Here is a 144,179-nt window from a genome sequence, read left to right on the forward strand (position 1 = left end):
ATTATTGATGATGGTGAGGAAAATTTGCATTTTTATACACTTTTATAAAAGTGATTTTAGGTAAAAATAACTATTGCAGGATTTATATTTTGGGCTTCATTTGCATATCCGTTTCCAGTTTGTGAAATTTGCATAATTAACATTGACATTTTCTGATGAGATTGTTCATTATGTATTCTTTTAAAAATATTTTTTATTTATTTTGACAAATATGAAAGATCTCTAGAACTTAGTCATCTTACATAACTGAAATTTTATATCTGTTGAATAGCAACTCCCCATTTCCCCTCCACTCAGCCATTTTTATCCACTATTCTACTTTCTGCTTCTATGCATTTGAGTATTTTGTGTATCTCATATATGTGGAATCATGCAGTATTTGTCCTGTGACTGACTAATTTCATTTAGTATGATGTCCTCAAGGTTTATCCACGTTGTTGCATATGGCAATATTTCTTTCCTTTTTACAGCTAAATAATGCTTCATTATATATTTATACCACATTTTCTTTATTCATTCATCTGTTTATGGACATTAAATTGTTTCCACATCTTGGCTATTGTAAATAATGCTACAATAAATATGAGAGTGAAAGTATCTTTTCAAGATTCTGATTTCAATTCTTTTGGATAAATACCCAGAAATGGGATTACTGGAAACTATACTGTACAGGCTGCACCATTTTCCATTTCCAACTACAGCATACAAGAGTTCCAATTTCTTCACATCCTCACCAACAATTATCTTTTGCTTTTTTGATAATAACCATCCTAAAAAATGTGAGATGATATCTCATTGTGGATTTGATTTGTATTTCCCTGCTAATTAGTGATGTTGAGTATCTTTTCATAACCTGCTGGCCATTTATATGTTTTCTTTAAAGAAATGTCTGTTCAGGTCCTATGCCCATTTAATAACTTTTTTTTTTTTTTTTTTTTTTTACCTTCTATTGAGTTGAAGGTCTTATTTATATTTTTTGGATCTTAACCCCTTATACGATTAATATACAAGATAATATACCAGTCATATTGCTTGCAAATATTTTCTCCTGTTTTGTAGGTTTTTATCACTCTTGTTTTCTTTGCCATGTAAAGCTTTTGAGTTTGATGTAGTCCCACTTGTCTATTTTGCTTTTGTTTCCTGTGATTTTTGTGTTATAGCCAAAAATCATTGCCAAGACCAAAGTCATCAAGCTTTTTCCATACGATTTCTTCCAGGAGTTTTACTGTGTCAGATGTTATAAGTCTTTAATCCATTTTGAGTTGCCTTTTGTGTATAAGAGTCTAATTTAATTCTTTTTCATGTGGCTATTCAGTTTTCCCAGCACCATTTTTTGAAAAGGCTATCCTTTCTCCATTGTGTATTCTTGTAACCTTTGTCAAAGATTGGTAGACTGTACATGCATAGTTATATTTGTGAACTCTCTACTCTTTTGGTTTACATATCTGTCTTTATATCAATCCAATGCTCTTTTAATTACTGTAGTTTTGTAATATATTTTGAAATGAAGATGTGTGAGACCTCCAAGTTTGTTCTTCTTTCACAATATTGTTTTGGCTCTTTGAGGGTAATTCTGGTTTCATACATATTTTAGAATTGTTTTTTTCTATTTCTGTCAAAAATGCAGCTGGATTTGGATAGGAATTGCACTGAACCTGTAAATTGTTTTTGGTAGTATGGACACTTTAATAATATCACTTCTAATTCATGAACACAGCTTTTCTTTCCATTTTTTTTTTTATATTTCCTTTCATTCATTCATCGTGTTGTATAGTTTTAAGTGTACAAGTCTTTTGACTCCTTGGCAAGAATATTCTTCAGTCTTTTGATGCTATTGTAGATGAGATTTTTTTTTTTAATTTCCTTTTCAGATAATTCAGTTAGTATATAGAAACTATCTGACAATTATCTTACAACTTTACTGAATTCTCTATCTTACAACTGAATTCATTTATTAGTTCTAATTTTTTTGGGGGTGTCTATGGGATTTTCAATATGTAAGATTATGTCATCTGAAAACAGAGATAATTTCACTTCTTCCTTTCTGATTTGGATGCCTTGTATATTTTGCCTTGCCTAATTGTTCCAGTAAACTGAATTCAACAGCACATTAAAAGGTATCATACATCATGATCAAATGGTATTTATCTCCAATATGCAAGGACAGTTCAACCTATGAAAATCAATGTCACACAGCACATTAACAGAATGATGGATAAAAACCAGATTATCAACTCAATAGATGCACAAAAAAAATTTGACAAAGTTCAATACCCTTCCATAATAAAAAACTTTTAACAAACTACAAATAGAAGGCAATCACCTTACCATAATAAAGGCCACATAAGCAAAGCCCACAGGTAATATCATGCTAAATGGTGGAAAAATTGAAAGCTTTTTCTTTAAAATCAGGAAGAATGCAAGGATACTCACTTTCACCATTCCTATTCAACATAGTACTAGAAGTCCTAGCCAGAATAATTAGACAAGAAAAATAAATAAAAATGATACGACTTTTGTATCTTGAGCATGATATGGTAGAGGAAATAACACCTACTACACTAAAAATATAGCCATATCAAAAATAATTCAAAATATATATTTTAATTATTTTGCCCAATGATGAGTGGGTTAAACTTTTATTTTAAAGCTTGGGTCCTAGTGAATTTGATGTATATGCAAAATATCAATACAGGTAACAATTATAATATGGAAATTTTGGCTATTCAGTTTGGCAATGAATTTATACCTGCTGCTTTTATGAAATTGATTGGAATAGGGTCCCAGAGATTTTTTATATATATGTTAGAAATATGTTGTTTAAGGTCAGATTGCATCAAGACTATTCTTATGACAATGCAGTAACCCATAATTCCCTTATATGAAAACATTTGGAGTGATTGGCAACACAATGGATAGGTAGAATGTATATGTGCCTCACTGAATAAATGTTTTAACTATTTATTTGCCAACTTTTATTAGTCTGGAAAATTGTGTTATATTCTTCCACTTATTAGTCCTAATGTTGTAATATAGTTATAGTTCTCCCTTTACTCCATCAAAAATACTGCAAAAGATTCTCCTCATTAAAAAAAATATATTTATATATATATGTATTTGTATATATGATCACACACATATATATATGTACGAGTATATGTATATACCTATATGTGTGTGTGTCTGTATATATATATATATATATGTGTGTGTGTGTGTGTGTGTGTGTATATATATGTGTGTATATATATATATATATATATATATATATATATATACATATTTGCATCACATGTCTATGAAATTAGACATCACTGGCTTCATTGGAAATTTTGCCCAGGAGCAGCTTTTATGCAGTAGCCAAAATCTCTTAAATTAATTACCAGAGTATTTAGAAGGAGTTTCAATTGCTGTAAATAATCCATGCATTGTCTACTCTGACAGTTCTCCACAATTTTACCAAAACTAATGTGACTAATGACACAATTATTAAAAGCTCCTTTCTCTTTATGATATGCTTAGGTCTGAGATCAATAATCCTAGAAACGTTACACAGATAAGTAAGCCTTTCCACATCAGGTAAAACACAGGCGCGGCTCTCTTGAACATTTTTTATGTTTTAAGGTTTGTGATATTATTGATTATATTGATAAAGCCTAGTGATATAAAATAGACATTAAAATTCTGATAAGCAGATAGAGGACAGCAAACATAGCTCTGATAGTCTGCTGCCACTAGTGTAACATGGCTTTTTCAAAATGAGTTCATCCTCTCTGCCTTTTTCTCCTTGTAAAATTGAGATAATAATACTAATGTTTATAGACTGTGCTTTGTGAACGCCAATGAAAGACATTATTAGATGTACAGCATAAAGATATAATCTAATTAATCATCACTTCAACTTCTTGACTTAAGTGTCTCAATTTCTTTGTGAGTGTGGAATCTAAGAAATTTTGAGGTTAAGTGATGTGCTGAGAGTAATATTGTAAATCTGGGACAGTGAAAGATATAGCCTAATGATTATAAAACTTACTGGTGTAAATCTGCATAGAGTCAAAGGAATCCCCTGGCTATTTGTTTTACATAGAGTTTTATGATTGGCTTACTAAGTTTTAAAAGGAATAGCACTCTAAGGTGATAAGCAAGAGTATTATAAAACAATTTCTTCTAAAATTCTTATATTTGATATTCACTATTATTATGTTTGTGCCCAAATCTGTGAAAATTCTAGAGATAGAGACAGTGATCTGAGAATATAATTAAAATGAAAATGTTATAGCTACTAAATTGAGCAGTGATTATAACATTTAACTTTAATTCTTTTGGTAAAAAATATTATAAATTCTTAATTAAAACATTTGTTTTCCATCCTTTTCATTTTCTGAACTCCCTGAGAGTCCAAAACTCCTTTTCAAACTTTATTCTGTACATGTTTTGAAATATCTCTTTTAGGTGTTATATTAGTTTTCTATTGCTGCTGTAACAAATTACTATGAACTTAGTGGTTTAAAAGAACACAGATTTATTGTCTTATGGTACCAGAGCTCAGGAGTTCAAGATGGGTCTCAATGGCCTAAAATCAAGATGTTAACAAGTCTGTGTTCCCTCCAAAGGCTCTAGGGGACAGTCTATTTTTCTTGGCTTTTCCAGGTTCTAGAAGCCACCCATTTTCCTTGGTTCATGGTCTACTTCCATCTTCAAGGCCAGCAATGTCTAGTTTAGTCTTTCTAACATTGCCTTCTATTTGTGTTTCCCTCTTTTGACTCCTTAAACCTATAATAACCCATGTGATTACATTCCCACTGCCACAATAATCTAGGATAATTTCTCTATCTCCAGGTCAGATGACTAGTGCCCTTAAGTCCTTCTTCTACTTTAATATTCCTTTACCATGTAAGGTAACACATTCCCAGGTTCTGGGAATTAAGATGCAGGTAACTTTGGAGAGCAATTATTCTGCCTAGGACAGAGGATAAGGAATAAAGGCTCTCCAATGAATAGTAGATATAGGAAAATGTTGCCATAAATTAACCTTGTTAATCTCAAAAATTTTAATTTCTTTTAGTATGTCTAAATATCATCTTAATTACTGACAATTTTATTTTCAAAAAAATCAGAGCTTTTTTATTTAATTTTTTTTCTTATCATTAATGAAGATGAAGATATTTTGGGCTGATAATTATTTGAAAACATACGAAAATTAAATCATGTAATTATATGGCACCAGTACCAATATCAGCCAGTCAGGACAATACATTTAATTTGTAAGTCTGCACGGTAATAAGAATAAAAGTTCAATTCCAGAGAAATGCTCTTGGGTATTTTGAAACAGAAAACACAGCCTTAAAATAATAGTGAGTAGTTCCTTTCTTATAAACTTTTATTTGAAAGTAATCACACACAGTTTATGCTCCTCCAGTAATTTGTTCTTCTAGTTTTCTAATTAATAAATCTCTGTATTCAAGTTAGAGGGAAACTTTATTACAGGCAATTATGGTATCCTTTTAATTTTAAATATAATTCATATTATATGGTTATCCAAAAATATTGATTGAAATAAATATATTTCCAAAGGAATTTGCCCTCCTCCCTTTTAAAAATAAGGGTTCTTTCCAAATTTCCTCATTGCTGAGAACACCACTATTCTCCTAGTTACTCAGGGTTATCATTTATGCTTTTTTTTTTTTAATCCAGATATCAAATTTTATTACTCTTCTTTTGAAATGGTAATCTCACAGTTGCCTACTATAAACCCCAGTCAATCCATACCAGGATTGCTATAAGAACATATTTTAAGGATTATTCTACATTGATTTTTTTTTTAATTTGAAAACTAAGGGGAAAAAGTCAGTTCACACTTAGTGAACAGTTTACTGTATCCTAATTAGCTTTATAAATTCTTTAAATTGTAAAACTCAGTTATTTCTCATCTTAACGCTATTCGTTAAGTACTATTTTAAACTTGTTTCCCAGATGAAAAAAACTGAGACATAGGAAGTTAAATAATTGGTCCAGGGCTGGGTAGATAGAAGTAGTAATGTCAAGATTCAAAATCAAATAGTCTGGGCTGAGAATTGCCACTAACCTGCTCACTGTGCTGCCTGGAAATTATTATGTGAGGCAGAGGAACTCCATTTGTGCCTTGGGGGGTTTGTATGACCCACCATACTATTTCTAATATGTTCTCACTCTGACAGATTCCAGAGGGAATTGGAGGGCATATGTGATAGAGACCAGGAACCACTGGGTGTGAGGGCCTCCGTTGCCAGAGGAAAGAGGACGAACAAGTTTTACACATCCTCAGACAGAAACAAGCAGAGTCCTGTTTTTTTAGTTCTGCCTTGTCATTCTTCTTTCAGCCTAACCAGACAATGCAGCCAGGTGCTCCGATAGCACCTCTTGCATCATGATGTTCTCCTACCCAAAACCTACAGTGGCTTACAGGAGCAAGTCCAAACTGCTCCATCTGGCACTGAAGGTTCTTTTCATTCAGCTCCGTTGTTACCGATCTAATCTTCCACTTCCAAGCACTAGTTTCCTAATTCCCAAACCTGAGTCATCCTTGAATCCTCTCTTTCTTTAACATCTTATAGCCTATCTATCAGCAAATCCCACTGACCCTAACTTCAAAATATATCCCAAATCTAATCATGTCTCAATACTGTCGCTACCACCACCCTATACCACGTACCTATTGTAGCTTGTTTGGACCATTGACATAGCTGCCCAACTGCTCCAGCTTCTTCTGCCCTTACCTTTCTACAGAATCTTCCAAACACAGATATCAAAACATTGCTTTAATATAAATTACTCCTCTGCTATAATCCCTCTAGTATCCCTCTGTATCACACTGGATAGAAATCCAAAGGCCTTACCAGAGTGTGCAACGCCTTATGTAATCTAGTGCCAACAATCTCTCTGACTTTATCTCTTTCCACTCTCACTCTTGATCACTTTGTACTAGACACATTGATACATAGTATTGTTAGTAGAAATATATTTAGGGGTAATTTATGAAAATACAGGATCGCTACTTGGGGTGTTAAGATAAAATAAGATAGAAACCTTTGGTTTTATATAAAAATATTTGTTGAAAACAATTATGAGCATTGAAGATGTAGTTTTTGAAGAAATACAGTTTTTTTAATACACTTCTGTATTTGAAAACAAAACAACAACAACAAAAACAAGGATTAAAGGTCACCCTTAAATTATTTTACAGGTTTTGAAAAATTTCATTTTAGCTATGTATATAATGCACCACTAATAAAGAACCTAATACCAGAGATGTTAACAAATTTACATTTTTTAAAGGAAAAAATCTCATTAAAACCAAAAATCTGACCCTGACTTATTTTTTAGTATGATTATTCAATTTGAATTTTGGTGATACCTAGTAAAAAGTGAGCCTGCGGCATAGCTTCTCCTATCCCCTTCTTGAAGTAAAATCACTGTTAAAATTAAGAAAAGCACATTTTACTTTATCTTCTATTTAAATACATAATTCAAAAAAGTATCCATAATGATGTATTTTTGAGCATTTAAAAATAAATTCCATTTTAATGCTGAACAAGTTAGTATAAAATTTAATAAATGTCTTCCTGTAAACTTTTCTTATTAATTGGCCTGGTTCTTGCAACTGATCAATGGATCTAATTGGAAATCTACAAACTGAAACTACAAAGCATTATATGGTATAATGGGATAATAATTTTTTTAAATTGTGATAAAATATACATAATGTGATTTTTGTCACTTAAGTGTATTAATTCAGTGGAATTAAGTGCATTTGCATTGAAACCTATACCACTATCCATTTCCAAAAAATTTTAATCATCCTAAACCAAAACTTGTCCCCTAAACAAGAGCTCCCCATTCCCCTCTTTCCACAGCCACTGACAAACCACTATGCTACTTTTTGTCTCTATGAATTTGTCTGTTCTAGGTATTGCATGGAAGCAGAATCATACAAATTTGTTCTTTGGTGGTGGTGTATTTCACTTAGCACAATGTTTTTAAGGTTCATCCATGTTGTATCATGTATCAGAATTTCATTCATTTTTAATGATGAATAATATTCCATATATTCCATATATGTGTGTGTATATATATATATATATATATATATATATATATATGTTAGTTTCAGTTGTACAAAACAACATAATGATTAAGCATTTAAACAAAGTAATAACTCCAACAAGTCAGCTACCCATCTGACACTGTACGTAGCTATTGTAATACTGTTGACTATATTCTTTATGCTGTACTTTACATTCCATGGCCATATGTATATATATATATATACATACATATATGTTAAAGTTTACATTAAATACTATTTTATATTAGTTTCAGGTGTACAGCCCAGTAATTAGGCATTTATATAATCTATGAAATGATCCCCCCGATAAGTCCAGTACACATCTGACTCCCTACATAGTCCTTACAACATAAGAGTGGTTACCAGAGGCAAGCTGGAGGCTAAGATTGTTAGAGAGGAGATATTAAAAACCTAGTGACCAGAGTACATTGAAAATATAATTTATGTAGATACTGCACTCACCAAGAATTAGAGAGCTCTCCAGGTGCTGGAATCTTCAAGGAATTAGAGAGAGTGATTAAGAAATCGTAGATGATCTCAACAAGAGATAATAGGTGGCCAAGGTACTCACGCACTCCTTGAATTGAAGTATCTTAGCTTTGGGAATGCACTGGAACCTTGAGATAATCCTATGTTTGATATCATATTTTACCCATTTTTTTCAAGTGCTCACATTGTAAACATCAGTCTAATGGGGGGTGCACATAGAAATAAATGATAATACAGAGAAAACACATTCCAGCAATCTATGGAACATTAGCAACAAGAAGTTATGATAGTGGTGAATTGCTGAAATGAAAGTCTTCTGGATCATATACAAATCATCCTGGATTCAGTTCAAAACTGGATCCACCTTTCACTGATTTTCTGAAAAAAAATCTAGTAAGTCTTACATAAAAGTATACAAAGTGCTGTGGAAGATACAATGATATATCAGCTTCAAACCCCATCTTTATTGAATTAATTATATTATGGTACGTCATGTCATAGGCGAGATTTCCCATGGCTAATTTTTTCCTGACATTTTATTTCGACAGCCACATGAGTTCTGTTCAGCTAGGGGTAAAGTTGTTCTTTCATGTTATATCAAATTGTCTGAGTCTATAAGTATTTGTTTAAAATTCAAAGCCAGAGCTTCAGCTCAGAAAACTATCAGGGGGAAACAAAATTGGATACTGAAGACAGAGTGCACTGTGTCATCTCTCTGAACATGTTCACAGGATTTTCTATGAGGACTTATCGTAGGCTCAGTATCAGTGGGATATCGTTTTTTGTGTGTGTGTTTTTGTTTTTTAGGAACAAATATTAATATATGTCAAAATGACTCATAATGCCACCTGATGGTTGGTATTTACCTCTTAATAACTATCATACCATGCTGGCGAATAACCAACACCAAAAAGGAATTTTCCTTCTTCCTGGGATTATTACTAGCCTTTCTGTTGAAAGTTTAATATAATGTCTAATAGTTTATTTAAAGAAATTCAATATTTATTAATTTTTAATTTATAATAATAACTTGAATGATTTTTCAACTGAACATGTAACAATATATGTTAACATTCATTCATCATATTTAAATTGAGGATAACAATAGCAGATATCTCATGAGGTTATAGTGAAGATTAAACGATATATGTAAAGCCACAAAAATGCTCAATAAATGGTAACAAACATTATTATTACCATTGCCATACAGATTATTACAACTACACAGCTATTTTATTTTGAAACATATAATTGCAAGTAAACAGAACCCAACTAGCAGTAGGGCAGAGACACAATGAAGCTTAATTGAATTTGCAGAGAAAGAGGAGTGACATAAGGGCTGGAATGGCATTGAGCTTCAGAAAACAATGAGATTAGGCCCAGGAGAACCATCAAAGTTCTCTTTCCATCTCTCTTGTTTACCTCTGCACATTTGCATCAGTTTTTTTCATTCTGGCATAATGGCGTTCTCTGCTTTTCATCTTTAGGGTAGAATCACATTGCCACAATCCCCAAGTTTACATGTTGTAGTTCCAGCCATATGCCATGCCTAACTAGCTGACTTGCAAAACCATTTCTAAATAGGACAGAAAATGTGAGCAGTCCAACTTGGTTCAGCAATCTCCTCCTGAGCTTGTTGGCAGCAAAGAGTTGATACAATTTAAAAATGGCTGCCATCTCACTCTTCTATGCTTGGGACAGTGTCCAGAGGAAGGAGGATTAGTGTTAGCATTGCACAGAAGACATACTATGTCCTACTCTTGTTTCTCAACACATATTTGTCTTTCTACATATCCAAAGATAGCATATCCATGATTCAACTCACTGATGCATAACAACAAACATACTCAACTATTCCATAGATGGAAGAAACCTAACATGAAATTCATTACTTCACCTGGAGGTATGCCGTAGAGTGTATTTCAGGACTTGTTAAGGAGAGAAACAATTCAAAATAACTTAAAACTAAAAGGAAAATTTGCTAAATCATGAATTGGAAAGTCCAAATGTATTTCTAGATTCAGGCTCAACTGCATTCCAGAGTTCAATTTTCTAATATGTGTATCTCTACTTCCACTGCTTTCCTCTGTATGTGACCCTAATATTCTTTGTTTCAGAGGGACTTTCTTCATGTGTCTGGGGGAGATGCATCACTATTAGGTTCATGGTATACTGTCCCAGTTTTCTGTGCACTGTCCAAATATACAATCCAGAGGGGGACTCTTGTGATGGATCTTGTTTTGGTCATGGGATCATTTATTCTATTTCAGAAAAATGGAGTTCTATCTATGTCCAGGCCTTTGTAATGTGATTATTCCTGAGACTGGGCATATAGATGGAAGACAGGGATGTGCCCTGTGATTGACAGCCCCTGTAAAAACTCATGAGTGGGGAAAGAATGGTTCCACAAAGGTAGAGATGCTGATAAAATACTGCCCAAGCAATTCCTGTGTTATAACCATGGCTGCCTACCATCCATGTTGTGACCAATTATTAAATGTCTTCACCTAACATGCTATGATAGTTGCAAATGTCACCAAATATATACTCAGTCCCTCTTCACAGGGCAACAAATCAATATCATCTGCAGATGACACTGCTACTGATGCGTACTCTCCATTGATCAACTCTAGATATGTGTGTCTCTGCGATGCACTTAACCACCCTAACACTTATGATCTACAGTGGGGATGGGCAGTGGAAAAAAAGATAACGATAATAAACCTACTGTTTTTGCAAAGGGAGAGAAGAAGAAATAACAGCTATCATTAGCTTTAGCATAAATCATATTCATAGGAAGGGATAGTAAGGAAGCCCTCCTTGACCATGTTTGGGTAAATTCAAGGTCACAGATCTGCCTCCCTTTGCTCTGACTGCTAGGAGGATTGCCAGGGTACATTCTTCTCATTGGCTATGTCTGAAAGGAGTATATGGAAGGATTCCCTCTGCAGGACTGTAATTTCTTAACCCACCCACTTTCTGTGGATATGTTTATAATGACCGGAGTATTGAATTAATGGTTCAGCAATAATAGATCCCTGTTTTCCAGGCTTGAGGATTCTCTGGCAATTAAATTTCCTAAAATCCCCACGCTTCAATTTGGTAATTTACTTCTGAAATCTCCACAGAATAATAAGCATCAGTAGAAATCTTGGATTAAGAGCACTGAACTTTAAACCCACTGGTGTTTCTCCCAATAATTTTCCTTAGTGCTCTGCAGATCTCCCAAAGCCTCTGCTAAATGGCTGCACTGAGCCTCAGCTGGTAGTGATAAAGATACGCCCACTCTGCCTTATCTTGCTGCATTCCAGTAGATTCTGCTTTCCACTACCTACTACACAGAGTGTTTTCTCTGTCAGTCTGGGAACAAACATTAGGAGCTGCTCTGAAGATGAGTCTATGACTTAAACCACTCCTCGCTACCAATCTTATTGTTTCACCTCCCTGCTTTTGCTTGTTCTAACTTTTTATTTTGGTGGACAACTAATTTGTTTTATAATTAACAAAGCACTGACTTGAGGGCTGTCAGCCATCTCAGATTCCTGTGTTGGGCATTATTAACAAATCTAAATGTTGTTCCCTTTTTGCTCACAGATAACTGGCTTAAGAATCTAAGCTTATGCCATTCTTGCAGAATCTTACTGGAGGCTGCTAAAAGTGACCAATATTTTCTAACATTCTCATCTCTTTACTAGGTCCCCAAAAGTTCCACCTGAGGAAGGCAGGGGTTGTGAGTTCTAGGATACATCAGAGACAACATTTCCAACTTCCTACACAGAGCGAGAGATCATTGCTGCTCGCAGTGACATCTGGGCTCAGACAATTTCCCATGTCAGGGCTTTGTTACCTATAGTATTACTTTTCACGATACTAGTTGATATATGAGGACTCTCTGGAGTGCAAGGGACAAAACCCAACTTAAATCAGATTAAGTTTAAAATGGGAACTGGGTTGATGGTTTTATAGTTGGCCGTATCCACCCTAGTAAATCATCTTAATAAAATTTCTTCCCTACCCCCACCGACTGTTTATGGCTTATTTTCCTTCATAAATTGGCTTAATTTCCTTCTCCTTCAGCATTCTTCTATGCAGTTAGGAAAGAAGGAGGCCAATGCTCCAAGCTCCATCACCTAAGATTAGTAATCGCAGCAGAAAGATGGCTTTTAAATTCTCTAATTACATTTTGATACAGGATGAAATTTTTAACTTTACAGGATAATCCTTTATGTCATTTAGGGATGCATACGCATATAAAGAAAAAAGTACCAGGCCAACATGAGAATGATAAACACTAAATTGGGAGAGTAATGACCTCTGTGAGGTCACAGGGGAATGAGCTGGGATGGGGTACATAGGAACTCCAGCTACGCTAGTGATATTATTTCTTGTTACATATTTTTGTACATGTTAGTATGGCCATGATGTTTTATAACTTTAAAAAAGAAAAATAATTTTATTTACATTGGGATTTTGATTCCAGAGGCCATACCTGATAGGCCTTATTTGAATAACTTAAGTAGCCCATTCCCTCACTTTTTTTTTCTTTTTTCAGTAAAACGTAGAAGATTAGGTTAAGTGCTGACCACTGTGGCTGTGGGTAAAAACAGGAGATACTGTGGTTCTCAGTACCATTAGATCCAAAAGGAACAGAGGAAATATAGTTTTATTTTATTTTATTTTTATTTTATTTTATTTTTTTAAGAGGTGCTAGTTGGACAACAACTGAGGGACATTCTAATGGGTTAATTTTCCTTAACTTAACTGAAACTCATTCCTTCTCTAGTTCATTTTCAATTTGTCTGGCTATAGATTCTCACCATCTTGTGTACTATCATCTGAAATTATACACACCTAGTAGACAATGGTGGGGGGGAAAAAACCAAGAGGAATCTTTAATAAAAGAAGTCTTAATCTTTTCCTTGTGCAATGTCATTCAAGGCCAACCCTTAGAGGAGGATTGAGGAAGGCTCCTTTCTGTGTGGGTGTGTGCATGCACACACACATAGGTATGCAAACACCACTTATTTCATATTGGTGCTTGAATTTGGACCTGAGGGTGACCTGAGTGGATTACACTCCCCACACTATTTGTTACCATGGGTGACTGTTTCTCAGAGTTTCACACTGCCCTGAAATGTCCTGGATTGTCTTTTGATTTTATTGTGGAGGGACTCAATTTGTTAAAACAACAACAACAACAACAACAAAAACCACTTCCACAAGACACTGCCAACCCTATTTTACCAGGAAAGCTCCCTGCCGGTGGTTATCAGCTGTCCCCAGTGCTCAACCATCCACATTTTTCTCTGCTGATTGATCCCAGCCACAGACCATGATGGGTAACAATGAGATAAGGAAGGAGCCTTTCTTCCCATGACCACATGCTGCTCCTTCCTCCTGACAATGCAGTGAGGAAGTGAAATGTGGAGATTATCACAGTTGGGAACAAATATTTGAAGACTGCTTTAAAGACATAGGAGGGGATTGGTGGGGTTTGATATATAGAGAACCAATATTTGAATTCTGCAGTTTTTTTTGTGTGTTTTTTTTTTAAGTCTGTGCGTCAATCTTATCCATAGTACCTGGGAAATCTACCCACTGCAGTTCATGTAACGTATGATTAGTTTCTTTTTTGTCTAGACCTTAAATATTTTAAATCAGTGACCTAGTTTTTCTTTATATGCTTGAAACTCAATGCAGGACTGAAGAATATCCTGGGCTAAAACTGAAAATTTCAAAGTAGTCGTACAAACAACATACTCCTAGGTATGCTGTTATTTGCCTCTATTTACACTAATGTTTCATCATTACCACATAATTCATCGTTAGGTAAGCACTCAGCCTAAGTCTCAAGAGCCAACAGATAATAGCTTAATCAAGTACTTCATGGTATAGACTACCAGTTTCTTCCTGTGGAGTGGGAAAACCCTCCCTGGACATGACCGTTTCCGGACTTGGGCCATTCCATATCCTCTTGGGAGCTGTTATTTTCAGCCTTTCACCTGATTCTAAAAAAGTTCATTTGTTACAATTCTTTAGATCGCAAGAAACAGGAACTAGCTTGTATTTACAAATGTAAGAATGGGAAATATGTTATGACGATGGATGCTTATTTCCAGAACCCCAGGACAGGATTGCACGTAAATCCACAGCAGAATCCAGATTTAGGAAATAAAAAGCTATTAGGATTTAGATTCATCTTTTTGTGTCTACTTCGCACTGTGCCTTTGTGTCCTTGTCCTTTTTGCAGACCAGTTTTCTTTGCTTTTCTGTCTACATGATTGAATATGGCTACTTCCCAGGTTCTAGACACATGCGGACATTGTCTTTAAATTCCAAGAGAAAATCTAATTGGCTTAATTTAAGACAGATGCCTTCCCCTGGTCCATAGGTTGTGCTATGTTAAACACTAATTTTGGGGGTTATTTTGAAACATCAGATGATCTCTTTAGAACATAGTTACCCAAGGTGAACCATCAGCATGGAATTCCGAGACGTAGAGAATAAGACTGTGTTTCTGTCTTAATTCATTTTAGAGGTTGTCTTGGCTTTGATGTTTGAAATAGGTGTGGAATGTTTGCAGTAATGATAAGCATAGTAATATTGGACTTTTGTATACAATAATTGTAGGTTTTCTAAGCTAGCCAACATCTCTTTGAGGTTGGTCAGTATTACTATAATTACGCCAGATTTAGGGATATGGATATGGAGACACAGGACTTTAAGATGCCATGCTAAGGGGTAATGACAAATGCAGGATTTGAATGCAAATCAACTGGCTCAACAACCTGAGCTCAGTAAATTTAGGTCATGGTATTGGATTTCAATCTCTGTTCCATATGGATTTCTATTTTCGTCTCATCACTTCTCGTTCCAGATGCTCTAATGTCCCAACTGCTTTTCATAGTAGAATTTTTATAGTTAAAACAAACAAAAAACAAACTGTGAATGGGATCAAACTAACTAACTCTCGGTGGTGAAAACACAATGCAATATATAGATGATGTATTATAGAATTGTACACTTGGTACCTGTACAATTTTACTAACCAATGTCACCCCAATAGATTTAATATATTTTTTTAAAACTGTTTTCTTTGTATACTAACAAATAGCAATGAAATCTGACGTCTGCAGCAATGGTATCCTATACGTTTTGAATATTTTTTCTTTGTTACATTTTCCCTTAATTCCCTTTTTCCAACTAATAATCATAGTGATGGTGGATTTCATTTTGCCTATAAGAAGTGTTAGAGCCTTAGGGAACATCTGCTTAAATAAAATTAAGTGTATTTAAATTGAATTCCTGTTTAATTCCCACTGGAAAAATACAGTTTGAGTTGGAATATTGAGGGTGGCAAAGGCAGAAAAGGGCACTTAAAAAGTGTGCCTGTTTGTGTTTAACTATGAATAATTTTACTCTAATGATTGAAGCAGTGGTTAAGAGATAAATTTTAATATTGGAAGTTTGTTATTTAGGAATGTAGAAGTAAGATTTTTGAAGCTCATAGTCTCTTCTATTTATCCTTTTCAACACTATATAAATTCAATTCTCAGAAGAAAAAAAGGATGTGTCAGCTGCAGGAATTGTTAAGAGACAAAAGGGAGAGTATGCAAGCATTATTTGGAAGAGTTAAAGAGAGGGTGCTCTCTTTATTAATTCACTCACATCATTCATTCCCTCCTTCATTCTTAATATCTTTACTGAGCCCCTACTGTATTGGTGTAAAATTAACCCCTGGTCATTCGCAGAATGTAAAACGAATTTATGAGACTCTACAAGAGTATCCAAAGAAAAGATTTATTGAAAGTTAAAAAGGGAGAAAGAGAGTGATGTTTAGAACTGGCAGAAATTTTGCCAGGGCAGTTTGAGAGGGAATGCTGCGGAGACAGAGGGGTAAGAGAGAGATACTAGCAAAAGTTTGCCAGAGCAGTCTGATGGAGACAGCTGCAGAGAGAGGGGTAAGAGAGGTACTGGCAAATGGAGTTGTGCCAGGATAGAGTCCAATGGGGGACAGCTGCCCCGATGAGAAGGAGTGCTGGGGTTTTATATTTTTTTCCATGTAGGGTGCTTGTCAGCTTACAGGGGGGCTGCCGTTTCAATTGTCTTCTCCTGGGAACTGTCCTGTTCCCATCTATGAGATGGATGTCAGCTTGCAGGGGGTTGCTGTTGTGATTGGGAACTGTTCTGTTCTCACCTACCATCGCTGTAAGGTGCCGTGCTAGCCAGGGGAGTTAGAGCCAAATGGTTAATGTTTAAGCTCATTCCTGTTAGCCCACAAGCTCGCTCTTATTAACTGTTTACTTGTCTCATCACCTACTATGTAGTAGGAATACAGTTGTGGACAGAAAGAGACGGGTGCTTATTCTCTGGGACCTAGAGGAGTTGGGTTTTTGCATAAATAAACCTAAAATTATAATTATGAGCATTTTTAGGAAGCAAAAGCATATGCAAGTTTATAAACTTTGAACACATCTGGTCTGAGAAGCCAGGAAGGCTTTCCTATGGAAGGAAGGGATGCATTTAACTCTGAAGGAGTCCATAGATTTTTTTCTTAAATACATAAGGATAGTTATCGCAACATTGTGAAGAGTAGAGCAATATCATCTGGATATGAAATTCTAATCAATAAGGAATTGCCACATATGTAGATCCTCACAAAGGGATATTATGCACCCATTAAAAGGATCAGAGTTTTGCCTTTTCACGCAAAGGAATTTCCATTAAGTAATATTGAGTGAGGAAAGAAATGTGCATCAAAAAAAATAATAATAAATAAATAAATTTCAAAAGCATGGAAATAATTCTAGAGAGTGGTTTCCTCAAGGGAAAAAGAGGGGACACAGAGTGAAGATGAGCTTTCTAGGTAGAAGGACTACTAGCATTTGCAAATGCCCTGAGTGAGAGAAGACAGCCTGGTGAAACAGATAAACTGAAAGGAAGTTGATGGAGCCAAAGCTCAGGAAATGGGGTAGAGAGTGCAGAACAAGGGGAGGAAGGAAGGCCAAGTGAAGTAGAGAAGTAGACAGGCCAGACCATAAAGAATAAGCCCTGTTAAGGATTTTGTTGTTATCATTCAGTAAATGATTTATACCTTTGAACTATTTGTTCTTTCATCACTTAGAGATTGCATGCTATCACTGGGCTGGTCTTACAGAGTAATAAGTATACATTAGAATCTAAGACACTGCTCGTATGCATGGTACAAGGGAATACTCAATACATCGCAGCTCTCTACTTCACCTACTCCTCCCTTGCATCCTGTTTCTCCCATGAAAGGGTATAATCTAGTTGTGTAGTTCTCAACTGTCAGACTCAATGTCCCTCTGTTTTTGAACAAATAAGGTGAAGAAGACGACTAATGTCCCCTTACTATAGCAAAAATAAAATTTATTGGTAAAATAATTTAACCCATACACATATTTTTAAAAAGTAGTATCATGTCTAATTGTAATATAAATTTATAAAAATACTATTTGTTTTAGTATGTAAATATTCACAGACAACTATACCAGAAAACATGAAGTTACCAGATGTTTGATTTACAGATGTCAAGGGAGACTGATGAGTTTTATTTGTAAGTGATGCAGTTCTGTTAGTGCTGTGAGTTATAAAATGAAGAATAATTCTTAACAGGTCTCTAAATTAAGCAAAACATTTTATAATTGGACTCCTAGAATTTGGTGTATATTAAAACTGAGCAAAAAAATTCTTGTATTTTTATATAAAACAAGAAGAATTTCTAGGCTTAGGCAATTATTAATGGATTTTTTTCATCCTCGTTATACCTGACAGGAACTGATGTTATTTACACAAGACATGGGGTAATTTTCCATCGTGCAGGACACATTACAAGATATATACCATTCCAGATCCTTGCCTACCAAATTCCAGTACAGACTGGATGTCTCAATCATTATAGCATTTTCCAAATGTCTCCTATGGGCTGGTATCACTTCTATTGAGAACCATTAATCTGATTGGAAGACAAGGCACTGGGAAGGTTAAATTATACCAGCTAACTTCAATAACTGCCCAGAGTAATATAAAAAGGGATGTTATAAGGTCACATATTTTTGGCAGAGGAGTAGTAAAGGGATTAAGGATTATGCATTTTAAGGAACCCACACTAATCAAAACTAGAATTAGACCATGTAGGAAGAGAGATGGGTCTTGAGCAATGGCTGTCCTTCAAAGAAACAGAAAAGAGCAAGGAAGCACCACAGGCTGGCGATCCACTGAACAGAGGTGAGCAAAAGCATGAAATGCAAATAGACATGATATGTCTGAAAGACAGTGATACAGAAGTGCAGATATCTGCAAATTAGACCTTCCAGAAAAAGGAGTTGAAGTTGGAAATGTACTACCGTCTCTCTCTCTGTCTCTCTGTCTCTCTCTGTCTCTCTCTGTCTCTCTCTGTTCTCTGTCTCTCTCTGTCTCTCTGTCTCTCTGTCTCTCTGTCTGTCTCTCTGTCTCTCTCTCTCTGTCTCTGTCTCTGTTTCTCTCTCTCTCTCTCTCTCTCTCTCTCTCTCTCTCTCTCATTTCATTGTCTCTTTTTCCATTAATTACAAAAGTACAAGTTATATCTGAGACCTCAGCTGAACTCTGTGGAATCCAGTCCAGGTAATGACTGAGTTTGAGGATACCTAGAATGATCACTATTAATGTACTTCTACCTAATTCATACAACATAGAAAAACAATGGCTGTCTATAATTGTGTTAACAGTGTTAGTGATAATGACTATCCCATACTGCCATGATAAAAACACCTCTAAAGATGGGTACTCATATTTATCCACAAAAATGATACATAGATCATAACTTTTCAGAAGTTAGGTAAAGTATTTAAAAAGATGTTTAAACTGGATGATTTTCATATGTCTTGGCAAATACTGGTAACAAAAGACTAATGGATATATTTTAAATGGAATAATGACATTAATCAGTACTTTAATTCAAATCTTTTATTAGCCTCACTTCACATTCTGTCCCCCACCTAACTGCATGATTATGCATTTTACCAATTAATACTGGCAAGATTTTTATATATATGTGTGTTATAAAAAAATGTAAGCAACATAATATTTTCATGTATTTGATCTGCAGAGGAGAAAGAGAAGAGGAAACGCATTCACGAGAGAGTAAAATCTAAGGAGGATAGCTACTTAAAAATAAAGGACCATGGTTTTTCTGTGGTTTTCATCATTTTATTTCTTTACCTTATTCCCTAAAATAATTTGTTACAATTATCTAATCTTTTACAGATACTTACAGATTAAAAAGATGTATTACATCTTATTACAGTATTCCACCATAATTTTGAAAGCATGGAGGAAGCACAAAGTATAGTTTCTCATTCTTCTAAAGGAGTTTAGTGATGTAAAAGGAAACCCAGGAAAACAATAAATCTACATATCTATCTAATTTGATTTAATTTACATTTGTTTCCACACCTCTTTTCATAAATACTTGTAATATCTTTTCAGACTTTAAACTGAATTTAAAATTTTCCATCTTTACACACAGACAAGGATTTAGATAAGTGATTCCTAGTTATCTACTATAATTTATTAATCTTTTCATCCTTTGCCCCAATCAATGCTTGACACAATGCCTTTCCTATACAAAACTCTCAATAAATATGTGTTGAGTTAATGACACTTACGTAATACTTTATGTAACAATTTAAATGTGGCAGATATATGAAATGATTATGAAGTTCATTTCAATAATTTTCACAATAATCTTACATGAAATGTCATAAGACTATTAAACTGATGATTCATCCACCAGTAGATTTTGCCAACACAAACAGGAATTTTCCTTCTTAACTTCCCTCAAAGTACTTGGGAAAAATGATTTTGTTAAGCACATCTAGTGTTGTTTTATTTTATTTTGTTTTTTTTTTTTTGTGTGTGTGTGTGCGTGTTTTTTTGTTGTTGTTAGATATGACATTCTTTCTGTATCAAGGGCTTTGTCTGCCTGGAAGCTATTGCTTTGAAGTGCATTAAAATATGACTATTTCAAAGCTCTTGAAAGGACTAGGAGTTTAGTCTACAAATAATGACTTTTATCTACAAATAATGACTGTGATATGAAAACTCAATGAAATAGCTCATCATATTTTTAAAGAATTTTTGAAGGAATACATATTTGTTAAAAGCAATATACACAAGTAGAAAAAAAAAAAGTCACCAAGACTATGTCCTTCTTTCCCAATAAGCTGCAGTTGCTTCCTGTCTTCTATGATTTATGTACCTTTTATTTTTGTCTGTATTTTCATGCATATGTATATTACTCTCTGTATTATTCTATTTCATATGTATTTTATCTTCTCAATTAAATTATAAGTACTTTTAGGGCAGGAAAAAAAATACCTGATACTGCTTTTGAATCCCCTTGGGTACTTGCATTCAGTATGGGAGGTAAATCGAGATCTGTTGGATGTAATTTAAGTTGTCCACTATTTTGTTCTTGGACATCAGACTAAATTTTGTAGAATGAGATGCAATGGAGATCGAGTTGTGTTTTATTAGTAGGTATTATCTTGGGAGAGTCTTAATCATGGGTACAATCTTCTCACTTATCTAGTTAGTTATGTGTTAAATATTAATTGTAAAATTCTAATTTTGATTCCTGTTTTTAATATAACCTATCTGTTTTTAGAAAACAGAGTTGAGAATTTATTAGGCTCAGTTTTCAAGTGGAAAGGTTGTCTCCCTGCCTACACGATCTGGACCTTGTTTCTTACCCACTATTCTTTCTGTCCTGTCCTGTTTCCTCTCCACATTCTGAGTGCCTATATACAGAGGTCCCTAACATCTGAAAAATAACCTTTCACATGACCCATTTCCTGCCTCTTCCTACTTTCCACATATAGGGCTATTTTACTCTTTCCTTCCCTTCACCAAGAACTTTTAGTGGCTTGAAGCTCCAGTTGTTTCCTAACTTCCACATCCAATCTGACCTCAAATCATATTGATTTTCAATCTCATTGGTTCCCTCCTTTCCATTTTCACTACTCCCACCCTTGTCACCATTTTCATATCACAGCTGGGCCTAACTGCTCTTCCTGATTTCCTAGAATTTATACTGAAGGTCCCAACTGTTAGTTGTGTGATTATATCACCATCAGTCGATACAAGTTCATGCTCTATAGCTTGCAGTCACGCCTTTTCACAATCTGACCTCTGGTATATTAATAGAGGCCACTTATTGTTGTCTTACTACATATATATTATATCAGGTGTTGTGATAAGGGTTTTACATAAACTATTTCTAATTCTTAATCCTCGTAACAACCTTAAATAGTAAATAATACTGGCCGCATTTTGTAGATGAGGAAATGATTCTAAACTTTATTCCTAAACTTACCTTCCATCACAGCCATGCCACACCCATGGCCAAATCTGGCAATTGATTTGTATGGTCTTGGAACTTTCTCATGTCTAGCCTTTTTTCTGCTCTTTTAGCATCTAGTCATGTCAAGTTTACACATCAGTCAGGATCCAATTCAAATTCCAACAGTTCTGTGAAGTTCTGTCAGCATTCCCCAATTATCTAAGCAGTTAATAATTTCTTCCTCTTACCTCTTAAAGTACTTAAGCCTTTTCTACTTAAAGTTCCTTAACTGGTTTGTACTATTAGCTCTCTTTCCTTGTTATGTATCCTTTTTCTCACCTGGCTTGTAGGTTCTTTAAGGGGTTAGGTCAATTCGGTATATTCTTCTATGCCACTAAGAATGGAAAGCCCTTAGCATAGTGCTTTTGATTAATTTTCCCTCTTCATTTACATTTTCCTTTATTTGTTTTGAATAATTAACACTCTAGTAGATATCCTTTGAGATTTCACTTAATTTATGTACAAATGAATATCATAATAAAATTAGAGTTCTCATGGGCCCATTTTCATTTGAGTCTAAATATTCTTGCTGTTTTTTAAATAAGTGTATATTTATGAATGCAGTCTCAAAATGTTCATAAATATTGCTCCTTTAAGAAATGTCAAGAATTATTTTTGAACTATAAAAAGACCAGCAAATGAAGTACCACACAGAGAACATGAATTGAGTCAGACAACTGCATGTCAAAAATGAAGACCAGAATTGCAAAAATAATAAAAGGTGAGACATGGAAATTAGCAGGAACAGAGGGAAAAAAGTCAAGTATGTAAAGCAAAACAATTCTCTATATGCTATCGAAGAAAAGAAACTATAGACCACACATGACACAATGTGGAAGCTTAACTTTTGTACAGTCCTGGAACTTGCTTTTACTTTTTGCTTTTGGCCTTTGATCTGTTTTGTCAATTTGAATATGTAAATTTCATTCGCCTATCTCCTCATCAGTCAAGACCTAACTCAAATTCTAACAGTTTAGCATTTTCCCCCAGTGTTTTAGTCAGAGCGAAACAGCCATAAAAGTCATTTTTAAGGTCAGTTCCATTTTATGATAATTTACATATCAGGCCAGAAGCTTAAAATACGTCTATTATTACCCTGTTTCATTCTTGCCGAACTACCGTGTTTCCCCCAAAATAAGAACTGGTCTTATTTTAATGTAATACTGGGTTTAATATAATGTAATATAATATGATATAATATATACCAGGTATAATCTAATATCATACAATACAATACTGGGTCTTATATTAATTTTTGCTCCAAAAGACGCATTAGAGCTGATGATCTGGCTAGGTCTTATTTTCAGGAAACACAGTGGGCTGCATTTTTAACATTTGCTGCAAAAGACTGTATCTTGAGGACTACTTGGTTGTACAATTATTAGAAACACTAACAATAGGTTTACTGATGCAGACAAAGAAACAAAAATGATTTTTACTAATTGTTCTAATTATTTTATATTAAAAACAAACTATAAACTCTCTAATTCCATAACATTGCTCCATAACGTTGCTCCATAGCATCCCACCCAGAGTGACCTTCTTATCACGCAGGTATCCCTATTTAGAACAGTGTCTTTTCATATCAAGTCAGTAACCAGGACACTCCAAAGTTAGCACGAAATCTTTGATGATAGTTAAAATTCTTCTTTCATATAAAAAGGTAAATGCACGAGCACTTTTCTCTCCCACCTTTCGACTTCCTGGTATTTTCCAAGCCTAAAAACACTGGCAGTTGGGTAGAGGTCGGTCTACATGGCTGGCTGCTGATTGGAATGATTCAGCTGGAGGCTGAATCTGCCCCACTTTCCTGAGCGTGGTACCAACCCTCGCCCTCACCCTGCGCCCCCTGGGCCGCCCTTCCGTGCATTCCAGAACCAAGGAAGGGCGGGGGATGGTGGCACAGCCTCGCTCCGCAGAGGTCCACTCTCTTCCCAGGTGAGCGCCAGCGTCTTCCCAGGTCTCTTGCTCGCCCAGGCCAGATGTGGGAAGTAATTGCTGGGAAGTCTCGAGGGCGGACAGGAAAGAAAAGCTTTATACTTTGCAGGTAGAGGGCTGAGTTTTGAGTTCAGACAGGTTCCGAGACACTTTCTCGCTGCACGGGGTTTGGTGTGACATGGCTTTGGACTTGTTGCTACTAGTCCTTACACCCGCCCTCACGCAGCTCTGCACCTAGCCCCAGGGGGGCGCGGTGCGGGCTGGAATTGGCTTCCCTCCACCGACCTGACGCTCGGCAGGTAACTCCTCTCCCCTCCCTCGTGCTCTCAGCTTCCTGGGAAGCAAACCTTCCTCTGCCTGCGCGGCCGTTTGCGGCTCAGACTGCTCCCTGGACGTGAGTGAGGTTCCTGGCTCCCCTATAGGTCTCGGCGGGCGGGAGATTGGCGGGTGCGAGAGTGGGGTGCGGCAGGGTCCCGGGACTGCGCCCACCTTGGGCCGGCCTGGCAGAGGGGAGGGAATGGGACCTCCTCTGGCGAGCGCGCCCGAGATCGGAAATTCACCAGGGTGCAGAGTTCGGTTTCCTCTGCCCTGTCTACTTTTCTTTCATTATCGTGTACGTGAGAGTGAGTTGGGAAGTTTGAAAAGTTAAGTCTCAGGCGGGGTGGGTTCAGGTTTCCCCAGGGACGGGCGCCGCCCACCGTAGACGTGGGATTTGTTTCCTCTTTCTTCCTGGAGTCCGCGGAGGACTCGGGGAAAGGAAGCGGTAGAGAGGGGTGGGAAGGAGCCTTGTGGGAGGTAGGAAAGGGTGGAAGTGGAGGGGCCTGTGTGTGTATGGAGGTGGGGTGGGAAATACCGGGAAAAGGTGAGCTCAGGCTGCGGAGAGGCGAGGGTGTTCTTTAGGAGCAGGAGTGAAAGAGGAAGAAAAAGTTTTCCTTGACAAAATCTCTCTCTCTTTCCCCCCCATTATTTGTATCCAATCCGTCTTCTGCCTCCAGATTAGTGGAGACACACTTTTCAAACTTGAGTTGACCTGAACCTGGGTGCTTGTCTTTGATTAGCTTGCCAGGTGATTCTGGTTTGTACTCGAAATGGTTTTGAGCACCACTGCTCTCGGTTATGGTGGTCTTAAAAGTGGAGTGTGACTAGAGGAGATTGCTCCTGGAAGGGCAGTTGGGGACTGGAGGCCTATTCTTTGTCACTTGTTGGGAGAATTATTACCTATGTAAGGAAGGTGAGGAGGCAGGTAATGTGCCTGTGGTAGTTGTTGAAATCATGGGTATGTGAAGAGACGATTGTGCTTTATAGGGTAGAGTCTAGAAGTTATGGGAACCCAGGATAGCTTGCTGCTTATGCACAGAGTGATCAGGTTATAGGTTATAGGGTTTCGGACCAGGCAGTGGAGATGAGAACTAAGGTGGCTAGAACACTAAGAAAAACCATGTTGGTGGCAAGCAGTCAAGGTTAAACTATGATGTCCAACAACTCATTCCAAATTCCCTCTTGCTAGACATTTTGCCACATTACTGGCAGGCACTGAATCGCTTTCCCTTTGTCATCCCCAACAAATGCAAGAGCCCCAGGGAAATCCATGACTGAGCCTAAATCAGTCCTGACAAGCAACAGGACAATGATGAAAGGGTGTACAGAAGAGAAAGCTGGGCTTTTTGAAAATAAGAATGAGAATGGTGTGAAACAGGATGAAAGGGGGTAGGGTGGGTCTTTGTTTTATTTGTTTTCTCCCTGTCTTCCCACAGTTCCCAGAATGATGGAAGTCCCCACACCTTGCAGTTCGAAATTCCACCCCCCCTTGCTTTGGGGCTTAGCACACAGGTGGTGTACCCACCTATTAAGGGTGCTGACTGCACCCTGCAGAGCCTGCCCGAGGGGCTGGGTGGATCCTGACTTTACAGCTGGCACATTCTAGACTGCAGATGCTCAGAATTTATTGTGGGAAGCATCACCAACTGAACAGTTGCTGAAAGGGATTGCAAGATCCAGACAAACCACACCTCTGGTGCTGACTCAGTGATGTCTCCTCTGATTACTCTCTGGAGATCATTACTTTAACTGAGCAAAATCTTTTGGGATGGGTTAATTAATTTTATTCTTTTTACTATATCCCCTCATGGTACCATAGCCCTTCACAGTTTATAGTGGAGAGTCATACATTGAGTATTTTCTTGACCGTGACTTACTAGCCCTGCAAGGACTTACCTACCTGTTTCCCATTCAGTTAAATTATACAGTAATGAGTTTCCAAGATGTAGCATTGTATTTTAAGTCTGCAGAATCTTACGGTGCAAATGTGACTGGTCAAAATGTGACCCCAGGAAAGCAGGCCTCTTCTATAACATAAATCTGGTTGGAGGAAACCCTTTTGAAAAGCCTCCACTTATCTTACTTTAACTAATTATTTGTAAAATTACAAGTTGGCCTTGTTTAGCTAGTTAGGTAAGTTTGCATATCTGTCTTTCTGCCACTTGGAAAATATGAGTGTTCCAGGGATGTTTCACAATTCAGTCTGTTAAACACAATGTTACTGTTAATTTTGAAATGTGTTTTTGTTCATGTAATTATGTCTAACCTGGAAATGGAATGCATTTTAGAACTTTGTTGGGTTGGTGAATTTATCATTTGAAAATCAGATGATTTTTTTCCCCTCCACTCCCTCCATGGAAATACTGTTCTAAATGATGGTTATGGATTTTAAGGATACCACGTTACACAAATAACAGATTAAATTTTATACAAATAACATGTAAGCTCCATGAAGAATTAAATCCACCAAGATTTCTCCAAGAAATAGGTTGGAACCTTTAAGCAGTGCTTCCTTCCTGTGGAGGTGGCCAGTGAGCATTGGTCCTGTTTTGAGGTGTCTATCCCAGCCCACAAAGATGGAGGAGGGTTCCCACAGAGATTGGCACTGCCAGTTGTTAGAGACTGAATACTGTGGTCTGCTGACTCAGGAGCTGGGGAAATGGTAGGATCCAAGAGAAAGGGTATGTGTAGGGGTGGAGTAGGAGAAGGCTGGATTGTGAAGGAGAGTTTATTAAGGAGTCAGGTGGCTAACATATACGAGTACAAGAGGCAGGGGTGGGGGGTGAGGGATGCAAAATATGTTTTCAGCAGCTATGATGCTATGAGGAAGATGAACCTAGGCTGGAGAGATGATTCAAATATAAGGAATATATTCACCCATTGCGCATGTCTGTGTTGAGAAGTGCTTGAATCACGTGATCATGAATGAAATGCTATGAGGAACCTTTTCCTCTGGGGACATCTAATTACTATCCCGTTTGTATTTTGTTTTATTTTCACACAGTCCTTAGGAGTGTGGCCAGATGTCCCCTAAAGGCACATGACATTTATCTTTTGAGCTATGTAATGTGTCAAGTAATTTGTAGACTATATCAATCCTTGAGGAAAGTAAACTAGGACTACTGGCATAGGAGCAGGTGTGATCTCCATGTTACTTTTAGTGGCCCATTTTAAAGTGTTTATATAAAAGCTATGCAGTCAAGATATCTAAAGGTTACAACATTGCTCTTGTACTCTATCAAATCATTAAACACATTTATTGGCAATTATGTACCAAGTAATGTGTTCCACTCTGGGGAAACTGTTTCTGGATCTCAGGAAGCTCACTCTTAGGTACCTAATTATCAGTCTAAGTACAAACAGAAATTAACGGATCAGGTCCATATACTTAGTATTTCCTTCATATTTTCTGACGGTCCCATCAGATATTGTATATGTTCATTAATCATTTGGGAAACTGAACATTAGCAGACCTGAGTTAGTTGTGATTTTGGACAAATTACTTAAATTGTATTGGCCTCTCAGGTTTGTTACTGGCATTCTGAAGAGTTTGGAGTACATGATTACTAGCATGTCCCGTTCTGCTCTGAAATTTTCTGTGATCACTTCTTACTGAGGGTACCATAAAATAATGTTAACTAAGGCCTCTCTGAAGTATCTCTGGGAAGCTCATTATTTCTACTTCTATTGTCAAATTTTCATTTCAAAGAGTTTTAGTTCTCTATTTGTCATCACGTTGCTTCTGTGACTGCATAAGCTTTAGTCACTTGGGTAAGAAAAGGCAGTTTTCAAAGCAAAAAAGTGGCTCTTCCACCTCAATGGCTGTAATAGAATTATTCAACATGGTCTCTTTGTGTGGGCTATCATTTATATACGTGCACAAGCAACGATGGCTTTAATTCTTAACATTTCTCCATATACTTAGTCTCATCTAACTCATTCAACATCTATTCACTGATGTTTTAAAAAATTGTGTTTTTCTCAAGTAAATTTAGCTTCTGAATTATGTGTTAGAGAAGGGCAACATAAAGCAAAGTTGTTTTTGGAGTAAGGAACTATTGACACTGTTCCCCATTGGTTTCACTTTTTGCATCTCAACCTGTTTTTTTTTGTTGTTGTTGTTTTTCCATCTCTTATTATCCCTTTATTCTTTTTGTCTGATTTTATCTTTTTTCCCTTTTTTTGTCCCTACTTGTTCCTTGTCTTCTCTTTCCTTCCTTTCTTTCTCTATGCTTCTCTTCCCATTTTTCTTTGTCTTGCTTTCCCTTCTTAAATCATCTCTTCTCATACTTTCTCTTGTCTTCTTTTTCTAGCCCACCTTTCATTTTTCTTTTTCCTTCTCTCCCATTCCCTACTTCTACTTATTTGTCTATTTCTCCTCCTGTTCACCTGTTTGTTTATTTATATTTCTTTATTTCTGTCTGTTGTCTCTATCAGTACAGTTCTTTACTTTGGCAAATTATATGTTTCTAAAAAATCTATAAAAGTCAAATTAGATGAAAATCAAATAACAAATATATATTACAAGAGGGATTCTATTCCTAATAGTTAAATATATTATAAATAAAGTTTTCAATTATACTTTGAATGATAAATACAATATTTAACAATACTTTTCTAGCATTTTACACATTTAAAAATGTGTTGTTTTCCTTCACAATGGAAAATGTGTACAATGATCATCTCATTAAAACTAAAGATATACTTCTCTTAGCATGTCCAATGATTTACATCTTCAGTTCAGTTATATTCAATTTATTAGATAAGCATTTTATCACTAACATCAGGGCTTTCACTTTTCCATTTTCCAAAAACTTATAAGTTCAAGCTTCAACCAAATAGTCAAGAGTGCAAGTAAGACAGTAAAAAGAAGGATAATGATGTTATTGAAACTGTTGAAACTGTATTGACATGCTGATAGCCTCACTGTACAATTTGTTGAAACATTTGTTAATTGATGGATTAAAGACTGGATTTGTCATAGGAAAGGTACATTGAATGTCAATGTCAAATGCAGAAATATTCAAAGGTCAAAAGAACTATGTAGGGGACCATTTATACATATAATTGGAACTTTCTTTAAAAATAAATCTCAGTAGGAATATGATACTAAAGACCATTAAAATTGCAGCCTATGTCTACAATTCCTGTGTTTATTAATGTCAGGCAAAAAACATCAGTCTATATACATTGACAGCAATGTAGAAAGTACTTAATTGTAAAAGCATTAATTTGTTCAATACTAGGACAATTCTTATACACTCATATCTAATGGTGTTTATTCTCTGAGAAATCAGTCACACTGAAGCATATTCTAAGCCTTGATTCAGAGTTCTGTTATGGAGATAGGGTCTTCAAACTATTTTAAATTTCATATGTTGTTTGGAGAGATTTACTACCATTAAGCAGGTTAAGTCTTGTAGAAGAATTAGAACAAGAAATCTTAAAGGAAAGGAGCATGAAACCTCTTCAAGGCCATTGGATTAAAAATGTGAGTCTCCAGAAAGTTGGGACAGGAGCTTTTGAGCATCCTAAATAGATGTATTCGTGTATCACACATAGAATAAATCACACATAGACTTGATAGAATCATTCATTATTTGAGTTAAGGATACTATTATCTTTGATTTTAATATCACAACATAGTGGTACCATTATTTGGAGAAGACCACAAATAGTTTAAGTTATCTTGTATACATTTCATGTGAGTAGCTATTGTTTTATTTGTATAGAAGATGGTTAAAACAAGCAAAGAGAAGATAGTTTTAGATAATATAATCAATGACAACACCTTCAGAAGAATGCCAAGGTTTTTCCACTTAAAAATGTATGGTGTTCTAGGAATTGCTAAATACTGGCCACATTTTGTGGTGGAAAGCTAAGTTGAGAGACTAAGAGAGGAGTCCTGCCATTGAAATCAGTTAGAACTTAACAGCAAAGGAGTGGAAAGAGCAAGATTTACACACCTCTGTGTGTGAGTGTGCGCACACACGCATGCATACACACACACACACACAGTAAGTTGCGCAGAACAGAAAGTTACCAATGACAGTCATGATACCATGTGGGCATGCCATCCCCTGTCCTTCACTGCTACACTGACAGTGGCCTTCAGAACAAATGAAAGTCAAACAAAGGAGTTGCTTAGGTGCATTTTCTGGTTCAGGTCTGGTTTAGGCAACAGTGACTAGAGCTTTATAAACACCAGCTACATCTCAGTCCTTAGGCTCCCAGATTAAAAACACTGTCAGAGGAATTAAACACAATGCTGAAGAGAAGGGTCCCCTGAAGGGAACCCAGATTATTGTTCACATGTAATCCATAAGACTCACAAATCCATCTATACAAATCCAGCAGCACTTTTACATTTAAAGATGTATTTATTTATACCCTGTTGATTAATTTCCATGTGTGCAGATGGTATATACAAAAGTAAGAGGAGTCAATGAGGAGGATTATTTTGAAAACAATAAAAGTTTTGTACTAGTGTGGGGGTGTTTTCCAGTCGATATTTTTGGGGATTTCTGGGGGAAAATAAAAAAAAGAGCTTTGTTTCAACTGTGATATAGCTATTTAAGCAACTTTGATTAAAAGTGGATCCTGAAAGAGACTAATAAAGGATTGCTAGATTTTGAGATTGTTTTTGATGTTTTCACATATATGTGGCTCTTTACACAAATTAAAATTAAATATTTTCAGGCTAGATATATTATTGACATTTAATATTTTCTGGCACTTTAACTAAATAAATTTGTGTCCACTTGGCCAATTTCCACACAGTATTACTGTTTTTAAACCTCTACTCTTCAACTGTCCAAGATTGCTTTTTTGCCACTAAATATTTATACTTTGACTTTTGACAGCTATTCCCAACATACCTAAGCAAAATACACTTTCTTAGGACATTTTACTTGCCGTAGGTTAATGGTGAAGCACACTGTTTTGTTAAATGCATTTGGAAAGCCACTTTAATAGTTTTTACTATGTAATATTTATTATGTTTTCCTATAGCACCTGCCCCTCTGTAAATGTCAACGTACCAAGGCTGACTTTTTATTGTCTTTAATAGACTCAAAAGGTGGGATAAGAGTGCATATGACACACGTTCAACATTTCACTCCATGGGGCCCCTGTTGCCTGTAGTGCTTTTTAAAAAAAAATATATCAAGTCTTTGTTATAAATTATACTAAAGTGAGGAAACTGGGCTTGAAAGATCCTGAATCCTCCTTCCTATGGTGATCAGGGAACTGTGTATAGGTGTTGTGAAGTGGGGAGGAAAGGTAAGGCAAACAAGTGAGGGGATGGATGGATGGATGGATGGATGGATGGATGGATGGATAGTTGGATAGATAGTTATTTCTCCTTTATGAGTACACAGTGAGGGAACAATGGAACATAGATCCCAACATACTTAAAATGAAAGAAAATAGGCCTACTGACAAGACAGTGGTGATATTCAAAATATGGAATAACCAGTGTGACAGAGGTGCTGATAACTTAGAATATACCAACTTGATGGTCTTTGAGGAGCTTCCATTCTAATGAGAGGGATAAGGATATTTCTTTACTTGCTACAGATACAGTAGCAAGTAAAGAAATAACTTGATTATTTTACATAATGATAAGTGCTATAAGTTAAAGCCCAATAATAGAATTAAGCATGGCAGAGAAAGTGGGTTCTACTTAAAATGGCTAGTGTGAAAGACCTCTCTAAAGAGGTGATGTATGAGTGAGGTAGGAATGAAGGAGCATTCCAGGTAGATGGAACAACTAGTGCAAAGACCCTGAGATGGGAATTAACTTGGCATGTTAAATATAAAGAAAGAAGCCTGTTAGATATTCAGAGAAGGTGTCCAGAAACCATTTGAATATAAGAGTATGGGGTCTAGGAGAGCAGTCAAGTCTGGAGATTTGTCTCACTCATCTGTGTATATGATATTTCCTGCTGTAAAACTTTATGCAAATTATCCTGGGGAAGAATATTGACAAAGAAGCATGAAGCTAGGGGTTGACCTTAAACATAAAGCTAAATATTTCTCCAGTAAAATGGGTTTATGTGGGTACAATAGAGAATTTCAATTCAAGACACACTGGCTAATGGTGAACCCAGAGCTAGTCCAGAGAAACAAAGGAGAGGAATATTCTTTTATGGACTTGGGAGAAACTGTTGTAAATATAGAGTCCATTGGAGAAAACTGAAAGTTCAAAGTATAGTGAATTTTCATTGGCTAAGTTATGGTAGTCTCCTATTGGTTGAGCTGTTACTGGGTGGGGAATCTTTTCTTCTTCCTCCTGAGGTAGTAAAGTCCTGTCAGTTCCTGTCAGAGATACCAGGGGTCAATAGGGTGCATTAACTGACACATGTGTGAGCGTTCTCTTTTAGCCTCTCAAATCCATTTTGAAAGAGATTTCTGTTTATTAATTTTTACAGTAGAGATGAGTAAATCTCCCAAGTCCAACCAGGACAACGGGAAAATAAGTAGCTTTATGGCATTTCAAGGAAATTCTTAGCCTTCTGTCCTAGAACCCAGCATTGAGGAATTTTCAGCAATGATTTTCAGATACCTATGGCAATAACAATAGTCACTATTGAAAAAATAATTTCCCCTAGCACTGTAGTTTTCTCAAGAAAAAAAGATCCTGATCCTGCTGCAAGTTTTGCCTGCCTTTAGAGTAAAGAGATATGCATATTTCTTGAAACCAGTATTTGAGTTTGGATTTGGATGACTTATTGGATAAATTTAAGCCTCACATGGCTCTGTTTTATCAAGTTGTAAAATAATGGACTTTTAAACTTATCAGGGTTACATTTAATGATATACCAAATATTTATACTTGTAATTCATTTATACACCCAATTATTTTTTCCGGCTGAAATAAGTTCCTATAATAACAGAACTGAAACCGAAAACATAGGAGAAATGAGTCATGCTTTACAGCTAATTTGTATCACCTTTTATGTTGAAAAACACAAGACTTAGAACTTTATTTCACTAACATTAAATGCACAGAAACTATTTTCAGAATGACTTTAACATAGTTAAATATTTCAAAATACAAATTTTAGGGAGCATCCTCACACTCTACTTGATAATATCTATTCTGACAAAGTGCTCATTTTGAATTAGTATTTATATTTTTTGATAGCAATCTACAGATTTATCTAATTACTTTTACGGTACTCAGTGGGATTCTAATTATTCTTTTAAAAGCCCTTCATATGAGTAAATATTTTATATTATCAAAAATCTAACCTTCATTTAACATAAACAAATATATTTGAAAAGTTCTACATAGGTATTACCGTTTTTTTTTAAATTGACGCTTCAACATTTTTTGGCCTATCATACTTTAATCAGCTCTCATTCTGTTACATTGAGTTATTAAGGCAGTATCTTATTAATTATTTAACAATTATGAGCATTAATATTTGTGTTAATAGACAACCTCTGCTGTCACAGCTTATAGTCTAGGGAAGAAGGTAGAGAATAATGCATTTAGATAACGCATGAGAACAGGTAATGGGCAGAAATGCTGGGAGCTCCTTGCAGTGGCTCTGGGCCTAGCCCCTGAGAGTTAGGGATGGCAATGTGTATCAGTGAGCAACTTACTGAGACCTCATTAAGTGCCTGTAGTTATTTTCATTTCTTTTTATGGTCCCTGTAACCATATAACTTTAGTTTCTGGATATTCTGTACTTGCTCATGTGTTGCTCTGTAAGAATTATTAAACTATTTTATAGGCAAAGTTTTTATTACCCTGAATGAAAAAAAGGAAGATATTCTAAAGTAAAGAAAACAAAACAACTATTAGGGTACTTTTAAAAGTTGTCTTTTTCTTCAGTGCAAAACAATACATATTCATTGGTGAACATTTGGTAAATACAGAAAAGAGCCATAGAACCACCACTAAAAGAAAACCATTCTCACTTTTATGTGTGTTTTTTTTTTTTTTTTTTTGCTTTTGGGTGAATTTTCTTTAATTATAATTGTTCTTATGTATTAAGTTGATGCAAAAGTAATTGCAATTTAAAAGGTTAAAAATAATTACAAAAACCAGAATTACTTTTGCACCAACCTAATAGTTTGGTAGTCTGCTTGTTATACACATAGCATCATAACATAAGCATTTTTCCTTGCTATTAAAAGTACTAGAGACAGCTTGTGACTTTCTTGGTTTTTAATTTGTTGGTTTTGCATTTGAAAATGGGTGTGTGTAATGTTGTTTGTTTAACTTCAAAAAAAATGAAACTGAACTGTGAAGGTTGACTCAGAGGAAACTGGGAAGAGGGATAAGTAGGCAGTTCCTTGTCACACCAGAGTAAGAAACACTTTCCTAGCCACCTCCCTACTTCCAAGCAAAGTTAGCAAGTTGTGGGTATCACAAACCTTTTCAGAAAGTGAAATAAATACCTTAGAATTTTAAAGCAAAGGATGCTCCCCAACTCAACTTGTTACATACTATAGGACTCCATCGAAAATATGTCCTCTGCTTGAATACGTACAGAAAGAGAATATTTACTAAGAGAGTAAGTGAAAAATAAAGTCTCATTAATAAATGAAACTCCTTCCTATTTTACTACCTAACCATTTTTTAGCAGTGTTTATGGCTGATGTAGAGTTTGAGGGCTTTTATCTCACTTAATCCCTATAGAAATCCTTCGCAGTAAATAATGTTATTTTACCTATTTTCCAGTGAGGAACGTCCTTTAGAGCCCTAAAGTTACATGGCTGAGGTCTCACAACCAATATGTGGCAGAGCAGAAGTCAAATCTTAGGCCATCTTACCCACTCTGTGATGGTGTCAACCTGTGATTTGTCATTCAGCCCTACTTTCCCACTTTATGTAATTGAAGACTACTCTTAGGTGTCTCTCTTAGTGTTCTCTTTGTATTAAACACTAAATTTTCAACTGTTCTTTGTGACATAATCTGCCTCAAACTGTGCTCAATCCTGTACTTGTATAGTTAATTTTTAATGTAAATTCAAACTTTTACATTTATTGAATTTAACCTTTTTATGTTGATTTATTATTTCACCCCATTTAAGATCATTTTGAATATTAATTCTGGCATCTCATATGTATGCTGTTGTTCAGTTCTGCAAACTGTATCAATGTTTTTCTATTTATCTAAGTGATTTTTACACATATTTACCGGGACCAGGATAAGATGGACCACTTTGGCACAGTTCAAGATACAGCCCCATTCTGATCACCTCGTCCCATTCATTTGAGATTCTGAAGTGCTAATATCAAGATGGAATCCAATTCAAGAGTAGTTTCAGTATTGGTAAAATTTCCCTTGCATTTTAAGCTATGTATAGTGCATTCCTCTGCAATTTGACTATTGCGTGTGTGTCTGAGTAAAGGGTCTATCATTTTTTCTTTGACTTTCTCTACAGGAATTACTCAATACTTCCAAATGATACTGAATGATTATGTTTTGAAGTCATTAACATATATTGTAGGCCTTTCTATTCTTATATCTGAACAATACGTTATACTGTGGATGGCAAATATATTGAATAACAGCTAGTATGAACAAACTCTAGAATTATTTCTTGTGTAAGTGATATCCTCGACCCATGCCACAATGAAAAGAAATTAAGGAAATTAAATGTTAAGGTATTGTGCAAATGGAATTTTCATTTCGGATTTATACAATTAATTGTAATATTTAGATTTGTCCTTTTCTTAAGTTTGTTGAGATGGGTAATTCTCTTGGTGATCTACATATGGAGATGTTTGTACCCAGCACTCAGTACTGAGTGTGCTACATGTTCATGTATCCCTTACCTTGCCAAAAATTATACTTTGGAAGACTGTAATGTGCCGTTGGGCCAAGTAACACTTATATAACAAAGAAGCCAGCTTAGAATTTCTAAATAAATTTGTATGCAAATTAGGTATCAAATTATACTTGACTGTTTGAGTATTATAATGAATTTTTAATTTAATAGTAGCTTCTTTAATGTTTTAATTCTCATCTTAAATTTCTGATAATTAAATTCAAAGTCAAACACAACCTTGGCGGCTAAAAATTTGAAGCAAGAGGAGACATGATTTTCAACTGTTGTGGACCATAAATTTTGACTGAATGAGACAGATATTCTCAAACAATCTGTAAAACATTTTCTCATATTCTGTAGGTAGACATTTTGCTATATATCATAAAGTCAATTAGCCCCCAAAAAGATTGATTTGAGATTTGTTTTGGTCAGTATTTGAGAGATTAAAATGTTCCTTAATAAAATTTGCTCAATATTGAAGTTATGTCAGTACTCGAAATAATTTCTGGTTGGAAAATTAATTTTATTTATTACGTTTCTTTTTTAAATTCTTAAGGTTTAAAAATAAAAAAACAAATTTCATATGTATTTGTATTAGCTTCCCAGTGCTGCTCTAACAAAATAAAATAATAAAATTAGAAAAAAAAAAAGAAACAGAATTTATTCTCTCAGAGTTTTGCAAGCCACTACACAGTCCTAAATCAAAGTGTCATCAGGACCATGTTCTGTTTGAGGGCTCTAGAGAAGAATCTGTCCCATGCCTTTCTCTTAGCTTTGGTGTTGCCAACCATCCCTAGTTCCAGTCTTTGCCTTGCTAATTACTTGGAGTTGTTCCTGGGTAGTCTGTGTCAACTTTCTCCTTATCAGCACACCAGTCATACTGTATTGGGTCCCACCCTAATTGAGTACACCCTCATCTTAACTTGATTACATCTACAGAGAAGACCCTGTTTCCAAATAAGATCACATTTCCTGGTACTGAGGGTTTGTACTTGGACTTATCTTGTTGGAGGACACAGTTTCAGTACAACCCAGAACAACTTTCAGTAGTTGAATAGAAACAGCCTAAGACAGAAGTTGGAAAGGAGACCTCAGAGTTGTTAGCATGTGTATATTTCTTTCAAAGTCTTGACTTTGGATCATCTGCTTGCCCGTTAAGTACAGTAATTATAACCTCAGACTATTTGTGATGTAAGAATGTTGTAATTTCTCTTTGAAGCATCTTTCCATTGACTTATTATTTCAGAAGTCTTTTTAATGAATCTTTCCAGATCAGAAACCTTTGACAAATTGACACTAGGTTTGCCTATTTCGTTAATATTGCAGTTGGTGAAATAGTAAGTGACATTGCTAATGGTATGACATTACCTTTTTTACATTTAAAAAACTCTTGTAATCAAACCTTTTTTGTAACGTTATAGCAATTATACTGTAATAGGTTGTTAAAATGAAAAATAGTAATGATAATAATAATGTTAATATTAAAAGCTGAATACTTTAAGTGCATTACCTCATTTGTTCCTTAGAATGACTCAGTGAGGTGAAGACTGCTATTGTCCTTTCTACACATGATCAAATCAAGGCTTCTGGACACAGGTTTCTTTTCCAAGAGCTTCACAGTAATTGGGGAAGCTGGCTTTGAACCTGTCAGTCTGACCCTATAAACAAGCTCTCACCCTCTATGCTATATATTGTTTTGGTTTTGTTTCCTATTCAAGGCACACAAAATTGCTCATCAGTATGATTTTTTAATTAAACTTTTTTATTTTGAGATTATTGTCGATTCATAGGCAGTTGAGAGAAATAATTCCAAGGGATTCCATGTAGCCTTTAACTCAGTTTCCCCCAGTGGTGATGTCTTGCAAAATTATATTATATCTCAACCAGTACATTGACATTAAATCTTGACAGCATCCTGTCAAGATTCAGGACGTCTCCATCACCACCCAAATCACTCCTGTTGCCCTTTTAGAGCCACATCTACTTTCCTCCTCCACACGCCTCCCTTACGATGACTCCATGAGGTGAACCCTGCCAACCACTAATCTGATCTCGGTTTCTATAATTTTGTCATTTCAAGAGTGTTATATAAATGGAATCATGCAGCATGTAATCTTTGGGGAATTTTTTTTTTTCATTCAGCATAATTCTTCGAAGAGTCATCTAGATAATAGCAATCTAGTATCAATAGTTTGTTCATGTTAGTGCTGAGTAGTATTCCATAGAATGAGTGTACCAGTTTGTTTAATATTCACCTGGTAAGGACATTTGAGTTGTTTCCAGTTTGGAGCTATTGGGAATAAAGCCACTGTGAATATTCATGTACAAGTTTTTGTGTGAAGGTTAGTTTTCATTTCTGTAGGATAAACCCCAAAAGGGCAGTTGCTGCATCATATGTCATTTGCATATTTAGCTTTATAAAGGAAACTGCCAAACTGTTTTTGAAATCTAATTTTTTATACCTTGTTTTGTATCCTTTGTATTTACAGATTTAACATTTGGCAGTAATACTTTCCACAAATGACACTAAAGATTCAATATCAAATGTATTTTGTAATTGTTTTAAGGTATGGATGCAATTCTATATTTTATAAGGATGTTTTTTTCTGGAATGAAGTCACTTAACAAGTAGATGAGCCCAGCATTCTGCTCAGCTTTTACATCATAGCGGGATATTATTTTTCTCTACTCGTTAACTCTACTGTGTATGTTGATAACTTTCTAGGGGTTTTTAATGGTTATTAATAAATAATGTGCTTTTATATGTTTAGGCATACCCGATTAATTTTATCCTCACATTAAGCCCTACAAATGTTCAATGACTTACCTCTTGGGAGTCCAGTACTAAGTCTGTACCTAAGTACAGGTGCTATTTTATTGCAGTACCCATTTATGTAGGTGCCATTACCTTGCTGTTCTCCCTTAAAATTTGTTTGTAGATGGCTCCTTCACAAGTATCCCTTGTACACAGCTCTTGTTTACAGTGGTTAGACTATTGCCTCTCCAGCAGGACAATATCAAGTGTATTTATCTTTTAACTCTTGTACATAATATCTCAAAGTCTATGCTCAAAGTCTATTGCATTTTTTTCTTTGATGTGTTTTTCAGCATTGTATCTGGCTGTCATTGCCATTTGATTAGTCCTATAGTGTTTCACTTTTTTTCTCATCTTTGTTTTTTGCCTTCATAATTAACTTTTCACCTATGTCTTCGTGGTTTTGCTTTCATACGTTCTTTTTTATCTCTGTGGTTTCTCAATTTACCCATAGTTTAAGAATGAATTTTTGCTGCTGCAAAGTATATATTTGACAGATAAAGCTCAGAAACGAATACAGTTTTTTAAACTACTTTCTGCATTTTAACTTCCAAAGGTAATATGTGTTTAATATAGAAATTCAAAAGTTAAATTTTAAAACGGTAAGAAATAAGTGCTAAGAAAACTTAAAATTTTTCTGTACAATCAGCAGTTACCTACCATTTTTAACAATTACAAATGATAAATGTGATTTTCATGTGATCGGTGGATGCTTGTTCCACATGCACTGGAATTATCAAATGAAAATCACACCTTACAAAATTTTAGGGACGTATATTTGAATCAAATGGATTGATTCTGTTAAACAAATGGAAATCTTTTTTCTTTGTTATAAATGAATATTTTATCCAAACGTGACCTTTAATGAACATTGACAAAGTCATTAATTAGTAGTATGATATCATGCATATGAAGTGAGCAAATTGATGAAGATTTCTCACCCTTGGCACTATCGACATTTTAGGCCAGATAATTCCTCAGTGTGGGCGGCTGTCCCAGGCATGGAAGCATGTGTAGCAGCATCTCGGGCCTCTACACACTATATGTCAGTAGCATGAGTAGGTTTTGTTTTTATTCTTGTATCAGGTTTAATCATTAGGATTCCTATACTTTTAGACTGTCTTGGTAAAAATTCTGAGCCTAGGGATGGAGGCAGGATTGTCTCCACTAATATACCCTGTTTCCCCAAAAGTAAGACCTAGCTGGACAATCAGCTGTAATGCGTCTTTTGGAGCAAAGATTAATATAAGACCCAGTCTTGTATTATATTACATAAAACCTGGTCTTATATTATAGTAAAATAAGACTGGGTCTTTTATTAATTTTTGCTCCAAAAGGTGCATTAGAGCTGATTGTCCAGGTAGGTCTTATTTTCAGGGAAACACGGCTGTAAAGTGGACCCTTTATTTTCTTTGCTCCTCGGCTCCGCCTTAGTATATATGATGGTTGTTTTCTGATCCCTTCCTGCCCAGAAAATCTTGTGGCCTTCTTGTTGATTCCTTCACAACTTCTCAGTATAATTAGTGATTCCTATTACATATTTTGAGCTAAAGAATAAATAAAGGTAATGGCTTCCTGGGTTACCTTTCCAAATCAGATTTGAATTTTGGGTTGCCTGAGTATGAAAAGGCTGAGTTAAGTGGAAAATTTAAAATTAGGGCAAGGTCCCTGACAAAGATGTCTTTAGTGAAATTAGCCCTTTCATGCTTGTAGCACATCATAGAATTGTACTTTGTTTAAATTCACACAATGGGGATCGTGACTTCAAAAGACTGGGCAGTCCCTTAGTTGACTGAGATAAAATCCAATCCAGTATCTCACACAGTGAGGGATTGAATGAATAACATTTTGTGGGCATTATGAGGGATGAGGTGTGAGCTTGAAAAGGCAGATTTTGATGCCTCAGAGAAATCCCTGAATTATCTTTGATGTTTTAAATTTCTTCATCACCTATATACACTGTCAAACTACCAAATATCAAGAGTTCTTGCTTTGAACCATCCCTGGAATACTCTTGTCATTTCTTCACGGGGTATCTGAATGCTGAAAGACTTTCCTGGCTACTTGTCTCTCTTCCATTCCCCTGATAATTCCAAACTAATTGTTTTAAACACAGTTTTGCTGCATCACACAAGTCTCCTGTGTCTCTCCACACCTGGCTCCATCGTGTCTATTCAACATTATCTCCTACTCCTACTAAAAGGAATGTGCTTGCTAGCAGGCCAAGTTTTTTTCACTAAGTTATGAATGTACAAGCTCATACCTGTTCTGTGCTTTTGCTCGTTTTTCACTCTTGTGTGGGATGAAAATACTCATTTTGTCACCTGGTCATATTCTTACTCACTATCCCAGGTTCAGCTAAAGCCCACCTCCTGTAGAGGGTTATCTGTACCTGGTTTATTTCATACTGATTTCTGCTTGCTTTTATCTGAAAGCATTGATGACAGGCCATACTCATTTTGGCTCTTAGCAATATATGGCTTTGTTCAAACTGATAACAAGCAGTTTTTCATGTACACTTTGCCTCTTCTTCAGCTAATTAACAAATTCCCAGAAAGCGAGTGTTGTGTGCCTTTTATATTTCATCAGTATGTGATTATATGTATAACAAGTACTCAGTAAAAGCCTTGTGTTAATGGCTAGCCAGGTACTGATTGTGTTCTATTTTAAAATATGTTAAAGCCAAAATCAAAAAGGCTTGTAGAAACTGATACCACCATGTATGTAGTCTCAGACTAAAGTTAAGAAGAATGAACTTTGTGGATATCAGAGAAGGAAGGTGTATTTCCTTAGGTGAGAAACTGAAAGTAGAGGCACCTTGGAAATGGAAAATCAACTAGCAGTCTGTAAAAAGAAATATATTTGTGGTAGATATTTGAATTATGATGCAATATCACTTTGGATATGAAAATGTGTATCATATTGAGCTACAGGAACTAGAAATAAGTAAATATAAAAATTCTAGCTAACATGGATTATAAAGCATTTGATTAGGAAATTCTAACTGATCTTGATTTCCTTCTTTTCAAACACCCAGATACTTCTTGTTGCTGCACAAATGGACATTTGAAAGTGCTGTTGTCAAACACTTGCAAGAATGGAGACCTCGTCAATGCTGTCCTCGTTGAATGATGAGTGTAAATCAGACAATTACATTGAGCCTCACTACAAGGAATGGTATCGAATAGCCATTGATATTCTGATTGAACATGGGTTAGAAGCATACCAAGAATTTCTTGCCAAGGAACGAGTATCAGACTTTCTAGCTGAGGAAGAAATTGATTATATTTTGAAAAATGTCCAGAGTATTGCACAAAGTGCAGCACATGGTAGTGATGATTCCTGGGATGACACCTCATCTTCAGGGACTTACTGGCCCATTGAGTCTGATGTGGAAGCTCCAAATCTTGACTTGGGCTGGCCGTATGTGATGCCTGGACTCTTAGGGGGTACCCATATAGACCTCCTCTTTCATCCACCGAAAGCACACCTACTTACAATTAAGGAAACTATTCGGAAGATGATAAAAGATGCAAGAAAGGTAATAATATTTCTATTTCTAAATTAAAAAAATTGAAACATGTGGAAAAGCACCAGAGTAGTATAACATATATGTATAATAAAATAATCTCTATGTGTATGAACCATGCTTAATGTTTTCAGGAAGTATACATATGGATACATACAACGGTTGTACTTCCCATGTCTTGCATATCTGAGACAATGGTGTTAAGTCCCTGTTAAAGGTGGAGCTTTCCTTCTCTTCATAATGTACATACACCCAAGAGACCTTATGCCCACGAAGGATAAGGTGTGTGGACTGGGAATGAGATGATTTGATGCATTCATAAGTTCAAAGCACTTAAATTTTTCTTAATTTCTGATATGTTGTTGGCAAATCTCATGAAATTTTCTTTGTTCTCAATAGGAATCAGCCTTAAATCTTGCTCAGGATATAGTTTATGCTATTAAATAAACCATAGATGTACTTATTTCCTGAGTTGTGTGGAAACAGTATAAAATCAGGCATGATCATGTAAAATTCTGAAGGAAGGTCCTACGAGGTACTTAGCATTTTAGGGCCCCGGTGCTTTTTATTAAATATTTATATTGGCTTATAAATCTCAGAAGTTCTATTTTAGAGCTCATATTAAATTGTAGAAATTTTCTTTTAATCAATTAAATACAAATATTGAGAGTTTTCTATGTACGCAGAACCATGATAGGCAATTTGGAAACTAACAAAATTTCCTAAGCTGTTTCTTGAGCTCAACCTAGAGTTTGAAAATGTATGGACAAAAAGTTAGGATTTTTAACTGTAAAGTGTCTAGTTCTTAGTTATAGATACTGTACAATATAGAGATTTAGATCTAAAAGGGACCGTAGGATGCATACATACAAGGAGTTGCTTTCTTTCATGTCAACAAGATACAGAAATGCTAGAAAAAAAGCATGCGTTTATGAAGTACAGAAATACGAGACTCTTGAAATCCACAGTGACATGGTAACCGTTTGCAAGACAAGCAACTAAAAGCTTCGCAATCATGTTAGGGAAACACAGTGTTCTGAAGCTAATGTCAAATGTAGGCTTTGCAAAAGTAAAGTGATTATCTTTTCCCAAACCTTTTGAGCTCAAATAACCTGACTTTTTTTAGCCACACTAACTCCTTGAGCAGAATTACATTAAAGAAAGCACTAATCTATTCCAATTGTTATAAATTAACTATAGAATCAGGCACACAACAGGTGTCCACACTTTTATTGAATGAATTGAACTGTCAGTTCCATTTTCTGACTTGAACCATGAATATTTTTAATACTGTATTATCCTGTGCTCTGTGAACATATTATACAATTGTATTTTGTAAAACAAGAGACCGAAAGGCAAGAATATACTTGTGTCCTTGTAAAGGTAAAACAACAAATATCAAGTACCAACAATTGCTAATTTCTGTTTGGGGGCACAATATGTTTTTGAACCATGATGTTGTTAAGTGAAAATTGAAAAATAAATTAGTGAAGATTAATGTTATTATTATGGTAAACTTAGTACTTATGAATTCATCAGCCTACATCATGGCTGGTTTCCTTTGGAAGACTGTATTTCTGTGATGCAAAATGAAATTCAGGAGATACTGTGACTTCTTGGGCTAGCACTCGCTGGAAACTGAACATTAGTCATAACTGTTCAATGTGTTTTCCTTTATAAGGTGACAGCTATTTATGTGGAGAGAATGTAAAAGTAACATCTTCTGCCTGGGCATTGTCTGCTGGGAGCTCTCAATGGCATTAACAAGCTGAGGAACTTGAAGTTCATACTGTAAAACAGTAGTGTTGGATTACGCTTCTCTTTCACAAAATCAAAGTGACATAAAATAAGAAAGATAAATTTTTACCTAGCCTATTAGTTATGAGGATCAACTTTCTGCTTTTGAACTATTTTCAGAGGACAAATTCTCTTTATTGGTAACTCTCAGTGAATTGTCATAGTATTATAAAGAGGGATACCTTTTTCTCATAAAATGTTTGAATAACGTGTTTTTTTAATGGACAAAAGATTCTTACCTCCAAATTTCTCAGGGAGATTCTTTTAGTAATCAACATTATGAAACTCTATGCAGATATGAGGCCAAACAAGTAGGGCTAGGAACCAGCAAAGTAGAACCCAGAAAGCCATCTCAGACAAAAATTTAAATCCATTTTCACTGTTATGTTTGCAACTGAGGTAGGGTACTTATGAAAATAAATGCCATATTATTGGAAAAATCTTAAAATAATAAAAAGAACACAAAAGCAATTTTCTTAGAGATCCAAACATTTGAAGTCTGATTATAACTACCAAATTAAACTAGTCTCTTGAGAAAGAAAATAAAAGTGGTACTATATTTTATCTGTCTTTACCGGAAATATTTTGTTTTTGAAGTTCACTAATTTATATGTGTTTGACTTGCTGACCTTAAACAAATGGTCTGATAATTCTCCAACAAAAATGGGTTTATTCAGGAACAACAAAGAATTGTAATTCTGGATTGTCTAATAGCAAACCAGGCATAAGTTCAGAGAACAAAAGAGAGGGATATTCTTTTATAGAGGAAAGGGGGGTGCTCAGAGGGGATGTTGTAAACAGAATCCATTGTAAGAGACTGAGAATTTGAAGTGTAGTGGCTTTTCATTGGCTGAGTTGTAACAGTCTTTCACTGGGTTAATGGTTCCTGGGCAAGGAGAAGATCTTCCTTCTTCCTGCTGGAGTAGTAGTACAAAAACATCTTTCTGTTGGAGAGGAAAGTAAGTCTCTTCCTGTTTGGGAACTGACAATGAGAGCTCCTCCTACGCGTCCTCCCAAATCCCAACTCCAATTTAAATGAGGTTCTGTTTATTAATCTTCACAGTTTCTATTTTAAGTAATACAATCATTCTGCTTTTATAAGCAGAATATAACCTTTATAATATTTTAGAAATCCATAGATTTGTTTTTATTGATTCATATTATTTTTGTCAGTTGTCACTTAGAAGTTGTTTAGAGGTTTTTATTCCTTTTCTTTTGCTTTCTTTCTTTTTTTCTTTTGCATGTTTACTTATTTTGTTATTTAAGAATTTTCCTTTGGGAAAATCTAATTGCAGTTAACATCTTACTTGTGCCTAAAAGGCCCACATTTTTATTTACTGGCTCTTTTTCTAACCCCTTTCTATTTTCACCATGTGGTTGACATAATTACATTTGGGTCAACTTTATAAAGTCTGATAGCATCTAGCAAGACTTTTCTCAGGTAATTATTTGTCTCTCAGGAGGTGTTCCCAAGATGATATATGCATGTATTCCTAATTACTGTGAATACCTCTTAAGAAAGTATCCTCTCTAATTACTTAAAAGAAAAGTCATCTTTCATTAAAGTAATTTTTCTTCTAGCCACTCAGTGATAGATATACATAAATTATAACTTCTGATAGTCTTGAATATGTAAATGTTTAACCAGAATGCCATTTGCCTCTCTGTTTCCTAATTCTAGGCTAGCTGCTTCTATGAGATGTGAATCTTACTCTTGTGAAATATGGAATCAAGAAGACACATAAGCAAAAGTCTAGTGAGAATTAGGGCAAATTAATTTCTGAGGTGCTCTGTACTGCATTTCCTGAGTTCAGGTCTTGGTTTCTCCCTGAGTCACTGTTCCTAGGTGTGTCTGTTATGGCCGAGGGAGTTATTAGTAATACAGAGAAACATTAACTCTCAAGTGGCCCTGTGGCTGCCGCTGGGAAGGTGAACAGATGATGGGGGTGTTTCCTGAGATTTGACTAGTATTGTAAAAGCAGTACTAGACTACAGGCTTGATCCCAAGGGCTCTACCAATAACTAGGTATGGACTCTACAAGTCATTGCCCCTCCCCAGGTATCTTCATTTATTTAAAGATATGAAGCAAAGCCTTTTACTGTTTTTTAAGTCTAATGTTCCTGTCTGATGTTCCTGTCTAAATCTAATACCGCTTAGCAACTCAAGTTCATTTTCATATGTTATACTCCTTGCTGAATTAGCCATTATATGAATCAATTTTATTGTGTCATAATGTGTCACTTCCGTCTGCATTACTTTGCAACCATATCCTATTCAGGTAAATGGTATTTATGTATTTATCACTGTCTTTATTAGATTTGGCTCCTCTCTCTCCAAATGTTCTTAGTTTTTGTTAAGAATTTCCTTTTTGCTCCCTCCCTATTCCAACTCTCACTGTGAATACTATCGTCTTTGAATTTGAATCAAAATTAGTTTCTTCCAGTAAATACCTTTTGCTTAGTCAGATTTAATGACATGATTACTCTGTGATAATTATTGGAACATCTCTCACCTCTTCTCTGAAAATAATAGATTATATATACATATATATATATGAGAGAGAGAGAGAGATGCCTTGTTAAAACTGTACTGACTATTGCTGTGTCTCTATGGGAATACTCTTTCTACGCCAAACTCCTGGTGCTATACAGAGATAAGGCATTCCATATTCTGCTCGATTCATTTACACACTGCTTTCCTCCACAACTACCAACAATCATTATGGTATATCGATACCATAATGATATCAAGTATATAATTTTTAAAACAGTTGCTTAAGGGAGAGGAGAGAGGAAGGAAGCTACCATGTCAAGACTCTTCAACCTTATAGCAAGATAAGAGTCTGGGATTTCCTTGATTGACTTCATGACTTTTATGGGAACAAGCTGTAGTTTCTCTCTCTCTTTTTCTTTTTTTTTTTTTAAATTGCCCAAGTTCAAATGATGCTCTTTTTAAGAGGCTTCATGGACTGGTATGAAGGCTCCGAATCTTGGGTTGGATCCAGCTCAAACTGCTGTTTGTATTAGACATTACACTATAATCTCTGAGCTTCATTTTTTCCATTGGAAAATACTCCATAGGATCCTTGTGAGATGCAAATACTCCATAGGATCCTTGTGAGAATGGAATGAAATAGCTGACACCTACCACACATTTAAAACCCTATGTATGGTGTTAAGATGACAACTCCCTCTCTTTTTTCACCTTTTCCTCTTCCTCCTCTTATTCCTCCTCCTTTATTTTGTGGGGGGAAAAATACAGCAGTCTATATTTTTGCCTCACTATGATTTGGCATTTGTTCTTTAAAAGCAAGAGCAATGTCTAAGCTCAGTATCTAACAAGACAATATCTTACTAGGAATGCCATCTGGGATTATTAGGTTTTCAAGAAATGACTGTTCCTGAAAATACTTTAACACATTTTGAAGTACTGTAATGATTATGTACACTACATTAGTTGTAGAGCAACATAGCATTTTCCCAATGTTATTCCTTAGAAGGTTCAAATGGGAAAGTATTGATTCAACAACATAAGTATATTTGAAAATAAGACCTACTGTGAAGCTAGCTTAGGGATAGGTATTTTACATTCAGAATGTGCAAAAAAGGTATCCTCTTTTATGGAAAGCAGTTAAGTGTTGAAGAAAAAATTCTAAACCATACTTTCTTACCTAAAATTCGGAAGATCTAAAAAACGACAGTGCTCTGACAAAAAGCTAAGGGAGGGAGAGCATATCCTATACATCAAAAGAGAAAAATTTTCCATTTTCATCTAGAGTTTTAAAACTTATAATTTTATTAGACTTTTAAATAAAGACATTATACAAGGGTTTCATATTTATAAAAACCCAAAGTTTTGCAAAATTTTAAAGTTCATATTATTATAGACTTACCATTTGATGTCAAAATTTGGTTTAAATATCTCTGAGATTATGAAGTATTATTACCTACTAAATATTTCTGATATAATTCAAAAAGTGATAATTAACATTATTTAAGGCCTACCTAAACTAATTAGTCTTCTTGGCTTAAAAAACTCTGCTTTCTTGATAGTGGTGCTACTTTATCCTTTGTTGATGCAAAAAAAGATCAAATATGAAAATAATAAAAATACAATTTTTAAACGAGATCTTCAATTTGGTTGCACATTAAAGTCATTCGTAATTTATGAGAGGCAGATGTTTTACCAGACAGTGTGTTATCTTATAAAATCTAAAGATCACCCATGATTTTTATTTTTGACAAAATTTCATTTGAAGATTGACAACTTGGGAAAGAGTTTAGCTTCAAAAAGAAAAAAAAAAAAAAGAATTGCTCTGGCTTGATAATATTAACTTATACCTCTCTTTATTAATTGTTGGGAAAAAAATTAAAATTTGAGTTATTTCAGAGTGCATATGATTTATCTGATTGAGGAAAATGTTTTTAAAACCATTTTCTCTGCTCAGTTTTTACCCTTTGGTACTCTTTAATTATTTTTTCCCAAAATAAATTGTGAGAAACAATTCCTATAGGGAGTGCATTTTGTAGGTACAATCTTCCTATTAAACTCTGAGGGATTGTTATAGACTATAGGGGGAAAAAAAAATAGTTCTGTGTATTCTCAGATCTCTGAAGTGGAATTCTTATTTTTTTATGATTATTTCAGTTTACTCATTATCCTTCCTGTCACAGGATTAAAATAAAACCCAATCACTTATTTACTTATTGAAATATGTAATATTTTTTGGACACCACATCTTTAGTAGTTTGTTGCCATGGCAAAACTGACTGTTATCATAAAACTTTATGTGCATAAAATACTGTGTTTTCCAAATGTCTAAATAACACCTGAATTCCATATGTATAGAGTTTAGCAGTCTTACAAACTCAGATGCCTTTAGGGCTAAGCCAGAAAAATAACCCTGCAGAGGAGAAGGGGGCAAGAGGTATTCTAATAGGGAGTGAAAGGAACATGGAGGAAGAGAAGATAACTTGACTGTGTAGGAATTTTTGTTTAAAATGTTATAAATAAAATATAGCTTACAGGTGAATGTGATGATAAGCTTAGGACTCAGGTACGCATTGAGGCATCTTATCAAAAGTTAACTTTCATAAGAATAAGGGGACATAGCTTTCCTTTACTTATCTGTCTTCCTAATGAGACGTAAAATGTAATGGAGGATAGCTATAGGAGCCTTTCTGAGGTGCTGAGGGCTGCAACACCAGGCTGACATTCTGTATTTAAAGGAGTCTGCCTGCTCTTCTATGGTTGCCACAAATTCATCATGTGGTGTGTATGCTTTTACATCAATTATTCATGTGTTTTAACTAGTACCCTTCAAATTATTTTGAACAATTTGGTAGGACTTTATCATCAGGACTAGAACTGGCTTCTGACTTTGAGTAATGGACTTATATTATAGAATCTAGTTACAAGTAATATTTATTGAGCACTTAGGTGTCACACCTTGTGTGAGGCACTTGACGTGCGTTACCTTAAATTGACTTTCACTACCACCCTGTGAAATATGTCCTTTTATCATTCGTATTTTACAGATAAATGATCTGCTTTCTTGTGATAGGTATGACTCTAGTCCATGGTAATAATCCACAATGATCATAATTGGAAAGTAATAATGACTACATATTCCTAAATGGAGTATTAGTGGACCTAGTTGAGAGGGTCTAGGATTGAGACCAGTTGGTGATGTGGAAGTATTGGTTTCTCCCTGAGCCAGGTACAAGACCATTATGGGGTTGCTATTAGAAGTCAGAAGTAACATACCTGGAACTAACAGAAAGTTATACGAGGTCTGAAAATTAAGTTTGCAAACTCATCCTAGAAAAAGTGCTACATATCTCATTGCTGAATAGGACTATGGTCACCTTTGAAGTACTCTCCTTGGGAAGCTATGGCCTGATACCAGCACCTAGTCCACCCTTCAAAGTAATTTTGGAACTCTTTTTCTGGAATGGCCATCAGATCTGTCACTATATTACCCTTAAGTTCCTGAATGTCATCAAAATGTCTTCGTTCAGTATTTCCTTTATCTTCTGGTAGAGAGAAGTCATTGGGGGCTAGATCAGGTGAGTAGGGAGGGTGTTCCAACACAGTTATTTGTCCACCCACTATAAATTCCCTCACAGACAGTGCCCTGTGAGCTGGTGCGTTGTCGTGATGCAAAAGCCATGAATTGTTGGCGAAATGTTCAGGTCATCTAACTTTCTCACACAGCCTTTTCAGCACTTCCAAATAATAAACTTGGTTAACTGTTTGTCCAGTTGGTGCAAATTCCTAATGAATAATCCCTCTGATATCAAAAAAGGTTAGCAACATCATTGCAATAGGTTCATGAACTTAATTGTCAGTCCTCCCAATAAGTAGATGAGGTGTAGTGCCTTGAATGCACTGAGAAGAAATGGGTTCTCTGAGTTCAAATATAGGGAAAAGTAAAAGAAAGACAGTCAGACAGTGAAGTTGTCTTTTGGCCTCTGCTGTTTTCATCTTTGAGGGGCTTCAGTCAGTCTTTGACGAGTCTTACAGGTGGAAAGCATGGCAGGCAAAAATCTTTCATTAAGCAAATATTTATTTAATGCCTACTGTGTGTCAGGTACTATTCTAAATTCTGGGGATATACAAGAGAATAAAATACCAAAGAAACCCTACCTTTGAATGGAGTTTACATACAAATGGGGAGAGAAATAATAAGCATAACAAGGATTGCTATGGAGAAAAACAAATCATAAATATGGTTGGGTAAGGAGGATTGAGGGTTGTGGTAGGGGTTAGTTTGCAACTTTAAATAGGGTTCTCATGTAGGCCTCATTAAGAAAGTGTCATTGGAGTCAAGATTGGAGGAAAGAGGGAATGAGCCATACATCTTTTTTTGTGGGCAGAGCAGACTAGACATATGTTGAGCTTTAGGGCAGGAGCATGGCTTCTTGTTTGTTAGAGAAACAATAAGGATGATAGCTGCTGAACCCAAGAAAGCAAAGGGGAGGTGAGTCAGTGAGTTCAGATAGGTAACATGGATGCCAGACCATAGAGATCTTCATGGGCCATTATAAGGACTTTGGCTTATGCTCTGTGTAAAATGGGGAGTCATTGAAGAATTTTGAGCCAAAGAGAGACATGACCAATTTCAAATATGCTGTATTTTAGGAGGGTACATCTAGTTGTAGTAGTGGAAATTGACTATAGGATCTAAAGAATAAGTCTCTCAGAGGCTATCAAAATGATTCAAATGTGAGATGATGGTGTCTTACATGGTTAGGATGGTAGCTGTGATGTTTAGATTTTGGATATATTTTGAAGGCAGTAAAATGTGAGATGAAATAAGCTGAAGAACATAAGATTACTCCAAAAATTTTGGCCTGAGCAATTGGAATGATGGCATTATCATTTGAATTTGGCAGTAGAGTCATTAGAGGGTTGGAATTAGGAAGCAGACACACAGGCCAAATTGCAGAGACTTTAAGTTATCATTTTCACCACAGCCATGAAGTGGTTGACCAATAATCCCAGCCACCAAGACCTGCAGACATGTCTAAGTAGAAATTAGGGTTCACATTAGAATCTAAACATAGAGTGACTGGACTTTGAGATCAGTCCTGATTCTGAGGGTGGAGGTGAGGGATGGCATTAGAAGTAACTTGGATAAGATTCAAATACAGAGAAGTGGGTAATTACAGAGTGTATGATAAGAAGTAGACCGACTGGATGCTGACCCAGGACCTGATAACACAGATTATATAACCTCCTGAGAAGTAGAACCTCCCAAAGGCAATTATTAAGCAACTCCCATGTGCTGGGTCAGATGAGTGAAAAACAGAATAAGAAACTGGGAAGATATCACTTTTTTTGTAGGTCGTTTTGGGGGAATACATTTTGAGGAGTAGGAGATGTAGGGTGGGGAGCTTGGCATTTTCAAACAGGGAATGTGGGGGGAGTAGAGTTGCATGGAAGAAAGGAAGGTAGGAGTTGTTGAGAGAGGTAGGTTGAGATCAAATTGTGAAGGTCCTTCAATCCAGCTTTGTGGATATGGACAGTGGGAAGTCATGAAATGTTTTTGAGTAAGTCAGTGATGCCATCAAACCTGACCTTGGACATATTAACATTTTGTTGGTTAGTTAAAATGTAGAGGAAAATATAAAACAGGTTGTAACATGTTGGGCTAACACTCACCAATAAGCAAACAATAGCATGAAGCTGACCAAAATTCAATATAAAGTACAATGTCATCTTGAAGAGAACATATCATCAATTTCCTGCTAGAATGGAAAAAAAAGATAACTACATACTTAATTCTGTATCTTAAGGAAGGTGATTTTTGAGGTATTAAAGCTATATTTTAAATGTTTTTATTTAAGTCAATAAAATTTATTTCTGTACAAAAATTTTCAACTATATACACATAGTTTAATTCTACATATAGTTATTGAATCCCTATTAGATCATCCAAGTGGAAGAGGAAACACTTCAAGTGGTTTATAGTCTAATATTTGGGGGATGTGCTAAAAGATTCATGGGAGATAGCAGGACACAATGGTGTAGACCTATGAACATTTATGTGAGTGACCTACATATTACGAAGGGTCTGGATTTTTTCCCCACCATTTTATTCTTTAGGCATCAGAATATTATGGAGATAGTTCCTGAAGTTTCAAAGTAGAAGCATTTTGATATAGATAAAATACCGTCAAAATATTTATTGGCAAACACAATAGTGTTTGTTTACTAGTTCAACTTATTCGGTGAACAAATGTATTATAATAAGGGTTTATTTTTCTTATCAGAGCACATATATCCCTTATATAAAATATGGAAAAAATACAGGAAAGGGTTAAGAAAATAAAATTCGGAGTTTTCTACATTGTAATATAAATAGATGGATAGAGAACTACATATGTATATGTGTGTGTAGGCATTTTAACACCTTATATCGATCTCTGAAATAGAATGTTCATATGTAACGTACTGAGATCATACTGGAGGCTAGGTATAAAAATTTGTTTCCTGCTTTTTTTACTTAGGATTTTTCCCATAATAAAATATTTGTACTGCTAATGGCATAAAAAAAGAGTATCTGGTACTGATAATGGCATAAGAAAAGAGACAATAGTGGGAGCTGCCTGCCCTGGGTGCAGGTAGTAAGGAAGCTCATTGTCTCTAGGGCATTTAAAAATAATGCTAAGATTGGCTAAAAGGCAGTCTGCTTTTTATTACACCATGTGCTGGTAAATAATATCAGTGATACTATGCTCCTCCTCACAAGGGCAGACCCTGCTGCCTGCAGGACAGAGCCCTACCCCTCCTCTCACCCCTTAGTACACCAGTGCTGATATAAGGAGAGTTTCATGGTAATCTTCCTATAGAAATGAAGAGAGCCTCATAACTGTTTTTGTGTAACCATTAGCCACTCAATAATTAACTGACTCTTGAAGTTTTCGAAGCAGAAAATCAGTAAGTGTACATTTTCTTTCACAACCCAAATCTTCCCTTTGGGCTGGATTAATTTCTTGTCAATAATCACATTTTGATTCCCCCCCCAAGAATTCAAACAAATATTTTAAACAAGTAAATAAATGTGAAAGGCAAAAACATTGCCACTTGGCTAAATATCAATCCAATATTGATACTGGAAAATCCATAATCATGAAAAAAAATCAGTATCTGAGTCCTAGAAGTCATATTAAAGTTTACAGAAATTCTGGAGCAGTTAGTAAATATCAGTCAATCAATCAGTCAATCAATCAATCTGGGGTTTGTGACTATGTAGTCTTTTTACAAATGGGCAGTTGGAAATTGAGAAAGTCCAAAAGTCCAAAATCACCCAACTGATTAGTAACTATCAAGTCAAATAGTATTCAGCCATCTCGATTTCCATTCAAAGACTTTTACATCATGCTACTTCTCTACTGGGAAGGAGAACTAAATTTGTTAATGACGTTAATAATATCTAACATTTATTGAGTGGCATGTGCCAGGCAATATTCAGAGCTCTTTATGTATATTAACATTTATGTTCACAACTTCTCTGTTGCCTCCTTTCGGTGGTGAAGACCAAAGAGATTAAATAATTTATACTAGGGTTTAGAAGTAGGAAATGGCAACATTGGTATTTTGAACTCATACAGTGGACCCAGAGCACATAACGATCAGTATTACCTTTGAAAGGCCACTCCATGCCGGTAGCATGCAAACAAACTGAATTCTCACAGCACTTTTGTGTGGGTACTGTTACGTTCGATTTCCGATTATCCATCAGATAGAGTTCAACTCAATATGCATGACATATATGTGTTTCTTCATGTTGAAAGAGGCTCTGCATGCATTCTTACATTTGTGTTTTGTCTCTTTCCATCTCCCTTCTGTCACCTTATATTTTATTCTCTGGGCCTTCCATGGCAGCTTAGCACTTCCTAAATTTGTACATGATCATTCCCCTCTTTGGAGCATCCTTTCTCACATTCTTCTCCTCCCATTCATCTTTTAAAATCTATGTTAAATTTTACTCATTTCATTGAGCTCTGATCAATTCCTTTTCCAGACTTTAATGAGTTGCCCTCTAGGCCACTGTCACCGTATGCCATGGTGCTTTGATTTTAGATAAGCTATAGTCTTTATTTTGTTGTAGGGCCTAGGATTCTTGCTATGGATTTTCTTTTCTTTTTAACATATTGTAAAGTCAGCTGGCTTTTATTGTTGCTAATTTTTCTATATCTTTTTATCTATGTCTGCCTTTAAGACTTTCTTTCTATCTCTCATTTTCAGTAGCTTTAATATGATGTAACTAGGTGAATACTTAGTTTTCTTTTTTTTTTCTTTTTGCTCCTTGATATACTAGACCTTGAAATGTGTCTTAATGTCTATCTGCTGTTTTAGAAATATGTGAGCTAGCAGCTCTTCAAATATTGCTTCTGCCTTATCCTATTTCGTTTGCTCTCCTAGGAATTCTAATTACAGGTATGATACACATCTTTGTTTCTTCATTAAACACAATCCATATGTATTCCATATTCCATATTCATTTGTGGAATTGCAAAATTTTCTCTCTACTTAATTTTGGATGTTTTCTATATAGCTATCTTTAAGTCATTAATCCTTTCTTCATTTGAGTATTATTTACTATTAAACTCATTTGTTGTGGTCTTAATTTTGCTATTGGTATTTTTCAGAGGCATTTTTTAGTATTGGTATTTATTGGTATTATTCTTGAATACCTCAGTAACAGTTATTTTAAAATCTGTTTCTGATAACACCAATATCTGGATCATCTGTAGGTCTGTTTCCATTTTCTGTTTTTGTTTGTTCATTTGTTTGTTTTGCTTTGGTCATTTGGTTCTGTCCTCTCACATGTTTGGTATTTTTTGATTGAATGATGGATATTTAGTATGAGATGTTGCAAAGGTTATCTCCTTTAGAGAGGATTTACTTTTGTTTCTTTCCTTGGGTTTGACAGTTAAAGTAAGGGTAAATCACCTTATTTCACACAGGAATTGAGATTATTATGAGGCTGAGATACAGTCTTTTAGATTAGCGGTCTATAAATTTTTACTTATTCCTAGAGTAACTCTTCTGGGATTTCCTTTAAACACTGGAGGTGTTTACAGGGACCCCTCTTTCTTGGAAGAATCTGAACTCCAATTTTTAACCTTCCCAGTATGATTGTCAAAAACTTTCTTAAGCTTTTTATCCCCATGTCAACTTCCTTCTGTTTGATTTCTCCTTCTTTTACTCAGTGACAATTTAGGATTTGTCAACTGCCTTAAAGTCAGTAACTGTGTAGAATCTTGAGTTTACTTTATTGTGATTCCATTTTCTATATGAGTTGGAGTCTTCAAGTCCTTTTGCCTCTGTGGCACTGGACTGCAGTTTCTGTTTTTTTCATCCCTCTGAGATTGCTGAAAAGTACTTTACCACAGTTGACTGTTTGGCCTCAGTTCCTTGTTCTGTGAATTGGCAAAAGTGAGAGAAAAAAAAAAAAAAAAGTGAAAAATTGGCAGGAAAACTTTAGCTTCCCTCATTATTTCTGTTTTATCTATGATCTTGGTCCCACCAATCCTACCTGCCTTTATTTTTTGTTTTCCAGCCCTTATCATTGTTTCCAGTAGGAAAATTGGTCTAATACAGCTATCATAGTCTTGTATTAGAAGAGTCCCTTTCATTTTATTTCGAATGAATTAGTAGGATTAAATATCAGAAAATCATGTAAATTTAAGAAAAAATTATGCATATCTTGGATATATATTAAAGGAGTTTAAAATAAAAAGAAATAAGCTGTCACTATTAGTTTTTCATTAATGTGTACATCCACACTGCCTCATTTTTTAAGGGAGAGACCAAAGAAATTGAGAACCCAAACAATTATTTAAAAATAACACTTTAGGAAATGTGACCTAAGGAATGCATTCATCTGTTACATATATGAAATTCTCCCCTCAATCCCAGAAGTCAAAAAATTTCATTTTTTTTCCTGCTAACTATGTACCAGTATATTCAACTCATGTATCCATATCAGTAAGAAAAAAAGAGTGATACTATTTACCCGAAAATAAGACCTAGCCGAACAATCAGCTCTAATGCGTCTTTTGGAGAAAAAAATTAATATAAGACCCAGTATTATATTATGTGATGTTATGTGATGTTATATTATATAAGACCCAATCTTATAGTAAAATAAGACCGGATGTTATATTAATTTTTGCTCTAAAAGATGCATTAGAGCTGATTGTCTGGCTAGGTCTTATTTTCGGAGAAAGATAGTAAAAACAATTTTTTAAATTACACTGTTTATCATGGGGCTGAACATTTAAAACCTGATGCAATATCTTTATTCTCTTTAAACACTAAGGGTTGCTTCTCTGGATAAATACCTGATGCTTCCTAACTGTGGACTTTCCAGATGATGTCCTTTAAACTTCCAACTTTTCTACCTCAAAAGCTTAATTTCAGCTACCCTATCTTCTGATATTTTCTTCAGAGGAAATTAAAATCTCTAATTTTAACTCCCCACCCCCTCAATTCTATCACCTTGATTTTTATACCATTAATTGGTATTTATGTTTATTTCCCTTCTGCTTCTAAGATGACACTCCTCTAGAGTGAGTTGCTTGCCTCCATCCATCCTTTTATCATCTCTTTCTAGCTTTCTTTATCTCTTATTTTTTAACCATTATACTTCTGTAAGTAATTTCTGTCAAGTGTCTCTACTTTCTTATTTCTCTTTCCTCTGAAAACTGCAGTCTGGATTTCTCTGTCGTTCCTCTCCTAAACTGGTGCCTCATAGGACACCGTTGTCCACATGGTCAAGACATGCCAGCAACCTTCTAGTAATAACCAGTTCCTTTCACTTCTCTGTAAGTAGCGTCCACCTTTAATTCTCTTCCCATTGGTTTCTATGATAGTTCTCTTTCTTCATTCTTTTCCTGTACTTCTGACTATTGTTTCTTAATGTCCTTTGGTAATTCTCTTTCCTTCTCCTGAAAGTGAATATTTAAAAGATTTCTATCCTTGGGTCTCTTCTCTTTCTGCATGTTATTCCTTAATGCTGCTTTCCACTTCCACACCGTCAGCTCCTCCTGCTGTTTACAACTCTGTTTGTCTTCTGAATGTCAGCGTTTAATTCTAGCTGACAGTCCAACATCTGGACTTGTATGACCCACTGGGCTTTCAAATGCAGTCTGTCCAAAAAAGTAACTACAAGTTAATGCAGCTTACGGAACTTTTCTCCTGTCTTCTGTCTCTGTAAAGGTGTCATCGCTTCCTTAGAGACCACCAAGGCCACAATATCTCGGAATCACCTATGATTCATCCCTCTCTCATCTTATACCTCCAGTTTTGTCATCAGGCAGTGAAGTTTGGACTTCTGCAACATCTACCTCTTCCTAATTCTCTCTGCGCTGCTGCCACCCATGTTCTGCTCTCTACTTTTCAGGCTAATTGCAACAGACCCTTGAACTCATCTTGCTGCATAATAATTCTGCTCTCTCTGGTACTCAGGCACTTGCTGGAGTGATCAGTAACCATGGTATTCTTTTCTGATTACAAACCTCTGTATCTGTGCATTCTGCAAGGCCCACAGATGCACAGACCTCATCCAGCATCTGTCTTTCTGCTGCTATTTTCTACCTTGAAATCTTTGCTTTTGCCCTGGCCTTTTCTAGAAATACTCTTCTCCACCTCTACCTACTGATATTGCACCAAATTTTAATGTTACATGTGCTACTTTTAAAATATGTCTACAACTCTTCAACAGTCCTCCCTCCAAAAGGGGGAGCTGAGTTTCCTTCCCATTGAGTGTGGTCTGGACATAGTGACTCCCTTCTCATGAATAGAACATGGCAGAAGTGATGATGTGCCCAGGTTGTAACAGACACCTTGCTTCCCCCTTTCTCTCTTTTGTTTACTTGTTCTGGGGGGAAGCCAGCTGATGTTTCATGCGGTCACTCAGCAGTTTATATAGAAGCTCATGGAGCGAGGAACTAAGATCTCCTACCAGCAGATAAGTGAGAGAACCATCTTGGAAACAGATATTCTTCATAGCCAACTTTAGGTGACTGCAGCCTTGACTCTGAGCCTATCCACCCAGCTAAGCCACTCTCAAATTCGTCACCCACATAAACTATGAGATAATGTATATACATACATACATACATACATACATATATATATTTCTAAGCCACTAAGTTTGGGCATAATTTGCTCTGCAGCAACAGATAATACAGGAAGCCTGATCTTTACTAGTGAGATGAGATTACTCCTGAGAATTCTCTTGACCTATGCCACTGACATGTTCTTTGACACAGTTTATTTGTATTGTAGTTATTAATTCATTTTATAATGTGGTGTATTAGGGCAACGTTTTGCAAGTCTAAACTGTTTAATAAACTAAGTAAATATAACAGAGCTTAAAATCCTAACCAAATTTCTAATATCAGTTTAGTAACTTAACACTTTATATCTTGGGAGAGTTCTTGATATGAATGTTTACCATCACCTGATAGGTCTGAAAAGACATTCTCAGCATCTTAAGTTTTACATTTCCAATTACGATATGTGTCCAACAGACATGAAGCAATTTAAATATTGTAATCCTACTAAATCAAGTTCAGAGCCAATTTCTAAATTAAATCTAAGGCTGAATACCTGAACAAAGTGATATAGCTGGAAAGTTACTCTGTTTATAAAAACCTTCTAAAGTTGAGCACCAACGATTCTCCTTTGATACTTGTTCAGAGAAATATAACAGTAATCACCAAAGAATATTTTGCAAATGTGTATATGTGTGAGGCCTCAATATTTACTACTATAGGCATCTTACTTCTCTCTCCATTTTGGAAGTGATCTGACATTCTTATTACCTTAAGTGTTACAAGCATTAAAATATAATTGGTTTCTTGTCACCTTATTTTAACCCGAATCAGTATGTTTTCTGGTGGTCAGAGAACAGTACTCTTTAATTAATTCCGTGAAGGAAACTGTTCTTTCCCATTTGAATGTTTATATTTTTCTATAGATGGTTAATGTAAGGGTGAAGGAAAAGAGCTCTTTCTAGGCTCATATTTAACAGCATGTCTTTTGCACTTCAGTCACATAAATGCCGTAGTATACATAGCTATTGGTCTTCAGTGACTGCAGTGTTCGTTGATTTGGTGTCTTTCCCAAGTATTCCATATATAAATTCAGGAAGCAGTGTCTCTACCAAGAATTTACAAACTCCAAGTCCTAGAAGCATTTTCTTTTCTAATAAAATAGTGGTCAGATGCTACATACAGTCTATTTGGATTCTGATAAATATCTTGATATTTTTAGGATGACAGTCTCATAGGTAAATTGGGGAAATATAATCTGCTTTCTGTAACTTCGTATGTGTGTGGTGTTTACCAATAAAAAAAAGCATATGCCAAAAACATACAAATACAATCTAGTTTATACAGGTGTCTTATATTTGAGAGAATATACTTGAAGCGATTTTAATTAAAAATATGTGTCATCTTAGAGATCTTAAGAGACAGAACTCTACAGGGGTTTGTCCACAACCATCTGGTATTTGAAAAAACATTTTTGTTTTGGACTGGAATAGAATACACAGCCTATTCCTTAAGTTTTCAGTAGATGATGTATTGGAAAGGGTAACAGGCCCTTGGAATTTATGAGTCTAATGAAGATTGGCTTTGTTTGGCCAGAAAAGTATCAGAAATATGCAGGGACAAATCTGACATAAAACCTTTCAGAAAGAAACTTCAGGATATACAGATGTACGTATGTGGCAGCTTGGGGCAGTCATTATGAGATGAGCTCTGGATCCAGACTGCCTGACCTTGAATCTCACTCAGCTCAATTGCTTAACTTTTACTGTGTGCTAAGTATGATGCTACGAGGCTAAAAGATCATTTTATTTGATCCTTGAAAATACTCAGGGGTATATTTTATTGTACCATTTTTCAGATCAAAGAACTGAAATTTCAAGAAGTAATGCACGAAGGTGAACAAGTCCTATGTGGTAGATCCAAGACTAAAACCTAAGTCTATGATTTTTTGCCAGAATGTTTACAAATACTTTATTATTGTGAACCCTGAAACTCAGAAAGGGAAAAACAACAACAATAATAAGATCCCAAATCTGGATTGGTGAGATTGGGCATTACAAGGCGATATTGAAGTAATGATTTCTGTTGAGCTGGAGAGATCACATTTTGGTTAGACTGGAACAGATATGTTCTTGGGAAGATAAAGGGATAGATTTAATACCATGTCAAGGTCTCCTCAGTCTATCATTTTAGTCTTGCATAAAATTATATTATACTTCGTTGTACTTTCTTGAGACTTCTACATTTCTTTTTAAAATACATGTGTATCTTTTTTCATCCTTAGGCATATGTGCCAGTTTGAGGTTCTGGCTTTTACTTTCACAAGCAGTGTGTGTCCAAACACAGTTGCTATATCAGAGAGTTTTAACACACACTCACTTATCAAGGCATCATATATTCTGGAAATAAACATGAAGTTCATGTTCATAGTTTTTACTTCATATGTGTTGTTTTTGTTGTTCTGAAACAAATAACCAATAACATGGCATACATTAAAATCATTTGTTAAAATATTTTATCAATTGCTTAAACTAAAAGTATATACCTAGCATTCCAGATCTGGCTGTGTGTTTATAGCATCTATCTAGATTGATTCAGAGAACCAAGAAATAAATAAATCAGCCCTAGAATATCCAAAATAGACATGAAGAAAAACTACAGCTTTTTGGTGAAACAGGCCTTTGCGTTCAATCCCAGAGCCAATTTAGCCTTATTTTACACACAATTCAAATAAGCTCCCCAATTTTTCCCGAAGCAGATCAGATTACAAGTATTATGTTACACTATAAGGAGACACACTGACAAGAAAAGCATTAGCTTGACATCCTGAAAACACCTGAAAAACAGTAATAAACATACAGAAGTGTATCATAAGCATAGCAATTAAGGCCCTAGAAAATAGTGATTGCTACTGCCAACAACTTTTAAAATTTTTACTGTCTTAGAGTACATTTAATTAACACCAGATTTAAATTATATTCAATATGCTGTGCTTGAGAAGTCAGGGAAGATTATTGTACATTTAAGAATGTTTTCCATTTAAAATTGATAGAATAAAAACAAAAATAGTTTGGTGCTTAAAGTCACATTTCTTTAAAGAGCAGGAAAACTTGAGTGGTTTGGGTTTACGTACACTAGCCAAAATCCTTAGAAGGATGTTCTTTAATAAAAATCAATTATATTTGTTAAAAATTAAGCATGATTGACTATTACAGTCAAGTCTAGATTCTTAGAGGTCACATGGAAACAAGAGGAATGTAAAATAGTATGAAAATGATTTGACACCATCCTAACTGTTAGTATTTAGCTAGAAGTTGTCTCTGTATTTCCCTTACTTGAGTCTTTTTGTTGTTGTTGCTTTTGTGATTGTTTTCCTGTTCGACACTGCTACAGTCCTTCCCATGTCCTCTGTCTGAGACCTTTGAGGTTACGTACTACCTTCAACAGACTAGGGAGAGCTTTACCAGCTAATACTGCTGTACGTGGCATGGCAGGAACCCGCCCTGTGACCAAATGGAAAACAACAACTGCATCTGGATAGTAGGGAAACCACAGATGGGAAGAAACTATGGGTACCATGATGAATCTGAAATAATATTTATTATCTTCGTGCTGATAATGGCAGCCTTGATTGCCTTCTTATATAGTCTGAATAGTTTAAATGGTGTAAATAGGAAAGCCTTTAAATGAGTTTAAAATGTCTGACATGTACTTACATATTGTTTTTTCGACAAATATCATATGGGGAGTAAGGCTAAGAAAATGTTCTCAGAACTTCTGATAGAAATCCTAATAACAATGTCCATCTGAGAAATTCTGCAGATGTCTGGGAAAAGACAAAAGAACACAGACACCCAACTGTTCCATTAGCTGTCACATTCAGATCAAAGGGTTCAAGCTTTGGTTTGGTGGAATTATATTCTGGGACGTCTTAGTCACTGTTTTTGTTGTTTTTTGTTTTTGTTTTTTGTGGACTGGTAGGATAATGTGACAGCAAAAAAGACATGTAAGTAACACTAAGATATCTAACAGAAGAAGGATTCAGTATAATAGCTCACACGCCAGTTCACAGCCAGCAGTGTTTTCGGCAAGCAGGTATGGATTAGACATTTACAAAATAGAAATAGTCCCTGTTCTATTCTCCTAATGAGCCACCTTAAGGTTTAAGGAATTTCAGTGTTATAACTATAGCATAATCAAATAAAGTAATTGTTTTGGCCAAAGAGAAGACCCGAATAAGGAAAATATCTAAATTATTATAACATTTTTACCTATCATTATTCGTGTCAGCGAGAGGGAAGTTGCCCTTCTACCTGTCTTGAGTTCTAGCAGCTGGGCTACTAATTAAATTGACACAAGGCAGAATAAGAGGAGAAAAGCCCAAGTTTTATTACATGTGCACAGGAGGGTTAAAAGAATAATTTTCTGTGAGAGAAGTGGATCAGGTCATTTATTTATTTGTCCTTACATAAGGAAACAAGAAATTTGTGAAGATTTGAAAGACAAGCGTGAGATTTAGGGTACTTAGTAAGGAATTTAAGTAGATGTAGGTTTAGGGAAGTAAGTTAGTAAGAATAACAAGGGTTTGTTAACAGAGGTTTTAGGGCTCTAGATTTTTTATCTTTGGCCATAAGACTATCTCTTCCTTGTCTGACTGCTCCTTCAACCTTTAAGAGCAGGGAGGGTACTTTTCACATGACATTTTCTGCATTTAGAGAGAAGCAGGAGAGTCGGGAGTTCCTCAGGCTCCTGCTGCTTCTCAAGTGATTTTAATTTGAAATAATCAATATGGCATTGTGGGATATTTGGGGCCCCAACATCAGGTATTCCAAAAATCATCATATCACCTATATACCTTGGTTGTATATAACTAGCACATTTTTCTTGCCTTCCTTTACTCAGGTTGGCCTTTCTTAGAGTGGCTAATGTTATTTTTTCCCCCTTCTTTGGATGTTTAAAATTTTTTGCTTAAGTAGGATTTCCAAGGGTCCCACATACATATGGTATAGCTCTATATATCCCTTGGGAATTAATGCCTGCAATACACAAGAAGCTTGTGGCATACTAGAACCTGCCTATTGCTGCTATCTGATGTGTTCCGAGTTCACAAAAGAATTCCCTATGTGCCCCAAAGCAGTGCAGGATTAACAGGATTCCTGGGGAAACTAGCTCTGTTGGGTATGAAGCAGGCTCAGTGCTCTCTTCTCTTTGCAGAGACTCAGACTCAACAATGGCTGGTGTTTGTAGGTCATTTGCTACTTGGTGAGGGCAGAAAAAACAAAGGGCTACCTAGCCTATCACAATCACTTGTCTTCTGGACATTTCCACTGGAGTGTTTCATATATTCCAAGCTTAGTACTACTTCCCAACTTGAACTCCTTATCTGTACCCTCCCTTCCAAATCGGGTATTGCATTTATATTTTTTGATTGGCATAGTGGTATCACCATTTTATCATGTGTTCAAAACCGTAACCTTGAAATCAATTTTTTTTTAACTCCTTCCTCTCCCACATACTTTCCCCTATCCCCATGCAAATTTTTATCAAGTTGTTTTGATTCTATCACCAACACATGCCAAGTTGGCTCTATCTGCTCTTTCCCCAGTGCCATCTGCTCTGCTTCAGGCTGGCATAGGTCTCTTGCCTGGACTCTTTTGAGAACCTCTTAACTTATCTCTCTATTCTCCTGCAGGGTTCCTTCCTGTTGATTTCTTTGTAACCTTCAAGTTTTAATTAACAGGTATTCTTTGCTAAGCATTTCCCCAAACTTTCCAAGTTAGTTCAGTATTGCCTTCCATGTTCCTAGCACAACTTTTGTAACAATCCTGCTGTGATTCAAATCTTTGTTTATGCCCCTGTTTCTCTAACTAGACTTTGAAGTTCTTGACAGAGGAATGTTATCTTATACACATTCAAATTCCTAGCACATCGTAAACGCCTAGCATATTTTTAAAATAAAAATGAGAAATACAAAAGGTGAGTTCTGATGAGTCATGAAACCAAACTTAGTTGTATAACGTGATAAAGTAGAAATTAGGAAGGTTTTACTATTATATTTTAAACAGATATTACATACAACATTTGTGTGAATGAGAAAATAGGTGTAAGATTTTCCCAAACATTTCTCTTTTAAGCATTTTAAAAATCACAAGCAAGAAGAATTTTGCACTGATATTTCAGGATATAGTAGGAAATGCAGCAATTCTATGCCTCTTCAAAATACTCGTTTTATCTTTTGTCATACTTAACAAGCTCCATGCTCTCTTTACTTGGTTCTGTCAGTGTTCTGTTCCAAAGCTAGTGGAAATTGCCAGTTTGAATGCTGTTCAAATATTCTTACATTTTGGTGACTGAAAAATAAGTTGAGCTCCTGGGGCCAAATGACCTAGAGTATAATTCTTAAGCATAATGAAATTAAGTGATTCAGGTGAAAACAAACAAAAACCTGATATATGAAACAGGTTAAAATAGTTTATCTCATTACATATATATATATGTATATATGTGTATATATATATATACATATATGTGTATATGTATATATACATATACATATATATACACACACATATACATATGCATATATATGTATATAAGTCTATGTATACATATATGTACATATATACATATATAATATATAGTTTACAGATGATTACAAAATGCAGTATCACATTTAACATAGCCTAAGATTTTGTAAAAATGCACAACAGGTATGCAAAATGTAATTATGTACCTAAAGTTATTAATGTAATATAGCATACTTAATGGTGGGGCTTTCAGCTTTTAATATCTTCATACAAATACCAGGCACAACTTGGAAGCAAGAACAAAGAACTTATCTATCCTTAGATCATTGCCTTTCGATGGGTAATGTGATGGAAAGACAGCGTGGCACCTGCAGTCTCATCCCCCACCAGGCAGCATATCTGAATCTCGGGGAACTTAGCAAACTGCTCCTTCTCCCTGGTCCCAGCAAGACCCACCATGTATAAAGAAAGCTTTTACTTGACTGGAGTGTGATATTCTTATAGAATATTGAGGCAGGAAAATGAGAGTACTATTGAAGAAAGAAGTTGGCAGTTGATAAAATTTCTGTTTCATATTTCAGAAATACCAAAAATATAATGCCTTTAATATTTTTACATACTCAAAATGAAGCATTTGTAAACTAATAATTTTGGTGCCGCAGATTCTGTCTTTGCTGTTAATCAAGTAAATGTTTATGACTGAGGGGAGAAAAAGGGACAGGTCAATGACTCTCTCTCTCTCTCTCTCTCTATATATATATATATATATATGTGTGTGTGTGTGTGTGTGTGTGTATATATATATATATATATATATATATATATATATATATACACACATATATATGTATACCTGTCATATATACATATACATATATATGACAAGTATACACAGCAAATAAAATGCTTGATTTATGAAGGCTGAATTGACCCTGTGCTTGCAGCTCAATGATGGCATGCCTCAGATAAATTCCTTTAACAAGAAAGTGAAAGATGCAGGAAAATTGGGGAAGAAATGAGAGATGCCATAACTGATGAATGGCTGGGAAATGTGGGTCCAGGACCCACATGTAACCACATGTATCCACACATGTAACTGCTAAGTAATATCAGGCACTGATATACTCAACATTCAAAACAACTCTAATAGTGTACAGACATGAAAGGGCAATCATAGGTCAAAATTTAAATTTTTTCAATAGAGCATGACGTCTTAGACATTAGCCAACTTTGCTGAGTTGCTGACAACAAAAGCTGTTATTGACACATATGTGGAAAGAACTGTGAATCTGTTTATATACCTAGCCAAACCAGGATTCTTGAATAGTCTAAAAACAAGAAACCTGAAGGTTAACTATGACAAATGTTCCGGAATACAATTTATATGGATCCTGCTTTTTAGGCTATTACCCTTGAGTTCTGTTGCCCTCCTCTTGATACATTTAGCGTGTCTTCCTAGTCTGGAAAGACCACTGGGATGGAGGGATTCGGTAAACACCTAGGTCAATATACCTAGAATCTCAGTAAGCAAAATTGTATCAGGTTTACAATGTTGCTCACAATTAAAAATAAAAATAAAAAGAAATTGTGTATTGTTACCTTGAAACAAATGTGATCAAAGCCTGTTATAGTAAGGCAAAGATATGATAATCTTATTCCCTGAAACCATTATGTTAAAGAATTTCCTGTCATATGAAAGAATATATAATATAACATCACACACTCACTGAAAGAAGCTTTTTAAAATGCTGTGGTAACCCAGCATTACCACACTATAGAAAATTAATAAAATAATTTATGTAGGTCCTCATAGAAATAGCATGGCTTCCTTGATTCATTCCTTTACTATCATAAAACAAATAAAAGGAACAGTAGTTGCTGGCTGAAGTTAATGCTGTTGAGATACTGAGTTCTACCTTGGAATGTCTTTGAAGAGAAGTCAATGCTTTACATTCAGATCATTTGTATTAACCAGGTTTGTAAATAAGTGATTTCAGGTAATTAAGCACTTTGACAGGTTGATGTTTTTAATGACTGGTGTGTCATTTGTGTGGAAAGTAACTAATTCCACAGACTACATTTCCTTCCCTGAGTCCCTGCCCTGCCTCCTTTTCAAGTTTTCAGATGTCAGCTGGTCTTCCCATCCATGGGTCTTTCTTATTTGGAGAGGATAAAACTCACTTATTTTCATTCATGCTATGTGAATTTGCCACCTGTTGCCTGAATCCCTTTCAGCACATGGAATTTCTTCTTCTCTTGGGGATACATTAGTAGGAATTGGCCAGACCTCTCATGATTTCAATCTCCAACTCTATTGTGATCATAGCCTTTCTGAGAATTCTACTCAGTTTGTCTTGGTTACTGGGGAGGCTACACTTGCCCTTCTTAATCATTATAGTTAGCTTGTGTTTGACAATTTCCAATACTTTTGTGTTTGTACTAAGATAAAAGGACTATAGAATTCCAGGCAAATCTCCCTTATTTTGCATGAGTCAGCTTGTTCTTTTTATTTATTTCTACTACTCTACTGATGATGTCTAAAATCTTATATGCATGTAAGCTACAGCTCACTCAGAAAGAAGTCTCATTAAGACATAATTTTTCAAGGAATGGTGGTTACTGTATTTGTTCTCTGTATAAACAGGAATCTTGAAAGGCTCTTAAACTTCAGCCTTTAGGATAAAACAAATTTTTTTCAGTATGACTGAACTCCCAATATCTAAGGTGAAATTTATGTAGTTTAATTTTATAAATATGTAAACAAATACATTTTGATAATAAAACTAGAACTAGTCATACTTATAATAATACTAATACAACACAGGAGTTAGATAGAAGACAATAAAAAGAACCTGAACTCATTTTGGTGTTTATAGTTGTAGATTTTTATCTATGTATATATTCTCTATATTTCAATAAATGGCTTTATATCCTACACTACTGCTTTGAGCCTGACTTATTTTCACCACTTTTTCCCCATTACATGGATGTGCCATAACTATAATGCCCCATTATTTATTGAACACTTAGGTTGCTTACATATGTAAGTAATTACAGAGCGTGCAGTGTTAAATATGCAAGTACATACATCTCTGCATTTAAATACTTTTTCCCCTTAGGATAAGTACAGAGAATTAGTCTGGTGTGACAAAAAGGGTATGGTTTGGTCACCTATTAACTGTAAAGAACATTACTGGATTGGCATCTAGGAAAATTGTCTCAGTTTACACTACTGCTGAGATTTCATACTAGTAACTATTTTTGCTCACCACTTGCCAACATTGAGTGTTTTTGGTCACTTCAATTTTTTGACACAGTGATAGGTAAAATAGTATAGTTTTATTTGTAATCCGGTCTGGTATTGTACATCTTCTCATATCTTTATTGCCCACATGTTTTGGCTCTAATGATTTTTCTACTGGGTTATTAGTCTTTATTTTCGGATTTCGTAATTCCACTAAACATTGTTATTTCTTAACTGTTCTAAAATAATCTTTATCAAAAAGTATCTTGAATATGTTTTTACTCATTCTTCTTTGCTTTATTTTTTCTCCAAACCTGTCCACTCATATATGCCAGGAGCACTCTATTTTATTCTATAATAATATTGCACTTTGCAATTACTCTTTTCTCTGATTTTTCTATATACTCACATTTCGTTTTTCAGGCAAGTAATAGAATCATTGTTCTGTGTGCTTACAGGTCACACATATTTAGGGTAGGTTCTAATATCACTTTCCAGCTCCTCCTCACCAAGGAATTAGCATCAACCTGTATCTAGTGTGACTAGGTGAAGAGTTCTTTGTCAGGCCAAAAACGATCCTGTGCACCCTACTACCCTACCAGTGGGGTACTGTCCTACCCCACTTGGCAAAAATACTTGCTTATTATTTTAGGGCTCCTGTAACTAATCACAAATAGTTTAAAGTGTCTGTTTACATATTGTTCAGTGTTCAGTTGTTAAGTAATGAGTCATTGTTTTTTAAAAAATGGTAAGTGAAAGACTATTTCTTCTCTTCTAGAATAATCTACAAAGCAGGTGGCCTTCTCAGCTTTTTAATGGTGTTAGGGAGTGATGATCGGTAAATCAATTATCAATAAGTCTACCTGAGCAACAAAATGTGTTCAAAATCAGTGAGTAGAATTATCTTCCAAAAGCCCTAAGGTGCCCTATTGAGTGAATTTACAGAAATTAATGTTTCTACATAGAAGTACTCCTCCAGGCTAAGTTTATGCCTCTTGCAGTGTCTGACAGAGAGGAGAGCTCAGTACACATTTTTTTTTTATAAAAACAAAACAAGACAAAACAACAAATGGATATGACCCTCCCTCTACCCATTCCAGTTGTCCATGTTTTTCCACGAGTGTGCCAAAAAGATTCTGACTGTGAAGATTTTAGACTAAGAGATTCAGAGACTGAATCAGCAGATGAAATTAGCACTAGAAGCTGTGAGGCCAAGAAATAGTAAGAACCAGAGTCTAGCTCTGGCTACATGAAACTCACACAAGCCGAAGTTGGCAGAATGGGAGTGGGAGGCAAAAACTAACTTATTGGAGAGGCCAAGCAGTAAGAAAAGAAAAGAAAAAAATGTATCCAGAAAAAGTGAGAAAGAGGGAATAAAAAGGGACTGAGAGGGAGGAGAGAAAAGAGAAGAAAGCAGAGGCGAGGAGAGGGGATTCATTACTTGGAAAAGAAGGACATTCTGGCAAAGCATGGAGATGCTTCTCAGAGGCAGCAGCCCTGGTGGAAGGCAGGAGTAGAGGCGGCAGGTAAGAGTAGCCGCAGGCCACCTGCGAATGTCATGCTGTTTCCTTGGAGTGACTCTTCTCTGTTTCCACTCAACATAAGAGGGAGAGGTGGAGAAAAGGACTTAGGTTAAGCAGGAAGCAGTTATTTGCTGCAGAGAAAATGTAAGGTTGTGGAGCAGTTTGAAATTACTGTTTGGTCTAGTTGTGCCTCTCATAGCTGCTTCTCATACTGACCAAGTGCCAGGAATCCACTCCTCAAGAAAACAGGCTCTCTCCTTTGCTCCAGTGTATGTGTGATTGTGTTGAAAGGACTAAATTAAGAAGCCCAAAGTTTGTTTCAACTGAACATTCTGTTCGATCTCTATGGAGAATCTAAATTCCATTTAACTGGAATTTTCAAAGAACCACAACTTACAGAATGTCTGGTTCAATTTAAAAATAAGCTAGGTCATTTTTCCTATTAAGATAAACATCCTAGAACCTGTGACAGTGACCCCATATAGGTAACATACATAGGCTGGTGCTTCCTTATCTTCTATATCTGATTTCATCATCTCAATTTAAATTAAGAAAAAATCCAAAATTTGCCTAGACTTCACATTCAATCAAGTATAGTATATAGGCAAAGCAAAACAAGTTTGTGACTAATCCCACAGTTAATAGGTGATATTTAAAATATGGTGATTTTATATAATGTTGCTAACAAGAGTCTGTGAGTCCTGGTAAAATATTAAGACTAAATAGCGACAGTGAAATATCCAATCACAGGTAAAGCAAGTATTATGCAATCCCTGTCATCCAACACGTATTTATGAACCTTTTTTGGTTAGATATTCTTTACTGGTTATATTAAAATTCATTGTTTTATGAAGTGCCCATTTCCATTTTATTTTAACGTGTTTAGACCAGCAGTACCATCAGATATAAACCTCATTAAAGTTACATGGAGAAAGCCTACTTTTGAATATGTGCTATGCATCCATTTTCAGCCTGTGCCCTTTTTTTGAATGCTGGTTAACTGTAAAAAAAAAAAAAAGAGGTTGGAAACATTTTTTAGCCTTTTTCATTGTTTCTTTAAAGCTATTATCTAGATTAGTCTTATATTTTAATTAAAATAAGATTATCCTAGATCATTATTCCTATCACTGTTTTATTCAATGAAATCGTGTTTAAGAACATATTCTTTTTCTTAGAGAGTATAATTTTTTTTTTGTTTACTGATCTCAATTGTTTGGAAATGTTACCATAGAAAACAACCAAACCAACTCCAAAGCATTGGTAAATGCAACTAAAATATAAAAGTAAAAAATTTCAGTATGGCTAACATTTTCGAGTAATGTCAGTAGCCATTCTCATAAGCTGAGTGCTGTATCTCTTCAGTTCCTTATTCCCTTTGCTCTTATTTGATCTTTACTTTACACTTTTATACCTTATATCTCATTAGCTTTCATCATAAGGAGCCTCCCGATGGCATCAGACCAAGGATATAGAAAAGAAGTCTTGGTGCTATTTTCATAGGGAATGTTTTATGAAGCTTTATTTGTTTGTTTGTTCTTTTCATAGAAACATGGAATTTCAGAGTTTGAAACCACCTCAGAAGTCTACATTGATTTCATTTAATTCATACCTTTGCTCAATTAATGAATTTCATCTATTCTGTGTAGGAATCCAGTTTATCCCTGTAATGTTGACCAAATTTCAGAGGCTGTGTTAAGATTTAAAGTAATCTCAATTTCTAATACTAGCATATTTTTTTATAATGGCTTGAAAAGAGACCTAATGCCATAAATATTATAACGCATTTAGCTTCAGTAAATCTCCATATGATTTTTATTAAAGAAACAGCATTAAACAGATGTGATATTGAACCTGTTATGAAAGAAAATCCACTTAGGAGATTAAAAAAAATTACCATCACTTAGTATGTAAGGCTCTCTTTTACCAAAATTTAGAGGAAGGAAAAAATAATTGTTGCTACCTCATTTGTTGACTAAATGAAGAGCTCTGCCTTCTTGGGATTACATGAGGAAAAAAAAAAAGCCTAGCGAATGCTGGCAAAGATGCTGTGTAAGATATTCTACTAATAGAAGCTATATTCAGTGATTTAATTTATCATCAAATTCTTTGTTCTCCCATCCCACTTTCTTCTTTCTTCCACTTCTTTTTTCAAATTTTTTAATTAGAAGCTAAGTAATTTCTTTCATGAGCCACTCTATTTACACTGCTGGGGTTCTGACTCCTTAATAAGTAAGGTTCTTCCATTGTGAGAAATATTCCTAAAGTATAGTTCTACCACTAAGGAGAAGAACACCTTTAAATAGCCTGGAACCTGTCTTATTTAAATATTCTATGCTTTTCAGCGTGTGTGAACATATGATTTATTCTGATTACTTGATTTTTCATTTTAAAATTAATGAGATGGATTTTTCAAATAACCACTTTTCAGTTATTTTTTTAGAAAAAAAAAGCTAACCTTAATTTCATATCACTTATACATATTTTGGAAATCATTTATAATTGTTTCAGATGTGTTTGGACTAGAGCCTTTCGTACCAAGATTTTGTCCCAGATTGGATTCAATATGGCTCTAAAAAGACTACAGAAACAAAGTAAAACTGAATACTAACTTAACTCAATGACAATATCATGAAGATTGTCAGAACTTTGAGATAAGATTCAGAACATAAGGTACAGTTGTATTTCATGAGTGGAACTCTGCATCAAACTTTTTTTGCCTCTCATTGTCAGTGAAGCATTAATCACACATCTGGCAACAAGTTGGTTTCTACAAAAAGATATGGCCACCATGTCCTGGAAGGCTCTTAGGTATACACATTTTCCCCTGATTCAGACAGGGGGCTGGGGTCATATTGCATAAGTAGAGTACTGAACTAAAGGCAATTAGTTCTAAACATAGTTTCATCACTTACTATGTGATCTTATATAAATATCTTCGTTTCCATGATCTTTACTGTGTTTCCCCCAAAATAAGACCTAGGTGGACTATCAGCTCTAATGCGTCTTTTGGAGCAAACATTAATATAAGACCTGGTATTATATTATATTATATTATATTATATTATATTATATTATATTATATTATATTATATTATATTATAGTAAAATAAGACCAGGTCTTACATTAATGTTTGCTCCAAAAGACACATTAGAGCTGATAGTCCACCTAGGTCTTATTTTTGGGGAAACAGGTTATGCTAAAAGTATAAACAAATTGTAGATGGAGCATGGATTAGAATGTAATTAATTTAGGCTCAGGGAATTGATAGAGGCTTTGTGAAAGAGGACTGCAAGTAAGCTGGGCCTTGAAAGATGAGTTGGATTTACTATAGAAAGAGATGGAGATTTTAGACAAACAGAACTGTACAAGCACAATATGAAAGATGATAAAACAATATGCCCATCACGTCAGGGTTCATGGAATATGTAGTAAGGAATAGAAATAAGAAGAAAAGTTATTCAGACTCTGATAGACATTAAATATCTTTATAAATAATTTACATTTGATTCTATAAATCGTATTTAACTAGTTTGTCTGAAAGATAGAATGGGAATCTGTGAAATTGGAAGCCAGAAACCTTCCCTTAAGTCCCAGACTCTGATAACCAGTAGTCTGTAAGGATTTCCACATAGCTGTGTCATCATAGATCGCTGAAACACAACAGACCCAAAGCCAAACTCAAACTCCCATCTCCCTATATATGTCATTGATAACACCAATCACTCAGTCACCAAATCCAGAAATCTGGAAGTTATCCAAAGTACATTCTTCTCATATACCTCATTATCTAGTTGACTGTCACATTTTATTGTTGCCACCTAGTTCATAAATATCTCTGAAATCTGGCCTCTTCTATATCTCTGAGCACAGTATTTTCTATTCCCACTCCTACCAGATCTATTTTCCACCCTCTTTGCCGTTCTTTGGTCTTCAGAGGAGGATGCAATAGACTGCATCACCTGGTCTTTCTTGCTGCCCTCCTTCCAAGTGTGGGGGAGGTTGCCTAATGGGAGATGCCAGCAGGACAGTGAACACAGAAAGGAGAGAAGTTCATTTTCTATGTATTTGGTTTTTTTGTTTGTTTGTTTTTTTCCTTGCTCAGTCCCTGATTAAGTGCCAGGGTTCTATCTCCCTTGCTGGTTCCATTAACCATGCTCACACTGCTGTAAATACTCCTTTCATAAATTTCTCCACATTGAAAACTCTTAGGGAAATTCTTTTTCCCACCAGAACACTGAATGATATGATCCCCTTTGCCAGTTAGGTTTCTTTCTGGACTAATGTAGCAGATTTCTAGCTGGTCTTTCTCTGTCCAGACTATGTTCTTCACTCTGCTTTGTAAAACTAGCTCTTCCAAACATGTGATATTAAGACAGTTTTTATAATTGGAGAACATTTACTCTATAATGATAAATGCACAGCATATAACATTATGTAAATATGATGATCTCTGTTTAAAATATGCATATACCAAAATGAAAGAAAAATGCCATTTTCCTTGGTTGTGAAATTATTGCTGTTTTTCTTACCTGTTTTATTGTAATTTTTTCCACTGGGAGAAGAGAGAACAAGACAGACAAACTCTGTGTGTGTTTATAATAGAAAAATACTTTGTAAATTTTTTTAATGTCATAAGAATGTTGCTAACCACTTGCCTATTTGTTTTTTGATTCAGATGCTAAACTAGAAAGAAATATCCCCAGATTTTACTTGAGAAGTTTGAGTTTAATGTAAAAAAGGCCAATCTAACATGAAGTCTAAAAAAACAAAACAAAAAAAAACCAGATGATCTTTTAACTGGATAATTAGCCTGTCTGAAGAAGTGGGGTTGGAAGTCTTTTCTGGGTGCTCAGAATTGTAATTTAATTTAAAAATAAATATGTTATTGAAAATGTTACATCTTATGAGATATTTAAATTCATAAGAGTGTTTTGCATAACCCTTTCCTACACTCCTCTCAGAATATGAATTACTTTGGACCCCTTATCATTTAGCAGACTTACAGTTGCATTTGATCAGCTCCATAATAAAAGCTTACGGTCAGATTTCTTATTGAACTGCTTAACATTTTAACAGTTTGGATAATTTGTTTCTCTGCTATGATTATCTGAATATTTTAATGCCTATCTGATGTAATTTTTTCATTTGATCTGTTTCTCAAGAAACTTAAATTACAGGCATAAATTGTTTCAAAAATATTTCACTTGCCCAAATTGAAACTCCAACTTGAATTTTCTTGCAATGGAAATACCTTTGTAATATTATTTGTGTCCTTATATAAGAAAGATGACATAATTTGGCCTTTGGAAATACTTGGAGCTAAATGAGTTTTATAATGCCATTTGGTATAGTAATCAAATTTATTGTATTCCTCCAAGAGAATTTTTATATAGTTTTTCTTCTTTTTTTATCCTCATCTCATGCTGCTTCTTTTCTTTAGTCATTAATTAGTATTTTCCCTACATTTACAGTTTAACTGGCTGCTTAAGGATATATTTATATGGAACATACTTCATTTTTCATGTAACACATTTACATAGAATATCAATCATGTGATGTATAAGGACATATAACTTCCTTAATTTTACAGATAAAACATATGGTTTAATCTAATGAAAATAGTTGGACTAAATGTGGTTATTTCAGCTTTTGATAAAAGCAATCGCAATTTTGATAAAAACCTCAATTTTCAGATGTAAAGTATGTAATAATTAGAAATAGACTTTCTATCCAGAACACTGACAAGTTTCTTCTTATGACCTACTTTAGGAAAGTAAATAAATTATATTTTATAAATTCCCTGCAGAGAAAATGAAGATTTTAATGAGATTTTAATCATGATATTGAAGACTTGAAAATAAAATAGCTGTTACTAAAATATGTAATCTATGTCATTACTATAGCCCAACTGGAAAACATTTGTTTTGTATTTGTATTAATATATTGTTTATCTGTATAGAATGACTATCATTAGGTATTTAAAGAAGAAACCCAAAGCGTGTGGGGAAGGGATTATTCAGGAAGTATTCTAAGTACGGTGACTAAAGATTTTCAATTTAGCTTGATGGTTCAATGAAAATTAAGTTATGTCCCTTATTTCTTAGCTTTTAGAATGATTTCACCCTACCGCCAAAGGAATGCAGTCTTTCAACTTTCAGGCATCAAAGTAATACACAATAGTAATACACAATTTATAGGAGCTAGTAATGTGAAAATTATCCAATAAAGAAAAGAGTAGTAGAAGTAAGTAAACAAGAGATTAAATATATAATTTGATTATAGGGTAAAGACATAGGAACAAGTACATTAATTACAAAATTCTGCTGTAATACTCCATGACTTTCATGTAACTGGTTTATGTTTAGGTTTTTTATTCAAATAGAAATTACTATTGTATAAATAGTACTTCTATTTTTGTCAGGCAGTGTGTTTGATTTTTTTTTTTTCATGTCAAGTTAATTGTTTATAGTTGACATTAAAATGACACAATTATTGCTCAAGTAAAGAACACAGCCTCTTAAAGCAGAAATAGAAAGTTTTGTTCTCTTTCACTGTATTTGTTATTTTAGTTGTTGGGAAATATTTGGTTAAGGCCAACATTGTAAATTAAGATAATAATGGCTTGAGAAATGTGAAATACTTCACTTACATTCTCTTTAAATTGGGGGCTATGATGTTTTGGTCAAATATGGCAAAAATGTTTATTCTTCAAGCTATGTTATCACCAACACTTTTGTTAATTATAGCAACTATTTAATGACCACTCGCCATGTGTTTATAATGCTTATCCTTTATGATGTGCGACTCCCTAACAACTTGATATACACCGTCTCAGTTTTACCAAGAATCTTATGGCTTAGGACTTATTTACTTGATTTTATAGATGAGAAATTTGAGGCTCAGAAAGGTTAATTTTCCTTTCTTAGTTCACCCGGGAAATTGGCAAATCCCAGATTCTTATAGATATGTAGGGACAGATATTTGTGGAAGTGACTTAGAAAGAATAAGTACAAAAATAAAAGGAAAAATTAGCAAGAATGACTTATGACTTAAAAAGATAAAAATATTTTTAAAAACGAGAAGAAAAAGGAATAAAATGGATGGAATGAAAGTCTAGATAGTTTCTTGAATACTTGTTATGGAAGTTTTCCAACATATATAAAATAAGAGAGAATAATGTAATGAATTCTTATGTACCCACCATCCTCTTTTAATAATTGTGGTTAATTTTGATTCCTCCAATCAACTTGTGGTTAATTTTGATTCCTCTATTTCTACCACTGCTGCTGAACTAAGTTAAAGAAAATCTCATGCATCAGATGATTTCATCTATAATTGTTTCAGTGTGATTCTCTAAAAAATAAGGGCTTTTTAAAAAACATAAATTATCAAACCTAAAAAATAATACTATTAAATATCTGGTCAATATTGAAATTCCCCTAATTGTTACATAAATGTCTTTTTGCAGTTGTTGAACACTGCTGGAAAATATCTCAAAAAATTGCTAAAATGCCAACTTCAAGGTTACATTCTTATAACCTCAATTGGGATCTCGCTTTATACTGCAAAACTCTTTTAATTCCCCATAGTTTCTTACTGTGTTACTCAGAGCAGCTAATCTGAATATTTTTTATTCCCATGCAAGCCCATAATCTGAGCCCTCACTGATCACATGCCCAATGAAAAACTTTATTTCTAACCATGAAATGTATGCGCAGTGCATCCAGTGACAGTCTTGTAATCCGTTTCGTTTTCATCTTTTCACCATACCATGCACACCAAAATATTTATTTCAGTCATTACCCATTCTTTTCTTCCTCGTAGTCTTAGCACATATGTATAACCTAATTCAATGGCAAATGCTTCTTCTTGTGCTCGCCCAATTCCATTTTGATACCACTAAAATATTCCATCATCTGAATCACCTCTTTTCCATTTTCTGCTTTCGGTGTCAACCCAACTTTTCCTGTATGCTGAGAAATGCTCAAGTGTCAATGGCCTGTAAAATAAGCCTGGATGGATGGATGGATGGATGGATGGATGGATGGATGGATGGATGGATGGAGAGGGAGATGGATAGAAAAAACAGAGAACACAACCTTTTACTACATCTTTTCACACATTGCTTTGGGCTTCCTTATATATAAAAATGAAATACTACTTTTGAATTTAAGTTTCCTTATAATGGCAAAATAATTCTCCATGTAATTTGGGTCTCTCACACCTAACGATTACTGACTAGCTCCTTTCATTGTCCTCCGCTAGCATTCAGCCATTGATTCTAGTTCAAATTATTACTTACAACTTTACCTCTATTGCTTTATCTCTGTTAACCAAAATCCACTTTTGAATCTTACACATTTATGCTACATTAGGATTAAAACCACCTATGTCCTTTACCTGATGGTAGATGTTCTAGTTTCTAACATCCCATCTACACTAACGTATTAATTCTTAGAAGCAATGGTCCCCTTACAGTAGTTTGGCTAGAATTTCATAACAGAAAGTGTCATATTGATGTATATCATTCTATGAACAAATCTCTTACAAAGAATGCTCCTTGAGGACAGGTACCATGTAGCCACTGCATTTCGACAAAAAGGTATCGAATACCTGATATAGTTAAGTTATACCTATCCTGGAAGCTAAGTATACTCAAGTATACTAAGTATACTCAAAAGAGTAAATATACTCAAGTTATGTAGAGTTATTATGGAAATATCTAACCAACCCAATATTATAAAACATTTATTACGAAAGATCAAATATGTTTTAATCTAACATAAAGGTTTTGCCCAGAACTAAAGTTTTCACAAAAATATTTTCATAAAATGATTTTTCACAAAATTATCCACTCCTCCTAATTATTTCCTTCCCAATGACTTCCTTCCAAATTTAAAATAATTAAAAATATATATGTACTTAATGCCATTATAATACTCATAATTAGTGAAAATTAAAAAGCCAAAGAGAAATTTTAAAATACAATAACAATCTAGCTTTTGTTGTATTTTAACTTCTTTTCACATTTTGAGTAGCTTTGCTTGGTTAATTAAATTAATGATTTAAAATAATACTTACTGTAATACTGTTCTCCATAATATTTTCTTTTTAGTATTGCCAGTGAAAATAACCAAATGCACATAGAATTTTAGTGCAAAATTGAAAGATTAATAGAAAGCCAGCTATTAAGAAATTAAGCATGACGTGTTTATTATTTTTAATTAATGGCTTTTGGTCTCAAGTAAATCTTCTATTTTAGTAAGTTGCCTTATGCAGGTACCCCACCCTTCTCCCCAACCCTGGGTAAAAATTATAGCCATAAATAAATTTATCTCAGTTTTTACTCTGAATTTTGATCCCAAATCTCATTTATGTAAAATTAAGTCAAATATGACAAAATCTTAAAATATTGTTGTGAGTGTAAATATTCATTGTATTCTTTTAACTTTTCTGTATGTTTAACAATTTTAATAATAAAAGTTAAGAATTAAGTAAAAAAAAATCATACATATTACATTTTGATATATCATTAAATTCTTTCCTAGAGAGATAATGCTACTACATACCTGTACTACTGTATACATATGAGCTTGGACAACTAATTTCGTGAACTCATCCTAGAAAAAGGGCTACAACCTCATTGCTGAATATCACTATGGTCACCTTCGAAGTACTCCCCTTGGGAAGCTATGCACTGATGCCAGCACCTAGTCCACCCTTCAAAGCAATTTTGGAACTCTTTTTCTGGAATGGCCATCAGAGCTGTCATCGTATTACCCTTGATGTCCTGAATGTCATCAAAATGTCTTCCTTTCAATATTTCCTTTATCATTGGGTAAAGAAAGAAGTTATTGGGTGGTCCAGATCAGGTGAATAGCGAGGGTGTTCCAATACAGTTATTTGTTTACTGGCTCAAAACTCTCTCACAGACAGTGCCGTGTGAGATGGTGCATTGTTGTGATGCAAGAACCACGAATTGCTGGCGAAAGGTTGTCTAACTTTCACTCAGCCTTTTCAGCACTTCCAAATAGTAAACTTGGTTAACTGTTTGTCCAGTTGGTACAAATTCATAATGAATAATTCCTCTGATATAAAAAAAAAAAGGTTAGCAACATCCTTGCAACAAGTTCACGAACTTAATTGTCAGACCTCATATATACCTTGAAGTATTAGTGAACTATATAGCATGTACTTCGTCTTTGAAAAATTACGAACACTTCATAGTTTCCTAGTAAAGTCTATTATTTACTTTTCAGTAAATATATAAATTTAACTTCCTTTCATTTTTACGAATGTTGCCAAAATTTGACTAAAATGTGGCTCTGATTCTTCTGTAACAGCAGAATAGACTAACATTCCTAGTGCTATGATAACAGAGCACAAATCTTTATTTTAAAGAGAATTCCTTTGACACACCAAAGGTTGGGTTTTACACAAAGTTAGTGGTACGGTAACTCCTTGCTGGCTGAACAGAGTTGGCTTTTGTACCCCCTCCTTCTGTCAGTGTAACTCCCCACAGAGCTCCTTCTTAGGCTCTGTAAGATGGACTCTCTCTGTGATCACCAAAGCTGGAAGCCCTGAGCTTGGTTTTCCACTTCAAACTAACTACTCTGTCTAGATCCCCTGATACTTTAGCTTTGGGGGTCCATGTTAGGAACCTTTGCCAGGCCCAGTGTCAGGAGAAGTCCTTTTTTGGTAAGTGCTGGAGAAATGAGAACATGCAACAGGATTCAATTGTGAAATCAGTAAAAGGACTATGGCTTTTCTTTGCAGTTCCTTTTAGGCCTGTTCCTCATTCTTTCTTTCCTTCTAATTCCTTGAAATGTTAGAACAAAAATAATTTGAAAAAGCAAAGATGCCTTCTTATACAGAGTGAATATGAGATTTTTACATAAATATGACAAAGATAAAGACAATTTTATGGTTGTCTTAATCTGATTGGGCTACTATAATAAAAAATACCATAGACTGAGTGGCGTAAACAGCAAGCATTTATTTCTCACTGTTTTGGAATCCAAGATCCAGATGCTGGCAAATTCAGTGTCTGGTGGGGACCCCCTTCCATAGACAGCTGTCTTCTCACTCTGGTGACTTGGTGGAAGGGGGAAGAGCTCTCTGAGGTCTCTCTTATAAGGACATGAATCCCATTCATGAGGGTTCCATCGTCATGACTTAATCCCCTCCCAAAGTTCATGCCTCCAAATACAATCACCTTGAGAGTGAGGATTTCAACATACGAATTTTGGGAAGACACACACATGCAGTACATAAAGTAGTGTATAAGTACTTTCAATCATATAATACAATGCAAAAAACGTGGGGAATAATTTATGCAGTTTTCCTTCAGAGTTGTCAAAGATCCCTATTAGTTCTAGAAATTTATATTGTAGCCATAATACAGACCAAACACTTCCCTTTACATCTCCTGTTAACTTTTGTTACAATATCCATTTTTTTTTTTTTTCATTCTCTCCAAGTCGTGTTTGGTGCGACTTTTTATAAGCTAAGTACAAGGTATGTTTTAATCCAATTGTTGGATGATTGGGAGTGAATGGATAGTTAATGTCACAGAATTTCAGAATTTGGTACCTGCAAGGTTTTCTCTGGTTTATTCCTTATATAAGAGAGGTCACTGAGACTCAGAATCATTTCAGTGACTTCCCCAAGATTACTTAATTTATGGCAGACAAAATCAGTTGATATATCAATACAGCTATTAGTCTATACTAATAGATACTTAAATATCTGCAAAAATTGAGGTATTCATAATGGAAATCTGTAACTTAATAAATAATACTATAATAGACATATTATATATAAAATTTCACACAAATAGATACTTTTACTTAGGCTGCAGAAGGATAAGGGCCAAAAGCACTTATTTGTAATATCAGCCTCTCTTTTTTCTGAAATCCATTTAGCACATTGCTCTTGACAGGCTTTGCAGACACAGAAATACATATTCCCTGAATGATTATTTCCCTTGATTTCTATTACTAAATTCTTAATGTTCTCTAGTTGTGTTGAGTTTTATTATAAATACAATGATTATAGCGCTCCATTGATTTTTTTTTCTTTTTAATTTGAACTCCTTATTAGCTTTCCATCTGTTGGAAAAAAATAAATCCTCCTGTATCTATTCAGGCAATTATCAAGGAAGTCTGAATTCTTTCAAATGGTGCTCAGTATTTTGAAGCATAAAAGGTATAATATTCAATTTTTCAATTTCGAGGGTGATAATAACCATTCTTTGACTACAGAAACATTAACCCAAAGTATACTTACATTTCATTGACTATGTAGGTCAGAGAAAAGCATATTGCTAATAGCTTTCTTTTCTAGTAGGTTATTACAAAGGAATAAACAATATAAGTTTCAAAATTAAAATACTGAAGATAATAAAGCATATTTCTAAGGAAATGCAAGTATTCAATATCAACATTGTGATGAACATTTTCTATCAAATCTATCATTAATTTTCACTTCTTTGCATCTTCCTTATCACTGGTTTCTACCTTGCATTTTTTTTTGTATTTCAGAATATTCATAAATATGATCATTACAATAAAAATAGTAAAAAGGGCTTTAGATTCTTTATCAGTCAATATGACTTAATAGAATTTATATATTTTTCAATGCGAATATTGCTATCACACATTTTCCCAAAGTACTATTTTGACCAGATATTTTTTTTCCAGTGTTTATGTTGCTTTTTAGATCAAATCTAAATATGTTACAGTTTCAAGATCCTTCATAATCTGTGTATATCCTAACTAAATTTATCCCATATTTATAAGTGTAATTATCTTTGTGTTTAGCTTTCGATTAGTTCAGTAAACATGTATTAAAATAATACTATCATTTTCATTTCTTTGCCTCTGTGTCTTTACAATCCTAGTGTTCCAGCTTGAATGGCTAAAAATAATCTTGACTCATTATTTAAGGTTATTCCATGAGCCCTGTTAGTCTATTTCATTCTATTGTGCACCCACCCTCTAACAGTATATTACTTAACAACTGATTATGTACTCTCCTGAATAGCCTTAAATTGTGTCATAAATATGAACTTATCATAAATTCTTTGTCAGTCTTTATATTATTTTAATATAATGTGATCTCCACTGTCTCAGTCACTTCAAGGAAATTTACTACTGTGAGAAAGATAAGAAACTGTTAAAAGATAGGAAATTTCACTCAGGTCTTGAAAACAACTCAGAATATCTTTCTTAAAATGTTTAAGTCTCATTTTGCTGATGAATGTATTTATTTACTTTTTCAACTTATAAAATGAGTAAAACAGGAATCAATAAAGAAGCAAAAGAAGAATTTAAATAGTATATAATGTGGAAGTTTATTGAATATCATTTAATATAACTGGTTTCTGTATTGACTTATAAAATCAATTGGTGTACTTTTTGAAAAGCCTTTTCCTAACAAGGTATATAATTTTTCTTTGATTATATGGAGTCACTGTGGCTATTTCTAAAGCTCAGTGTGATTTAGATAACAGAATATAATACCTTCAGGTCAGGGTTGGCATGCCTCATTCCTAATTATTATTCCTTATCAGGAATGTAACCCGCCATTAAAAAAAAAAAGAGAGAGAGAGGGCTACATTTGATTTTGCCTTTCTTGGCATAATTGAAATTTTCTGTAGACTTATATTATTTTTCAACATATCAAGGGATGGTTCAGGGCACCAGAGTCCTGATAAGCTACCAGACCCAATTAACATCAGATAAGCTAGTTAAAGATGCATAATCTAGTCTCCTGGATCCCGATCCAGTGTCTGTTATCTGTCACACAAAAGAGACTATCGCTTATTCTACCCTTGGTGTGCTAGAATCATTAGTTTTTGCAAACAAAAACCTTTATTTATCCCAGTAACTTGTTTTGTTCATTTCCAATGTTTCAAGTAATTTGTTACATGAAACTACCTGGCAAATTAAAAATAAATTATTTAGCTGTGCTGATAATGTCTTAAAGAACACCATGTTTCTTTATTTTAAAATGTGTCTTTATTTTAAAAATTCCTTTCCAGTTTAAAAAAAAAAATGGTGCAGACATATATTTCTAAAAGTTGTTTTGTAAAATAAGGTTGTAATATGGACATTTTCTTTTCTTCCTCTCAGTGTGCACACCATTCATTAATGCAGCGTAAACTTATTAATTAATAACTGTGGATGTGATTTGAAGGTGTTTCATATATTTGATGTTATAAAGAATATTCACAAGACATGAGGTTATTACCACTAGCTCTCCCTTCTTGTGGCACCTCATACCATTTATAAATAAGAAAAGGATCGTACGAAGACTCTAGAATGATTGAAATTGTTCTTCCTAGAGAAAATCTTACTCAAGTATGTTTCACAGGTAGTTTGAAGGATGTCATCAACCTGTGTACTTCGTGCATGGTCCAGTATTTTGTTTTAATATCTTATTAGAGTCAATAAAATGATTTAATATATTACCTATTACTTTGCTCACCTTCTGACATATTTGCAGTGTATCCATTACATTAGCCTGGCTGTAGTAGCCATGTGTTTATTCCCAGGTCATTCCATTTCCTCTTTTTTGACAATTTTTGTTCTCTATCACTCTTTTTAATATTCCTGTTTAAATTCCTGGTAATTTCAATATACATGTAAGAGAGCCTTCTAAAGACCAGTCCTTTGCCCTCTCTCCTCCAATGATTTTGTCCTACATATACCATATTCCCCCCAAAATAAGACCGGGTCTTATATTAAGTTTTGCTCCAAAAGACACATTTGGGCTTATGTTCAGGGGATGTCATCCTGAAAAATCATGCTAGGGCTTATTTTCCAGTTAGGTCTTATTTTCAGGGAAACACAGTATAAGCCACTGACACCCAATCATATTCTTCATAGTATCATAGCCTATAACTGCAGGTCTTATAGAACCTATTTTATATAGTATCCCCATCTGACTACCACTTGTACTTATATTTCTGCCTTATTCCCTCTGGTACCTGGATTCCCTCTGGATTCCCTCTGGTATCCAGTATTCCTTTATTTATTTATTTATTTATTTATTTATTTATTTATTTATTTATTTATTTTTAACTTTGTACTGTGGAAGTTTTCAGAAGTACGGAGAATAGTATTAAGTAGAATCCTTACATACTATCAGCCAACTTCAGCAATTATCAATTCACTGCCAAATTTATCTATTATAATGTGAAGGTAACCTATTTTATCTGTAATAGTAATATGTATACTTAAAATATTATGTTCTCTTATCTTTTTATTGTTATAATCAACATAATAATTAAAAACAATTCCTTAATTTTTAACTGTCTTTAACCCCAGCAAGACCTCAGATTCATGGATCCCACCCTCATTTTGTGGTCTTCCTTACCCATGACATCCTCTTTCCTCTCTTTATCTCCATTTACATAACCCTCAATTCTGCTTCCTTCTCTCACTTTGTTATACTCTGAAGGCCAGAACTACATCCATGGTTACATGAAACTTTTTGCCTGCTCCATTCGGCTGCACAAAGTTGGAGAATAACTCACAACCACATTGACTCATCTCATTTTAAATCTATGACCTGAAGCATCCTTATTACTACCCAGCAATCATACTATATTTCTGTAGTCTATTTCCTGTCCTACCATCCTAGATGACTGCTTAATACCCCTTTCCCCATACCACTAACATGTCTTCTGTAATCCACCTTCTTCTTGGTTAAAGACGTTGCTTCCCAGTTCACTGAGGAAAATTGAAGCATTCAGAAAAGAACTTCTATAACCCCACGACCATATCTGTCCTTCCACCAGCATCTGCACATGTATACTTGGCCTTCTAGCTTGATGTTATAGATGATCCTTTACTTGTCTTTACTCTCAGTGCTCTAATTACTTTACTTTTGCACTAGATCCTCTCTTTTATTGCCTACTTAAAGACACTGCTCCAGAAATTCTCTCCTCCCCCACCCCGCCACCCACCATCTCTTGCATTGTTAATTTTCATTGTTTGCAGGAACATTTCATTAGCATACAGACATGCTGTTATTTTTCTTCCCTTAACACAAAACAAAAATTACAACTTCTCTTGACCAAGTGTTACCCACAGCTACCTTTCCATTTCCCTGCTTCTTATTGTAGCCAGATTACTCAAAAAGAGTTGCCTATTCCTGCTGTTCCCAGTATCTATCCTCCCATTCCCTCTTAAACCTCTTTTAATAAAGAGTTTTGCTCTTACCACTCCACTAAAACTACACTTGTGGAATTCATCAATAACCTGTATATTACTAAATCCAATGAGTTTATACAATAATCCTCATGTTTCTTGACCAAGCAGCAGTATTTGATGCTCTTGAGCACCGCTTCCTTCTTGGTATACTATCTTAACTTGACTTCCAAGATGCCACCTTCTGTTAGTTTCCTCATTCTCCTTCTCTGGTACCTCCTCTTGTCCCTGGGCTCAGTTCTTGATCTTCTTTTCTATTTATCCAGTCTCCTTTAATGAATTGAATTTAATTGTCATCTCTACACCATGGACACCCAATTGATATCTCTGTCCTAGACATGTCTATTCAGCATTCAACTTGGATATCTAGGCACCTCAAACGTTAATTAACTTGTTTTTTTGGATTTAGTTCAGCTTTGTTCTTCACTATCTCAGTTGAGGACAACTTGGTTCTTTAAATAGCTGAGGCTAAAAATGTTCGCGTCATCCTTTTTCCTTTTTTTTACTCTCATACTCCATGTTCAATTCATCCAGAAGTCCTTTTGGCTGAAAAATATCTAGTATCTGATCACTTTTTTCATCATTGATGATGGTTAGGACCAGGACATCATCTCCCACTTGAATTGCTCCAGTAGTTCTAACTGGCGTTTATATATGTATATATATATAATTTTTCTGTAAAGCATTAAAAAAGAAATCCAAGGATGAGATGGCTGAGGTCTCAACTCATCTATCTCCAAATACATTGTTGTTCATTCCCTGACCTTTCCATGTGATATTTCTTGGTTGTTTTCTAGATCATGCCATTCTCTCTATGAGCTTCTGTAGTGCAAACTTTTTTGTAGGGTCAGATTTCTTCAGAGCCAAATCCAGGGATCCACATGTTCTGCTGGCACTCTAGCTGCATCTGGTCATCCTTCACCTCCAAGGTGCTGGACTTGCAATGCCGAGCAAGCTGGCAGGATGCTGTCACCACACTCTCGATAAAATCTCAGCTATCTGCAGCATCTCCTCCACCTCTTCATCCAATTGCTCATTAGGATCCACTTCTCTTACTAAGTCTTATAATTTCTTCTTGGTCAATATCTGAATGTTTTCAAGGCTGAGACACCCTCCTCACCCAAGAGTGCTGGTATCTTTACCACTGTTGTGTTATTGGCCATGGAATCTTGTGGAAGGGTGCTGACTGGTTCTGATTTTATGGATGAGAAATTGTAGAGGTTGATTAGGAGTGAGGGGCCAAACTGGTTCATCATAATCTGCTGAGGTTTGGATTTCAGCTCATAGAGCTTATCAAGATCCTGTTTCTTTATGGAGGTATGAGGTTGACCAAGGCCAATCAAAGGCAGCAGTGTCTATCTCCCCATGATATTCAGAGACTGCCCCAGTAAAGTGATCATCTCAGCAGCCAGTCCAACCATATAGTCAGTTGGTTATTTTCAACATACTTTCTATCTTCTATTTTAGAAAACACAAATATTTGTGTATACATTTATAGGTATTATCTATTTAATTTTCTATTTTATATAATTTTTACTGAAAGCAAGCGATTTCTAGATCTTTTGGGTATCTTGGGTATCTAAAATTGTTTGATGTTCTTATCTTTAACAGGTCATTGCTTTAGTGATGGATATGTTTACAGATGTGGACATTTTTAAAGAAATAGTGGAGGCATCAACTCGAGGGGTATCTGTATACATTTTGCTCGATGAATACAACTTTAATCATTTCCTAAATATGACTGAAAAACAAGGTTGTCAACTTCAACGTCTGAGGGTAAGAATCCCATGTTTTTTCTCAGCATTTTGTGTATTGTTTTTATCTCAGTTGAGTTTAAGTAATGTTAAGCTATTATTATTCCAAAAGTTAAATAGAAAGAAAAAAAAATAAATATATATATATATATATATATATATATATATTTTTTTTTTTTTTTTTTTTTTTTTAAGGTAATACAATGATTGATCACAAAAGGGTCTTTCTTCTTGAACTTTTCAGAATGCGACTGAAACACACATCATAATAGATATGGTGCTTTTCTTGATTCTGGAGCACTTAAATTTTTGAGTTTACTTTGCTGCCAGTCATAATTAATGCTTCTATTTTGTATGCACAACCTTGAAACCATTGACTCAAGTGATTCTTTCACTCAGCAGATGTTACTTATCACAGTCATTTGGCATAGTGTTTTCAGTTACATTTGACTTTTTAAAAGGAGTGTGCATTTTAATTTTAGTTATTTTGACATCATGTAACTGTAACCTGAGAAGATCTCTTGCATTAGGACCCTAAGTTATTTATGAAACCATCCTGAGTAAATGTAAAGGAATATCTCCTATTTATTTATGTTGAAAATGCATATTTTAAATGACTATTTTCCTAGAGTATTCATTTTTGGGGTAACGTTTTAAAATTTATTTTTCACTTTATTTTTGTTTTAAGGTGTTTAAAAAATCATTTCAAGTATACTTTTTTTGGTGCTATATCTTTCTACTGACATATTTTTCTTTTAAAAATATCCTCTTTCTAGCCTTAGTTTTTACTTTATATTTACATATAATTCTAGAATATTCGAGTGCGGACAGTAAAAGGCCAAGATTATCTTTCAAAAACAGGAGCAAAATTTCATGGAAAATTGGAACAGAAATTTTTGTTAATTGACTGCCAGAAAGTTATGTATGGTTCTTACAGGTAAGATTATTGTGTTTACCTCCAACATTATCAATCATTTATAGAATTTATTAGTTTCAAATTTCAATGTAATCTATTTTGTTATATTTTATTCAGGTATAATTGACATATAACATTATATTAGTTTCAGGTATACAGCATAATGATTTGATATTTGCATATATTATGAAATGCTCACCACAATAAGACTGATTAACATCCATCACCATACATAGTTATAAAATGTTTTCTCTTGTGATGAGGACTTTTAAGATATGCTTTCTTAGCAACTTTTAAATATGCAATGCAATATTATTAACAATAGTCACCATACTGTATATTACATCCCCAGGACTTATTAATTTATAACTGTAATTTTGTGCCTTTTGACCCCCCCCCTTCACCCATTTCAACCACCCTGTACCCCCTGGCAACCACCAGTCTGTTCTGTGTATTTATGAACTTGTTTCATTTTGTTGTCGTTGTACTGTTTTGTTCTTTTAGATTTCAAATATAAGTGAGAACATATAATATTTGTCTGTCTTCATGACTTATTTCACTTAGCATAATGACCTCAAGGGCCATCCATCTTTTTGCAAAGGGCAAAATTTCATTTTTTTATGGCTGCATAGTATTCCTGTGTGTGTGTGTGTGTGTGTGTGTGTGTGTGTGTGTGTGTCTGTGTGCGCGCGCGCGCATGTGTGTATCTCACATCTTCTTTATCCATTCATCTACTGGTGAACACTTAGGTTGTCTCCATATGTTGGCTTTTATAAATAATGCTACAGTGAACATGGGGCTCATATATATTTTTTTTAAGTTAGTGTTCAGTTTCTTCTGATAAGTAACCAGAAGTAGAATTGCTGGGTCATGTGGTAACTTCTATTTTTATTTTTTTGAGGAACCTCCATACTGTTTTCCATAGTGGCTGCACTAATTTGTATTCCCACCAATAGTGCACTTGTGTTCCCTTTCTCCACACCCTTGCCAACACTTGATATTTCTTATCTTTTTGATAATATCCTAGTTTATGTTTACCTGCACCATTATCAATCATTTACAGAACTTACTAATTTCACAGTTTAAAGTAATCTGTTTACTTTCTTTACAATAAACAAAAAAGAACTTTTGCATGGAAGCTTAGAGACTTAGGTTTCAATTCTGTCTGTGCCTCTAAAAAACATTAAGATGTTAGGCAAATCATATAACTTCCTTGGGCTTCAAGCTCTTCCTCCCCAAAATGAGAGGGTTGACTGATATGTCAGATTCCCTTCAGCTCTATAATACAAAAAGTGTTTTTGCTTCTTATGAAAACAGTATGTAGTATGGACATAATAACAATTCATAAAAATTGAAGCTATCATTTCGAAGAACGTGTCAAATTTTTCTTATTTCATTATTATTAAGTATCTGATAATTATGTGGTCACTGTAGTACTACCAAGAAACGAGTTTAACAGTGACTATTAAAAATGCCACGGTAAACACTAGGCAAGGATACTCAGCCCTAGATTCTACTCCCTGGCATCTTTTGAGGCTTCCACTGGTGATGTATCTACTCTGTTCTAGCTTAGCTCTTTCATATATTTCATCCCCAATCCTTGTAACTTATTTGCAAAGCAGTTGTTTCGTCTACATTTTATAAATGCAGACACTGACGTTCTAGAAGGTTAAGTGACTTGGCTAAAACTCCACAGGTAAGGTCCAGAGGCAGTGCAGGACTGACTGGCAGCCCAGTCCGGGTCTGGCTGGCTCCAGAGTATGAGGTGTGATAAAATAAAATATGGTGAATGTTTAAATTTTTAAAAAGTTATTACAGTAAAATATATATTGCCATTAATCCCCCTTAAAATATTCCCTCTCACTTTGAAAACACTTATCCCATCATTCTTGCCACTTTCTGAAGCAGTTCTGGAAGTCCTCTTTCGTGACTATCTTTAGTTGCGCTGTTGTGGCTGCCTCCATGTCCTGAATCATTTTGACTTTGGGGAAGAGCCAGAAGTTGCAGGGTGCCAGATTCGGTGAATAAAGTGGATGAGGACACACTGTAATGTTTTTATTTGACAGAAATTGCCATACTAGAAGCGATGTGTGACCCAGAGCATTGTCATGATGGAAGATGATTTATGGCACCCTTTAAAAACACCTTCTCTCAACCATAGTTTACCGGACTGACTGCACCAAACAAGTGGAAATTTGTCACACACTGTTACTAAGGTTCGATGCACCACTTCCCATATTGAAAATCCCAGCCTTTCTGTTGGATGGCACTTGGCAGCAGCATTCACCATATTTTGGGATCACAATGGAAAAGCTCCGTGTCATACATCACTTCTAGTACTGCAATTTCTGCCAAATAAAAACATTACCGTGTGTCCTCATCCACCTTATTCACCAGATATGGCACTATGTGACTTCTGGCTGTTCCCCAAAGTCAAAATGACCATGAAAGGTAAGCGTTTTGAATTAGTTCAGGACATGAAGGCAGCCACAACAGCGCAACTAAAGACACTCATGAAAGAAGACTTCCAGGACTGCTTCAGAAAGTGGCCGGAACAATGGGATAAGTGTGTTCGAAGCAAGGGGGAGTATTTTGAGGGAGATGAATGGCAATGCATCTTTTACTGTAATATATATCTTTTTAATTTAAACATTCATCATACTGTTTGATCACACCTCATATAAATGCTGCTGGAATATTCTCTTATAAATTGCAGTCATCAGCCCTGAATGGGATACACAGTGAGGCTAGATCAATAGGCAGATGAAAATACCAATAAACACATGTGTACTGCTAGGTCACCAGGGCAAAGTGGACTCATTACTGCAGACTGTGGGAAGAAGCCAGGAGAATTGTGGATGTTAACAGGACAGTATGAGGGGAAACCTGCCTCAGGTTCACAAGAAGGAGGCAACATGTTAAAGTGGAAAGCTGTAGACAAGTTACTTAATTTAGTGGTACTTTAGTTTGCTTCTCTGTAAGACAAGGGTAATCATAAAACTGCATCATGTCATTGTTATGAGACTTACAGTTAATGCATCCAGAGTCCCTAATGTTAACTATTATTTTAGGCCTTGTTTTAAGTGTTATATTTGCTAACTTTCCCTTTAAGCTAAAGGGCCCTTTTTTTGAAAATGTGGTTTGTAGTTCTAAAGGAAAACTTGTTAAGAACAGAAATTACAACTAGTACTTGAAATTAATGAGTCCTTTTAAAGACTCATTAGATGTGTGCATATTCAGATCTACTTGATTTTAGATGGATTTTAATTGAAATTTTAATTAAAATTGGGAGTTCACTTGACTTATACAGAATGGTATTTATTAGTTAATCTCATCATATGAATGCTTTCTGTTTTTATCATTTAACTTGACTTTCAACAATAAATTTACTCAACTTTGTTTTGTAGTTTGAGCTACAGTTATTTAAGTCCCATTTTTAATCCTATTTTTTAACTCATTTTTGTTTCCAACTCATGGTTTTTCTCCCAAGTTTGCTCAAGAACATTTTCTATCAGCATGGGATTGTTTTAAGGCCCAAAATTCATAATTTTAGGTGATTTATGGTTTAACTGGGGATGGAACTCTATGTGAAATCATTAGCCTCTGAATTTAGAAGGTGTTGCCATATATTCAAAATTGCTATTAAGAAGTCTCAAACAATTGTTATTCCCATTCTTTTCACATATTTTTTTTTCTTTTTCTTTCTGTAAGCGTCTAGGATTTCCCTTTTATTCCATGCTATTCTCATATTTATTATAATGTTCCTAGGTCTAGGCCTCTTTTCTTATGTTGTTCTGCACAATCCAAATATCTGTGTCTTTCAATTCTGAGAAGTTTTCTTACTTATTCTTTGATAAATTCTTCTCAATTATCTCTAGCATTTCTCCCTAGAATTCTTACTAACTAGATTTCTGCTTCCATTGTATTTTTTTCCCTCCACTTTTCCATCCAGGGATTAGGGGGCAGGAGGGCATTATACTGACTGGGGAATTTTCTCAATTATATCTTCCAACCTTTCTATTATATCTTTTTATATTTTGCTATCAAATATTTTGAGTATCTGCTACTTGTACCATTTTCATAGCATCCTGTTCATGTTTTATAGATGTATTGCTGTCTTTCTTTATTTCTTTGAGGATATTAGTGTGTGTGTGTGTGTGTGTGTGTGTGTGTGTGTATACATATTCTTATTTTTGCAATTTCTCTGCTTCCTTCCAGGTGCATTTTTTGTGTTCATTTTGGTTACTGTTCTGCACATGAGATTTTACAAATTATAAGCTATGTTCTAAACTTACTTCATATGTCTGCTATATGTTGATAGTTAAGAATGAGGGACTATAAACCTCATTGGAAATTGTGCAGGGAAATACTTAGCAACAGTTGAGATCACAAAGGAGTGATTAGCTGGGATCCTGGACATTTTACAGGAAGATACCTAAATGTCAGTATAAATAGCTCTTTTATCTCTGGGAATGATCAGTGTTTCTAGAGAATAATCTCTAAATTGAATATATCCAATTGAATGTCTTTTCAGTACCTGAAATTATACTACAATATTATTTTCTGAATTAGCCAGAGCATGGAAACTTTTCCATTTGCCACACATTCACCATCCAGATTCCTAAACACAACATCTGTAGGTTATTTCTGTTTCATAACCTATACACATCTTTTATGGCAAGTAGATATTCTGATTCTTCTTGCTACTGTCTCAACATTTTTACTCATTATTCCAATTTTTACTCTAGTTTAGTATCTTATTACCTTATTTCAACTACTTTATTCATTATAGTAAATGCAGTCCCTCATCTTTCAAATCTGTACTACAAATAGCTACTAAAAGAAAAGCAGCTTTATTTACGGTGGCCAACACATGGAAATAACCAAAATGTCCTTTGATAGATGAATGGATAAAGAAGTTGTGGTATATATACACAATGGAATACTATTCGGCGGTAAGAAAAGATGAAATAGGACCATTTGTGACAACATTGATGGATCTTGAGATTATAATGCTAAACTAAATAAGTCAGACAGGAAAAGCAGAGAACCACATGATTTCACTGATATGCGGTACATAAACCAAAAACAATGAAAGAACAAGACAAACAAATGAAAAACAAAAACTCGTGGACACAGACAATAGTTTAGTGGTTACCAGAGGGTAAAGGGAGAGGGGGGTGGTAGATGAGGGTAAAGGGGATCAAATATATGGTGATGGAAGGAGAACTGACTCTGGGTGGTGAACACACAATGTGATTTGTAGATAATGTAATACAGAATTGCACAACTGAAATCTATGTAACTTTACTAACAATTGTCACCCCAATAAACTTTAATTTAAAAAAAATTCCTCGGACATTTCCTTTTATTATAATTTATCCAAATTTGGAAACAAATTCTACACAATCAAACTCTGATGTGCTTTCAAGGTTTTCCCCACTAGTTCATCCATGTCTTATATAGCTTTTTATTTCAGTTAAATATAATTTGTTTTCTGTGTTCAACCAGTGTGTGGCCATTATTACTTCCTTCCTTTTTCTATGTTTCTTCGTCGACACAAATTGTTCTCCCACACCTTTCATGTCTGAACTTCTAGGTATCTAGTCTCTGTCAAAATATTGCTAAACTCCCACTTTCTTCAGGAATTTTCTCATATTGGATACCTGATTATTCTTCATTCCTTTACTTGCTGTTTCTAATGTATTTTGTATTCATATTTTCAGTTGGATTGAAAATGTCTTTAATGATTTACTTTCATATGATTTCTTTTAAGTCAGCCTGGTGGCCCACACATCTTAAAAAAAGAGCACCTAGTAGATGTCCTATTCATACCATCCATTCAATAAGCATTTAGATAAAATTAAGCATATCAGGATGATTCTTCAGTTTCACAATGCTGTTTATGCTATTTTGTATATTTTAAATTATTACTATGCACTTTCTTTTCATATTTTCATCTGCCTTTGTTATTGTCTCCCTGATATAAACAGTAAACTCCTTCATTACAGAGAATATCTTCATCTCCTTTTCTTTTGTATTAACCTCTATTGTATCATGTACATTATTTGATGCATAGCAAATTATCAATCCATTCCTTTTTCAGCTCTGTGTATGTTAATTATTTATATTTTCAAACATCAAATTTAAAATGTGACATGAAGTTTCAAATAACCGTCTCCTCTAAAACTAGCAAAGAGACTGGAACTTCCACGAAGTACTACAAAGTTGTTATAAATTTCATTTCCTCGAAATTGTACCTGTTTTAAAAGACCTAAATTGGCATTCTGACTGGCATGGTTTGTGAGGATTAAGTTTACCAATCCTTTGTACACCAAATGCAGTGAAGTATGCCATTTAATGACTGAGGCCGGACAACTGCCGGCATCCTAAATTACACTCACTGAGTAAGTCACAGAGATAAAGTACACGTATTAGCACAGAACTGGCTTACATTATAACACATTAGAACTATGAGAAATTGTAACGATTATGCTGTCCATGAGCTCATTTTGGACATGAGGAAACTGAGGCCCAAGCTTATATGGCTAGAAAATTCAGCAGAAGTCAGTTCTCTCTACTTTTCCTGTGACACTAGCTTACCTGGACCCTGCTCAGATGCTAAATATGACATTTAATACCATTTTTACTCTATAACATCTTAGTAGGAAGAAATGCAAAGTATAGAGTGGACTTTTCTTTGGACTTGTGGTATGTAGTGCAAGAATATGGGTGGATTCAAATTCTGGACTTGAGTTGCTTTATTATTTAAAATATGGTTATGGGCTTGGGGAGCCATATGTATTACAAGCATGTAATGACTGGAGATGTGTTATGGTAGCCAAGGAAAACAGAAAATGCTATTGTTGACATTAAATGACATAGCTTTCTTAGTAGAGCTATATATTGTCATTCATATTTTAACTTAGCGAACATAAAATTTTCCCTATTGATTTTTTTCAGCTACATGTGGTCATTTGAAAAAACTCACCTCAGCATGGTTCAAGTAATCACAGGACAACTCGTGGAATCCTTTGATGAAGAATTTAGAACTCTCTATGCCAGATCTTGTGTGCCCAGTACATTCATTCTGGAAGAATCAGCAAGGTTGAAGCCTGGCAAAGTTCTCTGGGACAATGCCCCTTACCAGCGCTCAGTTTCTTCATTAGCTTCTGTTTCCAGCCAAATCAACCTTCTTGGTAGACAAGACAAAATTCATAAACTAGATTCTGGTTACTTCAAAAACAGAGGGATATATGCTCGAAATGAACATGACAAATATAACATAAGAAATCATGGATACAAACCTCCTTTTGTTCCAAATTTTAATGGTCCAAATACAGTCGGTCAGTATCAATCCAGTCAGACAAATGAAAATTGGAAGAGGCATAGTTATGCTGGGGAACAGCCAGAAACAGCACCATACCTGCTGCTGAACAGGGCTGTGCATCGAACCATCAATCCTCCTGGTAACTGGAAAAAACATTCAGATAGTCTCAGTGTGACATCCTCATCACGGGGAGGCTGTGCAAGCCACCATAACACACCTGTCCAGAGTTTTGCCAATCGGCTTGCCCAGAGGAAAACAACACATCTTGCAGATAGGAATTCAAATGTGCGTAGGTCTTTTAACGGGACAGATAACCACGTTCGCTTTTTGCAACAACGGATGCCAACCCTTGAAAATACCACAAAGTCATTCTTGCGTAACTGGAGAATTGAGTCTTACTTAAATGACCATTCAGAAGCTGCACCTGAATCAAATGGATCCACTCTAGGGGACCGGTTTGAGGGCTATGGTAGTTGTGAGAATTTGAAAGCCAATGCTCTTTATACACATTCCCGGCTTCGCTCCTCTTTTGTGTTTAAACCAACTTTACCTGAGCAGCAGGAAGTTAACAGTTGTACAACTAGCTCCTCAAATTCAACTATCATTGGTTCCCAGGGAAGTGACACACCTAAAGACGTCCCAGATACCCCTACAAATGTAGAGCATCCAACAGACAAACCATTGCCAGTTTCAACCCCACCACAGTCGGAGACACCACAAATTCATACCTTACAGGTTCCCGAAAACCACTCAGCTGCCTTAAATAAAACTACAAATGACCATATAGAGTCCAACAACTATTTATATACAAACTTGTGTGTAAACAAGCAGACAGAAAATCTAAAGAATCAACAAAATGAGAATCTGATGAAAAGGCGAAGTTTCCCACTCTTTGACCACTCAAAAGCCAATTTAGATAATAGAAATAGTAAGCATTATGTATATAGTACACTTACCAGAAACCGAATTAGACAGCCAGAAAAACCCAAAGAGGATTTGCTGAAAAGTTCTAGAAGCATGCACAACGTGAACAATAGCGTGGAAGAGGAAGAGGAGGTCAAGAGAGACCCTCCGAGTAACACAAATACCAAGTCACTTTCCATTGCTGCTTTGCTTGATGTGAACAAGGAGGAACCTAACAAAGAGCTCACTTCAAAGAAGGATGTTAAGGGTTCTCCAAGCTTTTTGAAAAAGGGATCTCAGAAGTTAAGGTCATTACTTAGCCTTTCCCCAGAAAAGAAAGAAAATCTATCCAAGAATAAAGCATCTGCCTTTTACAGAATGTGTAGTAGTTCTGACACTTTAGTTTCTGAGACTGAAGAGAATCAAAACCCCAAAAAATCAGAACCCAAAGTTGATTCATCTCCTAGAAGAAAGCGTACTTCCTCATCAAATTCTCAAGGCAGCATCCACAAGAGTAAGGAAGATGTAACCGTTAGCTCATCTCAGGGGATGAATTCTTCACCCGAGGAAAGTAATAAAAGAATACCTTCTCCAAGTCCAGTAGAAAGCAAGTTCTTGGAAAGGGCAGGGGATGCTTCTGCGCCAAGATTTAACACCGAACAGATCCAATACCGAGATTCGAAGGAGATCAATGCAGTTGTTGCTCGGGAAAGAAAACTAGCTTCTCCTCCAAGGCCAAAGCCCAATGAGCTTATAAGATCTCAGTCAACTGACCGACGCATTTACAGTCGTTTTGAGCCATTTTATAAGATTGAGAACTCTATGCAGCCAATAAGCAGCATGCCAAATGCCAGTACACACCGCCCCGAAATAAAATCCGCAACTGTGGGCAATAGTTATGGTAGGTCCAGCCCAATACTTAATTACAACCCTAATGTTTATCATTCATATCAGCCAAATGAAAATAAGTTTCGAGGATTTATGCAGAAGTTTGGAAACTTCATACACAAAAATAAGTGAAATACTGCAATTGCAAATAGATGTTAAAATACAAAATGAATGTGGCTATAAACATTTGTCCAAAGAACATTGTGGACAGTTTTTATAACACAACAGATTTCTGTAGTGGCAGAATTTGAGGTATGCTGTATATGTTTAACAACATACCATGTACAGTAACGTTATTCTGTGTGAGAAAGTTAATTGTGCTTAATTATACTGTAGATGGAATGTCTCTATAAAGACATGATTTTTAAAGGGTAATGGTAAAAAAGAAAATGTAATTGTTTTCTCCAGACCGAAGATCTTAAGTCTTAAGTAGAAACTTTAGTGGAGTATGGATTTTAACCATTTATTCTAAAGCCTTTCCTTTTATAAAAAAGGATGCTAATACTATCAGTGGCTCTTTATAATACATCATTATGGGATTTTCTTATCTTCAAATTATGAGAAAATAAAGCCTTTTTGTTTTTAATTGCCTTTAAATTCTACAAGTTAACTTGTTATATTTTATTAATGTTGTATTAATTTTCCTGGGGAGTATATACAACTGGTTGGGGAACAACGGTACAATTTAAACTACATGGCTCGGCATATTTTTTTATTTGGCCTGAGAATGTTTGCAAAGTCAGTCTCATGTAGTATAAGTACATCATAGGACTTTGTTTTCCTTATCCTTTGAAACCATCCAGAATGTGCTTCTTTCCACTCTTTAAGGGAGCCTGTACTTCACCTACCTGTCAGCTGCTGACCTTTCATAGTCATTTCTTCCTTTACAAATTTATAGCAAGCCAGCAGAAATTTGGAAAACCTGAATTATTCCTCTCCTTTTTCTACTATAAAAACTATTAGAAATGTAAAGGTCTGCCTTTTATCTTAGATTAGTATGACAGTGCTTAGGTGTTTTGCTTGCAAAAGTCTTTGCTCTTTTTTATGCTGTGCCTAATACAGTGTGAAAGGACACACTTTCATAAGAGTTCCATGATGAAAATTAGAAGTGGTACCTGGTCTGTTCTTCCAGGACTGTGGGGACTGATTGTATGCTTTAAGTCTTTTTATATCTTAATTTGATTATGACACTCAGAACATAAGGTATCTTTTGCCTTTCTCAGAGTAATGAAATAAAGCTCCATATCCATTACAGAAACTTTAACTTGATTTTACTTCATCCACAACGAACACAATTCAAGAAACAGTGCATCATTTTAGAAGTGAAAGTGTTCCCACAGCACTTTAAATATATTATTTAACAGCTTCTAATTTGCTGTATAGGGCAGTATTTTGTTGTTTTAAAAATTCAAGATAACAGTCAAATATTAATATCTATGTTATTAAATAATTAAAATAATGACATTAAAATATCTATGTCATCTAAATAGTTGTCCATAGTATTGTAAACCCATGATAAGAAGCATGATGGGCGAAAACATGATAGAAAGGAAAAGAAGGCTTAACATTTATTGAGCACTTACTCTAAACTAGGTCGTGAGCCTGAACCTAAAGTCACCACAACAACGTTATGTGGGTACCATTGCCCTCATTATTTTATAGATGATGATTGAGGTGATAATTGAGACATTGAGATTCAGAGAGGTCATATGACAAGTCACATTACTAATAAGTAATGATACTAAAGTGTCTATAACATTGTGTCACATCACATTACCTCACAAGTGTGTTCAATTCCTGCCTCACCCAAACTGTTGGGAATTAAATAGAGGTTATAATTCCTGACTGAACAGCAATCAACCAGAAAGGGTTTAGTTGAATTCTGCTAGACAATCAAAACACACAGGGCTTAAATTAATTCTAGTAGGTGAGATTAGGGAATTAAATTGAGATTGATTTCTGAATGTAACCTAGCAGGCCAGTTGTTATTGCTAGGAATCCATTTTGATCCCTTTCCAGCTAACCTGTGGCAATGAGAGGAAGGAAGGGAAAAGGAACCATGAGTGAGTTGGTTCACCTGCGTCTTGCTCGAGAAAGAAGTCCATTAGGGTAGGAAGCTAGGCAGGGAATGGAACACAGAGTTAAATACATTATCTTGTTAAATATTCACAGTAACCCTGTGAAGTAAATACCTTCTTTCTGCAAATAAGAAAACTAAGCCTAAGAGAAGCTACCTAACTATCCAAAATTTACACAGCTCTAAATTGGTAGAACTGAGGCTTAAACACAAAAGCCTGTATTTTTAATACTCTACCACATTATACTTCTCTGGCTTATTCCTCTATGCTTGAGGAATCTTCTTTGAAAGTAGTCACTCTCTTTTGCTCTGTCTCTTTACAAATTGCAGAAATATAACAGTAACTACCGCAATAGCATTTTATAAACAAATCCAGAATATAATGTTCAGTTTCACATTCATAAAAGTAGGTTTTAAAACTCTCATTATAACCCAGGGAATCCCCAAGTACTACAACATGGGGTTTTATTGTTTTGGTGAGCTGACCTAATAGATTGAAAGTTTTGCACAATTCCTAGTAAATTAATAGCATAAAAATAAAAAATAAAAAAGGGAACAGAGTCATTTTTTCTCAAGAAATGTAGCCAAGTATATTTATAAAAAATTTGAATTAAAAAAAACACACCTTTAAAATGTGTATTTCCTTATAATCAGATAAGGAATTCAGTTGTAATAAGAAAACTTTCTAATGCAGGGGTGTCCAAACTGCGGCCCGTGGGCCAACTGCGGCCCATGATCCATTGTTAATTGGCCCACAGCAAATTCCAAAAATATATTTAGTTTACTTAAATAAACCAGGTGAGGCAATACGTACTTCACCTCGAGTGAGTGACCTGGCTGTTTGTGTATTTTACCGCATATGGCCCTTGGTGAAAAACGTTGAAAAAAGTTTGGACACCCCTTTTCTAATTATTAGTGGGTTAATTTTTTGGAGTCATCTGGAAATTCTTTATAGATTAATAACAGTTCATTGAAAAAACAGAGTTGGGTGAGAGACAGTGAGTGAAAGAGATTTTTAATTTTCCTCTTAGAAAAATTTACTTCTGTAATTTGGGACCCTAGTCCATTTACTAAAGGCAGAACACACAGTAAACCAAACCAGATTGACTTTCATGTGTTACCCATTCTTTGTGTTAGATGGGCCTCTTTCAGAGATAAGGGGATAATGGGCTAATTGTCACTAGGCAGCTCTGAAATTGAAAGTCCTGAATATTTAGAGCAATGTAACTTTAAAGCTGAAATTACATAAAGACTAGAGTTTAAATTATGTTTAATTACAAGCAAAAGCGTGTTGCCTTTTTATGCAGCAACTGCCATCATTTCTGGAAACTTAGATAGCTTTTAAATAGCTCCTGATTTGAAATTGGTGAAACTGGAAAGTACAGGATGCTTTATTGCATCCACTTAGGTTGGATAGTTAGGCTTTTGTACAACAGATGTATTCATTCTCCTCTGCCTTTTTTGCTTGATTACTTTCCTTCTATCTTTTTTCCTCCAGAAATATCTATGTGTCAGAATCTGTCCAGAGTGACTTTCCAAAGTTTCTGTGGCTGACAAACTCCTCAAGGTTAAGAGTCAGCAAGCACATGATATGTCAAATAATGTACTCAGTTTAAGTTTTAAACAGACACTCCAAACTTCATGGATGTATTCATTTCAAGCAACATACTTTCTTTTGCTCCCAAATTAATATTGATGGAAAGATAATGTCAAGTGAACATACTTTCATATTAAAGTTTGGTAAGTTTTACTCTCTGCATAGTAAGTACATTAATTTGTAAGCAGAAACTTAAAAAAAAAAAAGGGTGTGATTTCAAAGTAGTTCTGACAAATGACTTCAGAATAGTTTAAGTGCTTGTACCTTGAACATGTTGATATCCCTCTATTATAACGATGGGATTAGCCACAATCCTGACATGGTGTATTAAGGTATGGGTACATATTGGTAATCTCATTTGTGGAAGCAAATACCTTATTTAATCAAGATGACATCTAGTGTGATCTGGGTAAGCAGGAAGATGGTTGAACTCTGACTGCATTCAACTTTAACTTTTCTCAAGATTATCCAGTTATTCAACTATTATTCCGCAGATATTTGTCTTTAGTGAATATCTGTTGATTCTTAGTGTGCCTATGGCTAAAGGATATAAAGTAGAATCATTGTTTCATGTTAACTATGTGTGATGCTGTATTTTTTTTTTTAAGTTTATCGTAATATTCAGTTTGGTTCTAGAATATTTAAAATAAAAAGGGTGAAATGATAAACCAAAAAGTCAATTTTTATATACATACAATGTTAGCAAAAATACATTATTCCAAATTAACTTTTGTTTTAGATCTAATAAATGAATATTAAATAATTTTGTACAAACATCAATATATATTGTAAGTTGTTTATTTTTTATCTTCATAGCCTGGATTTTTCTGTATAAGCTCATGCTTTCACTTAGTTATTAGGAATTTAGATTTTTACACATTTTTAATTATTTCTCCATAAATATTGAAACCATGGTTTTAAACACTTTTAGATCTATATTTGATATAGACTGACAATATTCTTCCCTTAACAGTACATATACACTCATTGTCTTTATTTCTATTTCTGCTAGAACATAGTAGTTATTTCAAATAACTTGTGACTTTGAAAAATAGAGAATCTATTTCATTAAAAAATTGGTAGCTAACTTTTGTATAACTTTGTGGCATTTAGTTTGAGTAAAATATTCTAAGGGAACATTTGTATTATATCAATTAATGGCATTAAATAACTTAGAGTCTGAAAGTGATTTAAAACTCAAAATGTATTTTCCTTGGAAAAACACTATTTCTCTTATATCACAGATTAAGAGGCAGTTGAAATACTGTCTGTTGGAAATTAAATACTGTTTTTATGAAAGGAAATGTGATTTTTAAGTAGGTAGGTGTAATTTTAACTAAGTATAATTTTATTCTTCATTTATCATAAATGCTGATGTTTAAGAAAAAGCTGTTTCAATGGGATAATAAGGGAAACAGATACGGTTTTACTTATGTGGCCATCCTAAAGGAAACTTTTGAATAGGCTCAGTTTATTTAAGGAGTCAAAGAACATCCTGAATTAGACTAGATATAGATGGAAGAGCATTAAAAGGAATATAGTTTGTATAATCCTTATTTGCTGTTTGAGAAAACTAACTACTGTCAAAACTTACTGTCGATGTTCACTTTGATCACCTGGCTGAGGTAGTGTTTGTCAGGTTTACTCACAGTAAAGTTACTCTATTTTCCTTTCCATATTGTACTTTTTAAAAATAAGTACTTCAGGAGTGTGATTGTAAGTTTCCTTATTGCTGCTGCAGTATCATTTCTTCTAGGCCCTGTCAGCTGACAGAGCAAGGAAATGTATGGCCATATTCTGACCTCTGGGTATAGATATATACATGTAAATATTTTCATATTTCACCACTTGCATCTATCTTAAGCTAAATATGATTTCATACTTATGTTGCCAACTCTACTCAATTACCAAATGGATCATTCTCGCCTTCTCCCCTGGCTTGTCTAAAACCTCCCAACATCAGTGAGAAAATCTAGCTCTCATCATCCCTTATTCATTTACTTAAATGGTCAGTTCCAATATACATATACAGTGGTTTCAGAAATTGTTATGAGGTATGATCAAAAACCCAGGTGAATGTTTAAATTAAAAAAAAGATTATTACAATAAAAGACACATTGCCATTAATCAAAATACTCCCCCTTGCTTCAAACACACTTACCCCTCCTTCTTGCCACTTTCTGAAGCAGTTCTGGAAGTTCTCTTTCGTGAGTGTCTTTAGTTGTACTGTCATGGCTGCCTCAATGTCCTGAATCGATTCAAAACATTTTCCTTTCATGATCATTTTGACTTTGGGGAAGAGCCGGAAGTCACACAGTGCCAGATCCCGTGAATAAGTTGGTTGAAGACACACCATAATGTTTTATTTTGACAGAAATTTCCATACCAGAAGAGATGTAGGATGAAGTTAAAGACACAGACTCCAGTTTTCAACAATAGCCTTTCTGCTAATGTTGAAAGGTTATAGAAATGACTGCAGACTCTTTGCTGGGTAACAATTAGGCAAATGAACAACTTTTGGTGTGGGCAGTAATTGGCAGTATTACCAATGTGGGCCAGAGCAGGAAAGAATAGATGTCATGAGGTAGCCAAGAAAGTAAATTCCTCTAGGGACTTGTAGAACACATATGGTAGGAAATTAGTGGATGTGACATTCCACTAGAACAAATTTAGATGGAAACTTGCTGTTCCCTTATTCTTACTGAGCTAGAAAAGCCTAGGAAATAGCTCATATTTGTCTGTAACATATCCACAACAAAACACAAAACGTTTGTGACAAAATTCACAAAATAATTTGACAGAATGGACTCCACTATTTCAAGTTTTTTGGAAAGAGGTAAATGGGGCAGAGGACCCAATAACCCCTAAAATAAAACAGAAGTAAGAAACTAATCAATGATTTACTTTAGAAAACAATTATCAGGGCATATCCCAATACTAGCACATTTTGTCTCTTTTTTTTCTAACTAGCTATAGAAATAAAGATTGTTAATGAGTCTTACGTTGCTCAATCGTTAACCAGATTTGATTAGATTGAACAGACTATATTTTAGAAAGTTCTTTTGTTTTTGTGTATTTTTTATTTACAAACTACCAAAATTTTATTTCCATTAACTACTAAGGCTAAATAAGTTAGATACTCATTAAGTTAAAGTAAGTATTCTAGTGAATGAGCATCTACCATAAAGCTCAAAATGAGATGTGTTTCCATAAAAGAGGAGTCTAAAATACTTGAAGTTTGAGTTCTTATTTTTCTCCCCCCAAGCAGAATATAATAATGCTGTTTTAAAGCCAGAAAATTCTGTTACATATTTTGCTAATTCAAGTAGCAAAAAAATATTAAGCTTTGCAAAGCATTTTTTAAATTGTTTTATTTGATTCAAAACTAAACAATATTTGTTATCAAGTGCTTTCACAGTGCTTGGCACAGGAATGGGATTGTGTATAAGAGCTAATTTAATTTTTTTTCCAGAGGAAAAATGTGAGAAATGTATTTTGCATTCTAATCAGGATAAGGTGAAAGACATTGTTTTAAAATCAAATTAGATAAAAATAGATGGAAGAGCAGAGGGCAAATGGAAAGCTGAATGTTACGTCTCTCTTCTGATAAACCACTTTTTGAAGCTAAACTTCTTTGTGCTTGATTTCCTTCATATTAAATAAAAATGATAATATTTTGCACTTTATAGGAGTAAGTGAATATTAAAGACATCTACCTTGTTATTTGCATCCCTTTGAAAGAAAGGCACAGGTAAATATTAGCATAATTGGGTTATCATCCCCCTAGCATTACTTGGAATGGTTTTTACTCAGCTAAAGGATGTAATAACATCTTAATTCTAAGTAGTGTTCTCCGGGGAGCTCACAGTTTGACAAAGAACTTGCTTTCCAGATGCTGGGAATTAAAACCAAGTGAGGGTAAAATATATTTTAAACGTTATCTACCTTAAGTGTTTTTGTGTAAGTCCTGAGAAATACAAACCAGAGGTGAGAGATTGGCTACCTAGAACAGAGTGACTTGGAGGCGGAACATGGCCTCCTCTGGCAGCAGGTGGCGCTCCTGGCGCCATCTGGAAGGCACATGTTGCCGTGCGGCCTCTGGATGCCATTCAAAAATGACAGAATCTCCTATACTCTTCTTGGAATCCTAACGACAATGGTTTAAGAAACTGTCAGATTTCTTAATGTTTAGTGAACCTGGGAAGTTAGTTTTAAGTTACTTTTATTTCCTATGAGCAGATCCCAAGACTATCTGGGCTTCTGAAAGAACGTCTGTCACAAGAGCAACACACCTCAGTTTGGTTAACAGTGAAAGGTGTGTTTGAAGTGTGGCGACCAGGCTTGATTCTTGTACACAATAAATTATAGGTTTTAAGTTAGTTACAAACTTTTCTACATCAGGCGCCATATTGACATGCAAATTCATGCAAGTTTTTTTTTGTTTTTTTTTTTGTTTTTTTTTTTTATGGTATTGCTCAATACGTAATCATCAAAAACTATTTATGGGTCCATTTTTTCAAATACTTAACAAATTATTTTCTACACCTGGATATTACTTGTCTTGTATCTCCCTCTGTCAGAGTAATAAAGAGATAGGATGAGTTGGAATTTGGTTCAATATGCATAATATTAAATTACCTACCAACACCTTCAGTCTTCCACATTATGGAGCAAGGGCCTCTAGGAGTATAAGATACATTTGTGGAAATTATGTAAATATACATGAACAATTATAGAATGCTAGAGACTATAACACAATATATAAGTTTACATATTCATCTTTATCAAGCCTTTTGGTTCATGAAAGTAGTACTGAAGATGAATGTTTATTAAACCATCCAAAACTGTTTTTTGTCACTTTTTAGATGTCTAGATGCCTTGTTAATAACTTAGTGGTACTCAGTTGCTCATTACTTAATACATTTATTTGATCAGTTAAAATAGATTTGAGGCCTGAAATAGTGTCATTACATACGTACGAGGTGACAGTAAAAAAGATGATTCAATGGGCTGCATAGTACTCAACTTTATCATTAGGCTGAGTGCTGCAATATAAACAGTCTTTATTTTGTATAAATAGCACCATCTCAGGAGGGCTAGCTTGTGCCATAGAAAATAAGATTGAAACTGACCTTGGTAAATACAAAAGTATTTAAAAACACAGAATGGCATTCAATTTCTTAAAAATCAGAAAATCAGGCTGTACAAATGTAAACTAAGGAGTGACTTTGGTTGCCTGGACTGTCTATAAAACTGTACATTTCTTTGTGTTTGCAAAGCTAAAGAATAATCAGAATGTAATGCTTAAAAGACCAGTAAAACAAAAGTACAGACATTGACACTCAGAGCGGAACATAGGGAAGAGTGTATCATTCGGAGGACTCTTTTTATACTGAGGTCAAGTAGGCACTTAACACACTACAACTCAATTTTAAAAACATACCATTGATATATATCCTATTTGTATTAAATCTAAATGTGCAATGAATTATAAGATATACTTGTATACATCCTACTATTTGGAGCTAGGTTAAAAAAAATAAAATAAGAATGGAGGTCATCAAGATTGGTGATTCTGTGCTTTGTTAAGTATGGAGAGAATAGACTAAGGAATCATAGGCTTGGAAGAATTATTTTTATATAAAGCATTCCTAATGGACAAAAATACTAGCTTATTGAAGTCCAGTTAATAAATTCAAACTTTATTAGCATTAATTATAATTTTAAAATGTCTACCCCAGATGTCAAGACCCACGTAATAGGAAAAGCTGCACAATATATCAACACTATTAGCGTTAATAGCTAGTATTTATTGAGAACTTATAATGTGCAGGGTATTTTAAACATATTGTTTCAATTGATACTCACAGAAATTTTATGGGCTAAGTTCTACTATTATCTCCATTTACCCAGTAAGGAAACTGAAACTAACAGAACTTTCTTAATGGTCTCAAAGGATAAGATATTAGTAAACGGTAGAATCTGAATTTGAATCAAGACAATTGGATTTCAAAGTCTGTAAAAGAAGAAATACCATGTTTAGAGCTGACTCGTTTTTCATTGGATTAATTGACTATTCAAAACACATTGCATACCCATTAGTGTCTTAACCCCAAAGTCTGTTTGGACCAGATTTATCATCACAAATTAGAATAATCATATTTATCTATTCACTTCAGCAAAATTAATTTGAGGCATGTGGATGCAAAATATGGTTCCTAGAACAGTGCTCTGCATATATTAAATGTTTAACAAGTATTAGAGATAGGGAAAAAAAGAGAGGAACATGCTTGGAGACTGTGATTGTACCTAGAAGAAAATAATGCTGAAAAATATGTTCAGATTGTACACTCGTCTCTAATGCTCTTAATATTAAATCTTGTACCTTCCTTGCCTTGGGAATTGGAAGTTCTTTTCAGGTCTTATCATCTTACTTCTTGCTGAAGTTCCCCTTCTCCTTATCTACTTTCTTCTTAAAAAGGAAATTTTCCTCTCCACTTCATGCTTATCTAGTCTTCGTCTTTGCAAAAGATCGAAGTAAATCAGACATTAATAGTGGACGTGTTCTTATTAGTTAAACACAAAAAAACTGTGGGACACATAATAGTTTCCCTGTGTCTGTCAAACAAAAGCACATCTCTTACAATGTGCATTTCCACAATTAAATGTTTCATTCAATTTAAGTCAACGATTTTTCATGAGTCCCCTACAGCAGAAGATGGAAATACCTTTTCAAGATTCAGTGTCTGCCTTCAGAGTTTACAATATGTTGAAACTGGCAGAATGAGTCAAGTAAATAAACAGCAATAATAAAACACCAAAAGTGCAACAAAAGACATACAGACAAAGTGCTAAGATGACTGGGAAGAGGGAAGAAACATAACCAGGTGAGATTCACATGCTTTACTTACTATAGGAAAATAATTTTGAAGGCAGCTTTGTCCAGAAAATGAGTCAAAGACACTAAAAGCAAAAAGACAGTTTTGGAATGTGTTATTTGCTTTAATTTTCTTATTTAAAACTGATTTTAGAACAGTTTTAGGTTTATAACCCCACCACACCCCCCACCCCCGCCCCTGCCCACACACACACATGCATATTCTCATTATCAACATCACTTCCCAGAATTATAGGATTTCTTTTTGGTTCTTTCTTAGGATTTTCAACACCCTATTTAATTCACCCATGTATTCTTGTAGACTGTGTACTTTATCCACTAGATCCCTTACCATATTAATCAGAGTTGTGTTGTATGCTCGATCTGATAATTCCAACATCCCTGCCATGTCTAGTTATGATGCTTGCTCAGTCTTTTGTTTTTTTGTTTTGTTTTTTACCTTTTGGTATGCATGGTATTATTATTATTATTATTATTATTACTATTACTATTATTATTGATAAGGGACATGATGTACTGGGTAAAATGAATGGCTGTAGATAAGCCTTTAGTGATGTGGTGTTGAGGAGTGGAGGGCAGAGAAAGCATTTTCTAGTCCTATGATGAGGTCTCAGGCTTTTGGTTAGCCTATGCCTCTGGACTGTGAATTTCCCAAGTGTTTCACAGTTATTGTTTTTTCTCGCATCCCCACCCCACCCCACCCCACAGTCAGACAGTATGGCTAGAGTGGGCTGGATTGGGGTATTTCTCTTACCCCATTTTTTTAGGACCTAATGATACCCCAGCAGGTTAGGCACTGGTTAACTGGTTTCTCCAGAGGCCCGGCCTTATTAAAAAGAACAGCACGCTCTACAGTACTTCAAAATGGTCCCTTTTCCACTCTGCCTGTAGGAATATGGCTGAGTTCCTTTAGGTAAATCTCAGTATATGGGGTCCCCCATCTGACTGGGTCCCCCTGGAGTTTTTAACTGTCAAGAATTGTTCACTCTGAGACTCCTCCAGCAATTCTTCAATTTCTGGTAAGGTTTTCCTACTCCAGCACTTGTTCCCACAGCAATTTCTGCTTGTGATCTCTGCTCTGGTAAGCCATGACTCCTTGTGTTCATATGTGTGTTTCTCCAGTGTTCAGTGCAGTGGTTTTCCCAGGGTCTTTCTCTGTCTTGTGGACTCAAGACAGTTATTAATTTTTCAGATCGCATAGCTTTTTAGCTGTTGTTAGGATAGAGTGATAACTTGTAAGCTCCTTACAAATGAAGATGGAAATAGGATATCCAAATTTAATTTTTAGCAAGTGTTTTTGTCATGCGGGAGACCCTGCTCGCTGCGCCATTTGTCGTGCAGGGTGTCATGCAGGGTCTCTGGTCCCGCTCCCCATACAAGAACGCAGGATATGGTGAGGCCAAAAAGGAACACGCAAGGAGCCATAGATAGGGGAGTCATACTAGTATATTCTCGCTGGCGGCACTATACTCTCACTGGAGGCTGGATCCACACTGTCCGCAAACCGCCATCCACGCTTGCCAGCCCAGCCGCCATCTTCTTGCTAGCCCCCATTCTTTCTCTCTTCCTTCTCCTCTTCTCTAGCGTAGCCACAGCAGTTATATTAGTGGCCAATGGCTCACTGGTTACAGCTGACGGCCAACTAGCCACAGCTGATGGCCATGCAATCACAGTTGGCCATTTACTACCTGAGCCAACACCTTTCTATGTGAGGCTGAGAGCCTGGAAACTACTTTCTGGGGCTCTGCCCCCACAATTTTACTCTTTATAATTATCTAATACTTATGCCCATTCTTTTTTACCTAGAGTTTGTTTTTTCTTTAAACCTTATCTCTTTTACTTCTCCACTTAAGGTAAATAGTAGTCCTATAAAAGCAGTGCTCTTCCAATATGTGCCCTTTAACTTTAGAGCTAAATCACAAAAACAGATATCCTAAGATCCAACATAGCAATAATTGAAGGATGGAGCCTTCCAGAATGGACACATGACACAAAAGCAGATTGAGTATTTCAGTCCAAAGATTCTAATATCATTGACAAAGAGGACGGCATGTGGTATCGTTATCACTGTTAATTCATTGGTCAATGTAGCATCACAATACTAGTCAATGTAGCAAGTCACAATAGTTTGTCATTTGCCTCATTCTATGCAGAGATGCAGTCGTCTATGCATCTCTGCAGATATTTCAAAACCATTTCCCTTAATCCTTCATGCCCCTGGTTGAATAATATACAAAATAACATCCTTGAAAACTAGCATTGTGTGCCATTATGGTGGAAAAAAGAAAAAAACAGACTATAGAATTATTTTAAATCATTAGATCTAAAATTTAACAGTTGTTATGGTACAAATAAAATATTATAAATGTATTTAAAAGTTTATCTTAAAATGAATATTGGATACGAAAATGTTGCTCTGAGATTAATATGATGATGCAAACTTTTTCATTTATTTAATGGATTGAATCCTTTGCAACTGTTTCTGCCTTCTGAATCCAGGAAGGGATTATTTTTTTTCTCTTTACTGGAAATTAACTGAATGTATAATTTGAATAATCATTTGTAATTATTTCTTGGACATAGTCTCATACCTTTCATCCAATTCCAAAAGCCTAGCATATGTGCTGTGCTTTTGAAGTTAGAAGTAGAAATGTTTCTAATATGGGGGTTGGTGATCATTCTACTTGAAATAGGACCAGAACTTTATAGCACTATGCAGATGTCAGCGAAGCAAACTGCTCTCCTAAATTCAGCAGCACACCATTTTCAGAATTGGTAGCAGTCACCTTCTGCCAAACCTATCTGCAATGGTCAAGATAGAAAATATGATTACGGTGTCATTAAAATGTGATTTCCTTTCTGTGTGAGATTCACTGAATTTCATTAACGACCAGAATTATAGCAACAGTGTAGAGTTGTTAAGGTATGATATCGTGGGTCAGTCAGACCCAGATTTTATCTTAGTTTCGCCACCTGGTTTTAGGGTAGGCTGGGGTGAGCTACTGAATTCTCTGATCTTTAGCTACATTATCTGTAAATGAATTCAAAAAAGCTTTTTCTCTACAAGGTCAGGTAGTAAATATTTTTGGATTTTCTAGCTATAGCATCTCTTGTTGCAACTATTCCACTCTGCTTCACAGAGCAAAATCATCCATAGACAGTATGTAAACAAATGGATATGACTATGTTCCAATAAAACTTCATTTATGCATATGCAATTTGAATTTCATATAATTTCCACATATTGAACAATATTTTTCTTCCTTTGAGTATGTTTCAACCACATACAAAAATTAGAAAACATCCTTAGTTCATAGGCCACACAAAACAGGTGGTAGCCCAGATCCACGGGCCATAGTTTGACAAACCCTGATCTATTAAATAATTGTAGTATCTTCCTTATGGAGTTCTGATGAAGAATAAGACAGATAACAAAGGTAAAGTTCTTAGCATTATTTTGATCTTTACAATTTTTATTGTGGTTTTTATAGACTAGTCACCCTGGCAGTTAATATCTATTTTTCAACCATGTTGTTATTCAGAATGGTTTTGTGCACCGACCTATTTGCGAAGTGGTTTAAGAGACCATGTTAGACCCTCCTACTTGCTGAGAACTTGGCAGCGTGAGCCAGGAGGAAACAGAAGCACAAATGCACCAGATGAAATGAAATGACTTAGCTTTGTAGCAAGCCCCTCGGTGCCACAGGGTTTGGGTAATTGTAGGTTGCAGACAGTCCAGCAACAATGCTGAAGGAAATACAGTTTTGTGGGTTGAACAAGGTAGCGGGGTTCATTCACATCAAGAAATGTTCAAGTCAATAAGCCATCAATACAAAGTAGTCTCATATGAATACATTCAGATTAGTCAAGTGAGCAGAGATTTATGCATTATTATCAAAAATGCATTATTAGACAAAGAGGACAGAGATAGACATTGGATGTGACTTGATGTATATTTAGTTCCAGTTCAAAAAGACAGCCTACCTGCCAAGTTTACAGCAGTAAAACTCATTCTGCTGGTGAAGAATATTGATCTTGATTGGTGCAGGAGAGATGGTGGAGATTTAACATTAAACATGTATAGGCCAACCAGTGCACTGTCATTTGCACATGTAATATCTTATGTAATCTCTACTCAATGGTCAACAGTATATATTACTCCCATTTTAGAGAAATAGTAAGTGGTAGAGTCCAACATGGTCTAGCTGGATCCAAAACCTATTCCCTTTTATAGTATTGAGAAGAGATTAATTTTTTCTCCCAAAATACCCCTGCTGGCTCTCTCCCTCTTAAAGTTTTGATAACGTAGCAGAAAGTTGAATAGCCAACTAAACTGGTTCAAACGAAAAACCCAAGGTCTCTAGATAAACACAGTGCTGACATTCAGACTCACCCGGATTATCTCATTTTCTAACAAGCAATTTAGCTGCTTAGGAAGTTTTCATTGTTGCATAATTCATGAGATTTCACGTGATCTCCTACTTTTCTATAAATGTGTAAAGTATTACAGTCAGAGGTAGCTTTGTCTAGAAGATAACGACGGATGGCTTACAGCCCTCTCCATAGTGGATGTGTTGAGGTGCTGGGAGCATGGCAGGCTTCCCAGCTTGGGAAATACCCTCTATCCTATGGACAGGCCAATAGGCTGCCAGATTTACCTCCAATGGTTAGATCTGTGACTGGTAGATCTCATCAGTCATCTGGCCCCCTCTATGACTTAAACAAAAATAAATTGATTCAGAATCTGCTCTATTGCTCCCTGCTCAGAAATTACCATGCCAGCCTTCATGCCTGCACCATGCATGCACACCGATGGCCTGGTGAGAGTTGGCTTGGGGAGGGGTCATGGTATAGGAAGGATGTAGTGAAGCTAGACCCGCAATTTTCATTGCAGTTATCTAATGTCTTGCCTACAGGCAAGAAGCACTTTCTGAGCAGATGTGGCATTATCAATAAAGAAATATGACACAGAAAGACACTTTTGAATCAATGTTGTTTTTTTTAAGACACACCCAACTTTCCGTCAGCTATGCTAGGGGAGTGATTGAATATTAGTTTTCTACTCTCTTTTTACAAAGTTATATTACAAAATTGTTGTCATTGAAAAAGGCAAAGAACATGCACTCAAAATTATAGGAAATAAAGTATTGGCAGGTGCACCAGGTTGATAATTGATGTTATTTTTTCTCCATTTTTGTAATACTTGTGGTACTTGGGGGTTTGATTTTTCATTTTTAATTTGTTGAGATTTCTTTTTTCATTTCTAATAAATATGCACTTCCATATTTTCAGTCATAGTTTTATAATATAGTTCTTAAAGGAGGAGTCCCCAAATTGCATGAGCTTCAGGTACCACAAAAACGTGAATCAACCTAAGTCCAAGGATGAGGTCCTCTTTTGGCATGAAATGGTGCCCAGTCCATGCCTACTTCTCTGACAAATAGAGGTCATGTCTACTGTATTGCAAATTCTTTAATTTTTATATCATAAATCTTTCTTTCTCACTCTGTGTGTTGTTTGTGGTGTGTCTCTGTCAGTTGCCCATATATTTCATTCCTTGATCATAAATGACTTGGAAATGGGTAATGTTTAACTTGCATCTGGAGAGCATTTTACTAGCTATAGCCAGAGGTAAGTTATACAATCTCTCAATATCTCACTTAAAAAATAATCTGTTATACAGGTTGTGTAGATCATTAAATGAAATTATACAAAAAGGGCCTAGAAGAGTTTCTGGCTTGCAGGAAATTTTCAGTAAATGTTAGCTAATATTATGTGTATCAACATTAATTTTTATTTAACTGAGCTATGAAAGGCAGGGGCTAGTTGGGTGTCTCATTCTTTGGATATTTATGTTAGTGACAAAATCTTCATCATGGGGTAACAGATGGAACCAATAGGAGAAACAATAAAAATATGTTGGTCTCAGGGGGCTGGGACTGACCTTCTGGAGTTCAGGTAACACGCCCAAGCCTGCAGTCCAGCCTGAAGCAGAAGTCAGAGGGCTGGTGGGAGAAAGGCTGGGACTGTGCTGAACTGGTCTTGGGGCAGGTGTCTTTAACCATGAATCGGTGGGCTCTGTTCACTGAACTGCAAACATCCCCTTCTCTGCCTAGCCAGATTTTCCCAATTTCTGTTACTCCCTTTTAACCTCAGTCTCTACTTCACAACCTAGCTGTGTTTGATGAACATGGAATGTGCTCATAGAGTGATGTGTCACTAAAGTGGCCTATCAATGGGCTTTGAAGGCAACACCACCCTTTTCCCAAGAGAGCTCTAAATATATCTGATATAGTAGCAACTTCAAACAATGTTTAGCCCTCCTAGGTAACTACTTTGACAAGGTTCCTCCAAACACAATCCTATATATGGATGTATGAAGTTCATTGTGTCTAAAAGCAAATCAGACTCATAACCCATATAGATTTGGTTCTGCTCAGCTCCCCTGGCTATGTAGACGGCAGGAGGAGTTGGTGCTCATTCTACCAGGCACATCTTAGTGAATAAGACAACACATAATGACTGGCAGCCTGGCAAACATCGTGTGACAATAAATGCAAGTTATATTGAGTTCCTGGGGAAAAAAAACTATTTTATAAATTCAAGGCAGCCTTACATCTAATTTTTTTCTTGATGCTTCATTAAAATTAAGTTTGAAATATAAAAGAAGAGTCCTGTGTTGTATACAAAGGAAGGCATATGCAATTATATTTTGTTTAAAATTATATGTCTGAATCCATAGTTAATGATAAAAACATTCTTTTCAAATGATTGAATAAAACTCCCATACTTGTATTAATGCAAAATAATCAAATATCTTAGTACTGGTGATGATGTGCATATCATTTTTTTTTTCTGTAATGCTTAACTAATTGTTAAAAATATATTTCAGTAGATTGAATTAACATATCCATCTTTTTTTAGAAGTATTATAATACATCTTCTAACAGTTGCATATTTTGCCACACAATTTCTCCAGTAAATTAAAAAATGTCTAGAGACATAGTTTTTATATTTTTAATTGCAAAGATGAATGTACACATACAAAAAGCCACCAAACAAATCACATAAAACCAAATCAGTATTCCATTACTGAAGAACACTGAAAACATTTTACTCATTGGGTAATTATATATTCATTTTTACAAAGAAACATTTCAATTTCCAAAGACAGAGATAATTGTTTCTTTGAAATATAGAACAACTAAAATTATAAAACACCATTTGAAATGATGTTTATAAATGTTTTCAGTGTACAGTTTGCATTTGGTATTCATAATTAGGCCTCTAAGAATCAATCAGGAAAACTATCCCACCTAAGGTAATTTTCTAAATTTAATAAATCTGTAATTCTCAAACTGTGCTATGACTTCGGAGAAAGAGATCTCTGGTGATTCTCATAGAATTAAGTTTTGGGAAACATTTGTACTATCTATGGTAACTGCCAAACTTGAGCAGTTACCCATCATTATTTCCTTTTTTCTCTCATATTTTAGTTTTACTCTCATATCTCTCTCATATCTCTCAGTTTTACTGAGATTTAATTGACAAATCAAATAGTAAGATATTTAAAGTGTACAACGTGGTGATTTAATATATATTGAAAGGATATATAGTGAAATGATTCCCCCATCCTATTAATTAACAAACACATCCATCACCTCACGTATTTGCCCTTTTTGTGTGTGAGAGAACATTTCAGGTCTACTGTCTTTCACCTCCTTGGTTAAATTTATTCCTAAGTATTTTACCCTTTTTGATGCTATTGCCAATGGTATTGTTTTCTTAATTTCTCTTCCTGATAGTTTGTTGTGGGTGTATGGAAACACAGCTGATTTGTGTATAGCATTGATTTCAGGTTGATTAGAAACCGGGGCCTCAGACAGCAGCTGGGGAAGTTTGTAGTTAAGCTGCTTTCAGTGAGACACTGGGAGATGGGTGTTTTTACCTGTTTTCTCTGCTGGGCCCAGGTATATGGGAGAGGATGGATGGGAAGGTGGGCAGGTCATCTGGGGGCCCATCTCTCAGGTGGCAGCCACAAAAGCTGGGGTGCTAGATATGTGTACGTGCTCCTTCCAGGTGACTTGGTTTTATCATAGGAGCAGGCTGGAGGGAGAAAAGGGTGAGGTGTCCGTCCACTGGCTTCCCTGGTGACTGCGGAGGATGACAGCCAGCCCCTATATTCCTGCTAAAGAAGAAACTTGGCTCTCAGGCAGCAGCTTTTAAAGTATGCAGATAAACCCCTTTCAGGAAAAGACTGGGAGTTTTTCACCTGCTCCCTCTGAGCCCAGGAGGATAGCTGTGGAGAGTGCTTGGTGCCCCCGGTGAGTATACCTTCCTTGTTTGCTATAGTCTTGTGCGATTTGGGAATAGGCCCTGTTGGCTATTGGAGCAAGGCAATCTGGGGACCTGTCCCTTAGGCGGCAGCCAGAAAACCCAGGGTGAAATTGTGTGTACAGGCTCCTTCCAGGGAGATACTAGCAACTTGGAGAAGGCAGGGGAGGTGTTTCTTGGCTTCCCTGGTTTGGGGAGGATCATACCTAACCCCAAATAGCTGCTAAATTAGAAGCCTGACCTCCAGGAGCAGCTTTCAAAGTATGCAGATAACTGTCTTTTCAGGAAGGACCAGGAGGTAGGCAACCAGGAGGTAGGTAGTTTTGCCTGCGGCTTGAGCTCTGAGTTCTGAGGTGGGGGGGGGGGGGGGTTGTAGGGAGAGTGCGTACGCTCCTATTAAGTTCTGCTTCTTTATTTGCTATGTTCTTGTGGTGTCCTGGACACAAGCCACGCTGGCTTTCAGAGCTACGCGTTTTGGGAGCCCATCCCTTCAGTGGGAGTCTTAAAAGTTGGGGTACTAGGCGTTGGAATCCAAACTCTTCTCCTCAGGGGGAATCTGGGAGTTGGGAGTTCCCTCCCAGTTGTATAGTGCTGAGGTGGAGTGGGGGTTTTGGCAAGAATAAGTTAGCCTTTTCTACCTGTTTGGATGTGGGTGTTTTCTGATTTGTTGGATGTGTAGGAGTTGCTCGGCTAGCTTCTGGATTTCTTTCAGAGGGAGTTGCTCTGTGTGGAGCTGTACATTCATTGTGTCTCCTACCATGTTTCCCTGAAAATAAGACCTAGTCGGACAATCAGCTCTAATGCGTCTTTTGGAGCAAACATTAATGTAAGACCTGGTATTATATATATTATATCATATTATTATATGAAAGACCCGGTCTTATAGTAAAATAACACCAGGTATTATATTAATGTTTGCTCCAAAAGGCGCATTAGAGCTGATTGTCAGGCTAGGTTTTATTTTCAGGAAAATACGATATCTGGGCATCTTCATCCACTCACCCTGTCTCATACTTTGTTTCACAATAAAATATATCTACTTTTCCTGAAGAGATTAACATCCACATTAAATCACTTATTTTATTGGCATTGTTCTAGTCATGCTGGAAAAGAATTACAAAGCAGGCACGATCTAAAAAATAGATACATAAAAATGATTTCAACAAATATGTTAAAAGCCTTTTATTTTACATAAAATGTGTTTCACAACACTTGGCACTTTCCTGTATTCATTGTCTATAAACTGTTTTGTTTTTTTAAACCATACTTATGAAAGAATAAAAGGAAGTAAAAATGATTTTGGTAAGGATAATTATATATTGGCCATGAGTATTGAGCTGCATGAAATACATAGGCAAAATGTTTGTTTTGAACCTCTTCTTCTACCATGGTTAAAAGTGAACATCCTGTTAAAACAGTTACTCCAAGTTTAGTTCTATGATGGTCGCATCCCATGGTCAGCTCAGCAAAGCCTATATTCTCTTGGTGTTGAAACATGCTGCTCTCAGGAGTTTGGGACTGACCTTCTGGAGCCCAGGTAATGCCCCCAAGCCTGCAGTCCAGCCTGAGGCAGGAGTCAAAGAGCTGGTGGGAGAAAGGCTGGGACTGTGCTGAACTGGTCTTGGGGGCAGGTGGCTTTAACCATGAATCGGTGGGCTCAGTTCACTGATCTGCAAACATTCCCTTCTCTTCCTGGCCAGATTTTCCCAATTTCTGTTTGTGGGGACAGAGCCAGGAGTACAATTTCCATGCTCTCGCCCTCACATGTAAGGTGCTCACTCGGGTAGTAAATGGCCATCATCTGTGATTGGGTGGCCATCAGCTGTGCCTAGTTGGCCGTCAGCTGTAACCAGTGAGTCATTGGCCACTAATATAACTGCTATGGCTACGCTACTAGAAAATGGGGGCTAGCAAGAAGATGGTTGCTGAGCTAGCAAAAGTGGATTGTAGTTAGCATGCCGGATTGCAGCTAGCAAGTGACGTTGGTTGGTAGAGAGAAGAGGACAGCAGGTTGCGGATAGTGTGGCTTCTGCCTCCTGTGTCTCCAACCCAGCTGCCAGCGAGAATATAGTGGTATGACTCCCCTATCTATGGCTTTTTGGGTGTTCCTTTTTGGGCATCACCGTATCCTGCATTCTTATGTGGGGAGTAGGACCAGAGACCCCGCATGACACCCCGCTTGACACTGTTACCCCCTTTAACCTCAATTTCTCTTCACAACCCATTTCCCTGCTAGGCTCAGCCCTGAGCTAACTGACCTTTGATATTGCCCAAGCACCATGTCCTACCCCCTATATATAAATCACTTCTAGGGGCAACAAAAACAAAACAGGTCAATCAGATGCCCAGTGAAGCCATTTGCCTAGACTTAGGGAAGTTTCTGTGTTGGGATTTGACTTGCTGGCCTGCAGTTGCCAAATCAGGCCCTGGAGAATGGACCCGGTTAAGCCTCAGCCCCCTTAGCCTTTTGCATGCTGCAATTTTATTCTTGAGCACCTGCTAAACTAGGGTCAGCTGTCAGACTTATATTACAGGTAGTCAAGCCCTTAGCCTTGATTTCTTACTAAGATTCCAACATCTTGAGTCATATTCACCTGAGTTAAACGTGTGGCCCATACTGATGACAGATTATCAGAGTGGCCATCTTCATTGGCCCTCCCATCTTCACTCTTTCTGAGAAACCTATGGGAAAACAAAACAAAAACAAATTGATCTCAAAACTCTTTCTGATACCGACAGAGCCTCACAGCTCTTCTTAACTGCTACAGCAAACTACTACCAATACATTAGAAGAGGAAACACTCTTGATTCTTAATCTATTTTCCACATGAAGTACGTTTTATACAAAGAACTCTTTAAGGAACTTATAGACCCTTCTTATCAGGTCTTGAAAATAGGAATTTGAGAAGATGAACAAGTACAAGAAGATAGACTTTTAATAAAAGTGATGTCATTTAAGGCAATTCAATGATTAAAAACCCTCAGGATGAATCAGAACATGAATCCTCTTTTAAAATCTGTCAAAAATTAAGGATGATTCCCTTCTCTGAGCTTCAGCTTTGTATGATTCTTTTAAGAACATAAAGAGGAGAAAATGTCAGGAAAATCAGAGGTAGAGAATGGTCATAAGCGACCTCCTGTCCTTTAATTCCCTATTAAATATGATGTTAGGCAACATGAATCTATCATAGCAGTGCTCCCAACTTTGGCCTGAATTGGGATTTATTTGTCCAGTAAATTCTAAACCTAGGGCTCCTGGTGTTCTTATAACCTTTGGGGATGGAAACACAGAAAAGTACTTGGACCTTGCAGTTTTTGGAAAGTGTGACCTGTGGGGTCAATGGCATCTCTTTCTAAAGTGTGAATTTATGCTGACTTCTTCCACTACTTTCATTTGGCAGATTTTGTGTATTTTCAATTATAACTCCCTCAATTTATATCACCAAAGAACAAGTTACTTTCTAATTTCTAAAAGAAATATAATAAACCAAGCAAAAATAACCTATTTTTTTTTAAAGAGAGAGATTGTAAGAGTAGAGCCGTCAACATAATTATTTCCATTGTTTTATACATTGCCTATGTTTTGAAAAGGGATATTAAGATATTAAGAGACTTTTTATTAGTTTAAAAACAAGACTCACAATTTGTAATTCCTTTGAATTCTCTAAGAAGGGGACATCAGAAAAAGACAGAGGTCTCTGGGCTTACAGAGATTTTATGAGGATCTCCCATATCAAATGTTTTCCTAACTAGTTCTTTATCCTTTCAGGTTCCCTTTCTGCTCACTTCGCTCTTACTTTGCTTCCTCCTAACCTTAATACATTCCTAAGCTTGTACAGAAGCTTTCCATGTTGCATAGTTCATGGTGAAGTTTAGGTACCAAGTCCAGGAAAATAATCTATTATTGAGGGGTGCCAGATTTTGCTCAACCTCAGGTGGTGGGCAGTGTGGTCAGCTAGAGAGAGCTAGTGTTGAATCAAAAAATGAAAATAAGAAATCTGTGGCTGAATTGGGCTTGATGGCCACTAGATTGCTACCAATGACAGTAGTTAGAATAGTAATGTATTTAGAATTTGTAAGCATTCATTTGAATTTTGGTTCTCCCAAATATTAGCTGTTAGACTTTATTTAGGAACAAATCCCTTATTTTCCCTAATTTCAGGGATACAATTTTATTTGGCAAAACTGAGTCTGCAGTTACTCTCTGTTAGATTTTTTTTTCGTGTGTGTGTGTGTGTGTGAGAGAGAGAGAGAGAGAGAGAGAGAGAGAGAGAGAGAGAAAGCACATCATGAACCATAAAGCCATATAAAGATAAAATTACCATTTAGTCAAAAACACATCAAATGTTTAATATAAATAAATTACTACAATTAATGACACTATCATAAAACACAAAAACATGTAGACAATATGGTTCTTGTTCTCAGGGAGATAACCTGCTTGAAGAAATAAAGCTATACAGAAATAATCTGCAAAAATGCAAGAAAACATAATTATTTTAAATATAACTGTTGTGCTGTATTTATCCATGGGGGTAGAAAACAAATCATTTATTTTCATATTCAAATAACAAGAGCTCTGAGAAGAAATACTTCTGGCTCCAGGGTTAGATTCAGTTCTTACAGAGCAGCTATGTTGTTCATATTCCCAGCCTCTTATCCTGAAGCACCCGCTCATGCTAAGTAAATGACTTGGCAGGAGGGATTCCAGCATCTGTCACATCGTGCACAGACCCAGCCTCACCTAAGCCAAAAAGCTCTTCGCCAAGACAAAACATACATAGTGATTGACTTGCTTTATTTTGAGGTAATAACTGGAGAGCGCGTTCTGGTGAAACTTTCAAAATTTAGGATTTGATATCTCTACTTCAAGAAAGAGAAACTGCCAACAACTTTTGAATAGATTTTCTTTTAGGTAAAAATAAAATGAAATTCTGCATTCTGATTTATCCCAATAATGATCAAGTACTGAGAAATTCAAGATAGGGGAATAACGTATACCAGAAAAATAATCTTGGAGGAAGTTGAGGCTCTCCGTCAGCAGATGACTGGCTGGTTTGCTAAGAAACCATTTAGGCACCTTGACAGATTCGCGTCTGCAAGTCATGTGTTTGGAAGTCTGCAGCATTTCTCTGAATTCAGTATCATAGAGACTAAGACATACATGGAACAGGGAAGAAAAACAAAAACAAAACAATGTCTTTGAGAGAAATGCAGCACTCATGTTTGCCTTACAACTTGAATAATCGCCTGCCTATACATTTCAGTGACCATCTATTTGAAATACCAGTTTTGCTTGAATGATACTTAGATCTAAATTTTGTTGATAGAGCTCTTCATTTCACTAACAACAAGGCATGGTATGCTAATATAATGTGGGCTTGAATATAACAACAGCATTTAAATTTGCATATAGGAAATTTCCAATATCAGCCCTCAGTTTAGATGATGCACGGGTTTCACAGAGGAGGGACACAAGCCTGTAGTTTGGGATTGACTTTGAATAGACTTTACTCTGTCAAAGCCACTCATTCTGCTGTAGTGAGCCTGAATGGGCAGGGCCAAAGAAATGACTGTCCCTGAAAGAAATGGCATTTTCTCCCAGTGTGATGCCCCAGAGTCACACTGAGATAATGGTTTAGGACTGATTGGGCAAGAGGGTTGCCTCTGGAATTAGTTCCTGCAAGTCTGCCTACAGATGCAACACCATGCATCCCATACATCTTATACATGGGGATAAGCAAAATAGATTGCTATGCAATTTAATATATAGATCTAAATAATACATGATGACACTGAATGCAAAGTATCTTTAAGATAAAAAACCTCCCCTGAATATAATTCATAATGCATACCAGAGCACTATTCTTTATGTGGGCTGCCAAAGGAATAGGGACTAGGAATGGAGAGAGGAGCAAAAATATTGATAGTTAACTGTTTCCAGGTTTCCCCCTACTGTCTTCATCATTAAATAAGGAATATTTATGTTGAGGATTTAATCTGTAACCCTTTTGGTGAATAAGTAATACTTAGCATATTTTGATTGCTTAATTGATACCTTATTTAATGCATCTTACTGCGAATTACCAAGACCACCTAAATAACCATATTTATTATGTATTTGTCCTTCTTATATTTTTGAATGCAGACTGGGGGTGGGAAGCAAGGAAACTGGCTCTAGCTTCATGCTATAATGTTCTGCTTTGAAACTGTTATTACTGCTTCCAAGAGCAGTTTAAGCAAAATGCCACAGTATTAAATTAAGGAAGCAATTTAAAGGGTCACTAGGCATATTATCCAACATGACACTTCTGCCCCTTTTCAATGATCCTGACTGAATCTGTTCTGCCTTAGTTGTCCCCAGTGAGCCAGGGTGGTGAGGGCTGCTCTGTTCTGTTTCTCCTGCATTAAGTGAGGTAGTTTGTCACTTTTCCTATATGAAATGATTAGAGAGGTGGTGAAAATATCTTCTAGTTTATCTCTAGTGTCTGGCCTCATAAGCCACTACTGGGCATTAACCCTGCCCTAAATGAAGCCCTTTCCTATAAAGAAATTTTCGACTAATGGAAGAGAAGCTTCTAAGCAATGACATACTAATTCAGCACATTTTGATAATTGAGAGGGTTAAGAGAGACATTTAGAGTTCAGAGATAATCTCTCTGAGGACAGAAGGTCATCATAACTTGACAAGTCAAGTATTGTGAGTGGAATTGTGTCTCCTCCAAAAAAAAACTTGTTAAAGTCCTAACCCCAGGTACCTCAGCATGTGACCTTGTTTGGAAATGGAGTCTTTATGGAGATAATCAAGTCAAAATGAAATCATTAGGGTGAACCTTAATCCAATATGACTGTTGTCCTTACAAGGAGACATTTAAGACAGAGACAGACATGCAAAGAAGGAAGAAGATGTGAGGACTTTGGGAGAATGCCATGTGAAGATGAATGCAGAGATTGGAGTTGTGCTCTCATAAGCCAGAGGACACTAAGGATTGACGGGTACCACCAAAAGCTAGGAAGAGGCAAGGAAGGATTGTCCCCTTCATGCTTCAGGGGGGAATTACAGCCCTGCTGACACCTTGATTTAGACATCTAGCCTTCAGAACTGTGATACAATAAACTTCTATTATTTATAAGCCACCCAGTTATTGGTACTTTGTTATAGCAGTCCTAGAAAACTAATACAAAGGGGAGAAGTAATCAGACATGAAATAAAAGATAAAGATTCACAGAAATAAAATATTTTCAGGTGATTAATTTTTAAAATAGCTTTTCTTATTATCCATCAGGGTATTACTTCCTTACCACAGATGTTTTAGAACATATAAAAAAATTAAAAATAAATTAATCAGTTATAAAATCTTTGATAGTTCCACAAATTTTCTTTTAGTTTCTGGTTTATTCACATGTATGTTTTTTAAGTTGAAAAATTATGCTGCCCTTTTAAAACTTATTGTAAGCAGGCTCCCATAAAATGTCTTCATAAACATGAATTTTAATGCCTATCATAATAATCTATAATGTGATTGAACTATAATGCACTTAAATGCTATCATTAGACACATTTTGCTTCCATTCTAAATTTTGTATAAAACAATATCTTCATTTAAATATATTTTAAAGGTCTAGGTACATATTTATTATAGAACAAATCAGTAAAACTTTTAGGACATTTGATATGTATTGGCATATAGGTCAAGTCCATTAATCCTTAGCAATATATAATAATGTTTATTTTACAACACACTTGATAGCATTAAATATTCTTATTAAAATTCACTTTTTAAATAAATTTTGCAAATTCAAAACAGTTTCTCAATTTTTAAATTTATGTTTACTATTGAGGTTGTATTTTATTTGTTCATTTTTGTCATTTAAATTCCCAGTTAGTACATTTTTCTAATTATCTATTTGTGCCTTAACATTTTTCTTACAGATTTGTATGTTTTTTGTTTTTGTTTTGTCATGTTTATTCCGAGTATCTCCTTTGTATGCTTCCTTTAATGTTATTCAAATATTCATTTGTTTCTGTGTTATATTTTTTGAAAGTCAAATCTAAAGCTGTAATTTTATTTGTAATTTCTTCAGACTTTTAAATTTAGTTGTCTCACGATTATCTGAAGATGGTTGACTAAGGACATACTCTAAACAACAACCCCTTATCAAATGCTCAATAGCATCTTTTTAACGTAGACGGAATTGACATATAACATTATATTAGTTTCTGGTATACAATGTAATGATTTGGTGTTTGTATATACTGCGAAATGATCATTACACTAAGTCTAGTTAATGTCCATTACCATGCATAGTTACAATTTTTTTTCTTATGATGGAGACTTTAAGATTTATTCTCCTAGCAACTTTCAAATACACAATACAGTATTATTAACTATGTCTTCATAATTTACATTATATCTCTATGACCTTTATTTTATAACTGGAAGTTTATACTTTTTATCCCCTTCTCCCCTTCCCCTCCACTCCCCACTCTCCACCTCTGGTAACTGCCAATCTATTTTATGTATCCCTGAGCTCATTTTGTTGCTGTTGTTTAGATAGTGAGATCATACAATATTTGCGTTTCTCTGTCTGACTTATTTCACTTAGCATAATGCAGTTAAGGTCCATCCATGTTGTTGCAAATGGCAGGATTTTATTCTTTTTGTACAGCTGCATAATATGTAATAATAATTTGATAACATATAAAATATAAAACATATAAAATAATTATATATATATATATATATATATATATATATATATATATATCACATCTTCTTTATCCATTCCTTCATTGATAGATGCTTACGTTGCTTCCATGTCTTAGCTTTTGTAAATACTGCTGCAGTGAACACATGGGTGCATACATCTTTTCAAGTTAGTATTTTCATTTTCTTTGGATAAATACCCTGAAGTAGATCATGTAGTAGTTCAATTTATAAATTCTTAAGGAAATTCCATACTGTTTTCCATAGTAGATGCAACAATTTATATTCCTATCAACAGTGCACATGGATTCCCTTTTCTCCACATCCTTGCCAAGACTGATCCTTTTTCTTTTCTTTTCTTTTCTTTTCTCTCTTTTATTTTCTCCTTTTCTTTTCTTTTTGTCTCTTCTCCTCCCCTCCCCTCCCCTCCCCTCCCCTCCCCTCCCCTCCCCTCCCCTCCCCTCCCCTCTCCTTTTTTTGTAATAGCCCTTCTAACAGGTGTGATGTGACATCTCATTGTGGTTTTGGTTTGCATTTCTCTGATGATTAATGATGTTTAGCACTTTTCAATGTACTTGTCCATCTGTATGTCTTCTTTGAAAAACATCAGATCTTTTGCCTATTTTTCTTTTTTTTTTTAAATTTATTGGGGTGACAATTGTTAGTAAAAGTACATAGATTTCAGGTGTACAATTCTGTATTACATCATCTATAAATCCCATTGTGTGTTCACCACCCAGGTCAGTTCTCCTTCCATCACCATATATTTGATCCCCCCTACCCTCATCTCCCACCCCCCACCCCCCTTACCCTCTAGTAAACACTAAACTATTGTCTGTGTCTATGAGTTTCTTTTGCCTATTTTTCAATCAGATTTTTTTTTGCTATTTAGTCGTATGAGTTATATATTTTGGATATTACCCTCTTATCAGATATATGATTGACAAATATTTTCTCCCATTTGGCGGTTGCCTTTTCATTTTGTTGATGGTTTCCTTTGCTGTGCAGAAGGATTTTAGTCTGATACAGGCCCACTTCTAACAGTGTATTAAAAACAACAACAACAACAGAATGAGAAATAGAAAAATAACATTCTATTAGTGAACCAGAAATGAATCACTGGAAGGTGGCAGACCATGAAATAAAATTAAAAGAGGAAGTCACATATCAAAAGCAATATATGAAAAAACTGATGTGGGAGTATATATCCTGGGCAGGGGAGTGGGTGAAGGGGGAAAAGGTGCTCTTCCAAACTTGGATATGATACATCTATGTTACATAAGAGAGACCATGAGTCCACAAACAGGAGCCTTTGTGGGGCTGCCCTAGGAGACAGGCCCTCCCCTAGCTAAAGGCCAAGTAGAGGTTTTGTGGTCAGGCAGAAGCAGTAAGATTTGGCATGTGGGCCAGGCAGTCGTGACAATGCTCTGGGTAGCTGGAGACACCCAGGAGGAAATACAAAACTCAGTGACTGGAAAATTAACTCCTGATTAAGACCTTATTATGTCATCCTGCCCCTTGCCACTTCACCCAGTAAAATGAGCACACAGCGGAAAAACTCCAGTCATGTATGAAAGACAATCAGGTAGAAAAAAGGTATGAATCTCAAGGAATAGAACTAACACCTAATGGAATGGTTTGATTAGAATAAAAAGAAAAATACTTTAAAAATACATAAAATTATTATCCTCAAAGTGATGAAGAAGAAATTTAATCCACAAAAAATACCAATAAGAAATCTTGGATATATAAAGTTTATTAAACAAAATTCAACAGATAGAATGGATATCAAAATAGACTCAGATGAAGAATGAATTAGTGAAGTACAAGATCAAATTAAATTTTTTTCCAAATTCAACCATAAAGTACTGACAGATGGAATGTATGGAAACAGAAGTTAAGAAACAAGAAGAATAGATCTAGATCTAGAAGTTCCAACATATGTCTAAAAGTACTTTAGCACTAACAGAATATTCAAAATGGAAACAAGGAAATAATAAATACTGGTAGAATTGAAGATATGCATTAATCTTGTTAACTGGGTGCTAAACAAATTGGAAAAAAAAATGAAACAAGGCACAAAACTTCACACCTAGACATACTGTGGTAAAATTTCCGAAGAGTACTGGAAATTGCAGTAAAATGTATATGAGCTTCAAGATGAAGAAATTAGTGACTCTAAAGAACAAAGAATCCATGAAAATGAGACATTTTTCTGAGTCTCATGTAGGTAGCACAATGATGGATCATGTTTTAAAAGAATTTATTCTGCCAATCTATGTCTTTTGACTGTATAATTTAATGTACTTATATTTATAGTAACTATTGATAGATAAGGATTTACTCATGCCATCTTATTAAATACTTTCTGACTGTTGTGTACTTCCTTTATTCCTTCTCCTTTCTAACATTGTGATTTGATGACGTTGTTGTGGAGGTATGTTTTGATTCTTTTCTTTTGGTATTTTATATATCTAATATGGGTGTTTCCTTTGTGGTTCCCATAAAGCCTATATAAAATATCTTGTAGTTTTAAGATCCTGTTTTGGGGCCGGCCCGGTGGCTCAGGCGGTTGGAGCTCCGTGCTCCTAACTCCGAAGGCTGTCGGTTCAGTTCCCACATGGGCCAGTCGGCTCTCAACCACAAGGTTGCCGGTTCAATTCCTCGAGTCCCGCAAGGGATGGTGGGCAGCGCCGCCTGCAACTAAGATTAAACACGGCACCTTGAGCGGAGCTGCCTCCCGGATGGCTCAGTTGGTTGGAGAGCATCCTTTCAACCATAAGGTTGTTGGTTCAACTCCCGCAAGGGATGGTGGGCTGTGCCCCCCTGCAACTAGCAATGGCAACTGGACTGGAGCTGAGCTGCGCCCTCCACAACTAAGACTGAAAGGACAACAACTTGAAGTTGAACAGCACCCTCCACAACTAAGATTGAAAGGATAACAACTTAACTTGGAAAAAAGTCCTGGAAGTACACACTGTTCCCCAATAAAGTCCCGTTCCCCTTCCCCAATAAAATCTATTAAAAAAAAAAAAAAAGATCCTGTTTTAAACTTATAACTTAACTTTGATCTCATACAAGAACTTTGTACTTTTCCTTCTCACCCCACACATTTTAAGTTATGTTACAATTTACGTAACTTTTAAATTGTCCAATAACAGTTATTGTACTTATAGTGTATTTTTATTCATTTTTTAAAGCACTTTAATTTTTAGAGTAGTTTAGATTCTCAATAAAAGTGAGGTGGTACAGATTTTTCTCATAAAATCCTTGCCCCACACATGCGTCGCCCCCCCTATTATCAACATCACTTATCAGAATGGTACATTTATTACCAATATTGAACATACATGTACACATTAAAATCACAGAAAGTCCTTAGTTCATCTTAGGTTTCACTCTTGGTGTTGTACATTCTATGGGTTTAGACAGACATATAATGACATATATTCATTATTATAATATCCAAAAAAAAAGTATTTTTAGTACCCTGAAAATTCTCTGTATTCTGCTTATGCATCCCTCCCTCTGAACGTGCCAACCACTGATTTAATTGTTTAATGTTTCCTTACTTGTGCCTTTTCCAGAATGTAATATAGTTAGAATCATATAGTATGTAGCCTTTTCAGATTGGCTTCTTTTACTTGGTAATATGCATTTAGGTTGCTCAATGTTTTTCCATGACTTATAGCTAATTTATTTTTAGAGTTAAATAATATTACATGTCTGGATGTACCACAGTTTTATCCTTTATTAACTTACTAAAGGATATCTTATTTACTTCCAAATAATGGCAATTTTGAATAAAGTTGCTATAAACATCCATGTGTAGGTTTTTGTATTGACATAAGTTTTTGTCTCCTTTGGGTAAATAACAAGGGGCATTATAATAAGGTAGAACTATGTTTAGTTTTATAAGAAATCACCAAACTGTCTTCAAAAGTGACTGTGCCATTTTGTACTCCCACCAGCAATGATTGAGAGTTCTTGGTGCTCCATATCCTTGCGAAGAACATTTGGTGTTGTCAGTGTTCTGGATTTTGACCATTCTAATAAGTGTATAGTGTTATCTCATATAAAAAAATTGTTGGCTAATAACATATAAGTTTCAGGTGTACAATTTTATAATACATCATCTATATATTCCATTGTGTGCTCAACCACTCAATGTCTAGTCTCTTTCTGTCATAATATATTTGACCCCCTTAACGCTCTTCATCCTGCCCCATCACCCTTCCCCTATAGTAACAAGCATGCTGTTATCTGTGTCTATGAGTTTTTGTTTTGTTTATTCATTTGTTGTTTTTTTGTTTTATATCCCACATATGAATGAAATCATATGGTTCTTGTCCTTTTTCCATCTGACTTACTTCACTTAACATGGTATGAAACATTATGCACAATAGCCAAGACATGGAAACAACCTAAGTGTCTTTTGACCAATGATTGGATAAAGAAGATGTAGTATATATATACCACGTAACACTCAGCCATAAAAAAAGATAAAATATTCCCATTTGTGACAATATGTATGGATCTTAAGAGTATCTCATTGTTTTTTTTAAATTTGCATTTCCCTGATGACATGTTATAAGGAGCGTCTTTTCATATGTTCATATGCTATCTGTATGTATTATTTGTTGTGTCTGTTAAGGTCTTTGGTTCATTTTTTAATCAGGTTGTTCAGTTTCCTCTTGATAAATTTTAAGTGTTCTTTGTATATTTTGGAACAATCCTTTATCAGATGTGCATTTTGTAAATATTATCCCTGTGGCTTGTCTACTAATTCTCATGATATTGTCTTTTGTAGATAAGTTTTTTAATTTTATTGAAATAAGCACACCAATTATTTCTTTCATGGATCATATCTTTGGTGTTGTATCTGAAACGACATCACAATCCCCAGGGGTATACAGGTTTTCACTTATGTTGACTTCTAGGAGTTTTATAGTTTTTTGTTTTACACATACATGTATGATTCATTTTGAGTGAATTATGGAGAGTGTAAGGTCTAGGTCTTTATTTATTTATTTATTATTTATTTATTTATTTATTGTATGTGGATATTCAGTTGTTCCAGCACCATTTATTGAAGTGACTATCTTTGCTTCATTGTATTTTCTTTGTTCCTTTGTTAAAGATCAGTTGCCTATATTGATAACGGTCTATTTTGGGGTTTCTTGTCCTGTTCCATTTATCATTTATCTATTACTTCACCAACATTACACTATCTTAATTATGTAGCTTTATAATAAATCTGGAAATCAAGTAGTGTCAGTCTTCCAACTTGGTTTCTTGCTCAATATTGTATTGGCTAGTATAGATATTTTTGCCTTCCTTTAAATTTTAAATAAGTTTGTCTATAACTATAAAGTAACTTGCTGGGTTTTGAATGGGATTACATTGAATCTATACATCATATTGGGAGGAACTGACATCTTGACCATATTAAGTCTTCAAATCCATGAACACTGAATATCTTTCCATTTATTTAGTTCTTTTATTGTGTTTATCAGTTTTGTGGTTTTTCTCATAAAGATCTTATACATATTTTATAAAGTTTAAACCTAAGTATTTCATTTTTGGGGTGTTCATGCAAATAACGTTGTTTTTAATTTCAAATTCTACTTGTTCATTGCTAATATGTAGGAAAGCAATTGACTTTTGTATATTAATCTTGTATCCTGCAAACTTCCTATAATTACTCAGAGGTTCCATGAGTTTTTTATCAGTAGTTTTGGATATTGTATATAGACAATCATATCATCTGTGAACAAAGCGCTTTCTCTCTTCTCAAACTGTATACTTTTTCTTTCCTTTTCCCACCTTATTACATTAGCAAGGACTTTCAGTAAAATGTAGAAGAGAATGGTGATAGGGGGCATCTTTACCATGTTCCTGATCTTAGCAGGTAAGCTTCAAATTGCTCATCATTAAGTATAATTTTAGCTGTAAGGTTTTGTTTGTTTGTTTGAGGAAGTTCTCATTTAGTCCCAGTTTACTGAGGGTTTTTATCATGAATGGGTGATACATTGTGTCAAATGTTTTTTTCTGCATGTATTGATATAATCATGTGATGTTTCTTTTTGAATCTTTGAAATGATGGAAACACTAATTGAATTTCGAATGTTGGACCAATCTTGCATACTTGGGATAAATCTCACTTGGTGTAGTGTATAATTTTTTTTAATACTTTTTGGATTCTATTTGCCAACATTTTGTTGATAATTTTTGCATCTATGTTCATGAGTAATAGTGGTGTGTAGTTTTCTTGTAATATCTTCATCTGATTTATGTACTAGCGTAATGCTATATTCATATGAATTAGGATGAATTCCTTCTGCTTCTATCCTCTGAAAGACATTATAGAGAACTGGCACAATTTTTTCCTTAGCTGTTTGGTAGAATTTACCAGTGAACTCCTCTGGGCCTAGTGCGTTGAATCTTGGAAGGTTTTTAACTATTAATTATTTTTAAAAATAAATATAGTTTTATTCAGATCATTTAATTTTTCTTGTGTGAGTTTTGGCATGTTTCATTTCAAGAAATTGGTTCATTTCATCTGGATTATCAAATTTGTAGGCATAGACTTATTCATAGTGTTTATTTATTATCTTTATACCATCCATGGGCTCTTTGGAGATGTCCCCTGTTTTATTTCTGTTATGAGTAGTTTGTATCCCCTTCTTTTTCTTTCTTTCATTTTTTTTCTTCTTGCTTACCTACTTACCTGGCTGATGACTTAGCAATTTTATTGATCTTTTCAAAGGAGCAGCATGTGGTTTCATTGATTTTTCTCTATTGATTTCCTGTTTTCAATTTCATTGATTTCTGTTCTAATTATTATTCCTTTTCTTTTGCATTCATTGGATTTTTTTGCTCTAAATTTTCTGGTTTCCTAAGGTGGAAACTTAGATAATTTATTCTAAATCTTTCTTCTTTTCTAACATATACATTCCATGCTCTAAATTTACCTGTATGCACTGCTTTTACTGCATCCTATAAATTTTGCTAAGTTGTGTTTTCATTTTCATGTAGTTCAAAATATTTTTAAACTTCTCTTGAGATTCTTCCTTGACCCATTTTTTATTTAGAAGTGTGTTGTTTAATCCTGAAGCATTTGGGAATTTTCCAGGTACCTTTATGTTACTGATTTCTAGTTTAGTTCTATTGTGGTCTGAAAGCAGGAGTATAATTTCTGTTGTTGTAAAAAAATTAAAGTGTGTTTTATGACCCAGAATGTGATCGATCTTGGTAATGTTCCATGTAAGCTTGAGAAAAATACGTATTCTGCTGTTGTTGAATGAAGTAGTCTATAGATGTCAATTAAAGCCAGCACTCAATGTCATTGAGTTCAACTATTTCCCTATGACTTTCTGTCCACTGAATCTGTGCATTTCTAAGAGAGAGAGGTGTTGAAGTCTCAAACTATACTAGTCAATTTATCTACTTCTTCTTGCAGTTCTATCTATTTTTGCCTCATGTAGTTTCACACTATCTTTTGAGATGCCAGTATAGTAAGAATCATTATGTCTTCTTGCAGAGTTGACCCCTTTATCACTATGTAATACCCTTCTTTATCTCTGATAATTTGCCTTATGTTGAAGTCTGCTCTTTCTGAAATTAATATAGTCACTCTTGCTTTCTTTCAATTAGTGTTAGTATGGTATATTTTTCTCCATGCATTTACTTCTAATCTGTATGTGCCTTTATATTTACAGGGGGTTACTTATAGACAACATATAATTTGGTTGTGGTTTTTGATCAGTTCTGCCAATCTCTGTCTTTTAATTGATAAATTTAGATCACTGATATTCAAAGTGGTTATTGATATAGTTGGTTAATATCGTATTTGTTCCCGTTTTCTGTTTATTGTCCTTGTTCTTTGTTCCTAATTTTGTCTTCCACTCTTTTTTTCCCTTTTGTGATTTTAATTTAGGATTTTATGTGAATTAATTTTCTCTTCTTTTTTTCATATTAAGTATGTCTTTTTAAACTCTTTGTAGTAGTTGCCCTAGAGTTCACAATATACATTCACAATTAATCCATGTCCACTTTCAAATAATACTATACTGTTCATGGATAGTATGCGTACTTTATAATAACAAAATAATCCTAATGTTTTTCTGCCATCACTTGTATCATTGCTGTCATATTTACTTATATCTAAGTATATGTAAATATATATTATATGCATAAGCATTCATAATGAGATACATTTTTTGCTATTATTATTTTGAAAAAACTCATCTTTTAGATCAATGAAGAATAAGAAAAATAATTGTTTTCATCTGTACTAATTCCTTTTTTAATACTCCTCCTTTATGTAGATCCTGGTTTGTCACCTTTATCATTTTACTTTTCTTTTAAGAACTTCTCATAACATTTCTTATATGGCAGTTAAACTGGTAACACATTCCCATATTTTGTTTGAGAAAGTCTTTATTTCTCATTTGGTTTTGAAGAATAATTTTGCAGGTACAGAATTCTAGGTTTCTCTCTCTCTCTCTCTCTCTCTCTCTTTCTCTTTCTCTCTCTCTCTCAACACCTTAAGTAGTTCAGATCTTTCTTTTCTTGCTTGCATGATTTCTGAGGAGAAATAAATGTAGTTGTTGTCTTTGTTCCTCTGTAGATAAGGCTTTTTCTTTCCTTCTGTCTTTTTCAGGATTCTTTTTAATCTTTGTTTTTTGTTTTTTCTAATTTGAAAATGATATGCTGAGGTATAGTTTTGTTGGCATTTATCCTTCCTTGTGTTCTCAGTGCTTCCCAGATCAATGGCTTGGCTTCTGACATTAATTTGGGAAATTTTCCAGCAGTTGTTGTTTATTGTTTCAAATACAGAGAGTGCCAAAAAAATGTGTACACATTTTAAGAAAGGAAAAAACTGTAGTAAAATTCTAATACTCAATATATACCAATAACAAAAGAACCATTTGACCCATTTATACTGACTTCAAACCATTTATGCACAACTATTACAATAGTAGGAAATTTTTGTTTTGGCTATACTTTTACTGGTAAGTTTTATATATTCATATGTTTTTGCTTTGTTTATTAGTGTCTTTTCATTTCAGATAAAACTCTCTTTAGCATTGCTTGTAAAACAAATCTTTGGTGATATACTCCCTCAGCTTTTGTTTGTTTGGGAAAGTCTTTATCCCTCTTTCATTTCTAGGGAATGCTTTGGTAAGCTATATTATGAGTAATTAAAATTCAGTCTTTGATCAAATGTATTCATAGGATTGTTTCATTGCCATCAACTAAAAAACTGGTTTGTGTATGTAAAATGTGTGTGTATATGTACACACAGTCAGTTCTGGTTATTTACAGCAGTGATGTTAAATTTTTAATCAATTAAAATGCCATTTTCATTATATGGGTTAGTTTACCAAGGTCCTTATAAAACAAACTAGTCTCATGACTGTTAACCTGTTGTTCCACATGATTCTTTTCCTGTATAATAATTACCAAGCATTTTTTTTTTAATTGCCTTGCCTGCCAGTGTAACATTTCTCATGCAGTTATTGCCTTTTGAAATGTGTGAGCCAACCAGCACTGGCTGAGAAGGGTTTAACATTGTCCTGACTCTGGGTAATGTGATCCTAAACTTCTTTGGCTTTCAGATTCACACAGTGCTGACCACTATGCTTTTTCTTAATTTATTATCATCTTATGAATCCACAAATTTAACCACGTTGCAATCTTTTCTATGGTTTCATCATCCACTACGGACATTCCTTTAGCATTTTTCAGATCAGACTAATGTAAAGCATAGCAATTTATTAACACTGAAATCATAGCTGTAGCACTATAACTCATGCCTGAACAAAGCTTATCCAATGCAGGCATTTGTTCCATACGGCACATCACAGCCATCTCATGTTTGGGAAGCCGAGATAGCACTTCAACCTAATGATTAAAGTCATTTTAAACAGCTAAGTTACCCCTCCCCACAAAAGCACAAAAATGCAAAAACATGACACTTACATAGACTGAGAAGAACCGTTGTTTACAGTATGAGAGCCGAAACCAGAAGAAAGAGGGTTGACTTCTATGAACTCATCTGGGAATAGGCATGTTGAGCTACTCAAAGTTTTCACACCGCACCTGTGTGTGAATGATGACAGAAGTTTGGGGAGTATTGATTTTGGAGTTACATATACATTTTAGGGAGTAAGCAAATTCACAAAAGTGGAATCCACAAATAATGAGGATTGAGCCTAGGTGTGTTTGGAATGGTGATTGATATATAGACAAATGGAAGGAAGGAAGGAAGGAAGGAAGGAAGGAAGGAAGGAAGGAAGGAAGGAAGGAAGGAAGGAAGGAAATGTGTTTTTGCACTTGTGGAATCAAACAGAGTTGAACAATGAGACCTAAGAAAAAGCATGAAACAGAACACATGCAAATCTAGTTAAGGAGGGAATTACACAAAGTCTCAACAGGATGTCAACAAAAACATGAATTAGAGCTACTGATTTTCAGATTGATCATGTTAATTCATGTTACTCTTCCCTGGTTAGGAAAGGACTGGGTCCATAACGGACAGTCCCATCAAGACTTCAGGCAGTGGACAGCTGAGTAGCTATTATTAAAATAAGGCATCATGAATATAAGGAAACAACACAAAACAGAAAAAAAAAAAAAGAAAAAAAAAACCCACAGATGTACATTGCACTCCATAGATCTGCTTTTTTAAAGTTATACCAAAGAAAGATTTTAAATTTAGACTGAGGTTTACACAGAAAACACTTAAATAATTTAAGGGTAATTCATCTGATACAATTATATGCCACAATTTGAAAACACAATTTAAGTGTACTACTACTTTTCTATTGCTACCTAACAAATTAGCACAGATCCACAGATTTAGACACCTAACACAGCATTTATTTATTTCATTGTTTCCATTGGTTAGGAGTCCAGGCATGGCTGGATTGGATCCTCTTCTCAGTGTATCATAAGGCTGCAATACAGGTGTTTTCTGAGTTGTGCTCCATTTTCACCATCCTCTTTTAAGCTCGTGGTTATTGACAGAATTCAGATTTTGTGTGTGTGTGATTATAAGACTGATGTCCCTGTTTTCTTGTTGATTGTCAGCCAGGGTTCACTCTCTGCTCTTAGGAGCCAGTTGCATGCCCTCTTACTGCCTCTCAAAATGTGGCAGTTTACTTCTTCAAGACCTCCAAAGAATGTCTCTCTTTAGGGAAAGCCAAGGCCTTTTTAAAAAGGGTTCAGCTGATTATGTCATGCTTAACCAGGATAATATCCCTTTTGATTAACTCAAGAGACCTTAATTACATCTATAGAATACCTACACCTTATAATATAAAGTAGCACAACTATGGGAGTGACATTCCATTATATTTGTCATATTCTGTTAATTAGAATCAAGTTACAGGTTGTACCCACCCTTGGGGGAAATGGGCAATACAGGGCATAACACCAAGGACTGGGAATCAAGAGGGGCTTCTTAGTATTCTGTCTATCACTTTGGGGAACATTCACATCTTTGAAAAGTGTTCAATATATTTAAGAATATTCAAAGCAGCTTATCGAGTATTAAAATAGGTAACTATCAAAGAACAATAATGAAATAATCTAAATATAACTGGTTTTCTATAAGTTGTGTGAATAAGAGTAATTTTTCTTACCAATTTATTTATACATTTCATATTTTCTACAATAAGTAAGTGATGTTTTATGATTAGAAAATTTGTATCTTGGTTAAGAGCATAGATGCTGGAAGCAACTGCCTGAGTTTTAATCCCAGACCTGCAATCTATAAGCTCTATGATTAGGATAAGCTATCTATATTGGATCTCAATTTATTTTTGTAATAAAGAGTAGGACACCATTTTTGTTGACTGCTGATAGCTTTGAAACCCTGTCTTTCTGTGTGTCCCATTCTGTCCTTTGTCTAGGAAATCTGATTAGAAAGACTGGATTCCCCCTCCTTTTACTCTGGTGGGATGTTCAAACCATGTTCAGGAAACCTCACCTCAACTCCTACCCCCAAAACACCATAAAATTTCTGTCAGTCTCCCTTCTTTGCTTTCTCTCAAGCCATATTTTGGCCTGCCTAGGAATCTGCTCTCTGCTTTCCAGAAAGCCTCATTATGTGAGTTATAAATATGGTCATACCCTCTGTGTATGTGTGGTATCATTCTTTTCAACATGTGAACCAAATTTTGGATGGGGAGGATCCATCTTGCATTTTCAGGGTGACTGCAATATTTTATTTCAGAAATTGAGTTTAAAATAGGATCAACATAGTCTTATAAAAAGTACATTTATTAATGTATATAAAAGCACTTAGAACATGTACATAGTAAGCACTGTGTAAGTGTTAGCTGTGGATATTTATAAAAATTATTTGTGATCTGATGATTTGCTTTATTTTGTTTATTCTGCAACCCATCATTATTGTTGTTTTCCTTTTTAAATTGAAGTTTATTGGGGTGACAATAGTCAGTAAAGTTACATAGGTTTGAGGTGTACAATTCTGTAATACATCATCTATGATATATATCACATCATATATTCACCACCCAGAGTCAGTTCTCTTTCCATCACCATATATTGTGTCTCTTTTACCCTCCTCTACCACTCCCCCTTCCCCCTTGCCCTTTGGTAACCACTAAACATTTTAGGAGGCCAACATTAGCCTAATACCAAAACCTGGTCAGGATAACACAAAAAAAGAAAATTATAGACCAATATCTCTGATGAATATGTATGCAAAAATCCTAAACAAAATTCTAGCAAATCAAACGCAACGATGCATTAAAAAGATTATACATCATGACTAAGTGGGGTTCATCCGAGGGGCACAATCATATTTGCATACAATTAAATATGCAAATCAATCAATGTGATATACCACATAAACAAAATAAAGGACAAAAATAATATGATTTTATCAATAGATGAAGAAAAAGCATTTGACAAGATACAGCATCCATTTATGATTAAAACACTTAATAACATGGGTATAGAAGGAAAATACCTTAACATAATAAAGGCCATATATGACAAACCCTCAGCTAACACCATCATTGTTTTACAAAAGATTTTTTTAACAAAAATATACATAACATGGTATGCTATAGCAAAAACTTTTTAAAGTTTTTAGAAAACAACACACATGATATACTGTGAACTAACTTATAGACCATATTGTCTTTTTGGTATTTCCCTAAATTAAAGACAATGTTTTTTATGATTTGAATTATTTTGATTGTTTTTAATCGTTAAAAAAAATCCTATGATTATATATCAAACACTCACTTATCTGTAATTTAAAGTTACAGATGCATTTGCTATCACTTTTCTTCACTCTAAGGAGAAAGAAACAAAATGTTTTAAAATGGGTTAGTCCCAAGAATTTGTTCTTTTTAACCAGCTTCTAGGGTTTATTTATTCATGGAGATCTCCTGGGTTTCCTATATGAGTGCTTCCTGGACAGTAGGATAAAAAAGAAAAAAAAAAAAAAGATGCTAGAATGATAATTTATAGCATTTAAGGATATTAATAAGTGCTTATTCACACTTGTCAGAACTTGGGAGCAACCAAGATGTCCTTCGATAGATGAATGGATAATCAAACTGTAGTGCATCCATACAGTGGCAATTACTCAACAATAAAAATAAATGAACTATTAAGCCATGAAAAGGTGTGGAGGGTCCTTAAAAGCATACTGCTAAGTAAAAGAAGCGAATCTGAAAAGACTACATAGTATATGACTCCAGCTATGTAACATTCTGGGAAAGGCAAAACCATGGACACAGTAAAAACAATCTGTGGTTGCCAGGGGTTCCCAAAGGGAGATGGGAACGAATGGAGCACTAAGGACTCTTAGGATGGTAAAACTATTCTGTATGACACTGTAATGATGCATACATGACATTATACATTTGTCAAAATCCATAGACTACAATAGAAAAACTGTACCCTAATGTCAAATATGGACTTTACTTAATAATCATATATGAATATTGACACATCAATTGTAGCAAATATACCACACTAATACAAGATGTTAATAATGGAGGAAATTGGGGGAGGAAGTGGAGAGAATGTGTGAGAACTCTGTGCTTTCTGATCAGTTTTTCTATAAACTTAAAACTGCTCAAAAATTAGTCTATTGATTTTTAATGCATTGTTAGAATGATGATTTATGGCATTAATCCTGAATTCCCTTTTTAAATTATCAAGGAATGATTCAATTATGCTCATCATTATATATGTAATAAACATTTTTATTGCACTTATAATTTTTTAAATTGTTTTGTGCACTGTATCTATGACATCTACCAATTCAAAACATTTAATTAGATGGGTCATATATTTTCTAAATAATGTAGGTAAATGATTCTCACCTTTTTTCCTTAAAATTAAAGATTCTCACAGGCCCTTTTCATATGCTGTGTAGGTTGTAAATTCATTACACAAGTGAGAAAAGTCACATTGAATCAGAAGTATTTAAGTTATAGTAAAATAGTAAAGCTAGTAAGAAAATCCATTCCCTCATTTAATCACTAGCATGTACTATTCCCTTGTGTAGAAGCAAACCCTTAAAACAAGACTCTCTGTTTCAATGAATCCTGCATTTGTGATTCCCCCTATAAGTGATATCAGACAGTATTTGTCTTTCTATGTCTGATTTATCTCACTTAACATAATGCTCTAATTTAGCATAACACTATCAATTATTATAATGCTGTCACTTAGCATAACGCCCTGAAGGTCCATTCATGTGCAACTGAAGCATTTTCTTCTTCCTGTTGGCTAAATACTATTCCATTGTTATATATACCACATCTTTATCCATTCGTCCCTTCAGGAACCTTTATTTTGTTTACATATCTTGGCTACTGTGAATAACACTGCAATAAACATGGGAGTGCAGATACTTCTTCTACTATCCAGTTTTCATTTCCTTTGGATATTTTACCCAAAAGTAAGATTGCTGAGTCATACGATATTTAAGTTTTTGAGGAACCTCCATACTGTTTTCCATAGTAGCTGAACCAATTTACATTCCTACCAACAGCACGCAAGTATTCCCTTTTCTCCATATTCTTGCCAACACTTACCTCTTCTTTTTGATGATAGTCATTCTAACAGCTGTGAAGTGACATCTTATTTTGGTTTTGATTTGCTTTCCCCTGATGATTAGTGATTTGATTCTGTTCTTGAATTTCAGCAAATGAGGTATGTTTGCTTCTTTCAACTTACCATGCAAATTATTCCTTCTTCATTTAAATAATTGCAGATAAAAGTGATTTACCTGTTAATTAATTTATTCCCTGGCACAAATATGTTTCTCATAACAAAAAGCTGATTCAGAAGCAGGAGAGCATGAAGATCTGAGTCTGTGTCTGTGTGACAATGGGGTGTGTCAAGGAGCAATTACAGTCAAGTTCTCTGGAAATATCACATTAAAACCTAAAACTGCTTTGTGTCTCACTGGTTATGTGCACAGTGTGTGTGGTTTACCTCTTACCTGGTGCATAATAGAGACTCAAGAGAAGTTTATTATACATGCAGCATAATAGTAGCCAGAGCTAAACTGGCTTGTGTGTTATCTTTGGCTCTAAGAATCATTGTTTACTTGATGAGCTGTTTGGATGAATCACATCACAGCTCTGAACTCAGTTTCCTCATCTGTAAAATGAGAAGAAAGAGACCCACATTTTCGATGTGAAATAAGGTATTGTTAAAATGTAAGCCCCACAAAGGCTGTATTTTTTCTTTCTATTTAGTTAACTACTGTAACTCTAGTGTTTAAATTGTGCTTCATACACATCTGACATTCAATTTGCATTAGTTGAGTGACTCAAGTTTCTAGTATTTGCTGGATTATTATAAGACATTTCAAATAGTTTTAATTTTTAGAACAATTCCATAAGGTAGGCGTTATTATTACTAGTATTGTCATTTTGTGATGAGAAAGTTAAGTCAAAGATAAGTTAAATGACCTACTAAGAAGTGGAATAAAGAAATTCTTACCCAGGCATCTAGGTTTGGTGGTTCATGCTCCTAATCTCTCCACCACATTCTGTGAGTAAAATATCCCATCTTGAAACAGTAAGCATTTAATAAAGAATCATACTTATTGTATGAGAGTTATTGAAACTAGAATTTCTGACTCAATTAGGCTAGCATGTCCATTTGAAATAAGTGGCCAGTAACATGAAACTTAAAATTCCCCAAATAGTTCTACCTTAAAATGTGTGTGTGTGTGTATGTGTGTATGCGTGCATGTGTGCCTGTGCATGTGTTTTGTGTTTATTTTTTTGTAATGAAGAGCTAAGAAAAGCCTTGATTCACATAAAGACAAGTTTTATACTTAGGTAAAGGTGATCAATTCCAAAACATCTAACAGATTTGTATGGACCACGTCAGTATTTTCAAATTGTGAGTCATAAAGTCAAATTCTATGCTTATTATTTTTAAAGTATATAAAAAATTCTACTTTACATGTAATATAAATGAATCTATACATTGAATCACATTGTAAATATTTTCTTTACTGCGGACATGGTCAGCAAAAGTTTTGTTGCCAATAGGCTTAGCCTATGTAAGGTTTTATTGTTGAAATTGCAATCATTCTCACCTTCACCTGCCAGCATTGGCTTTGAAAATTTATGAGCTAAAGTTTACTAGTTGTCCTTAGAGAATGAAAAAAAAGAACAATGAATGTGTAAATAAGTTTTAATGTTTTAGGAGTGCCACCATATGCAGTTTCTTTTTCTAGGGGTAGACTGAGAGCCCTAATCTAGGGAAAAGAACAAGCAATAAAGAGGGCTCTTGGCAGTTTATATCCAAGTTCAATTGCTGTGATCCACCAGTTTCCCAGTTGGAAAGTTATTTTCCTAACCCTTGGTCTGGGTATATGGTAGCTCAGTTACAGATAATAATTCCCACCTTCCTAGTAGCTAAATGTGTCCATGCAACTGGGTGATTAGGCAATGGGATGTGAATAGAAGTTATATGTTCAACTTGTGCTGTAAATGCTTAATAAACGCAGATGCCTACACTTCACCTGATTTCCTTCTCAGGTGAGGATATAGATGTGAAGGTGAGGCAAATTTAACTATGATGAAAAAGTTCAACACCCTTGGTGATGACAGAGTAACAGATTGGAAGGTCCCTGGGTCCCTGACTACCCTCAGGGAATACTTATCTGCTTCGGCATTTGCATTCTTCACATTGCTATCTTGTTTCAATCATGAAATGTTGAGGTCTGTGTGTAATAGCAGGTTAGCTTATACACCAAATCATGTATTCCTTGTACTAAAATATAGATACCAACACAATCACTACAATAATTCACAATGAAAATAGCAACCACTTATTGAGCCCTCCTCTGTGCTTGACTTTGTGTTGTATTTTTTGAAAGCATGATTTCGTTTATACCTCAAAACTACCTAATGCTGTGTATATTATTCTGAGCCTCAGATGGAAATTTGCTTAAACAATCTTCTCTCAGTCATTAGTTTGAGAGGTGAGAAAGCTAAGATTGAAGCCCAAATCAGTATGACTATAAACCTTGTGAATTTTAATGCAAATCATTTCCACTTTGAGCTTTCCCAACCGTTCATTTAGTGCTTCATTATAAAATGAGATCTTTTATACCAACTCTCGTGACATCATTAATGAATTTCAACTGAAAGCAAATGTTGTGTTTTCATGAAATTAAATTAATTTGTGCTAATTTTATTTTCCATTTTGTTTCATTTATTCATAAAATTTCTATTTGAATATTTTGTGATGTTGCTAGAGTCAGTAAAACCAAACCAGGAGTTCAGACCATGCAGTCAGATAGGAAGGGGACATTATATAAGTGAATCATTACAACACTTATAAACAATATACAATTAAATGGTTATAGAGTAGGAAAAATAGAGATGGCGAGGGTGGCGAGACAAAACTTTGTGTAGTGGTGAAATTTTAATTGACCTTAAAGAATAATAAGGTGTGAAAATATGGCAGAGAGGGGTATTTCAAGTGGGAGGTAAACAGAATAAGCAAAAATTTGGAGCAAAAAATGAATGCATTACAAAAATACTGAGGAATTGATTCAGTGAAATTGAAAATTACCACTGAGAGTAGCACAATAAAGGTCTCTCCATGCAAGTTGAGGCTAGAAGGTAGGAAAACTGGTGATCAACCTACAGTGCTAGATTTTAAAAAAAATCTCAAATAGAAAGGTCATTGAGATCATAAGACTAAACTAATATTTTAGAAAGATTAGTTGATCTGATTTACTATGGATTATATTCAAAGGAGAAGACACCAAACAGAGAAAAATTAGTTAAATTTTTGTTGAAGTAATCCAGGAATGAGGTACACAAGCACCAATTTGCAAGCATGGTTATAGTAGAGATAAATTAAAATATAACAATATTATAAAAGAAAAAGATGCAAGACTCAGAGACTGACTGCTAAAAGGGATGCTGCAAGCATTATCTCTAGATCACTATTTACTATATCTGTTTAAA

The 144,179-nt window shown here is 35.1% G+C and overlaps 1 protein-coding gene and 1 pseudogene across 3 annotated transcripts; one reads left to right on the forward strand and one right to left on the reverse strand.

Moving 5' to 3' along the window:
• The first annotated feature begins 23,494 nt into the window (after nt 1-23,494).
• On the forward strand, nt 23,495-98,661 carry FAM83B (family with sequence similarity 83 member B). 3 transcript variants are annotated; one of them, XM_019734580.2, is made up of 5 exons: nt 23,495-23,933; nt 41,894-42,397; nt 87,880-88,044; nt 88,835-88,959; nt 95,902-98,661. In XM_019734580.2, the coding sequence occupies exons 2-5, from the start codon at nt 41,954-41,956 to the stop codon at nt 98,189-98,191; spliced, it is 3,024 nt and encodes a 1,007-aa protein (XP_019590139.2). In that variant the 5' UTR covers nt 23,495-23,933; nt 41,894-41,953; the 3' UTR covers nt 98,192-98,661. The 3 variants fall into 3 exon arrangements, with proteins under 3 accessions (XP_019590139.2, XP_019590137.2, XP_019590138.2); XM_019734578.2 differs by lacking the exon at nt 23,495-23,933 and adding an exon at nt 23,940-24,327; XM_019734579.2 differs by lacking the exon at nt 23,495-23,933 and adding an exon at nt 23,940-24,232.
• Nucleotides 86,999-87,605, reverse strand: LOC109448863 (transcription initiation factor TFIID subunit 12; annotated as a pseudogene).
• Nucleotides 98,662-144,179: the final 45,518 nt, after the last annotated feature.

Source organism: Rhinolophus sinicus, linkage group LG05 (genome assembly GCF_036562045.2).
Source record: "Rhinolophus sinicus isolate RSC01 linkage group LG05, ASM3656204v1, whole genome shotgun sequence".
Classification (NCBI taxonomy): Eukaryota; Metazoa; Chordata; class Mammalia; order Chiroptera; family Rhinolophidae; genus Rhinolophus; species Rhinolophus sinicus.

Bases quoted from the DNA above. Each gene is read 5' to 3' on its own strand.
- FAM83B (XM_019734580.2), top strand. From the start codon at position 41,954: ATGGAGACCTCGTCAATGCTGTCCTCGTTGAATGATGAGTGTAAATCA. The intron at 88,045-88,834 runs GTAAGAATCCCA...ATATAATTCTAG, and splicing joins GTCAACTTCAACGTCTGAGG to AATATTCGAGTGCGGACAGT. The intron at 88,960-95,901 runs GTAAGATTATTG...GATTTTTTTCAG, and splicing joins GTTATGTATGGTTCTTACAG to CTACATGTGGTCATTTGAAA.